General features: G+C 43.1%; 1 protein-coding gene across 2 annotated transcripts; it reads right to left on the bottom strand.

The window, feature by feature from the left end:
• Window positions 1-60,982: 60,982 nt before the first annotated feature.
• FOXO1 (forkhead box O1) lies at window positions 60,983-121,581 on the bottom strand. 2 transcript variants are annotated; one of them, XM_058825337.1, is made up of 3 exons: window positions 120,961-121,581; window positions 65,009-66,359; window positions 60,983-64,618 (listed from the first exon to the last, which is right to left on the bottom strand). In XM_058825337.1, the coding sequence occupies exons 1-2, from the start codon at window positions 121,564-121,566 to the stop codon at window positions 65,022-65,024; spliced, it is 1,944 nt and encodes a 647-aa protein (XP_058681320.1). In that variant the 5' UTR covers window positions 121,567-121,581; the 3' UTR covers window positions 60,983-64,618; window positions 65,009-65,021. The 2 variants fall into 2 exon arrangements, with proteins under 2 accessions (XP_058681320.1, XP_058681319.1); XM_058825336.1 differs by having other exon boundaries at window positions 65,266-66,359; window positions 120,961-121,566.
• Between the last annotated feature and the right edge of the window lie 15,749 nt (window positions 121,582-137,330).

Genomic DNA, 137,330 nt, shown 5'->3' on the forward strand with positions numbered 1-137,330 from the left:
ACCTTGCCAAGGGTTTTTTTCAGGGTGTCCATATACTTGGCGTGGCTACACTCACCAATTTTCAGCAGGCTTCGAGCCTTTCCTCGCATCATCCTCTCAAACCACAGAGCCTGGAATATCTCTACGACTGCTTATATAATACTCCCAAATTGGCTTTCACAGTCTCTGTGAACCACACACAAAACCTTTGCCTTAAAGCAAAACACCCTTCTCAAGCAACAAGGAATCATAACAGGCACTGGGATCACAGGACCAGGTTCCCACTTCTCAGTGAAGGGCAGCCCCATTCCACATCATCCCCCGTGTGCAGGGCTTGGAGAGGTATGTGAGAGGAAGCAGCTTTTCCCCAAGCACCTGCTGCTCCCCCAGACTCCCCCGCCTCAACCTCAGCATGCATATAAATTGCTGCAACTGTGTCAGAAGAGCAGGAATGCATCACGGAAACGCTCCCCCTGTAACCATGGCTGGATGTAACGCTTGCAAGTGTGAAAGGCTCATGTTTGTGCAAGAGCATGTCCGTACACCGTGTTCCACCTGGAGCACGGGAAGAGGAGCGCACTGTGACCCTGTCACAGCATCATATTTAGGCACAATCACACTCTGCTGCCATGAAGGAGGTGAGGGAGGGAGCAGGGAGCTGAAAACTCTCGTTTAGTGCCAGCTGAAGCAGTAAGTGACAAAATTCAGGTTTCCACCCACTTCCTTCTAAATTTGACATTTTGCAGCTATCATTTTCCACAAATCTGAGGAAAACGTACTTTTAGGAATAGCAGCATGATTCTAGTCCATAAAACTCTCAGAATTCACGTCACTTTATTGATAAATGTGCCAAACAGCAATGCAGGCAGCTAAGAGAGAACATCAGTAAGAGTACAGAAAAGGTCAGTGCAACAGGACTGCAGGAGGGACAACACAGTGACTGCCATGTCAACAAAAGTACTCAGATGCACCTCACAGTCTTTGTTAGAGGTTGAATCTGTTATCACTCCAAAAAATATGTGATGAACTCCATTTCAGTAAGGGATAGATGCATCCCTATTTAATCTCCCCTTAAGCAGAGATAAAGAATGCTTTCATTAGCTCAACTGTCTCTTTAGTGTAGCTACTACCTGGCACGTGGCAAAGCAAATGGAGGAGAGACCAGACAGCAAACTAGGCTGGGGATTTACCTGCTGTTTGTCAATTTTGCTATGGATGGTTCTTGAATAGGTAAAATCCAGTGGCAGAAAGGCAGGTAGCTAATGAAACCAATGAAACTAATGAAAATGCTGCTTAGATTGAGTGACCTGCAGTCAGGTGGTGTGTGGGGTTTGAGGCTAAGACATGCTCCACTGCCCAAGGGTCCTTGGAGAGCTATGAGGAGCTGTCCCCCAGTCTTCCACTGAACTGTGGAACAGCTCAGTGCTCCATGGAAGGAAACAGGACCCAGGGACTGACCATACAGCAGATCATTAAAGCTGGGGCAGAGGGATCCAACAACATTTCACTGTTATGGTTAATCACTCTGTGCAAAGTGCAACAGCTAATCGGGAGAAATAGGGAAGAAGCCATCTCAAAATGTTCAACCACCTGGCAACTAAATGACAGGAAGGAGCATTCAGGACCCATAAGAAAGCAGAGAAACACATATCCAAATCTACTAGATGAAGAGTTGCATACTGCTTCCCCATTATTTTGTATATCTTTCTAAGGAAAGTTTTCAATCACATCTGTTCCACTAATTTAAGTTAAATTTAGTTAAATTAAATTGAAGTTAAATTAAATTGAGTCAGCTCAAAACTGCATTTCTCAATTATAAAATTATTTTTCACAAAAAAATAATAAAACAGTAAGGTGATGGGAGAGGAAATGTGTAATCCCAAACTGCAGCTCCTGGAAACAGATGGAGCTGAAGATGACTTCAAGGAGAAGAATCAGACTCTTCTGCACCTGGGGAGCTCAGCAAAGCAGAGGCATTGTAGCAGTGTCCTACCACTGCTGCTTCATGTGGCAGCACGAGTTTGTGGTCCCCCTGCTCTGCTGCAGCTCCAGATGTGAGGGTGAGTGATTCTGTGATGCACATCTGCCAGGGCTCCATCAGTGCTAACACACCTAATGGTTGTATGAAACACTTCCCATCCCTGCCAGAAGCAATTTAACGAAGTGTAGATTGGAGTTTTGTCCTCCACTTGGCATTTATCCTGCCTCAAATGGAGTAAGATGTTTTTTAAAGGAAAATATGTTTCCTCAGTTGAAAAAAACCCACTATAGTCAGAATTTTGTACAAGCTTATAGATGTTGCCAGACAAAGCCTTACCAAGATCACAAGATTTGTGTAGCAGAATTCAGAATTTTCTGTTTGGCTACATACTACTCTTTGTTGCAAGGTCCCAATATATCAGGGACTTCCAAATGCTCTGAAAATAAAATACCATACTTAAAATAGCAATATGCTCCATTAAAGCTACCAGTGTTACTAATTATATTGCTATTCTATCTAACTCTAACTGGGTATTAGTACCATTAATTATGAAAGTAAAGTAATAATAAGCCAAACTGAACTAAAACTGAATTTTTAAAATGGAGATTCCTGAAATCTCTTGCATTTTAAGCAGTTTGCTGAACAAATCAGTGCTAGTCTGTGAAGAAGCAGCTCATTTGCTAACAAGTCATCAGAAAGGCTGACAAAATTCAGTACATGGAGCATTATTGTATTTGTAATAATTCCAAAGGACAGATCTGAATAAACAGGTTTAAGCCTATCCTTATAGTACCCTTTTCTGAAAAATAGATCAAAACTGTCTCCTTTGGCAGCTAAAAGTAGGAGCTTTCTAGGGTTTGAAAAATGTAGTATTGACCTAGACAGTCCAAATGTAAGTTAAAGTCAACACTGAGAGGGGGCCAAGGCAAAACCTCGGACCTAAATAACTCCAGTTTTAAGAAGTTCTAAGTCTGGTTCACATAAGATGCTTCACATAAGAGGGAGGTGCTCTCTGAGCTTCCTTTGTCCTGAGGACTTCCATAGTCCTACCAATGGTGACATGCAGGTTGCACCTTTGTATCAGGCAGCCCTCCCCATCACCTGCACCACCAGGAGGGTTTCTGATCTGCTTTTGGCTCTCAGCCACCTCAGGCTGGCCCAAGAGCTGTCTGTGTTGTGGAGGTCCCTGCAAAGGAGAGTGCTGCTCTCAGGTATGACCTTACATGGCAGGCACCTGTGCGTCCCCTGTGTCCCCCAGCTGCCTGTCTCTGCAGAAATGAGCTCCTTGATGTAGAGACCTGCTCAGAGCTTCCCATCACTTGCAGCCCCAGTGGTCACTTCAGCCTCCATCAGCTTCCTGATTTGTTGTTGTTGCTGCTGCTTCTTTGGAGGAGTGTGGGAGAAGTCAGCACTCATGTATGAAAACAGAACTCACTTTATGTTACATCAGTAGCCTATTGACATGGAACAGCACAGTAAGCTTTCTTGCTGATAAATAAAAATGATTAGTTTAACTGATGGTTGTATATTCATCATTCTTGATACCCAGCAAACATTCTGGTTGTCAAGCAGGTAATATCTGACACATCTGCCCTGTTGTTTATCTCTCAGGCTACACTAACTCAAGCACCTCATCCTTGTCTTCATTCTTTGCCCACCCCCTCAAAAGGTCTGATTGATAGTATGGCTATATTTGCATATTTGTTATGTTTGGGTTTTTTAATTCCAACAGTACTAGTCTAATAGTGGACTTCTGAAAACTCCTAAAACCCGCAGCTTACACTTAGTACCATTGTTAATTCCAACCATTTGCTACCTGCTAATATAATAAACACATGCTTAGGGTTATATTCAGACTACCTAAAATAGCCTTAACACTCCAGCTTTGGAGCCAAAGCTCAGGAAGACAGGAGCAGTTTGGCTTGGCTCCCCGCAGAGCCTTGGGAGACAAATAGTCATAGTGTCCACATTAAGCACTGTGTAAGTACTGGTTAGAGAACACAGCCCCTATATCTCTGTTGGCTGGACAAAAAGCCAGCTCTGTAGCCCTGCAGAACCAGTGGCTTTTTCAGCTCTCTGTTCCCTTGAATTTAGGATTTGTATGTAAGTGCAACTCATGTGAGGCTCTCTAAAAAGCAGACAGGGTACTGCTTGAAGGGTCCCATTAAGAGCGAGTAGAATTTTAGCTAAGTTTGTATCTAGAATCATTAAAGCCTGACAGGCACTTATAAAACCTTTTCAGAGCAATTTAGAGAATTTACTCAAGCTGCTGAGTGCCATCTTGCTACATTATTGGCATAGATTCAGAAGTCAAACAGTTCTTATGTGATCATGACAATTTCTGATTAATTAAACTACGTTCTTTACATCCAAAAGTACATGAAACCTGACTCCAACCTCAGCTTTCAAAATCAACAAGTACAAAACTGTGGTTCTTCCCTCTTCCACCAAGATTTAATGAATTTCCTTTTGGGGCTGTTATATACAAGAACAGCAACTGAAATATGAACCTTATAATAAGATTGGTTTATACACTTATTACTTTAGCAAAAACTGGAAGGAACATAGGCAAAAACAGAGAAGATTTTCAGTGCTGGGTCTCACTTGCAATTGGATTTTAGACTCCCAAAACTGATGCAATGCCACATGCTTTGTCCTGGAATCATTGTTTTTCCCAGCTCTCCCCTCAAAATTGCCACAAGGTATAACATTACCCCAAACTAAACATGGAAAAGAAGAGGCAGAGGAGAACACTGACACTTTTGGGTGATAAGTGGACAACCAGTAGCATCAGTTCAGAAGCAGCAGGGCTGCAGGGCAGAGAGGAATAAAGAAGGATGTAGAGCCAAGAGGAGATAGATGGTCCCCACTTCTCCCTGCAGAGGGGAGGCTTTGGATAGCAGTGCAGGAGGAAGAGGATTGTAATTGGCTGAGCTTTTTCATTTAATCAGTAGCAGCTCTTATGCTATGTGATGCTTCACTGACCACGTGGCCCCTGCCTCTGACATGGGTGATTTCTGCAGGTAGAAAATATACAGGTGTGCACACCTTTGGCTGAGCTCACGTCAGGCAGCTGCTCTGCACAAACCCCACACTAGACCAGGACCCTAGGCTCTTGCTTGCAGCTCACCCAGATGGGTTCAGATCCCAAGGAAATCAGGGAGTCTGAGTAGCGTTGGAACCCACGTGTGGTGGGAAGCTTACCCTCTCAAGCAAAGTGGAGGATGGATTTTTTTTAATTCACCTCTTGTTTTCTCCACTATAAACAGTCCTGCTATTTCTTTTCCAAGGTTCTATCAAAAGTTCCCATGTCTTGATAACTGGACAAGATCAAGAGACAGTAATTGGAAGGGTGTAGCAAAATAGGAAGGACAACTGGGAATGAGAGAATTACAAAAAAGCCTGAGTCTGGAGGAAGAGATGGGGAAAGTTCCTCACATCCCATGACTGACTATGAGAGAGATTGCTGAGGGAAAGGCAATGGACAACCTGACAAAGAGCTGTGTTGTGCGTGAGAACTGGGCAGATTCATACTGTGCAAAACTTTGACATCAGACAAGCTGTCCCAGAAAGAGTTTGGCCCATGGAGCTAATCTGGAGAGATGACCAGGAGCACAACAAAAGATGGGGAATGTTGAAAGGGAAGAAATCCTCAGCAAAGAGAAACAGATGACAAAATAAAAGTGATGCAATGCCAGGTGGGAATCATAAAATCATAGAAAGGTTTGGGTTGGAAGGGACTTCAAAAACAATCTAGTTCCAATCTCTCTGCCATGAACAGGGATACCTTCCACTAGACCAGGTTAGTTCCAGTCAAAACCAACTGGAGAATTTACATTGGGAGGTCATTAGAGCACCTGCTGAATGAGGAAGTGGGAATTTGACACAGGAGAATTTACAATGAGGAAAGAAAGCTGGCTGGTCATGGAGAGAAAGATTGGAACAGGCAGCCAAATTTGGCACAGGATGAGGCAGAAGGATGTGTTGATCCTGTACACTGAAGTAAGCAGTGCTTCTGAGCCCTTCATCAGGAAGTTAAAGGCTGTGCCAGGAAATAGACACGAAAATTATTATTAAATTAAAACCCAGAAGGAGCCTTCACACTTGGCCTAATTTGGAAGAGCTGGATTTTGCAGCCTTGGAGTTCCTGTAACATGCTTGGTCCATGTATATGTTTGTACTTTGGGGCACAGGAGGGGTTCTATTCCATGCCAGAAGCCAAGAGTGCGAAACCAGGGCTTTCCTTCTTGGTGATTTACAGCTCCTGAGTCTTCCACTGAAAAGTTCATTGGCCTGTCTTGCTTGTGCTCTACATTACAGTACCTAATCTCACATCTGATCAGTTGTCAGACAAGGTTCATCAGAGCTGTCTCATCTCCATTACCTGCCCCCATCCCAGTTTTTCAAGCTTACTAATCCACCAGTTTCTCATTTCTGTGGGAGGAGACCTTGCATCACCTCTACAGGATTGGCTTATTTTTACCTACATTGAATTTCATTGTGCTGTGTTTTCCACATATTTTGAACACTGATATATCTCTTACTTACTGTTTGTCTTTACTCAGTGAGACTCAGATAATCACTTTAACTTCCTGGGGACATGTCACCATCATTCATGAGTCACCATTCAGCAGAGTCCTTAGCAGGCCACTCCTTGGGGGTGCAGCTCTGGGAGGCCACCAGACAGCCAGGTGCTGCTGAAGTGGCAGGAGAACAGACCTGAGAGCAGTATTGAGAGGAGGGCAACAGCACATACAGCCCCAGCTTTCAGTCCTGCTTCACAAGCAGGACCAAGCTTCTTGTACAGCACCTAGTGGTGTGCAGACACATCCCAGCCTGAGCAGAGCACTTTCCCTAGGGCTCCAAGAAATTCCACACAGATTAGGAGTAGCCAAGAAGACTCAATGTTAACACCAAAAAGCGCATGGTATAACAGCCCTTTCCTCTCTCGTGCCTGTTCTGGTGGAAGCCCTCTTCTTGCCCTTCATCAAAAGGGCAGGAAGCTCCAGCCAGCTTGGCTTGGGCCAGCTCCCCAAGCCAAGACCCACAGCCCATACAGGTAACAGGATTTCTGATTCTCATATTTCCCAAACCCCATACAGCTTCACACACAGCCTCAGTGCCTAAATGTCTGCTTTCCAGCTCTTCCTACAATTACTTCAGAGATGAAGCACTCAGTGCTGACCTCTTTCACACCCCCTTTCCCTTACTTTCTGAGCCCATCCCTCTCCACATCTTCATCTGAAAACATAGACTCCAACATTCTCTAAATTCCTCACTGAAGTGCTCCAGGGATGGCCGCAGAACAGATATCACAGCCAAACTCGCCATGTTACACAAGACCAAGTTAGCATCTCTGAGCTGATCCTTGCTCAGCCATAACAGCTCCTTTGCTCACTCACATCATTGCTGCACAGGAATTTCTTCTCTATCACTACCTAAGTGTTCCTTAAGTCCATGCAGTCCTAAGAGACTAGGCAGGAGCAGCTGATATCTTCCAGCCACCTCAGAACTAAGACATATGGAGAGAATTGCTGATGAATTTTGAGACGTACTATGTGACAGGTGCTTTTGGCTCTGGTTATCTCAAATGAGGGGGAAGAGGTGGAAAGGGTCTCAGATGGAGAGTTTTCTAGTGGAGGTTTAAATATGCCTAGCCATGAATCATTCTTGTCTATGCTGACCACAGAGCATCACATCTGTTGTTTTTATGGTCAAGAAAAATAAAAAAGGAAAATGACTAATACATCCTTATATAGACAAGCCACTTGAGTCAAAAGACTCTAAAGCAGAGTCTGCTAATTGGACAAAACCATGGCTCATAATAGCATTTTAACATTTCTCCTACTTACTGTTTGTCTTTCGGTTAGTTACTGAAGGGTGTTAACCTAGAAGTGGTCACCTTGAGGGTTTGAAGTTACAGTAACACCCCATTAAGCAGTACATGGCAAATTTACTTCACACCTGGCTTGTCAGTGGTAGCATTTCACACTCTGAAGGCTGCCAGCCAAGCCAAACAGCAGCGCAGGCATCCACGCAGTGACTGGCAGGTTTTCAGCCAGGAAAGCAGGAAACATTGTTCCACCCCTAGAAAAAAGCATGGGGGTTTCAGGCACAGACTGTGAATTGATCACATTTATATCTGAAACTCAGATTTGTCTCCTCTGTCAGCGCTTATTGTACAGAAATATGTACACATGTGCTCCACGGTGGGCAAAACCACCCAGCGCATGTGACAGGAACAACATCCGCACTGTCGGGAGCTCAGCACATGGAATCATACCCCAGCAGGGATAAAAGCACATGATAACAACACACACAACACTGAGCCCTGGAAATAGATTAAGTATTGGCTTGTAGGAGTGAACCTCACCTTCCTTTGCTGTCACTAAGCTGGAGCCTATGAGGTTTCAGCTGTGCTCTGGGTAATACTTCTGTGCACTCCAGAGCAATCTTCATGGCTGGGTCCGTAGCTTTCAGTCCTCTTTGCCCTTATTCCCTACTGAGACACTTAACAGATTACACCACTGTGGCCTCAAATCTCCTCCACTACCATTAGACCAGTAAAATTACAGCAAGGCAAGAAAAATATTTCTGTATTCCTGTAGTTCCCCAGTCTCAGTTCTCAAACATCTTCTGAATTTATGCCAGCTGCTTTACATAGGTGCTATTCATGTTTTTATTTATGTATGAAAATGTATTTAACCTGCAGGGTGGGGTTTGCTTCTTGTCCACCAAACAGTGCTGTCTTCAAACATGCAAATTTGATCTGTTTGCAGCATCCAAAATAGAAACATTGCACTAACAGTAATTAGATCAGAGTTTAAAAGGATCAGATCCTCATTAAGGCTTTTCCTCAAAGACTTTACAAGCTTAGAGCTTGAATCTAATCTTCAGTGTCAGCTGAAAGGGAAGCCGGGGGGTTGATAGAGGGGAACAACCATATCTGGCATTGGTTGCTGTTGGTGAAAAGAAACAAGGAGTGAGTGCTGCAAATAGTTAAATCCATAACATCTTTGAGGGACAACCACATTCTGGAGGCTCTCCTAAGAATCCCTGCTTTCAACAAGACTTTGGTGTATTGTAAAGAAAAAAGCTGAAGTGTTGAGTGCCCTGACTTCCTCACCCTTCCTCTCCCTCCAAAGCAGATGTCACTGCAGGCAGCCACATTGAGTATGTGGAACATCTTGGGGGAAAATTTTCAAAATTAAGATGTCAAACCAGCCAGATTTACTCTGGTCTGTCTTAGTTCAGTCTCCCAGAGCTTCATTGTCTCTTGTTTTTTCCTCTCTGTTTCATCTTGGTTGTTTCTTCCCTTCTTCCTTCTTCCACATCCTATTTCTAAATAGCCCAAATGAGTCCCAAAAAACCCTGGTGAATTTGCAATGGTTTTATCATCCATGTTTTACAGATAGAAAAGTGAGGGGCAGAAATATTAGGTGCCTGACCAAATCCATTCTAAGTGTGTGTGTGTCAGGGCTACAAACCACCTTTCCTGCCTCTATCCGTTCATTCACACACAAGGCGTTTCTTGTTGCAACCAGCTTTCTTTTCTTGCCTCCTGTTGAAATCTTCAGTTCAATTACCCCTCTGCTCCTTAATATTCCTATTCACTTCTTGATCTTTTGTTACTGTCCTCTCTTCCATAGGTCTTTATTGGTACCCCAAAACATCCCCTTATTAGGGTTCAGTAGATTGTGTCAGAGCTCTGCACAAAGGAAAGCTTTGCATTTATTTATAAAGTATGAAAGGCAGCAAGAACTTAATAGACAATGGCAGATTTATTTAAAACTATAGGGATGGGTTTAAGGTACAACTGATTCTTAGAGCCTGGGATTTAATATGGAAGATGAGATGGAAGATGTAATCCAATTGATCTAAGTCTTAAATATGGCCCAGATCTGCTTGTAAATTAAAAGTAATAATTATGCATTACCTGTAAAAGCATTTGTTTTCATTTTAATGGCCTTTGCAAATTGCACTACTAGATCATTTGTTTACAACAGTAACACACACATTGAATACAACAAGTTGTACAGGACATAAAACTGAGTAGAAATACATCCACATGTTTGACAATGATGAACTTCAAATTTCCGTCACATAAGAAGAATAATTTCCTATTTTAAAACCCAAGATCTTTCTGGTCTAAATCTAACATTTTTAAAAATTGTATTCGTACCAGATGAATGATGTAAAAATGCTGGTACACGAATGGATTATAAAGATTCATGAGGCTAACTGCAGTCTCTAGCCAGAGGAAGCTATTCTACTATGAAGCCAGGATCACAACACCATGCTCATGAGCCACTGAGTACATGTGACATTGTCTTACCTCTTAAAACTCCTCAAATAAGAAGGAAGAATCTAAAATATTTTTTCAGCATTGCAACAATGCTTCTTCTGCATTACATTTCACTTCCATTTATTAAGATGGATTATCCACTTCATGCTAAACCCTGACATCCTTTTAGTCACTAATTAGCTAAATTCCCATCAGGCCTGCTGCTACACAGTTCTGAGATTTGTGTAATCAGTTAGACCTGGCCTAATCAGAGTGGTTTCATTGTACAATCAACCTCAGAGGTATAAAAGTACATGAATGGATAAGAGAGAAAAACCCAGTGTTACCTCATATTGATTTCAGTGACTCAATGGGAGGTCTGAATAAAGACTGAGAAAGAGAGAAGGAAATAACCTGATAAAATATTTCTCTTAAGTGTTGGTGGCCCTCTTTTTATTTACTGGAACAGCATTTCTATAAGTTGACAATGTCATCTGTATTGTGCTAATTTCAGTGCCTCCAACTTGAAGAGAAGCAACAAAGAAAAAAATTAAGTATTCTGTACAGAAGGCCAAGGATCTTAGATGTCAAAGCAAAAAACCACAGTGAAGAATTCTCTTGTTCACAGGTCTTCATAATGGAAAAGGAGGGAAAAAAGAGCAGACTATCAAGACTTCACCCCTGACCCTTTTTTCTCCTCTTTCTAACAGACCCCTGAGGATCATTCATAGAATCACAGAATGAGCTGGAAGGGGACCCACAAGGATCATTGAAGTCCATCTCTTGGCTCTGCACAGGACCAACCCCAAGAGTCACACTGTGTGCCTGAGCATTGTCCAAATGCTTCTTGAACCCTGTTAGGGCTGGTGCTAACAGGGACCACTTCTATGTGGAGCCTGTTCCAGTCCCTGACAACTCTCTGGGTGAAAAACCTTTTCCTGATTCCAAACTTGAGCATCCCCTGACACAGCTTCAGACCAATGCTGAAGGTCCTGTCACTGGTCACCCCAGAGAAGAGATCAGTGCCTGCCCCTCCTCTTCCCCTGACAAGGAAGCTGCAGCCTGGGATGAGCTCTCCCCTCAGTCTCTTCATCTCCAGGCTGAACACACCAAGTGAGCTCAACTGCTCCTCATACAGCTGCCTCACCATCCTTATTGCACTTATTTGGACACTCTCAAATAGCTTAATGTCTTTTTTACATTGTGGTGCATAAATCAGCACTAAAGGTGAGGTAGCCCCAGCTCAGAGCAGAGCAGGGCAATCCCCTCCCTTTCCTGGCTGGCCGTGCTGTGCCTGATGCACCCCAGGACAGGGCTGGCCCTCCTGGCTGCCAGGGCACTGATAGCTCTGTTCAGCTTGTCACCAAGCAGCACCCCCAGGTCCCTTTCCTCAGTGCTTCTCTCCAGGCTCTCAATCCCCAGTCTGTCCATACATCCAGGTGTGCCCGTTCAGCTGCTGAATCCAGCACTTTTCCTGTTAAAATTTATATGGTTGGTGATTGCTCAGCCCTCTAAATGGTCAGCGTCTCTCTGCAGGGCCTTTCTTTGAGGGATTCAACAGCTCCTCCCAGTTCACTGCCCTTAGGATTAGCTGAGCCTCGGGGAACCAGAGTCAAGCACAGTGTGAATGCTACATCCAGACCATGTACAAGTCCAGTGTCCCACCCTTCTGTGGGATCTGGAGCAAGACCCACACAGGAATTTGCCAGGATCACTGCAGCAGAAGGCAGTGTGTACAGACACTGCTGACTGCTGTACTCACAGAAAGGTAGAAAGTTTGGAGGAGGGGTTAGTGAGGCAGAGTAGAGGTCAGGTTTCTGAGAAGATGAGGTCTGGAGGCAGGTAAGAGAAAGAAAGACAAATTATTGAAATGGAAATAATCCAATTAAACTATTAGTGAATTTAAATAAACTTGTGGTTGTTTCATTTTTACAATTGAAAGCTATGGAGAGGAAAAAAGAAAACCTGACTGAGAATTGCTGTCCTGCTTTATAGATGTGCAATTATACCTGCTGAGTGAAACCAAAAGTAATAGGACCACCACCTTATTCAAGACTAAAAATTTACCTGCTAAGTGAAACAGATGTCCTGTTCACACAGGCCAGCCAGGGCTCTGGGCCCAGATCCAACCAATAACAGAAATAATAACTTCATTTTTGCTTCTACTTCTTATTTCACTTTTAAATTATAAACAAAGTTTTATACCTTTAGTTGGGTAATTAATTGGACCCCTTAAAATTAGGCCTTTTAGATTTAAAAAAAATCTGATATTTATACCAAAAAAAGAAAGCAGTGATATGAAAAAGAATAAAGAATCTAGGCAGTGAGACACTATAATCTCAATGATGCTAAAAGAGAGAATTTTGTCCATGGCAATGAGACCATGCTCCTATCAGAACTAGGATCAGGTACTTTGTTCAAATCTTTTCTGCTTGTCAAAAAAAAAAAAAAAAGTCAACAGCAGCAAGGATGAAAGAGGTAGAGAAGTCTCACAGGCCAATATCTGCTGTCTAAAACAAGCAATGGTGCATCTGGACTTCCATCAGATTCCTAAGGGATGCTGTAGCTCAGGCTGTGGCTGCAGGTGAGCAGACATTGTGCCCAACATAAATATATCCTACAGTCAGAACGAGAAAGAAATCTTTCTGCATGCCAAAACATACCTAGTAACTGAACAGAAACATACAGCTATCATGGACTACCTTGCATTAACCATGCAGATCCCCTCAGTGAACATGTGAAGATACTTGAAAGAAGTCAGACTTTGCCTTTCTCTCCTCATGGAGTTTTGCCATCTTAGTTTTCCAGCCGCAGACATTGAATTTCATCCCTATTCTGGTTTGCTTGGCTGCAGCCACCCTGTCACCCATACATCTGTTCAGCATTCTACTGTTGTGTCCTTCACACAAAACAAGCAACAGCAGCAGCTACCAAAAATTAAAAACCAAACAAAATTTCCTCCTGAACTGTGAAGACACATGTAATACACACACAACACAAACTGTGGTATTTACTAAATAAATTCACTTTGTCTTGTCTTTACATTTTTTACCCATATGTCCCAACCCTGACCTGCCACATAAACAGTCTCTGCTCTATTATTCAAGATCACACTTTTGTGCCTTTAAGTTGTCAGAGCTTGCAATAAAATGTTTTCTTTCTTTCACATATTTTGAATAAGGGGCTCCTATATAGGAAGATGTGAGATAAATCTCTGTCTCCATCAAGCTCTGCCTTAAATTATGGGTCTAAAGCTGTGGAACACAAAGCCCTCTATATCTGCAAGGTCTGGGTAAGAGGTGAAGGAAAGTGGTAACTTAAATATACTTCAACAGACTATCTTAAAACACATTCTCCAATTATACATCTCTCCCTTAAGCCCTATAAATGATATCTCTTGACAGTAACTGGGCTTTCTCTAGTTGGTTTTTTTGATTGCTTTTTCTGGAATTCCACATTCACACCTAAATTCCTAGGTCTGTATCTTTGCAGATGTCTCTCTAATGATTCAGATTTTTTTTTTTTTAATGGAGCATCATATACAAAGTGTGCTTCTTTATTCTATTTGTTCTTTTAATCCTTACACAAGCAAAATATTGGTTCCAATTCCCTGGTTGTAATTTCTTGTTGATTGATTCATTGTTCAGCTATAAGATCAGTGATCAAAATATTTAGAAGGCTTTCAGGAGGTCATCTAGTAGTGCCCAAAGGCAGAATTGACTATACATCAACAGTTCTTGGCAGCTGCTCGTCTAACCGGTTTTTAAAAACCTCCAGTGATGGAGATTTCATCATTTCCCTAGGCAACCTGTGCCAGAGCATAACTACCCTTATCATTAGAAAGTTTTTCTTCCCAGAAAGTAGGATCATCTACTGGAAGACATATCAGTCACTGAGAAATGCTTTGAGATAACGCTGTGCTGTCATCCAAATCCACCAGGTGCTTACTCAGGCTTAACATTTGGTAAGGAATATGCCATCCTTGAAAGATACAGAAATGTTTTTGAGCCACTCCCAAGACAATAACTGATAGCAACCGATTCAGATTCAATTAGCCATTGGCTCCTTAGTGGCAATAAATATCTCAGTGGCTGCTCCTGGATATCTTCCACACAATGAATAAGAATGAACTGGGAACTACACTTCTCCAAAATATTTAATTCTTAAAGAATAGACATTAAGGGGGGAAAAAATTGCTTGGATCAAATACTGAAAACATCCAGCCTGTGATGAGATCCAGATGGCATTGTGAAAGATCAGATTAGGCTGGATTAGGCCAAATATATATTCCAAGTAGTTTTGCCAATGAGCAAAAAGAAGAAGCTTCCAAGAAGGCCCACTGAGTTTGCAATTTAAACTGGCACTCCCTGCAACATAATCAAACCTCTTTAGTTACAGATAGCCTCATGAATGCGTGCTTACTTCATACATGCCTGTTTTAAAGAAAAAAAAAAAAAAAAAAAAGAGAAAGAGCAGTTGTTTAATGACACAAGAGAAAGGGCATTTTTAATGGTGTTATGGCTAGCAGCTCTTATTTACTCTCCACATTTCAAGAAGGAAAATGGAGGCCAGGAGAAACCAATCCATTTTGGCTAGTTCAATTTTCTGTGCCTGAGATTCTTGACTTTAAAAAGAAAGAAACAGAGATGAATCTTATTTCTTCATTAAATTTTTTAAGAAAAATATTGAAGCTGTTCTCCTGCTCTATTGAAAAAGCTTTCCATGGTAACCAGATAATGAGAGTTAAAAAAGAAAAAGAAATACAAAAAAAAAGCCAAGCAGAAACTCCAAGTCGCAATCACAAACCCTCCATTAAAATTTTATTCTATTCAGTTCCTATCATTCACTTGGTCCCCATCCAAATGATGGCTGAGCCACCTCCTTTTTTTACTTCCATTATCTGGCAAGAATATCTGCAGGCTCTGTGCTTGTGTGGAGGCTCAAACACGTGCAGAGGCTATGATGTAAAAGAAAATCCGAGAACCCTTAGAATGAAACAGATGGCACATGAAACACTACAGATGTGAGAACAGATGAACACTGGAGTGGTTTTCAGTGGTCCCATTCTGGACTTCCAGGGGATTTGTGCATGAATTCACCCCTCTGACTCAGGCATGTGATTGAAGAGGCTCTTCACCCTTGGTCACCTCATTAGTCAGTGGAAGGAGATAAATATTTCCAGTCCACTCAGGCCCTATGTTGCTCTCAGAGAGCTCATTCTTCCACCATTGCAGAAATTTGGAGCATCCAGATTCCTACATTAGATATTTCCTTTGGTGGAATGCCAACGGGGCAACTTCACGTCTTGTGCAATGTGGGTATCTCGGGGGCTTGTGAACCTATGAAAGAGCAGAGAGGCCTGTATGTTTTTCTAAGAAATAACCTCTGAGAAAGTTCAGCGCTTGACCCCAGAGCACAGAAAGGGGTTTTCATCCCTTTTAGATTCTCTGTGACAGGGACCACACAGGAATTCTGTCTCCTCTAGGCTCAGTTGAAAAAAGGCAGTGCAAGAAACCAGAGTATTCCCTGCGGTCACCAGAACCCCATGCCAAGCCCTCCTCCAGTCTGAGGGCATCTCAGACCACTTCCCCTACAGGACAGCTGTAACCACAAAGGCATGGAGCATCCAGAGGAACCCTGTCTGATTCTGGTCATAGAGTTCCCATCTTGGCAGGCCAAGTGATCAGTTCATTTCTGTAGCTGGGATTAGAATATGTCAGCAAGGTAGGTCCTAGAGCAAAACTGAATATACCAAGCTGAATGTCTGCTGTCTGGCTCTCTTTGTGTTTGTGCACACAGGCATGTCTGCATGTGTCTCTCCCTGTGGATTCCTCACCGAGAACCAAGGGCCTAAAAAGCCGAAATCAAGACTGTCCCAAAATAATGCATCCCAGATTTTAAATCAAACCTCTCATTTTCTGGCAGTAGGAACTTAGTCAGTATATTGTTAGTGTTCACACATTGCAGACATGATCATTTCAAAAGGCTTAGGGTTGTCTGCACCCCAGATTCCCTGTCATTTTGCAGCACTGAGGCTTGTGTGCTGGAAAGGCTGTGGCAGCACCCCCTAATCCTTTAAACTCAGCCCTCCCAGCCTACCAACAGCAAGCAGGGTCGATTATGGCTCAGCCTGTGGCTTTTCAGTCGCATGTCAGGCTACCTCTCTTTCACTGTCCCCAACCTGAGGCTGATATTTTCGGCTGCAGAGTCTCTGGTGTTTACCTCAGGGAGGGGCTGCCAGAAGGACACTGCCCTCCTGCCCTGGGGCAGCGTGGACTGGGAGGAAGCAGGAGACCCACTCCATCCTGCAGCCCTGGAGGAGCTGCCCCTGCCTGGCTGGGGAGCAAGCACCTGACTGAGCCAGAGGGCTTTCCCTGCTCAGGCTCCGAGGTCTGGGAGCGCCTCACCTGTCATCTCCAGCCATTATCCCACAACAGCCACCTCTCCAAAGCAGTAAAAGGAGTAGAAACAAGATGTGAATGTAGGGAAAGCAGAGGGTCCTCTCCTCTCCATGATATATTTGCCCAAACAATTAAGTCTATAAGAAAAAAAAAATTATAAGAATTCTTTAATCTTAGTTTGGGCATGACTAGTAATTAAGCTAAGTGTTGTATTACCAATATGTACACTGTAATGAGATTCAGTTTCTCGGTGATGAGCAGAACTAGAAATTATGTTTTGACAGACATACTTAATTTTATTGATTGAAAAATCCAGCTAAATATAATATTATTAATATATAGCTATCAATTGGTCTGTTTTCCATGTAACAGCAAAAATTGCCCTTGTACTGCCTGGCAAAAGAAGAAAAAGAAATTACACAAGTTGTCTGTCTCTCTTTTCCCACCATGAGGTCATGCAGAGACATGCATTTTCCTAATATGCGTTAGTTAATAACTCAGTTTAGAAAGAATAAGTATGCACACTTTCATGTCGTGCCATGATTACTTGCTAATGATAAAAATAAATCTGATCAGGCAGGAATTTTGGAGGGTTCAAAGTAGCCAAAAAAAGTCATAATTTCCCAAAAGGGTATGTTGAACAATTAACATTATTTTCCCAAATTCTTAGTGAAAACCATCCCATCTGCAGGTCTGACACTTTGAGGTAGGTCAGGGCTCTATGATCTCTTATGGGTTAAAATATATCCAAATTATAAAAAGTACATCCAAAGGGAAGCCAGACAAGTGGGAACTCAAAGATTAATTCATGGGTCTGGTAACTCTCAGCCTCCAGATTCCTCTCCTGCAGATACCAAATCTGTACAATGCAAAAATCCACTTCATTATTCCATTCTCCCTTTGCTTCTCAATGAAGGCAGGTCAGATAAACTTGTTCCATGTGAGACTGCTTTGCTGTTTGATGTAAGGGGCTTGTTCTGGTACCCTTGAAGCAGGGATTCATATTAAACATTCATTGCCATCGTAATCTTGGCTCAACCAAAACTGCAGGGGTAGTTTATCTTTACCATTGCAATCACAAATAGAGGTGGCTTTATCCTTCTGAAAAGGATCTATCAGCGATGAAATACAAAAAAACCTCCAAACGTTTGATGTGTCAGGATCTTCCACCATTCCCTGCTGAGAAGTTTGAAAGGACAGTAGGTTCCTGGCAAAATGATATTCAAGCTAAGATTGGCTTTTAGGTAATATAAAAATTTTTATTCCTCAGTGATCAAACTGTTGTTGTGATTGGCCAGAATTTGTGTGTTTCCAAAATAAATGACTGACTGCAGGCGATGGTCTAATGGGTGGAGGCTGGTATCCAGTCACAAAGGCGTATGCATTTTTAAATAAAATTATATACTTGTAATTGCACTTTGGCTCTTATTCACAATGAACCAAACCACAATAATTCTCAATAAGACAGTCAACCATCAACTACTGAGCCCCAAACAGCTCAGACTGAGTTTGCCCTGAAGGATTAAGGTCAGGAAATCGCTTCTGCTAAGATGCGATGTTATGAAAATATTTCAAAATACGAGCATTGGGACATAAGGTCAGCTTTGGGGCAATCTGCCAAGCAGGCTTTGCCTTCAAAGCCTTGCTTCCCACTCACCAGGCCAGGGAGGATCTGATTGGGTGTAGATGTCCCAGTTTATGCAATATCACCCAGCAGAAAACCAAAATGCACGTGTCCCACACTGACTCGGCAGAACAGGGCTACAGGGATGTGGTCCGATGAGGAGGGATCACGCAAAAGCTCAGGTCACTGGTTCCCCTTTCATGGCCTCTCTCCTCCTAGGCAAACAAACAGCCCACAAGCAGCCATGGTATCCTGGCAGCTACTCAGGATGTTCTGTAGCCCACAGACAGGGCAGCACAGCAGATTTGGGAGCACTCAGTCACTACTGACCCCAAAGTGCACCTGTGGATATGGGACCAACAGCCCAGACACCAGAGACCTCTGTGAGCTCAGGGATGCAGATGCATGGGAACCATATCATCCTCCTTCCCTCTTTCTGGGTTACTTCTTCCCTCTCCCAAACCCACTGTCCCTCCGCCTTTCCCCTGTACCCTGCTCCCACCAGACCCACATCACGAGAGGCATTTCTTAATCTTTTCTCATAGTCCCACTTCCTGCACCTCCTTGCACCTCCTGCACCATTGCAGATATGAGCTGCAATGTGTGAATGCCAACTTTGACATTTCTGGTTTGTTATGAATTCATGCTCTTCTTTTCTTGAACTTGAGCTCAAACTCAGCTGGTGGGAACAGCTGTCCTCTCTTTCTCCTTTTCAGTTACTTGCCGAGGGACTACCCTTCACATCTCACTCACCACCTCACAGGCAGACCCAGGAGTTGACTTCCTTGTCACCCTGCTTTGAGGTTTCTTGCTTTGATACTGCAAAGAATGAAAAAGAAAAGGCAGAGGGGGAGAAGCATCTCTTATAACACCTGGTCACTATCTGCTTGCATGAATAAAAATTACACTCCTTTTTCTCTTGAGTTGGAGGTGATCAGGATGCTGGATTAGCATCCAGCCAGACTGAGTGGGGAATGAGGAGCTGCAGTTCAGTGTTTGACACACCAGCTGCTATTGGCAGCAGCAGCTCTGCCTGCACACTGCAGGTGTGGGATGTGCTGACCAGCCCACACTCACAGTGCTGTGGGGTTATCCCTGGATGGCAGAGGGGCTCTGTTATACAGCTCATGGCCCCAGATCTCTTCCACTGGGGTCCCCTACAACAGCATCAGACTCATACAATCATGAAGTATTTCAGCTTGGAAAGGACCCCTAAGGATTGAATTCCTTGATCATACCAGGACTACCTAAAGCTAAACCATATGACTAAAAGCATTTTCTGGATGGTCCATGAACTCTTCACAGGCTTGGTGCCATGATGACTTCTCTGGGGAGCCTGCTCCAGTGATTATTATTAATTTTCATACATTTCTTAAATGAAAATTCCTTAAGTAGTGAGGATTTGGCTCTAGCCCAGGTATAGTGCTGTGGCACTATGAGAGGGCCCCTGCTGCATACTCCTGGTGTGACAAGAGGTGTGTGGGCACGGCTGAGGACACACAGCCCTCTGGGAGCACAGAGTGACTGTGCAGGGCAAGGGCATGCTGCCCTCCTGGGGGACAACAGGAGCTGCTCCCAGGACTCTGCTGGGACTGTGTCTTGGGCTCACTCACAGATTTCAAAAGAGAGCCTGGCAATAAGTCAAGCTGAAGAGTCAATCATGGCCCCAGTGCCCACAATTCTTTCCTGGCCTTTTCTCTTTAACACTATGGACATACCCTGTGGGGCCAAGGCCATGGAGAGCCATGTGAGCACACAGCCTTTCTGGGAATATCCACAGTGGCCTGCCTGCAAGGCTCCTGTCACTGGGAAACAGGAGCCAGCAAGTGTGCAGGACTCATTTAAGCCAAATGAGCTGATGCATGGCAGCTATGTATGGGTTTCTGTCTGCAGCAAATGCAAAGAGGGCCTGCCTAAACCACAGTAATAGGGGGCTAAGCTGTTCAGATTTCCTCCCATGTGCCAAAGGGTTGGAGCATGCACTCAGTCACTGTGCCCCAGCTGATACTCAATATATTTATTGTGCTACAATATGCTGATCATATGTCTGAGCCTGGAGAAATGATTAACATTTCTGGTTTGATTAAGTGAAGGTCCCTTTTGAAGCTGCAAATGATGCTGCTACAATCTATCAAGCAAATATGTATTTATGAATATTTAAAAATGCTAGTTATGCAAATGTGCACTTAGGGAATTTAAAAATACATGTAATTAATCTCTTTGGGGTTGCTGTGATCTGTTGAGTGAATACATATCCAAGGAGAATAATCAAGTCAATAAGCCAACAATGACTACTGCAGAAGGATACTCAGTTGTATCTCTCTTCTCCACAGGTGATGGTAACACACAGTGGTTCTAGAGTAGACTGTCATCTTGTTCTTCAGTCATTTCTCTGTTAGGTTGCAATAACTCAGGCTGGCTGACAAAGCAACCCCTGCCACAGCCACACATAATCAGGGTGTTAAGTCTCATAACAAAATCATTGCTACACAAAAGAAAGAGAGTGTGCAGCATCTTTTCTAGGTTAAATGTTTGGGTTTACATCCTTCATTCCACTATTAACTTGGTGAATGTCCTCAAATACACTCAAAGTCCTCAAAAATACTCAGCTCTTCTTTTTGCAATGTCTGACCCCACAGCACCCCACTCCACAGTGGAATCCTTGTCCCCAAGTGCATGCAATTCCCAGGGAGCATGGATTATCCAAAGAAAGAGATCCTGGAAACCAGCCAGGGTGGGATTCACTAAAGCTATCAAAGACACAAAGGAAAGAGATGGTGCTTAAAACATACAAGGGTTGCTTTCATTACCTAATAGCTCTGCTTCTGTGCTTACTCTGCATCTTGGTCCTCTTGCATCCACATAGCATTTCTATTTCTTCACATCTGGGATCTCTTTTGTGGAATTCCACAAGATAAAACATCAACACAGTAATAACAGGACAGACATAGCCTAAAAGTCTGGATGGATCAGCAGCATGTGTCTCCTGGCCACTTAGCATTCCCACACTCCAGCTGCCCAGTTGCTCTCTCATGACTAGTACTGAGCCTATCAGTCTGTCCTCGTGCAGCAAACAAATGGCTCTAGGAGCCACACATCATCTCCAGACTATACAATGTTAAGGACCATTGGAGGAATATGGCATCTTTGAGATTTCTTTCCATTTTCTTAATTTGATTGAAATTAGATAAAGGATTTAAAATTCATTGGGTGGGGAAAAGACAGCAAAAACATGCATCCAGAATATATTCTCATCAGACTGTTGCATAATTTTCTCAGAAAGCAGTAATTTAGAAACTATATTTGCACATAAATCTCCGTGGTTACTTACCTGGTAACGAAGAAAGAATCTGGAGATTATTCTACCTGATTCATCTCCTCTTAAGCTTTCAGATATTCTGGGGTGTGCTTCTGGCTAGAGCTACTTCACTTCTTCCCTTATCCATGTCAACTGGTAATTGGCTTTATTATCTGCTCAAGAGAGTTTCCATCTGAGGTACAAGAGACTGAGAATCAGATCCTCCTCATAACTCATTTCTGCAGCATTCAAAAACTGAGATTAAGAAAGCCTCACACCATAATTCTCCACAGATTCACCTTGCTAGCAAGGAGAAGAATTTGAACCTGATGGAGGAAGCTTTTGACTGTCAGGGTTCCATTCTTTCTGCAGAGGATTCAGTCTGCAGCAGGCCCCCTGTCTCTGGGGGCCACTGGCACCTACTGCTGGCTTCTCCATGAAGCCATCACCTCTCCTGCCTACGTGCTCCAGCACCTGGGCTCCAACAAAGGCACCCAAGAAACTGTACAACTATTCAATCCTTACACTCAGATGGTAACATTGACCCCCAAGTATTGCACACCAACAGCTCTGTATAAGCAGCATAGCTAATTTTTTATTTATTTCACATCTCAACTAAGACAAGCAGTCAATTTCCATCTCCAGACTGGCCACAGTAAAACAGAAAGCATGAAAAACCTTAAATTTGCAGTGACAAAAGTGAGAATGCAGTACAGGTATTTAGAAATAATTGCTTTAAAATCATGGGAGCTGGGTCCATTTTTTCTGGAAGTGAAAATATATCAGGATCCTCCAGAAGGTACTGAAGAGGCCACAAAGCTGGGACAGAGGGAGAGTAAGGGCAGTGTTGACTCTCTGGAGATGTCAATTTGAGTAAATTTGAGCTGCACTGAAGCTCACAGTCCACACAGACCTGAGTACTCTCCATCACACTCACTGTACCACAAGCACTCTGCACTCAGGGCAGCCACCCCACCCAGGAACAGGGCTGGTCCAGAGCAGGCTCAGGAAATGTAAGGGCAGCTGGGTACCAGTGCAGAGCAGCAGATGAGAGTGGGGAGGGTTACATTCACTTAGAAATTCCTTTCCAAAAGCATTGAAACACAGCACAGACTTCCACAAAACTGATGGTGAAATCTAGACCTGGGCCAGGCTTGTGCAAAGAGGTGAAGCTCATCCTTTAGGGAACAGTGTTAGCTTCACAGACACCTTTATTAGTTACATCTGAATCCATCACTACCACACTTGTGACCACAGGAACAGCACATGTACCTCTAAACCCTGCCTGGGAATCTGATGGTGGGAACAGGACTGATGAACTGCAGCATAGTTCAGCAGAACTGACTAAAGTTTAGGAAATGGCAGCCTGTTTCTCATTTCAGATGTCTGTGAGAAAAGGCAAAATCAGGACTATCACATTCAGCAGTGCACTGACTGATATTTTCATACGCTAAGTTTCAGTAACAAAACCACATCTCTAGTGGAAATATTGACACAAATATGAACAGTGGCACTAAATGCTTTTAGAAAAGCATTTTATTTCTGAGCTTAGGACTTACTGTTTCAAGCAGCCACAACTAGTAGTTCTCATAAGCAAATTAGATCCAATTATCTGATGTCTAAATTAGAATCCTCTCCCTCCTCAGTTCCATTTGCAGCAATTTTTAGCACAAGAGCAATAACAGTTAAACACACTTACCTAATTATAGATAATGATCTTTATAAAGAGCTGCTAGAATATGCTAAGCATCTTAGCATAAACATACTCATTCATTCCTACAGGAAGATTATGGTAAAGCCTAGTGATCGTGGCAAATAGTACCCCTGTGGAAGCAACCTGCTCAGTGCAAGATACCATGTTAGTCAAATGACCTGCCCCCTCCCTTTCCTCCACCCCATCAGCTGCAGGTGTTCATTTCCAGCTCAGAAAGGTCTCTGCCCACCCCTCACAACAGCACTTTTGTGGAAAGCATCCTTTATTGCCTCTGATTTGTGACACTGTCTCTTACTGCTGCCATGAGACAGGCCAGCTTGAAGATTCATTTTGTCCCAGACCTCACAGTGCTCCTCACACTGTTAGATAAAAATAATGACCAAATTCTTCTGCCAGGGCAGAATAAAGTCATCACTTGTCACAAAAGGGCCAGGTTTCCTCAGTATGACTGGGACAGTCAACAAAATAAAACTCAAGTTCTGTCCAGTCCTCCTCCTGCCCTTCCTGACACATTGCATCCTAGGAGCTCAGGAGCAGATGCTGCTGGCTCCCAAAAGGGACTGTGCCACACTCTCCACCCCTCCCTGCTTGACAAGACCAGTTTCATCTCACAGAGGGAAGCTACTGGAAATACAAGCTCTCCTCCTGTGACCATGAACTCCCATTGGCATGTCTCTGACAAATACCAGTGCTGCTGAGAGAGAACTACCAGGAGCTGAAACAGCCCTTGTGCAGCAGAAGCAGCTGCCAAGGCCCTGGGGTGATCCTTCAGCCAGTTTTGGAGGACCCAGATCCTAACATGCTGTCTGAAGCACACATAATTTTTTATGTCTGAGGACCAGGTCTGCAAGCTCTGGGGAAGCAGCAGGCAGAGCAGCAAGAGCATTTCCTCCCTTGCTGCCAGCAAACCTGAAAAACCACAAACTGTGGGGCTGGGAGGGACTGTGGCAGCAACCTCTGCACTGCAGACTGCTCTGGCACCTGCACCTGACACAAGAGCCTCCTGAGAGAGGTTGTACTACCCAAAAAGTTTCCTCCAGAGTGGTCTGGGCGCTTGGAGCTTTGATAGCACTGGGCTCACTCCCCTGAGATTTTATTCCTGCTTTGTATCCCTGTGAAATAACAGGAAAGGAAGCCTAGTGCAGACCCTGGTCTGCAGTTCTGTGTTCCTGCCCATCAAATTGCCAGCAGCCACCTCACCATTTTAGGCAATGGCAGTGGCCTGCTGCAGCAAATTAGGCTATCCTGGTCAGAACAGAAACAGCAATTCCTTCACAGAATATTGTGAGAAGCATCATACGGGAACACGTAAAAGATGTGTTGCCATCACTTGTTGAGGGTCTGATCTCTTGATCTGTCAGGGGAAACACATGAGGGAAGCACCTTTGCTGCTGTCAGGAACAAATGAAGAGGCAGCAATAATAAAAATCAGAAAATGGCCCCATTAAGGCATCAGCCATTTGATGCTGCTAAATTACAAGGTCTAGTCAGAGAACAGCATGGTACTGAAACAAAACTGCTTTGAGAGGCCAAACCCATGCTTGGGAAAAGCAGTAAAGATGAGCTGGTTACAAAAGGAGTACATCTGGTGAAGGACCTGCTTTTACATGTGGTATATTATCTGTGTGAATATCAGCACATCTGATGCCAGCACCTATGACAAGTTACTGTGCAAAACCTTTCGTAACCCAGAGGTGAGGTTGCAAGACTGCTAAGAACACCATCCCAAACCTCAATACTCTGGGCCAACTCATCTCAAGGCTGCTGCTTGCAGCCTACAGCCAGACCCTCCCCATGTCCCTGCACTAAACTGCCATAAAAAAATGGTTTTGGGAAAGTCACATACTAATAGCGTGCAGAGCAGATGAGTATGTGGCTGGTGTGTTGGGTTCTGAAGACTTCCTGCCTCTTACCCAGGAAGGGCAGGGTCTGCAGGTGTCATCTGAGGTGAAAAATAAAGTGTGACTTATTCCTAGTTACTGCTTTGGCTTTCAAGGTCTGTGTTAATGAAAGAAACTGAACTGTATTTATATAGAAATACAAATGTCTAGAGAACACATGTGATAGTGGAAAAAAGAAGGACCATATGATTTTGGGCAGGTAGACTGCAATTCCACCTGCATGCACACAAAACCCCAGTCTTGGCAGTGACAGAAAAATGGACTGGCCTGTTTCCTGCACCTGAAGATGTGTCTGCAGTGCCTTTGCATGACTGGCCAGAAAGCAGAGACCCCAGGGTTGAGAGATTTTGCACCTCAGCCATCTGCGTGCCACAGGAGCTCTGTGAGAATCCCCCAAGAAGGGCCTCAGCTGGGTGGATTTAACTGAGAAGAAAACAGGCATTTCCTGCTGGTATGAGCACAGCACTGATTCTCTCCTGCACAGAATTTGTCCCATTTTACATTTAAGAAACAAAGAAACAGAAAAGGGCTGGTTCCCTTAACCTGGAGTCAGGCCTAGGACCCATCTGAACTGGTGAAGAGCTTGCCACCATCTGTTCCCAGGATTCAAGGCTTTCTCTTCAAAGGAACACACCAGAAGAATCAATATTAATAGCATCAGCCAGGAGCTATTTGCCTTCAGTACCTGAAACTGCAGATTTTCTGCCAAATGAGCTCTGATAAGTGATGTGAAATACTCCATCAAATACAATCTTTAATAAGATGAACTCTTCCACAAAATACTGCTTCTGTATAACTAGGAAATGTAAAGGGCATGTTTTCTTCTGCATACACAGGCCTCTTGCTGCATAGGTCCAATAGGCATTAACAATCCTAGTGTTGATAACTACTTGCCGTAGACCTAATCTGAAACAATAATTCTTGCAACTTCCCTGAACAGTTTAAAATTATTCATTACAAAGCTCATTCATGACTTTCAGTTGATAATCTTTTTTTCCCCCAGCTAATCCTATACTTTTCAGAAAAGATGGTGTGCCTAATTTGTGTTATTACTGCAAGAATTTATTAAAATGAAGGTTTAATGGGATCAAGGCACAGTGGGTCAGGTTCCCACCTCCAAGGCCAGAGGTCTAGACCTCAATAATGCCTGTTTTATTGTGCAAAATCTAAACTAGCAAGATGCTTTGCCAGCATTGGGAATGGGCATGAAGTGCATTCTTTCTCTTATCCTGCCTTTTTCAAAAGAAAAGCAAACACAGCATGTTCTTCTAACTAGCTCAAAGAATAAGGAAGTTGTTCCATAGTGGAACACATCAATGGGCATCATATTTCACCCAGGGACAGATGAGAATTTGGCTTTTTTTACAACACTATCAGTGGAGAGCATTAAATCCTCTTATCTACTTCTAAGCATAGTTTTCCTCTGGTTTAGACAATTAGATTAAATGGACATAAAGGAGCAGAAGCCACAGTGATTTGCAGACTGATGATGATATCACATGCAATAGTTGAAACAAGAAGGTGGCCCTGGCTGTGTTGTACTTGCCTGTTATGATGCCCTCAGCCTCATTCCCTCAGGAATAATTCCCTGGCAATGACCTGCTCACCCAAGCTCTGGAGATTCCTCAGCTAGGGAGTAAGAAGCAAAATGACCATTTCCATTGCTACACCAAGTGGGAAAGATGGCAAGTGAGGAGAGGAGAGGAGAGGAGAGGAGAGGAGAGGAGAGGAGAGGAGAGGACAGGACAGGACAGGACAGGACAGGACAGGACAGGACAGGACAGGAGCTGGGGCAGCCCCTGGGAACACTTTAACTGGGGCAGTTCATGTGTGGGCATTGTTTCTGTGATCATAGCTCAAGCATGTTGAGAGACTACATGTGTTCCTCAAGTTCTCAATTTATTTCCTAATTGTCTTGATGTGTAAACCTTATGTATTACTTACATGTAAGATTTAGTTTTGTGCCTATGTGCAAAGCTTGTTTCCATTAAATGTTGCTACCCTCTGAGGTGCTGAGCTTCAGCCACTTTAATCCACTCAGGAGCTGAGCTGCAATTCACAATGAGCTGGAGGAGATGGTAACTGCATAAACATCAGGAAGAGTGTGTTTTCTTTCCAGCACAAATCACTTCACTCCAAGCTAGGTCTTTGCCAGTCTCATTTACAGACGTGAAAATATTTTGCCTCTTTGGAAATCTACAAACACAAATGCATGAGATAAGTGCTAAGTATTAGCTGAGGGATTGTAACACTTCAAAGAGATATTGCCACCATGATGGAATTTCCTTAGCAATGAGGAAAAGATATTGCTTAGACTAGAGGAAGAAAATATAATTCCCTCTTGTTCACTCACTGAAAGCATAATTGTAAATCAGCCTTGACCAGATGACATGAGAGGAAGAAATGCTGTTTCCAAAGTTGCTTAGAAATCAGTGTCTAGCACTGACTGGCCCAAACAGTTGTTTTCAAACTGAGGACAGTAAAATTACAGTCCCTGTCATGCACACCAGCAGTGACAGATAATGTAACTAAACAGCTTCTATTCTGCAAATTAAATGCAAAATTAAATGCAAGTGCTCTCAAAGGGATGGGTTTATATTCATTCAGTGAACAGCCACAGGCAAGTGATTACTGAGTGTGTACACTAGAAAAATTCCCTTTCTCTGCAAGCAGGTGGTTTCAGCTGTAGATCCTGTACTGCTACTAGGAGGTGCACATCCTGAGACCCGTGGTGTTCAGCACTTTTATGCCAATGGGAAGTCTATTATAATCAATTATAATCAATGTGCTTATCATTGTTTGAGTCTGTAAAACACACACACACACACACACACACACACACACACACACACACACACAAAAACCACGGGCTGGAGGAAATGACCAGCAAGCCATTATAATGATTAAGTAACCAAGCAACCTCTTGATAAGTTCCAAGTAATTTAGTTTCCCCTGGAGCCACACTGTTGAGTCCATAGAGAGAGCAGTGCCAGCAAGACAGTGAGGGTCTGGCAGGGAGGGAAGCCATCAGGCAGCTCTGCTCATGTATGCAGAGTTTCTGGAACATTCACCTCCTTAATCACATATCCACTGAGCTCACTTTTTAAAGCCACAATTATGTTACACACTCCTGCCAAAAAAGCACCTGACACATGATGAAATTTTAAAGAATTCCATTTCCTCTCTGACTGCAGCACTTGTCCTGCCCCACATTATTTTTCTTGATAACTTCATAGAAAGGCATTAATTTCCTCCAAATAAAAATCTGAGGAGCAAGCACCTGGATAGCAGATTCCAAGTCTGCCAACTTTCTTCTTTTAGAACGCTGATTTTCAAGAAACAGGCAACTCTCTTCTGAGACAGAGAGGCTGACAGACTTCTTTATATTAAAACTACTTCTTAGGCCAGTCTGGGTAATTAAGAAACCAAGTCCTAAAGATGAATTGCAATTTAGCTAGGAGCAACCCTGCAGGAGAGGAGCATGGATATGAGCTTCCAGAAAAACCTGGCTTAGCATCTGGAAGTATCTACAGTGCAATGTTCCTCTGACACAAACCCAGACAGGACCAGTGCCCATGTAGCACTACTCCATATGCACAAAAATAACTGCACAGGACCCACATGCAGACCTCTTAGGCAACTTCAAATGCCTCTCACCATGCCAAGAAATACCCAAAAGGCGCAACCAAAAGGTTGGAAGGAAGGAAATGGGTATCAAAGCACTGGAGGGGCTCCCTGCTCAGTGAAATTGGTCCTTGGAAGCATCAGCTCCAGTATTCAAGTGCACCTTCAGGCGCCAGATACTTCTGCAACTCTGACCCTAAACGAATTTCTATTGCTGGGAAACGACATTTTCACAAGTGTTGTCCACATCTTCATCTCTAAAATAATCAGAAGCTAGTCACCCTTTTTTTGAGAGTCAAGTGTTTTACTTATAAATACCTCTTAACTTGCAGGAATATAGCAGCGTCCCTGCAACTTGCTTCACATTATATGGAACCATAGCAATGAGAGAGCAAAACCTTCTGGTTTTAACCACAGCCCATCAGTTAATGTTGCATAGGTAAACAGAGTTCAGAGGCAAATTAAGTTTTAATCAAAGATGATGAGTGTCACTGTGTCATTTTTCTAAATGGGAGAGACGCAAACACCAAAATCCTAACCTAATGCAATTTTCCATGTTTTCCATGAAAGAAAACATATTTGGCTCTAAAAGTAGATCTGCTCTTTCAAAGAAAGATGTGAGTGGCATTTTTTGCAATCTTATGCTAGCCCACCCACCACCATCACCAAAGCCAAAGGCATGGGGAGACAGCAGCTGATTTCAGTAGAGCAAGGTTAAACCTGTGCTGCCTTCCTTTAAAGACCCAGACCCTGCCCTGAGGGTCCTCCATGTGCAAAGGCTAGGAAAAATCAGGGTCCAAATAGCAGAACTTCAAGCAGGAAGGAAGTAGGTGAAAAAGAGACTGCAGTGAGTTTTGATGAAAGGGGAACTATCAATATGAGGAGAAGCTACTAATAGAAATACTCAGGGACCAGCCCTGGGTCTGTCGTCTTTAATGTTTTTGCAAGTGACCTTGATATGCAAAGCAAGTGTGCTGCTGGTATTTGCTCATAGCATAAAGGAGACAGGCCCCATTTTTCTAGGAGAGGCTTGCAAAGCCAAGAACTGGAGGAGAAGGTGACAGGAAACACCAAAATGGGATGAAATTCAAAGCTACTCAACACAAGATCATATATCTGTGGAGTAACAGTGAGAACTGCCACCCTGAGCTGAGAGCTCATTAACTGGAGATGACTGAGGAGAAGCAGAAAGCATTAGTTAATTATAGGATGACTTAAGCTACCAGGTGATGCAACTATGAGAAAAAGCAAATGTGATCCTAGGATATGTCAGCCAAGATATTTCCAGAGAAGGCAGGTAGTGGTTGTCAGGACATAAAGCAGTGGTGCAACAAGGAATGGTAATAACATTAAAATGGCTGTACTAGTTCAGGCCAAAGCTTCTCCTAGCCCATTACCCTTTCTTCCACTGTGGCCAGAGTAAGAACAGGAAGAATAAGAATAGGACAAGCACATCTAAGACTTCCTTCTGATACTCTCACAGCCTTGAAACATTTTCAGCTAAGGGGATTTCCTTCGTTAATTGTCGTTTGACTGTTAAGCAACCCACAATGGATTTTTCTTCTAAATTACTTTCTATCTACTCATGAGCAAGTGTAAATTTCTTGAATCCACTTTGTCCTTCTGCAAGGACTTCCTTACATTTACTTATCATATGAATAATCACTCCCTTTTTTAATGTTTTGAGCCCATTTTCACGTAACTTCATAATGTTTCCCCTAATTCTTCTTCAGGATGTCACACAGAGTAGCCAATCTCCATCAACCTTTTCCCAAATTTTGTAATCTTCTGTCACAAGTTCCCAAGACACCTCTGTTTCAGACCAAACAAGTCCCATATATTCAGTCACTTTGTACTCCTGGTCATTCCTGCTGCCCTGCTTTCATAATAAATAGACCCTTTCTAAGCTAAGGAAAGCAGGACAGCTTTCAAGGTTGGTTAAGTCACACATTATGTCATGAAGATGTGTCCTCCTTCTGCTTCTAATAGTTCCTATATTTGATGTGGATGGGAATTTTTATTTTGCTTTCTGATGGGTAAAAATCTAGTGTTTGTATGTCTAATCCAGTCATCCATGCCCAATAAATATTATCTTCACCTTGAAGAGGAACTGAAGTACAAAATCAAACTAAGACAATGAGTGACATGGAGTCCATTTTTTTAGTTGAATTTAAAGGAAAAGTTATTATTCTTCTCTGTACATAATTACTGGGGCTTTTCAGTAATTTTTAAGTCTATTGGGACTGTGCAGGGACAAAAATGTACATTTAGTTTGTGTGTAAATGAGGCTTAGATATAATCAGACTGTCAATTAGAACAAAGACCAGAGACTCTGAAACAACCTTTCAACAGAAAAGAGGGTAAGAAACTAAATTAGTTTCAGGATGGGCCAGAGTCAGTTTGTGAAATGTTGGTTACCTGAGGTACTGGGAGATTCATAACACAGGAAGGCCCCACCTAGGTATGCATTCAATAACACATGAGGTGCTTCCCACCAGCTCCCTCCCTCTGTGGCTCTATTTAGGCCTTCCCAAGGGCGATGCTGCTTGCTTTCCTTTTAGGACAGAGTACAATTCTTTGCACACAGGCACCCAGAGATCTACCAAAAGCATTCACAGAGAAGTAAAGGCAGAGAAAGCAAGAAAGGCTGTAAAAGGTTGCAAGCCATTACAAGGTGAAGAATTATTGAGCAGATAGATGGGAGTAAGAAACCCACATGAATCCTGCTGCAGAGGAATGTGGTGGGAGGAGGAGCAGGCTACATAATCCCTAACCATTTAAATAATTCTATACTTATTAAATAGTTAAATCATTTAAGCAATTATTTATGGATTGACCAATCCCCTCATTTATTGTTCTTTGTGTAGACAATCTTGGAGTAACCATTACTGCAAATACCGGAACTTATAATAGGTCAGATAACAGAAGCGTGTAACTAGGCACCAGATAGGCAAAAAAAAAGAACTGATTTGGTTTGGAATAAGAGGCTTTTTGGTAGTTTTTTAGGCTTTTTTTTTTTCACCAGTCTCAGCATTTACAAAACGTCAAACTACCACCACACTAAAGAGAAGAGGGGGGAAAATAAAGAAGACAGAGCTGCCAGAAGTCTTCAGGATCACTGTCTCACTTATCACTGGATTTATAACTAAAACACTGGAGGATACATGCTGGAAAGCTAACTAGCCAAAGGTATTATTGTATATGCTGGCATAACACAGACACATTTCAGAGAAGCATAAAGCAACTGTAAGGCATTTCTCTTGGGAAGTCAGAAAACTGGGAGGACCATTTCCATATGCTCAAAGAGGTCCTGTCTCACAGGCAGAGAAAGTAAAAGTCTTCTTTACTAAATTGTCAGTAGAGGTGACAGCCCTAATTCAAAAGACTAAGACTGGTGCAGTGAAACACTCTTTACCACAGCTGCCAGGCTCTTTAATGTTGATTGTAATGCTGTGTGCCAAAGTCACCCAGGCAAAACCTACCATCCAGAAGGACAAAGAAGGTGACTACAGGTAGAGCTTGTTAAATAATCTTACAACATGAAAATACGAAATATGAAAAAAAAATGTCAATTTTCTAATAGGTGCATGGAAAAACGCGTGTTAAGGTTGTTTAAAATTCTTTTTCCTTTGGCGTATGCAGGTAATGCACAAATCATTATTTTCTCAACAAAAATATACTTTTCCCATCACAGAAGCACACAAAGGTGGGTCTGATAATCACTCTGTAATTTTTCTTTCAAGGCTGGATGAGGGGTGTATCACAAAGGCAGCTGCAGAGTTGCAGAGGCAAAGATTCCCACCTATAAACACCTCCCAAATGCACAGGCATGGAGATCAGCAGAGCACAATGCAACCTCTCTAAAACACAGTCCAATAAATTAAAATGCTTGAAATCTTGTTTGGAAAAAAACAAAGAACAACAACAACAAAAAAAACCCCTCACAATTTCTGTTCTATTCCCCCAGGGTTGTGTCATCTCATCATCAAGAATAACAATAAAATCAATTCATTACATTCCATTGAAGGCAGTCTCAGGAGAGAGATCAAAGAATAAGAGGAAATGAAAGCTGACCAACTTTATCACCTTTGGAGTCAGTCCCAAAGATCTCAAATTAATTTAGATTGGTGGGGCAGTGCATAAAAGCTGGCAGGTTCCTCTGCCAGTGCACAGCCTCTATACAAACCACTGAAGTGCTGTTATCTCTGGGGCATTTCAGTAAGCCAAACGTTTTTGTGAGTGCTAAGTACTTTTTCCTTTGGCCATTTCAAGTTTATTATCATACACGGGAGGAATATTTTCATGTTTTCCTCTTGAATCCTGCAGGGAGCCATCTGTCTCTCCTGAAAGACCCAGCTGTGACATTTCTGCATGAAAACTCTTCCCCCAGGGAGGCTGCCGGCCCTCAGCCCTTTCTGCTCCCAGCAGCATCCCTGACATGCCAGCCACCCTGGAGCACCATCCCAAGCAGACAGCAGTGCCCACAGGAGCTGGGAGCTGCCTGCAGCAAACCTGTCTCTCTGCTCAAGAGAGCAATGCAATTCTCCAAAGCTGCAAGTCACAGGGAACTTGCCAAAGTTGCTGCAGCACAGAAACTCTCTGGAAAGGGGCTGTGACCAGAGGGGGCTGCTCACATGGTGAGCGTGGATCCCCCGTCCACTGATTGCAGTGGGCAGCACAAAACCTGGCTCCAGCCTCTGTTCCCTCATCCACAACAGGTCCCGGACATTCCTCACCCTGCCATTTATTTTTGTCTCTTTGCTATGAATTTGATCTCAGATGCTTGAGAGCAGCTTTCTGAGCACTAGTTTTCCCTCTGGAGTTTCCTTGCCATGCCTTATTGTATTTAATTTTCAAACCAGATCACTATTTCCTTTTCAGCCTTTGTTTTAACACCCAGGCCCTAGACAACCAGACATGAGACTGGCTCTGTGCAACTTCTGTCTTATCTCAGGCCAAATTTCACAGCATCTGTGGCACCACATGCCAGAGAGAGAGACATTCTGATAGACACCTTCCCTTCCCTTCCATCACTTCCTTGGCAAATAGCTGTCTCTTGGAAACACCCAGTTAGTCAGTGGATCCCATTAGCCCCAGTGATTCAAAGCTGTGTAATCTGCAGCTGCAGACAGGCACTGCCTTTTTCCTTTCCACTGTGTGCAACTCACAAATGGCATGAAGTTATTTAGCTTCTCTGCCCTGATTTCTTAGCAGCCAGCAATGTGGAGCCTGAGACTACAAGGCTGCAGCATCTCCTTCGAAAAGGGATGTGCTTGATGCCTTAACACCTCCTGTGTGAGCTGTAGAATGCTTTGAACTGTGTGGTTTAAAGAGGCCTCCAGGTACCTAGGCACTCCTCACTGTGTGATCAAGCCCCACCACTGAAACCAGAGCCCTGTGAAAGGACTCTCTTTTCAGCTACTCACCGAAAATAAAAAAAAAGAATTAAAAAAAAAAGAATTCCTTCATTCAGCCTCAGTTCTACATTCAGTAGGAGGGAAAATCTCTCTAAAAAATTGTATTTTATGGAATAGTTCCTAATCTTCCAATTTTACTTCTTAACTTACCACCTCAGGACTCCCACAAGGGAGTCCCACAGTACAAAGTTTACTATATCCTACTATATAGGCCAATTTTGAAAGCTCAGTCATGAAAGAAAGCTGCTCTAAAGAGCTAAGAAAAGATGAATTTACTGCTATCAGAGATCTATACTCTTCATAACTAGTTTGAAAACCAACACTTTCTTTTGCTAGTGCCCCACTGGAGAGCAGCTAATATTTCTGGAGGTTCTCCTTGCCTGTCACTCAGCATGGTGGAAATAGATCATGAATAAGCTTCAGCATGAACTGTGTGCTCCAAAAAGTGAAACTCTGTCTTAAGTCTATCTATTCATCCAATCCACAAGCATTCAAACTTGTATGCAAATTAAAAATAAAATTAAATATGGAATATTTTTTAACTGTCTGATCAGCTGTTCCTGAACTTGAATGCGAGGAGTCATTTGTCCCAGTGTAGCTGCTGATGGATAGATCCACATGATCAAAACCACTTTCAAAACCAAAGTGTAGTCAGGCTGCTGGCAAGCTTAGAGGATAGAAGGAAAGAGAGACAGAAGGACTTTTGAGCTGCTTTTCCTGGTGGTCAGTTCAGCTGAGTGTCAAAGAACAGCAATAGTCTAAAGCAGAGATGCTGTCACAGGCGCATGCCAGCCTTGCCTGTAAATAAATAAAAGGCATCATTTTCCTCTGCTATGAACCTGGCACTTTTCACCAACACTAAATTGATTTAAAACCTTCCAGAGGAAAAGCCTCAATGTTAGTTTCTCTGGCTAGCCTTAGATTCTTGGCCCTACTTTCATTTTCCATAACATCCAGTTTATTTTTTTTTTGACGTTTGTTATCCTTCAAAAATGCTATTGTAATTAGATCATGACACTCTACAACTATCTCCAAACTTAAATATTCCCTTTCATTTAAGAGACTTTATGTGTAAATTTCATGAGGCTTTGAACAATGTTATCTTGAAAGTACACTGTGTTCAGAGCCAAGGTGAAAGGAAAATAAACTCACAGAAAATAAAAACCAATTCAAACTTCTACCCCAAAACTCAAATTAAACTCTTTTGATCCTCCAGAATAACTTACTTGATTTTATTTATTTTCCCATTCTTCTTTGCTTCCTCTGTTCAGACTGGGAGGGAAACACTGAAATACTGCATGCAAAAACCTCCTTTTTACTGTATTTTCAGCTCAGCAAGGACTGGAAAAATAAAGAGAAAGCAGTGTGGCCTGAAAGTAATCTCTGTCCATTCACCTCAGGAAAGTTGTCTGACAAAGGGCTGTTATGTAACAAATTATCTGAAATATGGATCTGTCTGTTTCAAACTGGTGTGATTCCACAGACTCAACCTAAGGTCACTGGTCCTGCCAAACTCATTGCTCCCCAAATTACTTTGAGTTCAGCCTCACATAGCTCACCATCAAGCAGTTCTCTCTTCTCTTTTTTCCAGAGTGGCTGTGGCTTAAACCAGAAGACTGTTTTCTTTACCCAGTGAAACTCATCTGCTGAGGAAACCTCTCCAAAAAGCAAGCAAACTAAATAGCAGTTGGCTTTTAAACATGAAAATTTCATGCTCAGCCCTTGCTTGTCCCCCAGTGCATGTGACTGCTTCAGAGTTTGGCTGGAATCTCCTTCTGACTGCTGGCTACCAACCTTGAGGGCCCCTTTCCTCACAAGCACCCAGGAATTCATCCATACATTCCCCCCCAAGTTTATGTATGGGCCAGAAGCAGGTGCAGGCCTTGACTCGGCAAAACTTCATGACCAATTGCATAAACACACCTTCAAAATGCTGAGTACAAGAGCAAATGAATGCCAGGGGAGGAATCTCTGAGCTGCTCTCAAGCAAGCCCAAGGAAAGAAGAAGTAGGGGGGAAAAAATGCAAGAAAAACTATTAGAACCAGATCCAATAAAGTTCACACTGCCTTCGTATACTAATGGCACAAAATTTCTGCAAACCAGTGATCCCACCAAAGCAGGGAAGTGCTTTACAGAGATCCCAAACAGCAAGAAACTGAGTCCCAGAGGTGGTTCCTTTTACCATAAGTCACATTATGGGGTCCAACCACAACCACCCACAGACTATTTGACCTACCTGATCCTGCTGCTACACAATAGCCCACTGTGCTGGATATCACTCAGATTTTATGTTCATGCTGTGGCAGTATAATCTCCACCGAATCTGCTGAAAGTGGCATCTAAATCATGCTTGCCTTTTTGGCTTGATTTCCTTGGAGTTTCAGACCACACTCAGGCTTCCAACTCTCCCATCCCCATCTCAACCACCCCCATCTAATAACAAAGCATCAAAAGTCAGCATTTCTAGACGCTAAAAGGACACCAGCCATGTTTCTTAACATGCTGAGGAGAGAAGAGACTCTTTTTACCATTGATGCACTCAACATTAAGGAGCCCAATACGAGCTCCTGGGACTTGTAAAGCTACAGAGGGTTTAAGGCACTTGGCTTTGGATCAATTGCTAGACATCTATTAATTTGGTGATATTTTTCATGTTGATTGGTAGATTTCAAAGCAGATGGAAGTAAAGCACCTTTTTGGCACATTTTGTAGGTGAACAGCAGATTTCTTGGTCCTGCCTGTGAATTTGTCCCTCCCATTCCAAAGCCGACTGCCTTTAACATGCAGTCACTGGGGCTCCTTGTCCAAACCATCAGCTCTTCCTCCAAAGCTGCTTCTTCTGCCTGCTTCTGCATTCCCCCAGTCCAACAGGCATGTTCTGGAGAGTAGCCCTGCAATGGGGAGTTAATGAAAGCCCTGGAGGGCTCACAGGATCCACATGAATGCACCGTCTCCCCACAGTGAAACACCTACAGAGTCCCAGTGCTCCATACAGTGATCTCCAGCAGCTCTCACACAACACCCTTGTTTTTAGACACGATACCTAGTGCTTATGCTCATGCTTCTTAAACATGTGGGAAATGTAGATTCAGCCTGTACTTAATGTAAAACTTCTCAGAGTATTTAAAAAAAAAATCCTCAAGAATGTCATCTAATCATTAAGAAAACTACTTGAGGCAATTTTGGGGTTCTTTTCTTTGAGATTTGTGTTGCCCCACAAGGCTTCAGAAATGAAGGATCAATTCAGGATCTTTAGGATAAAGCTGTAACTGAAATCCACAGACATTTTTTTCTGAAGGGCCAAAAGCAGTGACCATCAAAAGGCTCTTCTGAAGGTCTCCCCTTTAAAATCTCCTTTTCTCAATCCAGTCTAGTCTCTAGAAGCAAACACATGGAAATATCATTAATACCCTTTTCTGCCAAACAGGTTTGTTTCCTTCCTCTGCTGATATTCAGTACAACTCACGGCATAAATTCACCACTGGAAGGAAGGCTGTAAATGAGCAGGAGGTTTCAGCTCCTGTCACCATTTAGGGCAATGGAGTAATCCTTAAAACATGGTTCTACATCTCTCAGTTTGAGGGTCCATTAGAGGGAATCTGATCTCCTCTTGTACTTCTCCTCTTCTGAAAAAAGACTGGGAGGAAATTCATCCAGGCTTAATTCCCCAGTATAAACTTGCTGACATTTTGGGTGCTCTAGGAGCAGATCAGAGGGACCAACTGTACACTTTGTACAAGTTAACTGAAGTGCAATTCAGGTTTAAAAAAATGTGTGAAAACAATAGAAGTGCAAAGTTCCTGGGAATGAAACTGACCTCTTTCTTCTGCTGTTGAGGGAATTAAAGGGGATGCTCTTTCCAATTAACGACGGTAGTACAGGCAGCATGTCCCAGGGTCAAAATGCTCCTCCAGTTTCCGCAAGTACAAGATGGAAAGAATTTCATGAGACATTATCAGAAAGAATTCACAGTGAGATAAACACTTCTTCCATTTGTTTTCATTCAGGCTTGACTTGTCACTAGTAATTATGACAGAGGATGTGATAAATGTCCGTCCAACATTTGTAAGAACAATATACTTTACCTAAACATGAGAACACACAGGAAAAAAAAGACTACTCACAAGCGAATTACTTCTTTCACTAATTGTTACTGCTCTGAGTCACTGTTTCTACACATTGCCTCACTTTTTTTTTCCTTCAGGAGTGAAGCAAAGGGACATTTCAATCTTGCAATGTTTCTTACCTTGAATCTTTTTCTTTTAATGTTATTTATTTTATTTCTCCTTGACAAGAGTTTGTTGATGTTCCAAAACCTACACTTGAATTTCCCAGCCTTCATAAATCTATTTAATAGCTAAGAAGGGGTAAAACACCAAAATGGTGTGTTTTCTTTCACCAAAAATGTCCCTCCTGTGGAGATACACATTTTTCATGGAGCTGGAAGGAGCCTGAATGACAATTTAGACCTTTAATTTAGATGCTGTACTCCTCTTTCACCTGCTACTTTTCCAGGGGATGGAAGAGCTCTTTTGACACAGAGATAAGACCTGTTCTGCTTTGCTTTCTTACCTTAGAAATGGGTAAAACACCTCAAGCAGGCCACCTCCCTACCTTTCCTGAAGGAAAAAATAAATATGATCGTTTCAAAGTCTTGACACTTCCTGCTGCCAGGAGAATAAAAATCACACCAACAGCCCTGGAGAGCAGGTGCCATAGGTAGGTGGTGAGGAAAGTGACACAGGCTCTGTTGGAAGACTACAACTGATGAACCAGATACATTTAGAAAAGTTGACATTTCACTGAGTTGAACACTTCCATCATGAACTGTTGTGGTTCTTTCATCAAAATGTCTGTGAAAATAGCAAAACTGAACAAACATTTTGGAGTCTTGTAATTACCAAGGAAGTTTTACAGATGCAGATACTTGTGCTGCTTCTGAGCACATTCTGTAGAGCCACGTGGGCTCTCAAACCCACCATCACACTGTGCAGAAATGGATCCATGTATCATGCTGGCCATCTTTGGGGGTTTGTGCTGCTAAGCATAGCTTCTACTCATCTTATTATTTAATCTTAAATGACTTAAGATTCTGCAAATAACTGTGTAACTCCTATGGTACTGAGTGCTCTTCCATTCTCTTTGGCTTCCTAAAAAGTGCAGGATTCTCAGTGCTTTACAGCAGATTCTCAGCGACCTGCTGGATTTACCCCTTGATAAAAATGTACTATTTCTTAAGTAGGAAACTCAGGTCTGTCATTTACTTAACATTTGAGAATGTGAGAAGTCCAAAAACTCTGGGGAAATGAAGAAAAAACCCCACCAACTACCAACAAAGGAGCAGGGGCAAAATAAACAAATTGCTCTTTAGAAGCTACACAGTCTAACAGTTACACAGCAATTTGGAGTTATTGTCAACAACCCTATCGCCTTGGAGACTGGCTGACGCTGAAGAGAAATATTAGATGGGAAATTAAGGTTAACAAAGGGTTTCCTACTGTTGTTCCTAGTAATATAAGCACTTTACACATCAGTTCTAATTCTGTTGAAATGGGAAAAAGGAAATGGGAGAAGAAAATTTAAACACGGACTACCCATTAAAATTGGAGGTACCCTGTCCTCAATAAACTCACTTTCCCACCAGAACTGCTGCAGCCTTACTTCACCTTGGCTGACTTGTTTGGAGACAGATTTTTATTGAAATTGCTTTAAAGTTCGTGATTTTGCCATTAAGCCAAGTTCAGTAGCTGTTTTTCAGCGAGATCTTGCTTCTGTTCAGGTAGAGACATGACATGGCAATGCCCTCAAAGACAGGACAAATTGTTTATCCAGAAGCTAAATGCTGAGAGGCAATGTGTGAGCCTGACAAGCAGGGCCCTTGATGCAGTGCTGTCTCAGCACTGCTCACCCCCGTGCACACCAAATGTTCCAGCTGAATATGAACTCAAGGCTCTTGATAGCAGCTGTGTTGTGCTTTGCTTTCCAGCAAGACTCTGACGTGAATCAAGTGAAAGACAAAAATTCCCAATTCTCTTACACAGATGCATCAGCAGTAATGAAAATATTTCAAGAGGTCTAGAAATTCATTTCCAGTCAAAAGCTGCCTTTTCTGCTCTTTTCCCCAAGTACTGTAATGCTGCCATCTTGCACTGAGAAACCCTCAGGTGTGCATAGATCATACTGCCAAATCCACATTAATGTTAGTGGTTATGGTTGCCACATGCTTGGGAAAAAGAAGTTGGTCACACTGAAGTAGAAGCAGCACAGTATGGCTGCTTAGGGCATCTTTCATCAGGACCCTGAGAAGGAGCAAACATTTCCCATGTTAGGATCCTGTCCAAAGAGAAAAGCCTCTCACCCTTCTCATTCACAAAGTGAGGAACATACCCAGACTTGGACACTGGAGTCCACTGATTACATTTTTCCCTTTTCACACAGTCCCAGCCTCTCCTTCTCTTGAGCCACAGAGCTGACTCTAGCTGTCTTCCCATGCACCTCCCACTTGGCCAAACTTACACTGAATTTCCTTCATCCACTTACACTGAATTTCTCAGCCTCCATGCCACTGTTTCTCTCTCCTCTTGCCACCATGACCTGCTGAGCTCCATATAAACCTCCCCACATTTGATAAGACAGCTTTCTCCTCCATACTACTGTGGCATCAGGAAAATCTCACGTACTGGAGAGCTGCTGTCCATTCTATTCTCACTTCCAGCAGCTGTCCGGAGCAGTTCAAGACACTGTCACAGGAGATGCTTTCCAGCCCACCACAAATACAGATGCTTTGGAGGGATGGAGTCTGCACATGAGGACATTGCCAGGGCTGGAAGTTGACCAGTGAGGAAGGTGTCTTCAGAAGATTTGAATTTTAAAAAGACCTGCAAGTTTTTTACTGGGCAAATTTGTGCAAAATGCATATTTCTCATTATTTGTAACTTGAATAAGCTTTGAGAGATCTTCAGAGAGATGGAAAAGAGCCATATTTTATTTAAAAAGTAACAATTTCCTACAGTATTTTGAATCTCTCCTACAAAGCAGAGGGAAGAATGCAAATGAGACCATTAAAAAAATCATTAGAGCGATAGTAAATTTTAATTTGTTTTTAATTCTACCTTGAACTCTTCTTTGGGGAAAAAAAAACTTTTCTGGCCTCATTCTCTTGATACACTTGCCTTGTGGCAGCGCACTGCATTGAAAATTTCAGCCTGCCTGGTTGAGCCTTGAGAACGTGAATAATAATTAAAAACATAATATTGAGCTGCCAGATATCACAAGATTTTAATGATAACCAAAGCCACCAGTTCCACCTATAATCACATCTTTAAAAGAACAGCAATGAACCAGCCACTTCCAACCTCTTTATATTCATTATTACTGTGCTTTTCTTTTTTTCCCACCTGCCACTCATGTCCAGCTCCTCCCATCCCAGCCTGAGTATAAAGTGAAAAGAGCAGTCACAGCCTGAGGGCTACGATTGTTTACTAGGACATGTACAGGGAAGATTTCACTACATCTGGCCATTTAATGCTACAGCACATTGTACAGTAACATCATAATATTTTCAAGCAGCTGTGTAATGCTCTGTTCTTTCTGAATCAGTCAAGAGTTTAATTATCTAAATCCATGTGAGAACACAGGAAGCTGTGTTTCCCCAACTCCTGAAATATCTGCCTCAGGAAGGAAGGTATATTGTCTTTTTGATGCCCCTGTTTTGCTTGTGAGGTGGTTCTGTGTGCCTGTTTTGCAACAGCACTATGAAAGCAAACTAATTCAAATCTTCTATGGAAATGCCATGTTTGCTAGACACAGTTTGCATCCTTTTAACTCAAGGGTGACTAGATCTTGAGCATATCTCTAACGTTATCAAAATCTCTATGATCTGAGGAGCTCCAAAGTATGATTGTTGCAGTGTGAGCTGCAGTAGGAAATTAAAAATATGAAAATGATACCACTGCATTTCAATCACCCCATGTTTTTGTTTTAAGAAAGGGAAATATACTTCCTGAAAATCTTTGGCTAAGCCTAGGACAAAAAAAAAAAAAAAAACCAACAAAAACCAAGAAGCAAACAAAAAAAAAAGCAACCCCAGTTTAATCCTTCCTTTTAGTGTGTGAAAAATAGTATCTGTGGCAAGGGATGATTTTTATGACCTCTAAAGGCATGAAAGCAGAGCTGAAATAATAATGATTATTTAGACTTTCATCTTCCTTACTCTTTGGCTACACAAATCCTACTCCAGGCACCAGGATTTTGGTCTAACTAGTAAAAACTAAAGATACAGAGATTCAGCACAATTAGGAAAGCAATACTAAGCAAGTGCAAGTTGCTGACACGATAAATCTCAATTCACAAGCGTAAATCATCATATTTCCGTGAAGTTCAATTTCTTGGACTTAAAAGGAGGCTGGCTTTATAAGGCTTCAAAATAGCTTTTGGAAATTATGCTGTTTTTTCTACTCTCTGCTCTTCCTTCCCTACCAACAAGAGACACAGTTCACAGAAGCACTTACACGTACATGTACAACGAGACACCAAGTGCCACTAGAATCAGCTGGGAACTGCATTTGAATTTACACCACCCTAAGCTACCCCTTTGACTGGGTTCAGACCTGGGAAAAGCATTGACAGCTGGGCAAGGGAGAGGATTGTCCTGCTATGCTCTGCTCTGCACTGCACTGGGGCGGCCTCACCTCAAGTGCTGGGGGCAGTTTTGGGCGCCACAATTTAAGGAAGATATTAAACTGTCAGAGAGAGTCCAAAGGAAGGCTACAAGGATGGTGAAGGTCCTTGAGAGGAAGCCATATGAGGAGCAGCTGAGGTCACTCGGTGTGTTCATTCAGGAGAAAAGGAGACTGAGGGGAGAGCTCATCCCAGTCTGCAGCTTCCTTGTGAGGGGAAGAGGAGGGGCAGGCACCGATCTCCACCCTCACAACCAGTGACAGGGCCCGAGGGAGTGGCCTGAAGCTGTGCCAGGGGAGGTTTAGGTTCAGTATCAGGAAAAGGTTCTTCACCCCCGGGGTACTGGGCACTGGAACAGCTCCCCAGGGAAGTGGTCACAGCACCAGCCCGACAGAGTTCAAGAGTGTTTGGACAATTCTGTCAGGCACATGGGGTGCTTCTTGGGGATGGTGCTGTGTAGGGCCAGGAGTTGGATTTGACGGTCCTTGTGCATCCCTTCCAACCCAGAGTATTCTGTGATACAATTAATTACCATGAGCACAGGCAGAAACAAGTGAACTTTGGGAGAGTTGTCAGCAACTCTCCTTCTGAGCATCTTTTTGTTCACTAGGGAGTAGCAAGGAGGACAGGAAAGTGACCAAGAAGCCATGCAAAGCAGACAACTCAGTCCACCAAGGAGACATCTCCCATGACAAAAGGGATGTGGCCAGAAAAAGTCAATAGGCAGGAGGAATCCTTATAGCAGGAAAAGGAGCCCTGGGGATCCGGAGCCCTGCTGCAGCCTGTGGTGCAGATTGGTACTTGTTCCTGTGGTAAGAACACAAGACAGCTGCAAGCAACAGCTTAGCCGAGTGCTCACCAGTAATTCAGGAAATTTTATACTCGCCACATCTACTGTTCTCATATTTACTGGTGTGGGAGAGCTGGCATGTTCTAGCAAAGCTAGTGGAAAGGGAAAATGCTTGAAAAAGGTGAAAAGTGGAGTTTTCTTCTTGGGCTCATAAATAAATGTTTTTAGAAAGGCAAGATTTTACTTAAGTTTACAGGATAACTTCTCCCCCTACTACTCATTAGACTGGATAAACATTTCACAGCAACAAAATTAAGTCTAGAAACTGCCCCAGTGGTCTCTGGTAGTCCATATCACTTGTTATTATTTCTCTCTCAACTTAAAAAGACAACTTGATTTTTTTTAAAAGTTCACATATCCATCTTTATACACAGTCAGCATTGGTCTACTGGTATGAAATAGGGAACAAAAACCCTGAAATGTTAAATATAGTGCTTTTGACCCATGTATATGATCAACACAGAAATCCCCAGGAACAATCTATGGTAAGAAATGAAGAACAAAAACACACAAAAAGCTCCTGAATAGGACAGAACAGTTGTTCAGGATTTCTTAATGTATTCTCCCATGGATATATTTGTACTTTATAATTCAGTTTCTCCACTGTCTAATTATCTACAGACAATTTAGTCTTGGGTGGATTATAATAGCTTCTGCTTCAGTTCAGCCAAGACAGAATCATAGATGGTTGGTACAAAGCCAGCAGCAAAGGAGTAGAAGATTGCTGAGCTATTTTCAGGGACACTTCTTTTTCTAACCTTCCTACAGTGTGTCCAAACATAAAGTACTCCTACCTTTTTATGTTCAGCACATATCCAGGTCTGAGATAGAAGTTTTTACTTTCCTCCTTAATTCAAACATCATTAAGATGTCAATAATTACCAGCTCACCACTCATGCAGGCTCCACATATAGCTGCCTTCCCACTCTCTGTCCTCCTAATACCACTGGTTCTGTCCAAGATCAGATGCTACAGACAATGCTTTCTACTGACCAAGTTATCTTACGTACAATTAAGCACAAGAGCTTGGCTTTCACTACTTTGCTTCAGCCTCTTTACTTAGGAGGACTGGAACTTGGGGGAAAATTCTCTTTAAGTGCTCTTGAAAATGACCAGTCTACACTCCACAGTTCAACCAGTGTGATACTGCTTGTGCTTGGGAATATACTGAAAGAGGAATAAACTGAATGCTAGGAGATCTCCATTATTACAGTGCATTAATACCACAGACTTTAACTTCTCTGTAATTCTTACATGCAGTTTCCTGTAATGTTATAAAGTCCCTATTGTCTTGAACAGAACAGAGACTGGTACTTTCCTCCTTTTTATACCATACTTGACATTTATAATACCATCAAAAGCTTTGAGGTTTTCTGACAGAAGCTCTCAAAGCCTTGCTTCCTGTTCTGATCTACAGGCACACATAAAATTCACAGCAGAGCAATATGTGCACCAGCAAGCTCTCCATTTCAAAAGTGTTCCTGTGCTTTAGGGTTGTATTTTCTTCACTTTGCCTCTCCCAATACTGCACTGTTGGCTGACACTCTGAAAATCAGCATCAAGGTGGTCTTAAGCTCCTCTTTGGGCAAAGGTAAACTTTCAAAGTATTATCTGCCAGACATCAACTCACACTTCAAAGAAGATTTTTGGAGGCCCTGTATAACCTTTCCATTGCCTGGTTTGCTTTTTCAATCACCTCTTCACCAGAGCTAAAATCTGCTTTAGGATGTTGATGTGGCAATCAACATTTTACATTGTGAGCTGGAAGGGACCCAGGTGGTGCAAGTTCTCACTCTAAACACAAAGGCTCTCCCTGATCCCTCAGTCTTTCTGCCAAACCATGGGAAGAGTCTACCTGATTCACGTACACAGCACAAGTCCAACTTCAGTGGTTCACTCCAGACTTGGAGCCCCTGGCTGGCAAGAACATCCTGCTGCGTAGGTGTTCAGGGTGACATGAGCTGCAGCTCCTGCCAGCAGAGACACGCCTGGATCCTCCCACAGAGAGCACCCAAGCTGTTCACAAACAACTATCCTGGAGAGCAAATGTTTCATTCCCTCTACAGGTTTCTCGACATTTTTGAATTTCCTATTGTTCCCAGAGAAGTAACTCCTGGATTATAGCCCTGCTTGGAGGAGCACCTTTCCCTAGAGCTAGGAATATGTTGATTGTGTGAATAATAGAAGGACCTTGGCAATAGCTTCCACCGGATAATATCCATTTCCTCCCACTAAACAACTCCATTTCCATCAAAAATATCCTTAGAAGAATATTTTTCATTTAGATAGTTGTGCTGTCTCCAAGATCAACCAGTCAGACAGGTCTATAAGTTTATGCCTTTCTCTAAATTTTTTTTTTAGCTGGATACATCCTTATAACCCAAAGGCACAACTAAAAAGCCAATATCCTCGACATCATTAAATCCTTTGCAAAGGATTTAAATTTAAGACAATAAACTAATGTAGTCAGTGGGCTAACATAAGCTAGGTTGGTTTTTGCTATCTAGCTTCTTGCAGAGACTCTGCCAAATTTATTTGGACTGTTTACATTGTAGATGGCCCCTTAATTACCTCTACAAAAATCTAGCAGAACATCTTGGTCCACACCCTTTTTTTGCAGCAAACAGCAATGCCTTTCAATGCCTCTGAGTGCTCTGCAATTAAGCCTGTTTTGCAGGAGTCTCTGGGCTGCAAAGAACTAAGGACACTCAATTCATTCCAGTTCATCCGTAGGTCCTGAGCTGAGGCAACCTCCAAGGAAATCTAGGTGCCTGGATGTCTTTTTTCCATGAAATATTTCAGAGTCATGAGGAGTGTAGCAGCAGACTACATCATATCTGGTGGTCTGAGAAGTATTTCAGAGAAAAGATTAGTCTGCTATGATCCTGTTCCCAAGGGAAGATGGGAGATTGCAGTCAGAGGCTGAAGAAAGCGATCTACTCCCAGTTCACAGAAGGGAAGAGCTCACATTGCAAGTGGCAAACCCGATGTGCCAGTGAAACACCAAAGGTACTTGCCATGGACTCAGAGATCATTAGGATCCACAAACTGCAATTTAAGCATCACCAGCTTAGGCTTTTATAATAAAGACAGTTCATAGACAGCCTAATTTTTTTTGTCTAAACTTTCAAATTTATGTCTCTGCAAACAACAACTTTTCTCACAATCACTGCTCACATCTTAAAGCCAAGTTTCCAAGCTTCCCACCCAGCATTTTCAGATTTCCAAAGGAGGAAAACCTCTAACACTACAAATGTTTTTTGAGTAGGATAATCAAGACAGTCCAAATGTTTATATTCCTGATTCATTTGTAGCATAACTTCTGTGTGACTACATTCAGAACATTAGTGCTGTGCTAGGCAAGGTATGAGGCAAGCTAAAGACAGACATGCATCAGGACTTGAAAACCCTCAGCACTCAAGGGTGAAAGAAAGTTGCAAAAGAGGAAGAGCACAGAGAAATTGTAATGTCAAATTAGCACCCCAGGCTATTGAATAAATAAATAGGTCAACCCCTTTCTGTCAGTCTGACATTGATCCTAGTAAAACATCAACACAATTGACAAAAGGATTGAGAACTATGTAGAACTATATATACATAATGATAATCAACATATTTGTGTCAAATAACTCCGATCAAATAAATCAATGTCTTATAATGTTTTTTATAGCAGTAATAGGAGTGGTAGAACAGCTTAAATACATATCAAGGATTTTGATGAGCACCTGCAGCGACGAGTATCTAGCCTTCTACAGCAGAGAAGGTCAGAGTCCGGCTAGCTGAGGTTAAGGCTGACACCTCGCTGCATAACCTGCCAGCACCCCTTGGCGTTGTAAGGCCTCGGGCTGTGCTGGCTGCGGACTGGATCGCTGCTAAACGACGAGAAGGAAGGAGCTGGACTCTCGCCGGGGGGCTAAACTTGGTTTATTGGAAAGCCCACGATGTCCCAGCGAATGACCAAGAACAAAGGGTGCTTAGGGGTTATAAAGGGAAGGAGTGGACCCGGGAGGGGTTTACAGAAGACCAATAGGGGGAGAAGAGGGGATGAGCTTAACACAAATGACATAGTGGAGAGCCCAATAGGTACCAGGTATGGGAGGGGCCCCGGGACCACAGCCAACCACAACCCCCAAAGAGGAGAAGCTTCTGGAATACTAGGTGGAGTGGGGGGTGATTGACTAGGCCCAGGGAGGAGAAAAAGCATACATATAAGGGAAAAAAGGGAGGAGGAATTATATAACCTAACAGATTGACAATAGAACTGGCAGGGCTGTGGCGGGAAAACTGAGGACGGCAGAACCATTTTACACAAAATAGGGGGGAGCAGATACATAAAATGGGGGAGGAATTAAATGAACTTAATGAACACACTACAACAAGCACCAACATTTGCACTGTAAAGAGAGAAGATGAAGAAATCAGTGAAGTGTGTGATAAGTTTAATCAAAACTGTATTATCAAAATATCAATTTCTATTGGCAATGACCATTAAGCAACAGTCTTAAGGGATGCTCCATAGGCATCCCTCAGGCATCCATGGCTCTGAGCAATCATGGGTCATGATTTGATAGCAAACTTTCAGTGATGCACTTTGGCCAAAACACAAATGCAAACCTTGGATCTTTGAACATATCTGTACTAAATCCAATATGGAAATCATAGGAATAATGCTGCTTCAGTGCATCTACTTCTGCTGTCAAGGGAAACACTGGAAATCAGACAGAACCCCATAACAGAATGGCCGAGGGGTTTTAAAGATGTGCCTTATGAAGATTACAACCCATCGCTCCATTTTTGTCCCCAAAAAGATAAAGAAAGAAAACTTTACCAAGGAGCAGCAATTCATCCCCACCATCAAAAATACAAGGACAAGATTCACAGGTTGAAGGCAGAGGCAACTGATGCAGCACCTTCAGGAGGGTTTGTTACTTTGGATTCCCTTGATAGTCCATACAAAAAAAAAGGGTTCTTGCAGGATGCAGTTTATCTATCTGAGAAACCTGGTCTAGTGAAGTTATCCCTGCCACGTCAGAGGGGTCGGAACCTGACGATCTTTGAGGTCCTTTCCTACCCAAATCGTTCCCTGATTTGGTGATTCTATGACTCACCAAGCAGACCCTTTGGGCACAGCAGCAGTTTACATCTAGACACTTAGAGTGGTGAAGAGTTACCAGTTTGTTGACATAGTGTTAAAAAAATCAGCAGAGCTAGTTGATACTGTTCATTGATCCCCTGTGAAGCAATGACAATCTTCCTCAATCTAGAGGGACAGGGGCAACTGCAGAAATATATCCAAAAGGACCATTTAAACTGTTTTGCTCAGTAACTAGATATAAGGTGTGGCCACCAGTTCTTCTTGGTTTGTCCATGCTCTGAGCAAAAATTGAGATTTTTTAAGAAGATACCTACAAATGCTGGCCTAGCATCTCTAATAAAAACATTCACAACTGCTGATTGTTTTTGTGCTCTTCAGGCGCTGCCTTGGTGAGAAGCAGAGGCCGAAGGAAAGGCAGGAGTTACCTGGGCCAGGTCACATCTTGTGTTGCAACTTTGTGGGAGGGAATGCTTGCTCTTGCTATTGTAAATTAGGGAGAATAATTCCTTCATCTCTGTCTGGGGTGGAGCTGCCCCTGAACTGCACACCTTTGGTTTCTGAAATCCAGCCAAGGGCTATTACAGTCCTATGTGTGGCTAAGAAGCAGACAATCAGCTTAACTTGTCCATGCTAGTTTGGTTCTGGTACTCTCACTGTCCTGGCAGCCCTAGGAACAAAGATAATAGAGCAATGGGTAGAGAAATAGAAAGTGACATGGCTATTTTCAGACTATCAAGTGAAATCTGTTCTCCAGTCCAGCAGAAAACTCAGATTTGTTGGGTCACTGTTAAACCAAATAAGAACAGCTGCCTAGCAAGAACCCAATCCACTGACAAATGATCGAGCTGACACATGGAGGGAGGATAGTGTTACTAAGAAAAGTTGCTTAGAGTAGAGGACGTCTGGTCACTTTTTGTAGTGCCAGGTGACAAAACAAAACCAAAAGAAAAGGATTGCAATAGGAGTTTTTAGGCACTTTTTAAACCATGTGTTTGCTTTGAGTCCAAAACTAGAAATTAGCTTAAGCTCCTGTTGTGTTTGCCAGCCCCGTTCTTCAAAAGTATCAGGGGATGGCCAAAAGGCTTCTCCAGTTTTCCTGTTTGTACATACAGATCTCCATTTTATGGCGTGCACAAAGGTGAGAGGGAAGCTCTAGCCTAAGTAAACAGCCCCTGCAGGAACAACGTTCAGGCATTCCTATGTAATTTCATCTGAAGAACTCAAAATATTTATAAACTGTCATTAACTAACTTCCCAACATTTCCTGTAAAATACATTTAGGGACATGGCATAGAAGCTCTGGAGTAATTGTTTTTTTGGTTTTTTGGGTTTTTTTTTAATTTTACCAGCCCATTTCAGTTAAAAGTGATATGGCTGGAAGCTAAACAAATGCTGAAGCTGGGACCTTAAAACTGGAACACATTTCTGGATTTAGCAGCTTAAATTTTCCAACAAATGCAGTTTTATAGCATGAAGCCTCCAAAGCTGAACATCTCAGACTTAAAGACATCAGGCTTAACTTATGCTTAAAGGTCCCTCAGCACCTGATAGTCCTCGCAGCTGCTGAGTTTTATTGCTAGAACCAGACAGTTCAAACTGGGGACATCAGCCAGTTTAATAAAAGCACAGCAAAACATCTCAACTGTGACCTATTTCAAGTATCATGTGTTATGGGCATGCTCGTGCATTATCACAAAGCCATGAAAGCCAAAGTTTGGACACAATGCTGGGCTGGAAACAGCAGCTTGCTACACCTGGTTGTGGAGCACTTGTCCATTACAATGAGAAGCCCAACTCTCTGATGGTGGAATCCACACTTACACCAAGCACAGGCTCAGAAAATTCTAACAACACTGCTCAGACCAAAACCAAAGGAAAGTAATGGCACAAGAAAAAAGTCTCAACCTTCTCCTCCAAACAGACTTTTTTCTTCAAAATTATTATGAGGCGCTAGGAGTAAATTTGAGCATCAGACTATGGTACAGACAGTCTTACTTTGCACAGATCCATCCATGTCTAAAAGTAAAGGGCCTCCTAGGAATCTTTCTATACTACAAATAAAGCAGATTGTTAGTTTCTGCTAGTTTCTGTAGGGGCCTAAACTGCAGAGCAGAGCTACCAGAGGGTGAGAAAATGGCTAGAGAGGATATGTCAATTGTCATGAACTCTTTCAAATAAATGGGAATGTGGTGGCTAGCATCATAAATGGGGCTAGACCTCTCAGACCAGAATTGAAAAAAGAGAGACTGGGGACTTTCCATGCCAGAAATAAGTTTAGACCCCAAGTCAGACATGCCTTACTGCATTTGTTGGAAAATTTAAGGTGCTACATCCACAGCCATGTTCCAATTTTAAGATTTTGTCTTCAGCATTTGCTTAGTTGCAGCCAGGTCACTCTCAACTGAAATCTCTTGGCAACAGGATAAAAATACAAAATTATTCCAAATTTTCTAGACCAGAAGCACTGTTTGTAGTTCTATAAATTAAATGGACCTGGCTTTGCAGAGAAAAAAAAATTGAACTGACCGGGAAGAAGTAATATTTAAAGCATGATCCTTCAGGGCTTTCACAAAAGTGAAAGCTTTCTTGCTTGGCCAGTGCTCACTGTCACTTAGGTTCGCAGGCACAGTCAGTGGTGTAGGTTTCTACACCTGCCTTTTAGGTGGAGGGTAACGCCTGGGTTTCCCTACACCCTTCTTTGGAAGAGGTGCTGGCCTAGCACAGCTCCATCTCTTAGCCACAGCTGCTAACTGCACAATCTCCACAACCTCTTTTCTGGCCTGTTATATATATCTGGGCTAAATAGCTCCCTGAGCCGGTTCCTGAGCAGCTCCCCTGCATGGTCAGCAGAAGGGGCAGGACAAGTACCCAGAGTCTCTGAGGCTCTGTAGTCACCAGTGTGCGGAGCCACGGATGATGCTGGGTTTGGCTGGAGCTGAAAGGTGTGTCCCAGCTGTTTGTTTGTACAGGTGACTGCTGGTGAGCACACAACTAACAGCCTCATCTCAAAACTCAGCACTTGGCTAGATGAATCCCATTTCCCGTTTCCTAAAGAAAACCAGCCTTGAAAATAGGTCTTTGAGGTGCACGTGCACCCATCATTTTCTTGAGACTGTCTACTTACACATCACAAATTCATCTGCTTCACCTCAGCCCTGGGAGTAAATAGGTGATAGATATAGAGGCTGATATAGTAAGCAAAGATATATTTAGCAAAAACTGAGAACAGATTTGATGTCTTGGAAACTAAACCCAGGGTATGTCCCTGCCTGTAGCCCTAGGGATTGAGGAAACATTTTGTTTTTTGAAGACTGCTTTCAGTTCTGAAAAACTTCCATTTCCATTGCCATCTGCCTCATTTTGATTCCACTGGTTCCAAGTCTGCACTAACATCTCTACCTGACATCAGACTCTCCCAGTGACTGAAAATGTGCTCACATTTATGGTTCACACCTGACCAGCCACACAAATTCCATTAATGGCTTCTCAAGGAGCTGTTTCTCAGCAGCCTGGTGGCCAAATTATCTCCATATGTAGTCCAGACAATTAATTTTATACAAGACTGTAAATACGCTCCATGATATGACATAGTTATTCATTTAGCTATGAATACCTCCTCCAAGTTCATTGCTTTGGCTTACTTTACCAGCCTTGGCAGAAAGACCACACACTGTCACATTGCACAAACAGGCTGAGAAGCTGCTTTGCCTGCATGTGTGACTGAGAAGATGCTCTCCCAGCAATTTTGGCTGGCTCTCTGCACTATAGTGACTCTCAGACCAGGTACATCTTGCCCAGCCACTGGTTCAAAGGACTGGTAACTCTCCCTCTCTGTTCTGCACTGACCAGCAGCTGGGTCTGTCCTTCGCCATTTCTTTCTCCACATGGCCTTAACCTCTTCCAGCCTCCTTCCATTCACCTTCCTTCCTTTCTGCAACTCATGTCCTTTTGGTTTTCCTTCGCCTTAGCTTCTTTCTTCCTAAACTTATGAGACTTGGATCATAACAATGACTGCCAGCATGTTATTTCATCCATTTATTTGTTTCCCCTTTTCCCAGCATGTTTCCTTTTTCACAACAAAGACCAGAGACTGCAAAGCAGAAATTACTTCCTGGAGAAGGTTTCTCCAACACTCAGGCAGGTGGGACCCCATTCTGCCACATACAATGCTGATAAGTAGGAGCATAAAACTCTTCAAAGAGTGGAGAACCATAGGAATGTAATAAAAACAGGTACCCAGAAGCCCATTGCTCCTTGATTTCCATCATCTTTCAAAGAGTATGTTTATATCTATGCTCCACAACATTGAAGTTCTTTAGGACTGTGTCATATTAAAAGCAAGTTGATTATTTCTCCACACAAACCTAGGAACTAAGATGTGCCTTGTTCAAATGTATATATAGATGTGTTTCGGAGTTTTCTATAAGCTAAAAGAGCATGAAGAAATAGATTTTTTTTTTAATTTAAATTCACTGATCAGGGCTGTATTTTTTTCTTGCCTTGGAAAAAATTCAAAATAAGTCATTAAATATCAGAATCCTTTCTCAAGTGAGAAATAAGTAAATAATTTTCAAATGTGGTTAGATATATCTTGACCTTAAAAGAAATCACTTATGAATTTTTTTAATGCTATTGGTGTAAAAAACACAACAGTCTCCTAGAGAACTGGATCATCTTTTCAACAGATAGAGAATACCCCTAGTAAACACAGATGCTGCTTAACTATGGTTATCAGTGCCACTGAAGTTAGAGGCTGCTCTTGCAGCTGCTGAGTACAATTTATTATGTCTGCACCACTAAAGCCTCTAAGAACCTGAACATGCAGAATCAGAGATCATCCTCCCTACACCCTCCCTTTCATTTTTCCAACTGGGTAAACCAAACCCTTAACAAACCCTGTAAAACCAGTGCCACTGTGAGCCCACATGCAGCCACAGCGGGGGGGGCTCAGGGCTCTCCGTGGGCAGCTCACAGGTGCTTGTGAAGCAGCAGTGACATACCTAAAGCACAGCAGCCTTTGGAGCTGGGGACAGCCATGGCTTTGGCAAAGGGATGGGCAAGCCTTGGCTGGCCAGGGCTCATGCTCCCCCCTTGCACCGTGGGTAGGAGGCACATTCCAGCAATTAGCACGGCAGCCCCAGGAACGCAGAGCGTGCAGGGCTGGCTGGCTGAGACCCGGCTCCAGCAGATCTGCCAGCTGGATCTCATCCCCTTGGCTGCCAGAAACAGCTTTGTATCATCAATCAGTTCACTAACACGCAGAAGGCAACTGTGGTGTTGGTATGCAATTGCCTCTTAAATTATGGAATTATGAGGCCTTCCTCAGTCAAATTATGAAGATGCACAGTAAGAGTGAATAAGGGAGCCATCAGGGTCAGCTGTGTTCTGGGTTCCCTTTACCCTGCCAAAGGTAAAAGTCATAACTTCTCCACAAAGCTGCAGTAACTGACTGAGTAAACACCAGCAGGCCATTGCACATGAGAGGAAAAAAGGCAATTAAAAAATAAATTAAAAAAAATAGTTAATACACATCACCTCCGAATTAACTTTATTCAGAGGGATTAGGCTCACATATTTCACTTTGCATCTGCAATAGCCTGAGAGTACCTGCGCAGCTTCTGGAGTGGGTGGTAGAGAACTTCCTGAAGTTCTCATAATGACCTCAACGCATCTTAACATTGCTAATGGCCAATGGAGTCAAAATAGGGTTCAGGACAAACTAGGAAAATTTTAGGAGAGATATAGAAGCTTCAGAACCAGTGATGCAAAACTATTGCTTACTACAAACTGTCAGTTGCATGCTTCTTAAGAAATAGGAATATTTTCATCCTGTTTGGAAAGTGCTCAATACCTTGCGAACACTGCTAATCAAAGCACACAAAAGAAGAGCTGCTAAATGACAGCTGATGCCAATACAAATGGGAAGGAACTCTGGATGCCCAGATGCTGACAGTGCACCCATGATTTGAGTGTCCCTAAAACACTGCCAAACCTCTTACCAAGGAGAAGGTGGGGGAGAAAAGACAGGGAAGAGAGAATAGATCTGCTTGACAATAAAGTCTAACAGTGCTTTATAAAATGCATGGTTCTTTGTTATTTAATTTGATATACATTAAAAAGTCCAGATTTCAGTCAGGTGAGGTACCAAACATTAAGTTAATTTAAACACCTACCAGTTTGCATTAATGGAGGTTTAGGTACCTTCCTTTTCTTTTAAAAGTGTAAATTTAGAGAAAATAACCACTCAGTCTTGAAGAGGAACATACAGAGGTGACAGCTTTCTTAGAAATTCTTTTTGAATGTTTTGAGAACAGTCAGCATTGATCAGACTTCACATTTCAAAGCTTCACAGAGGAAGAAGCTTTGGACCCAGATGTAAGGAAAGAAAGGTACGTTTGCAATGCATGTGGTAGTCCATTAGCATTATATTTTCAACACTTGAGTGAAGTCTGTGATTTCCTGCATGTTGACTGGTGAGCTACAGTATAAACTCACTCTCACACAGTATTTATAGCTGCTGGCATTCAAGACTCAGTTGCAATGTCTACTCAGCGTCTCTTCACATGAAGTCCTATAATGGGCTGCTTTAGCTTCGGGCAGGGTAAGACTTACCTTTCCTTCATCTTTAGGTCAGTGCTTCTTAATCACTTGCTGAGAGTTAACAAGCCTGCTGTCATTTTGTTAACATCCAAAGGAAAGAGCTCTAACTATAGATCTGACAAGAAAATGCTGTTCTATCCTCCACTGGAACTCCATTCTGCATCATTATGACCTTTAAAAAGCAGTAAAACCGCACATTTCACACACATTTCTCTTCTGGCTGACCTTGGCTATCAGCACTGGAGAAGCCCCTGCTGACAGACCACTGCTTCTAGACCAGTACTGCTATGATCACTGTCCAGAAATGCTGCTGAGTATCCCTGAAAGGCTTTCAAATGCCCACACTTGAAAGGACTTTAACTCCTTACTGGTCAAAAAAGTAAAAAAAAAAAAAAAAATAGCACTTTAGTCATGAGTGTGGGAGGGAGGATGGATTTATAACACTGTCTTATCCCTGCCCTTAGCACAGCCTCCATAGACCTGCTAGGGAAGAGCTGCTTGGGATGAAGAGATTTTGTTTCTCTCTGCTCTGTCTTCCTCTTTACAAATATCCGTGCATTTTTTTCTGGTCTAAAAGTTTAAAAATCTAAAGAGGTATTTCGCATCTGTTACATCACAGCGTATTGAGTTGAGAGCATCATCTTAGTTGATGCCTCCCAGCAAGATGTACCAAGCAAGACACTCAACGCAATGTCCATGACCACTGACAGAGAATTGGAAAGGGACTTGTGGAGATTTGAAACCTCCTCACAGAAGGGTGTCCAGCATCTGTTGCTGGCTGAAACAGCATTATTCCCAGCATAATTAAGACTCTGAAGACAACCCTTGGAAGGTCAGATCAAAACGCTTGCTTACAACAGTGTCCAGTCAGTAACACTGGCCAGCAGCAGATGCAGAGGAGAAAACAGCATAAGGACAGGCCACAGACTGAGTAATCCCTTCCCTGGTACACGCTCCAAACTTCCAGGACTGGCCATTTAGAGACTTCCTGAGCTAAAGGCCACATCCGGACCATTGTATTTAGTAGCCACTGATGGATGTATCTTTTATTAATTTGTATAATCTTTTTTTGAATCCATTTATGCTTTTGGCCTCCACCACATCCCATGGCAATGAGTTCCAAATTTTAATAATATAGTGTGTGAAGAAATACTTCCTCTTGTTTTAAACCTGCTGCCTGATCATTTCATTGGGTGCCTCCAGTTGTGACATAAGAAATACTGATTAATCACTTCCTATTTACCTTCTCCACAGCACTCAGTTTTACAAACCCCTATAACCTCACTCAACTATACCCACCCTCACTCATCCTTTCTGCTATTTAATCTCTGCTATGGACTCTGCCAGTTTCATTATTTCTATTATTAGAAATAATTATTTCTATTATTTTATTAATATTATTTTATTTCTATTTCTCTACTATTACTTCTCCTTTGGGGTTTTTTCATCCACAGTTAATTTTAAGCTGAGGCTTGCAAGAAACCCTTTCAATTAGTCTGAGATGCTTCTCATGGTGGTGACACCTCATCCACAGTTGATTATGAGTCCACATGTGCTAGACTTACTTTCCCCTTCTCCCTATGCATTATTCCACATTTATCAATAATTGTATCTGCTGGTTTATCAGCTAGTCACAAAATATGTTGAAAACTCTTGCAGTGACCATCATCATAATTTTTTTAACTTAATATACGTGGACCAATTTAAACAACAGGACCTCGGCAGCTGGAGTCCAGCATATTCAATATAATTAGTCACTACTATCCCTATTGCCTGGCATTCTTCTCAGTTACCAGCAGGCTCTTGCCTTCCTGTACCAACCACATCAGGACCATGGAGATGCAGACAGCAGCTCAAGGAGCCTGTAGGAAAGAGTGCTATGCTGCTTATTTTATGTTGAAAATAAACTTCCAGGCAGATGTGCTTACACCAGAAGGGTTTGCCCATGGCAGAACAAGACGTGGAAACCTGAACTCAGAAAGCCCCCTTGTGAAAGCCTTGCCTTGCAGACCAACAGGGGTCAGTGAGAGGGTTACAGGACGCTGAGGCTGGGTGAGAGAGGGTCAGCAGTGGAGCAGATGCATGACTCCAAGATAAGCCCCCTTCCTAGGGACTCCCTTGTCAGCTCCAGGCTATTTTCAATTTAGAAGCCCCCCCAAGCAGGAGAGCCACAAGCAGACAAAACTTTCCACTTCAAAGGGCTCCTGGAGTCTTCCAAGAATGAATGAAGGCTCCTGGGAATGAACTTTGGCTTCGGGCGTCAGCTGGGCATTGAATAGAGAGATCTGTTTTAGGGGCTGGGAGAGGAAGAGGAAAAGAACTTCCTTAGCAGGGCTCAGCCATCACTGTGGGGAAGGGAAAGAAGGACACAGAGTCTTCCATAGTCCAGTTTCTCTGAGCAGGGTGAATTTTAAAACCCCAACCAAACAGGAACACTTCTGCTAGAAATTGGTGGTGGGGGGTGGGGAAAGGAGGAAGAAAGGGAGGAGCAGGAAGTGGTAACTTATTTGGACTCCTGAAATGAAACTCCAGTACTCACAGGGTTTCACAGCTCACCACTTGTTTTCACCTGGTCAAAAAAACTGAAGCAGCAATTCAGGCCAGGTTTTCGTGCTGTCTGTGGTTGCTCTTGGACACAACTTCAAAATCCAACAAAAAGAAAGCTCTTTTATTTGCAACATTAGCCCTTTCCCTAGAGAAAATCCGGTCTTCTTTGGTCTTTAAAGTAACCACTTAACAAGCTTTCTCATCCCAGAATCTCTCATCTCTCCCCCTTCTTTCCAATGCATATACACTTTTATAATGGGCTTTTCCATTAACTCTGCTGACTTTATTGAAGTTCATTGAGTATTTCAGAAACAATTTAGACATTCCTGCCAAACATAGTTCCCTAGAAACCCAGCAAGGCTCTTATAGAAGGTCTGGGCTGTTGCCTGTTCAGGTGGCGTCACTCTAGGATGCTGAGGAAGAAACATAACCATAGAATCATAGAATCATTTAGGTTGGAAAAGAGCTTTAAGATCATCCAGCCCAACCATTAATTCAGCACTGCCAAGTCCACCACTAAACCATGTCCCTAAGTGACTCATCTACACGGCTTTTTAAATACCTCCAGGGATGGTGACTCAACCACTTCCCTGGACAGCCTGTTCCAATGGTTGACAACCTTATGGTGAAGAAATTTTTCCTAATATCCAAACTAAATCTCCCCTGGGGCAACTTGAGGCCATTTCCTCTTTTTTCTTGTTACTTAGGAGAAGAGACCAACACTCAACTCATCTTTCTTGGAAAAGCCCCTTCTTATAAGGATGGCATGAGCAACCAAAGATGAGCAGAGAGGAAGGATGTAAAATGTTGAGGTTCCAAGTTATGAATGAGCTCTTTGTCTGATTCTTCCCTCCACAGCCCTATTATACCCATCAGAAGCTTCCTGCAATGCTCTTCCAGTTGTACTGCACGAAGCTCTCATCCCTTTTCCCATCAGGTCAATGATAAACATCCCCACAAGAAGTTTACTCGTAAAAAATATATGCAAAATTTCTGCATATGCCCCAGGGTCCAACATCAAGTAGAAGAACATAAAGTAAGATGGGGCACTGTCCCTGCCTCCTCATTTTAGCTATCATTTTGGCACATGCCAGAACATTATCCCAAGCAAAACATAATCAGGTAATGAACAGGGATTTGCATGCAATTCCAGCAGTGGGCATGACCACAGGCACTGATCACTGCAAGTTATTCCTTTCAAGGATCTTCACAAATCCCATCTTTGCACACCAGCTGCACAGTAAATGGCTGCAAGACCTTTTGTCATTTGTAGTTTTAACTGGATTATCAACCGAGGTGACATAGTAGTTGACGTTTCTACTCAAAAACATGTTTATTACAATGATGTAGAACTGACTCAGAGCACAAAGATGCTTTGAGGTTTTCCTGCTTGATCAGCAGATTCAAATCCCTTGTTGCCAGATTGGCATAAATTGCTAGCCAGTCCCTTCCCAAGAGACAAGCTTTGACTATCTCTCCTGACAACAGTAACTAGTCATGTACCAATTAGATGTGCATCTTTTCCAAAAACAGCGTCACAAACACCCAAATAGAGTATCTTTGGATCTTTCAACCCTCTCATTCTAGAAGTCAGGCTTTTGAAAATGTCAGGGAAGATATCCTCAGCTTCCCCTAACATGCAAAAGCCCTTCCAAAATGTACACTGAAGGAAAAAGGTTGAAGTTAAAATAAAGATGGAACTGCAAGGAACAAGCAGAAATTATTCTTTAGCTATCTTTAAATATTTCTATTTTTACATGCAATTAGTTCTTTCATGTTCTTTACGTCTACCTCTGCTCATTTTAAGATCAAACTGCCAGCAATTTTATTTTTGCCAGCGCTTCACTTAGAGTCTGCTCTCTGCCACCCCTTCCCTCCCCACCTGCAGGCAAGCAGGGATATGGGCCTCACAAGACAACTGTGGCGTGGGTGTTATTGGCTGTCTGTTTTGGCAGCCTCTCATCCTTTCTTCCAGCTCTATTTTGAAACACAATCTGAATTAAAAAAAAAAAAAATTGAAAAAAAAATTTAGACATTCCTGTTCTCCCTACTCACTCGCATCAGCAGCGCTCCCATCACCACAGCCTGAAGCATGGCTGCAAAAGGAGCAGCACCAGGAAGGCTGGCAAATGTTCAGCCAGGAAAAAACTTACTCTGAGAAAAGGTACAGACTTCTGGAGGGGCAGAGGCAAAAACCAGGGGGAAGTGGACCAAGAGGATTTGGGCCCACTCTCTTCCACATCTAATAGCATTAGGTTCTAACATGTAATTTGGACTAAAAGACTAATTCTTTCCTGTGGTTTGATGGATGTTAACATCCCCCTTTTTTATTACTCTTTAATAATGTATTACATAACATTCTGATACACTAATTACCATCTCATGTCATAGCAATTTTATTAAGAGCTTATACTTACAAATACCCATTCTGAAACGATTTCAGGACTTTTTGCCATTTTCTCTGAACTATGCTTGTTGAAGCACTGGCACCGCTCCGTGCACCTTCCAGCAACAACACACCTCTACACAAAGCTGTCTCCTGAGCCCTGGGAGTCAGGCATGGATTCTTCTTGCGTTTAGTCTCAAAGACTTGTAAACAAGTTACTTTTAGCACACTAGGTTGTGATTAAACACTGGTAACTCAGCCCTATTAGGTTCCTGTACCTGCTACAGTTCCAAATGCAGAAGCAATGCGAAGAGAGAAAAATTCCTTTATACCAAGTAATGGAAAATTTGTTAACTATTCTGCAGTTAGTGTTTGCTCATTAATATGTTATCATCTCACCAGGCAAGACTTGGTACCATGAGGTATTTTTCTGTATAAAATTGCTAATGCCATCAGGATTGTCCAAATGGGATCATCATCATTAAAAAAATTACACGGTGAGGAAAGTGATTACGACAACATCTCAGTAGAAGGATTACTAATCACAAGTAGAATCCTGGTACAAATCTCATTCTCTGTATACAAGAAAGGACACAAAATCTTTTTAACATAATTTATATACATTTATGGCTTTATACAACAAACTGTCAGGGATTGTTCTCATGTGTCTGTAGAAGTACATCAGGCACTTTTTCTGAAAATATCCACATATGAATTTTAATTTTGCAATGTGACTAAGTCAGAGCAGTGAAGCGTTGAAGAGCTGTCACACCACTCGCAAATAGAACTAGCAGTATGTACATGCCAATCTCTCAGATATTGCTGGTTTGTGGAACACCTTCAAAAAAGAGGCCAGTTTTCATGTTGAATAATTTGCTTTTTGCTTGCATAAACCATGCTGCATCTTATATTATGATTACCAAAATAATAATAATAATGAGAATACCTTATTTAAAATCAGTCATAAATTAAGACTCCTAGCAATTTCATAATGAAAATAGGAATTTCAAATCAGTAAAAAAATAAAAAAGTACTAACATACATCCAGTGGTTTAACAAGTGCAAATTTTATACTGTTTTATAATTGGTCCAATTTTAACTTCTCAGGGATGCTCTGTTGACCTAAGCCAATAATAAGCAATATGATTTTTGCTTATAAGTGTAGGCAAACTGTCAGTTTATCAAAGCAGAGCTTTCCAATTAATGCATCTACTACCTAAACATATATCATATAGCTATATTATGGAAACAATACATCTTTATATTTAAAATATTTCAACAGCTCTATAATACAATAAACTTTTAATAACAGTACAAACCAGAGAAAAGTCAAAAACAAGGCTGCATAGGTAAGATCATCTGCACAATTCACAAACCAATCATTTACAACAATTCTGACAAACTAAGTTACTCCAGAAACTTGGTACTTTTACTGAAAAAGGATTTATAACTAGAGGTCACATAATGTTTGTTTTCAAGGCAGACAACATGCTCCTTCACCAACTTCACAGTATTCCAGAATTACAATTGCAAAACATTAGAATGGCACCACAAAAAAACCACCCAAAAACAGAACCAAAAAACCCCAAACAAATGAACAAAACCCCCCCTCAAAATTAAAATAAAACCCAAACCCCAAAAAAAGCCAAACAGACCATGCAGCCCAAATCTCTGATTACATACAACCGTTTCCTCACAATAATTAAAAGGGCTTTCTATAGACTGTTGTATTTAAGGGAAAGGCTATATTTATGTTATTCATAGGTATAAAAGGAAAGGAATAAAATAGCTGTTTACAGGAAGTTATACAGTAGCAGTAAATAATAAACAGGAGGTATATTGTTAAATGTAGCAAGTTCAGCTGCATCCCCATGGAGCATAGCATTGATTACTGCTTTCTTTACATGCAGAGGTGGATTTTATGACAACTCTGGCCTATGTGTATCAGTGCCTATTTGGGAGCAAATATTTTTGCACATGCATCAGACAGAACGATCTTCAGAAACCCCTGTATGAGCCCTCCACTTGCTCCACTCTCAGGATTTACTACCATGTTTCAGAGACTAGGCATTTGATGGGGAAGATGCTACTGGAGATATCTGCCTGTAAAAGCAGGTGGCTTCATTCAGGCTTTGGCACTAAGAACATTTGATTTTGCTCAAAACAAGTTCAAAGACCAACTTCACACTGGGGAAGATCCTGTATCACATCAGGCTCTGGAACTGCCTGACAACAGTAATAGCGTATCTAAAAAAGTAGGACCGGCTGTAATTAGTAGTGATTTAAGCCCAACAGGGAGCTAAATGCTAGCACATCAATAAATACATTGCAGAGCCTTAGGAAAGTCATAACAGGATCATTAAATATATGGCTTGTTACTAAACTTCATTTACTTGGCACGTCCTGTCTCCTTCTCCACCATACACCATCACTACAGGAAAGATGAGTTTCAATTAGGACATTTTCTGGTTGTGAGCTGTTTACACAAAAGAAAAATCAGTGTAAAAATATTTGTTTCTCCCCTTATTCATAACTGGCAGCCCTAGCAAAAAAAACCCCAAAGTGTTAATTCTGTCAGTGCATTAAAAAAAAGCTCCAAGGATTTCTGTAACACAAATGTTGTGTAGCAACCAGTGAAAAGACAGGGGAGGCCTCTTATTCACACATCCATGAAAACTGCATCATGCAATTACAAAAAATCAGAAATCAATTCTTCTAAGACCTAATCCTGAAAAAGCTCAAATAGCTGTCAGTGTGCTTATTCCAGCAAGACCAGGTTTTTCCACAGAAATAAGATCTCTGTTATTAATGCTCTCCCCTATCCTAAACCTCATGCATTTGTATAACTTTGCCACTTACTTTATCTTTCTTTTTGAAAAAAAGTAATGTTTTGTCCTGCAATAAGGTCAAAGTTTTAGCCTCCCACTCAAAAGTAGCATTTTTGCCTCTTCAAATCTACTGCTTTAAAACAGAAACACTGAGGAACCCTACAATAGTACTAATTAAGAAAAATGACAATTTTGTCCTTAATTTTACTACCATTACACATTTTCCACAAAAGGCCCTGCTCTTGAGTGTACAAACATTATGAGACCTCCATGAAATAAATATAAATGTGAAGCATTGTACAAGCATCTTAACAATGAATAGTTAACACTTCATGGTAGTTAAAATGGTAATAGAAGCAGATGACATTTCTAAAAATGCATATATAAAACTGATTAAATATTTCTAAACATAAAGTTGTCTATATTTATACATCACACAACAAAAAAAGGGACAGAAATGTTTTGTATTCAAGATCCTTAATAAGCTTTTCTGTTATTAGCACTCCCAAGTGCTAGGGAAATTTATAAAAACATGTACTTAATCCAGTTAAAATACTGTACAAAATGAAGATGTTATGAATGCTGCCAGATCTCAGATTTATTTTTTTTAAAGTTGCCTATGTAACAAAAGTAGATTTTAATTATAAGAAAAATAACTTGCAAAGTATTCCAAAAATTATCTTAAGCCCAACAATAAAGTGATTAATCTGACAACGAAATCCAGATATATTCTTGCATAAATTTACACAAATACAGGTAAATTATCAAATGGCATTTAACCTACTGGTTGCTTTGAATAGTCAGTGAGTTTAGTAGGATCATATTCAACAGGCTATTCTATTCCCATATGAAATGTGTGGCAATTTTGAGTAAAATAAAGCAGTTCGTACTGCTGCAAGGCAAGTCCACAGTTATCTCAATTCATCAAAACACAGGTAACATCAACGAAGGTTAAACTTACTTAGGGCATGAGATCATCACAGTATTCTTACAAAAGTTTATAAACTTTTCTTAGACCGAAACAGATAGTCTTAAAAAACAATTCTTCTTCTACAGATCATACTGTACAAAACCGAAAGCACAACATGATGCAAGTAAGAGTCTTTGCTGTGATTATATGGTGTAGTGAATTTGGCACTTCAGAGTAACGAAATTTCCAATGGCACAGTTCTTATCTACAGCAGCACATAACCTGCAAACCTTGGGCAAACATCCTGTACAGGAAAATACTCTCTCTGCTGCCAACTCTGACGAAAGGAAGGCAAAAGGAAAAAAAGACCAAAAAAGCAAAAAAAGTTAGTGCATGTGCACAGCTTTGTCAAGAAAATTAAAAAGAAAGGTGAAGGACATCTTTGTACTGCTTTTCTCAGTTCCTGCTGTCAGACAAGTCTGGAGAATTTAACCATAGCCTAGGAAGAAAGAAAAAAAAACAAAAAAGAACAAATTAACATTCACAACAGATGAATAAATCTATTAAAATATGCTCAAGCTAGCTTTAAGATATTTAAATGGGGGGAAAAAAATATTCATTACTGGCTAGTAACCAGCAAGTTTTTTGTTTAGAACATCGATGACAAAACATTAGTGCTCCACATGAAGTAAGAGAAGTTGGTACTTGACAGTCCTAATGCACCAGTGCAAACCTGACTCTCAAACTAACAAAGGACTGGAAAGCGACTGACTGTTACCGAGGGAGTTCACAGGCCAACACAGAAGAACTCCCAGATTTTAAGCATCTTGACATTTCTTTCTTTTCCCTTTAGCTGTTTTGCAGACTTATTATGAAAAGCACAGCTTACCTCCTACTACATCCTAGCCTGACACCCAACTGTGTGTGGTTGTCTTTACGCTGTGCTGAAAACTTTGGTTAGGCAATACACTGTCAAAGTTAAAATCTAACGTTTCTCCATCCATAAGGTCATTACGGATAATCGACTCCATGTCACAGTCCAACCGTTCAATTAACATGTCATCTAAGTCACTGGGAAGCTTCTCCTGGTGGAGGGAAACAATTCCCACCCTCCCGTAGCCATTACAACTGTTAACAGGGGCATACGGATTCATGGCATTCATCTGCATCGGGTGACTCATAGGCACTTGTAGCGAAGTCTTCACTGTCGACAGGCGGTTTAGCCCCGACGTGTGCGACATGGTGTTCACTGTGTGTGACAAGGCACGGCCATTGACTGCTGGCTGGTTATGTCCCTGGTGAGGGCGGGCGTTGGGGTTCATCATCTTGTTGTGGGGCGGCTGGCTGCCATAGTTGGGCACCACCGAGTTGGTGACCATCAGCACGCTCTGGCCCAGCGCCCTGCCGCCAGCCTGGGAAACACCAGTGTCCACCGATGCCAGGATATCATTGTGCGGCGGAGAGTCGGAGGTCAGCAACTCCTTCAGAAGTCCCGCAGGACAGTTGTATTGGCTCATCGATCCGTAGCTTGGCTTACTGTCTTGGAGAGTCTGCATAGGAATCTGGGACAAGGAGCTCATGCTAGCTTGAGCGTAAGTGAATTTCCTGTAGTCAGGATTTGGTGAACCTATACTTGTGGTCGAGGATGCGAATGAGTAACCTGGTGTTTGCTGCATCAGGGTGGCAGATGAAGACTGGGTTGACACAGTCATTGATGTATTAGGTGATAAGAGATTGAGATTATCCAAAAGATTTTCCATGTTCTCAGAATTACTCATTTCTGAAAGGCTTGGTAGAGTAGAAGTCATTTTGGTGGTTGATGATGGGTATACCATGGAGTGCACATCCCCATCTCCAAGGTCATCTTGCTCTGGCAAAATAGGAGAAAGTCTTCCACTAATTGTGCTAGCATTAGAGCTCGTTCTAGGTCGAAATGTACTCCAGTTATCAAAGTCGTCGTTACTGTGAGAGCTGGGACTTGCAGGCCACTTTGAGAACTGTGACCCGGGGCTGTCACCATTTCCCTCTTGACCAGACTGAAGGGATGCTTTTTTCTTGGCAGCTCTGCCTCTGCTTTTGGCAAACTTGCTGTTGTTATCCATGGATGCTGCTCGCCTCCTAGGAGATTTGCCACTCTTCCCTCCTTCAGGATTGAGCATCCACCAGGAACTCTTCCCTGTTCCTTCATTCTGCACTCTGATGAACTTGCTGTGCAGAGACAGGTTGTGACGGATTGAATTCTGAAAAACAGAATAGCATGTAAGAAATGGAGAAGACATGCATCTTTTATGGCATACTAACACCTGCTTTTGTAAGCATACTCTCATTTTGTTAGAAAACACAGGGGTAATCATTAAATAAGAAAACATGCCAGCCTGGAAACCTCTTTTATCTCCTCATCGCTCTGAACTGGCTGAAACAAGCTTGCAAAGAGTCACCATGTCAATTTGTCTGTCATCTTCCTCCATCACATCTGACATTATAAAAAGTTCAATAAAACTGCAGGAACCATTCTGAAATAAAAATTCCACATAAAGGAGAAAAATAAGCCAGAAGATCAAGAAGATGACTGAAGTGAGTCATCTAATGAGTGAACTTTACTGTATTTATGGATTTTTTTTATTATTATTTTATGCAAAGTTCAGAAATGTTAGATCCTGTTCTATGGTCCTTGTAATGGATTTTCATCCTGCACATCCCAAAACCCTACAGACATGCAACACACAAACTGTCACTATTGCCACTGAGCATTAGTGAGGTTTATATTGTTTGTGTTATATGAGAAAATACATATAGAAAACTAGTGGAGGATTAAGTTATAATTTTTATAAGTAAACATCATAAATTGCCTAAGAAATCATAGAAGATAAAGGCATGTAAGAACATAGACAAGCTTGTAATGAAACCCTTAGTCTTAAAATCATCGTCCTCTTTCAAAATCAACATTTTAATATGGAAAATTGACTCTTCAAATACCTGAGGGCACCAGATATCTTGCACCAAGAATGGCTGGAAGTACTGGATCTTTTTTTGACCTCCTCAGCCATGAGTAATGTTTCATGTTTTGTTCTTAAATACAGACAAATAAAATTTTAAAAAATCCAAAATGGAAGGCCACAGGCTGACCTGTTAATAAGAGACTAATCTTTGCACTTCCAAGCTGTAAAAAACCCTATTTTGCTCCTATAATTTTCTGCTGAGCACATGTAAAAAACATTGTATCAACAGAAAAGTTTTCCTGCATCTTGACACAATTGCTAACAAAAGGCCACAAGTTCAAAGAGTGCTGAAACAGGCAGCCATAGATGTTAATAGAAGGGTAAAACAGTACCATGGTCTATGCTAGGACTCCAATTCATGTAGAACAAGGAGAAGGGAACCACAAAACAACACATTAAATAAATGTTTAAAACCAGAATAGTCCTCAATGGCAGAGAAATCAGTAATTCACTATCTGCCTTCCATTCAGAGTAATTTTCAGTAACTTGTCTAAAGATCTTAAGTAGGCATTCCAGGCATGAACAGTCATCTCATGGCTTAAACCAGAGACAACAGGCTCAAATTCCCTGCAAAAGCCATGATATGCTTTGGACCACAGAAAGCAGAACAGACAAAGCAGGACTGGCCCTCTGCTGAGCTCAACAGAGGTGGTTACTCTGGGATCACAGAGGAGACTTTCAGTAGATGAGGGCAGCAAGGAGGTGTTACAGTCCTGCAACACCTTACAGGTGCTACTGACTTGAGACTATGCCCCCAGAAGCACAGCTGCACCCCAAAGAGGGGCACAAGACACTCCTTAACATCAGAAGATGGCAGAGCATGGCCTCAAGGCACTGACTGTTCAACCAGCACAGCACTGAGTCAAACCATGCACCTGAACTGAGAAGCCTTTCCAACCTCTCCTCTGAAGAACCATCTTTACAAGTTATCCCAGTTAAAAAGACGCCATCAAACATTCCCCATCCCTGGCAGTGTTCAAGGCCAGGCTGGATGGAGCTTGGAGCCACCTGGTCTAGTGGAAGGCAACCCTGCCCATGGCAGGAGGGTTGGAATTAGATGGTCTTTAAGGTCTCCTTCAACCCAAAGCATTCTATGACAACTCTGATTTGAGTGTTTCCTTACTCAATTTCAAAAGGAAGCCATTCTAGAAACTAAAAGTAAGACCATATTTCTTCGCTTCAAGTAATCTTACAACCAAAATACTATCTCTGATCTAGCAACAGGGTGCTAGGGAAGGCCTTGGAGTTTTATTTGCACCAGGTGCAGCAAACCCATAGGGAGGGAAAGCCTGGAAGTCCATCTTTGGACTTGCCGCACCCCAGGGGCTGCCCGGGAAGCCTTGTGAGGCCGGCCTGGCGCAGCCCCTTGTTTTCACTCAAGGGCCACAGACGAATCTGTGCCTGACACAGGTCCAGCTCTACAAATGTCGCAAGAAAGTTGCTCTGTTGATTAAAAAACCTCCTGCGCCAGTTCATTTTTTTACTGTATTTTGTAAACATACCCGGTTGGCTCAGGATCACTGTTTACTATCAAAATAGTCATACCAAACACACAAAACATCGGGCAGGGAAAACACCGTGATGAGGCTCAGCTCCCTCCTCTCTGCTACACAAGTGTTAAATATTTAAAAAATCGCTGCTATTCCTTAGTCATCAAAAACGTTATAATCTGATATTATTGTACCGAGGACATTTGAGGTCGCTCTTTGAGTAACAGAGCTGTCTCCTAACTCTGCCAGCAATGAAAAAAAAATTTTCCTAACAGGAAAAGGTTTGCGGCCCAGAGCTTGTTACATAAATTCCTGTTTTTCACGCAGCCAGCAGGACATTAAAGAAGCTATGATTTACTAACTTGGAAAAAGTGTTGAAGAGGTAAATCTTGTGAAAATATGCACTGCTGTTAATGATGTTGTGTCTACAAACCCTTGCCAGATGCAAACATGACCTGATAAAAAAGTATAGTTTCAGCAGTGGATCTTGGCAGCTGGAGGAATAGCGCAGCTGTTAGTGGCTGGGGTGTGTGGCGGCACCACCAGCGCCAGCATGCTGGGGAAATGCCTTCAGCCATGGGCTTCACCTGGACTTTGAAGCAAAGCCTCCCAAAACCTGGCCTGAATGACTCCAAAAGCAAGAGTCTGCATTTTGAAGCGGGTCTTTGCACAGCAGCAGTTCACGCCAGATCGCACTGGGTGTAACTGCTCTGGAATTTTATCAAAATCTGGGTCAGGATGGCAGCAGGGCTGCTGCCACCTGTGGAGAGCTTCCTGGGATTGAGCTTTTGCCTCTAAGATAAACTTACTTCAGCATTCAGACCAGGAACTGTGGACATGCTTACTGCTACTTGCTGATTTAAGACTCAAAATACACAAAACCAGTATCAGCTAAATGCCATGTGAAGAGCACATCCCAGCTAATAAAACTCATGAAGCCAAGATAATTATTCCCTTGAATTTACATATTTATATAATTCAGCTGTACTTCTGACATTTCCAACAGCACTACCGATATCCAATACTGCATTTAAACCCAAGATATAAATAGCAAAACACGCAACTCAAGCTAAACTTGACTAATTGCTGAGAAAAATTATATCCCTATCCCAACTGAAGTTCAGGTATTTAATTAATTTTTTTAGTAAATTTTGTTGGTGTTTCACTAAATACCTGAAAACTCAGTTGCTCAGTTAAACTTGTCAACATTGTGCTTACTGAAGTGAGACCATACAGTGACACTTGACCATCTTTCTTCCACCCCAGACACTGGAACACCAAAGGCAGAGGGAAGCAGAGCTCCTCTTTAACCCAACTGCAAACCTCTCCAAGCAGGACCTAGCTGTGAATTTGTGATTATCTGGGGTGATGCAAGACCCCAAATTTGTAAAAGCACCTACAAGTGCTCATGGTCTCTCCCGCCCTCATACTTTCATCCATGGGTACAGGCAGCTCTCATCCCACCAGAGTGCCAGAAGAGCGACAAAAGGGAGAGTGGGGAATGGATGTGAGAGTCAATACACTTTACATAAACAAGTGCATTTGCTATCAAGGTGCATATGCTGACAGCATTGCTGTAAGACCTACCATGGCATCTCAGGGAGATCAAACAACAAGTAACAAAAGAAGGAATTGGCCTCTGGAAGAAGATGCAGTCATAACAAACTGGGAGGCCACAGGAGCAGCACTGCTTCTATCACACATAGATCTAGGATTTCCATTAAAATTAACAGTCTAATGACTACCCACTAAGTTTTCATTCAGACAACATCCCAGGAGTCCACTGCTTTCTACACCTCTTCCAAGGGGATGGCCTGCACCAGTTGCCAGCTTGTTCTACCATCACCTGTGGTAGCACATCATATTAATGACAGCTTACAGCAGCTTTCTAAGCCAGCACCATCTCCTTGTGGTGACAACATCAAAGCAAAAGTTTTGCAGCAGAGAAGTGGAGATTCCATCCCCCAGGATTTCCATATGCTTTTACAGAAGACTTTCAACCTGTCTCTCTAGGTCTTTGTATAGGAGCTCTACAGCAGTTCCAGATGTTCACATCACCCTCCTCCTGGAGCCTCAGTGGCAAGCACCACTCTAAGAAGAAGTCATTAACACTCCTAGGAAAGTGTGCAGAGGCCAGGAAGTTCTCCAGCACACTTGCTCACAGCTCCTCCAGCACAGACAGCCGGACAGCAGCAGCAGGGGCTGACCACGGCAAGTGGCACCATGTGGCACCTCTCCAAGGCTAAGTTAGATCATGCCTGGCAAAACAGGCAGGTCTGCCTGCAATAGCTGCACTGCCTGTGCCCATTTTGCTGTGGTTTCCAATCACGCTGCCAGGTTTATGGCACTTGGATGAAGAGCCCAAGGAGGAAAGAAAACATTGGTAACTCCAGACCTACCAGAATTTCCTTTGGTGTCTTACACAGTCTGGTGTAAGGCAATCCTGTTTGTCTTACCTAGTAACTATGAGATACAAAAAGGTCAGATGCTGATGCTGCACATGGAGCTTGGATTTGCCTCAGAGCTAGTGCTGGATAGACATAAGCACTTGGTCTACAGACAGCACACATTTTCTGACACAACAATGTTCACCAACACAGCCACACTGCAGTGCCAGAGGCCTCAAACGCTAATGAAACAGCTAATTTTGCCACCCAGTTGTAGTATTTTTTTATTACAGCTCAGAAACCTTCTCTGTTGTCCAATAAGAGTATGGACAGAAAGCATGCCACTCAGCCTCAGGTCAAAGAGTCATATTTAGAAGATGCTGGAAACTTGCCACCTGCAGCTGCATGAAGGTGGAAAGGCAGGATTTCCTCCCAAACAGGTCATGCTTTTTTGGGTCCTTTGTTCTTGGGGAGGTGCTTTTGTTTGACTTCATTTTTCCTCCTGCACTGTTAAACAGTTAAGAAGTATCAGCTGGAAAAAGTGAGGAAATACTTCTCTCTTCCTAGGGGGACCTTGCACTGTTTCTCTGTGCTTTCCATTACATGTGGTTGCATAGTGAGAGTCCTTCCCAGACCACTACCTATGAAACACCACCTCCAAACATGGAGACACTTCCATAAACTGTTCCATGTGGTAAGATTTCAGCAATGCATCCCTTTTTCCATGTGTGAATGTACAAGAACAGGAGGGAGTGTGTGTTACTGCTATATGGTTGTTATCCATGTGTCCTGAACACAAAGGGGCTTCCTGTGGCCACATGTGAGTGGCATTAATTTAAGTCCTGTACTTTCTGCATTCAAGTTCACAGATTTATACTATCCTGTGATTCCTTAGCTGTCAAAGACTAAAAAGCTTTGAACACTGAATGTGGTTGCATCCTGCGGCCACCGGGGACTGGAGGGGATTTCTCAACCACTGGAGTGGATCTCTGGATCATGGTAACATGTAGGAACAGAAAATGCATACCCAGCTTCAGACATTGATGTTTAAGACTTGGCTGTCCATGCCTACATGTCAGAGCAGGCAACTCTGTTGACAAGTATTTGAGTATTTCCCAATACACCCTATATGCTCTTCCTCATCCTAGGTAGACTCCTTGAAAGCACTTTACCATAATGGCAGCTTGGACATTTTTAATGAGATGATAACACTGCCTACTCTCCCTACACAGGCATTTAGGAAGAATGAAAGTAAAAACCACAAGCAAGGTTCACAGTATGCCAAGTGTGCACGCAGGGCAAGCACATACTTGGATACTGTTCCACACATGATGACCCCAACCAAAACTTTTAATCACTCCTATGTTTTCTGTACGTCCAAGAGAGAGAAATATACAGAAAATGAGATTTTTAAATGAATTCTGTTGAATACACCTTCATCCCTCTGGTAAAATCATCTGGGGAACCAAGACAGCCAACAGGTTTGTCTAAAATCTATCCACTTTCAAAGATGAAAGAAAGGCAACAATAAGAAAGCACCACAGTGTCATTACAAAAAAAGAAAAGCAAACAGCCATCAGGATAAATGATGGCTTCATTTATCGATTTCATTTATCATAGCATTAAAAGTTGTGAAGTGTAGAAAAATAAATATCAGATTAAATAATTCAAAGATTGCAGGGATAACTATTTTTGGTGATCCAGACAAATTCTAATACCGCCTTTACAAAACTGATGCTGCAAGCTTTCTATTCCAACAGATGGAAAACAAGTGTTTGACAAATATAAGGGTTCCATATTTATAAATAAGCATTTCTCTTTCCCACAAATATGAAACATATATATGGATATATACAGCTCGTGATGAAGCGAGTTCACCAATGAGAGAGGAGGCCAACAAGGAGACCTCACTGAAGAGGAATATTTCAAAGTCAGAATGCCCTTCAAACTAGGGCTTCTCTGCTCTCCTTAAGCACTCTCAGACCTCTGGCCTTCACAAGCAGCCTGTGCAATTACGTCAGTAACACAAAACCAGCAAAGCAGGAGGACTTGTGAATAACCTGAGAGACCAGGCGCTATCACACAAAAGCTGGTAAAGGACTCAATTAATAAAACATCAGAGGTCAGGGAAATAATCAGTCTTTCAAATCAGTCCCACAAAATACTGCCATTGCACGTACAACAGCCTGCATCTTTTGTTCAGGAAAGGTGAGGGAACACCTGCATTATGCCAACACCAGATGGAATGAACAACAGCGCAGTCTAGGTGAGCACCGTGCACCACTGCTAAGGTGTGCCCTGCCCTTCAAAGGAGTTCAAAGCACTGGAATCACCTGTAGTCCATCAAGCCCTGAGGAAGGCTGCTGTGACCCGTGGTGGGCAGATAGCCCTTTCACAAATATTCACTGTGGGCTCTAATGCAGTGACCAGGAATGCAGGGACACGGGCAGCACACAGCCATAGCGGTCTGAGGAAAAGCTGTCCTCAAATGCAGAGCAAAAGCAGGTTATTGAAAGGAAAACAGGAATCAAAGTTATAGGCAAAGTTCACTGAACTGAAAAAAAAAATTTAAGTAATAAAGTAGCAGTTCATGCATACAATGTCAGAATGACTAATAGCTCAAAATTTTAATCTGCAGCTATAGTAAAGAGAGACTAAGCAGTGTTTATTTTTTTTTCAGCCAGTGGGAATAATTATGATCAGTAGGACAAAAAATGTTAATCACTCATTTCCTGTTTAACAGACAGCCTGTTTCACCTCTGCCACTCTCCACTGTTACACCCAATTCATCACAAAGACTACAGCACTCTTTATAGAAATCTTTCCCCCCAGCTCTTTTCCTTTCTCAAACTAAACTGCCTCTTATTGACATTTGTTAGCTCTAATGAAGAGGTACAAAAGTCTATACATGCTAAATATATCAATGCTAATTAGACTAGCAGATCATCTTAAAAGCAACACTGGAAATATGCTCTTACCAATTAGAAGCAATAAGGTCAGAAGTAGGCCAAGGTCTTAAATGCAAACTACAGAGGTGAAAACACGTTGTAGTAGAAAATAGGGTTGATTTTTTGCATTGGCCTTTGAGAGCACACAGAGAACTTCCAAGAAAAAAAGCACAGTCGAAAACCCCAGAGAGGATTACTCAAAAAGCTTTAACTGGTTAAGTGAAACAACTGTAAAGATCCCTGCTTGAGAAGCCACGTAAGTTTTACAGACTGAAATACCTGCATTATTAAAGCAGATCTCTGTCACTTGTCTAGGTAAAGGCACAAGCAAACCTAGACCTGTATGTTTGGTTTCAGCTGGATACTTTGCTAGGGAGCCACAGATCTCCATTTTCATGAATTAAGGCTATTTGCTCCCAAAAAACCACTGACAGTCTAAAAGGCTGGAATGATTGTGAAGACGTGATGGATTTACAAGCAAACATTTGAAAATGAGTTAAAACTGAGGCGAGTAAAGCAAAGCAGGATGTACTGGAGACACAGGCTAAGTTCAGGACGCTTGCCCCATCCACTGTGCTGCCCATGGGCTGGCCATGCCTGGAGAAGCTCGAGGGCTGTCTGTATTTCATACCTTGAGAAGCAACATATCAAAGGAGATGTACAGATCCAACATTATTAAAAGTTCTGTTGACCAAGCCTTTGTGTAGAATACAAAAAATTAAATATCTCCTTATTACACTTGCATTAGAATAGCAGAGGCAGTCTTTTCATTTAGCAAGCAAAGGAGTACAGGACTCACATTTTGTCGTCATGGATGTCACTGAGTATCAGTTTTTCAGAAACAAAGAGTCAATGAAAGCAGCAAGCTTCCTCTGCAGCAGGGTTAGCTGTGCCCCACAGGAAATCCCTGGCTTGAGGAAGCTGCAAGGCTTGTGAAAAGAAGGGCAAAACCTTTTATTTACAGGCTGAATGGTATCTTAGGCTACATCTCACCATGTATTTGATCTTTTTTTTGACTATAACAAGTGCAAGGATATACTAGCAAAATTTTATACAGCCCCCCAAACTACTAAAAGAAAACTAAAACAAAGTTAAGTGGATTTTTTTGTTTGGCTTAGGTCATCTTTAGAAACTATTTCTTGCGTCTAATGGGTAATTAGAATTTGTAAGGGGACAGTGTCAGCTTAAAAACAGCAACCACAGCATGAATTTCACCTAGTGCTGTAAATATCTGATGTTGATGTAGTAAACAGGAGAAACTGAGGAAAGAAGAAACTGACATTTATCTTTCCCTTAGTTTCTTTTGCATCTGAATGCAGTCCAGTACATAGTCACTGTTTTACTATTTATGTTTCCTCTAGCCAATTTACCCTTTATCTGTCTTATATATGAAAAGGAAATATAATACAATTTTCCTGATAACAAAGCAGTAGCAGAAAAGAATTGATTTCTTACATTTTTGTTAAAATAGCTAAATAGGATCATATTTAAGTTCTCATTAAGCTCCAGCATATCTGCAAATATGTAAAGGATATTGCTTTATACAGTCAATATTTGTTAATTTCTCTTTGTGTTTTTATACTCCAAGTTCACAAGAAGCAATTATATATATTTAACTACTCCTCTTTGTACATCCCAAAGAGGCACCACATAAACTAGGTATTATGTTTCTCCCCAGCTTCTTAGAACACAGTTTGCCTTGGTACTTATTTTCCCCCACCACAGAAGCAGGTCAGACCACCAGCACACTCTCTACAGGAGAGCTCTTTCCAACTGAAGTTTGCTCCCACAGCCTAGCAGATTTTATATAACACAATTTACTACTCCAAAGCCAGCAAAACACCCTCATCCAAATTTCAGGACAGCCTCTGGCCATAGTCCAGCGTGCACTGCCCCTCTCCACTGTCTGGCCACTTGAAGCCACCCTATTGCAAAAGGTGAGGTTAATACTTCAAAGGGATTTTAGCTGATTTCCTTGGGACACAGAGGACTCCTGTTGTGTGGCTGCACTGCTCATGCCAGTGTCCTCCCCTCAGATGCTGCTCTCTGTGATGTTCTTCGGGCCGCAGTTCAAGAATCACTGGCATTCCTCACTGGGTTTTATGACATCTGCTCAGTATTATAAAGCCAGTCATCCAATCTTGCAAAACACGTACCCCCAACTCTGAACAGTTACCCCCAGACAGGCTCAAAATTTTCACTGGGCTATGGGAGGCAGAGCAGTATTTCTCAGAACAAGATGGGTACTCAGAGGAGGGAAATCTAAAGGCCAATTTCTTCCCTCACACCCATTTTGGAAGCATTCCTAGTCCCTCACTACTGTAGGCTGTGCTCTGTACTTAAGAGACCCTTATTAAATCAAAGAACTATTTACAATCTACATACTGGCAAGTCCACATTCCCATAGAATGTCATCTGGCAACAGTGACTTAAGTCATCAGCTCTGTATTTATTTGCCTTCCTCCTTCACAAACAAGAAAAGTAAAAAGGATAAGAAAAAGCCATGTTTTTAATGACAAGAATGGAATTAACAGAGTAAAGCCCAAGAGCTCTGAAGCACCAGCATTCATCACTACACCCAAACGTCCTTTTTTTTTTTTTAAGCAGTAAAATATTACAGTGAGGACAATGGAAAGGAAGATTAGCAGCACCATTGTGGCTTGAGATCTTCTACGTACACACCTGCTGCTAGAGGTGCAGAACCCCAAATAAGAGGTGGACACAAAATAAGACAGCTTCCAGAGTGGGACACTTGTGCAAAAATGAGCTTTGTTAGACATTTTGGGTGCTAGATTTCTCCTACCAACTAGGTCTAATAAATTACCCCTCATTACTCTATCTTTCCATTTGAAATACACAAGGAAACTGGCCTTACCATGGCTGCTCAGAGATCAGACCTCATTCAGTCTCCATTCCCCTGGGCAGAGCCTGACACAGGGAAGCTCTGGGCACAAGGTGCCTTTTACCAGGTGGAACAGGAGATGTCCCAGGGAGGACACTGTGTCACTCTTATCAGTTCAGAAAAGAAAACATTAGGCCTCCTCTGCTCTGTGGTAATCCCTCAAACCCAAAAAGCTCTAATCAACTTCCAGATTAGGCTTCCTCCTCCTAGAGGTCACAGTCTTCACATGGTGCAAGTTCCACCATCATCACCACAATCCCCCTCAAAGAGAAGCCCACGTGTAACTGGGCAGCCTGAGCCTGCCAGCCTCGATATTCAGATTTAAGGACTGCAACAGTCACATTCCCAATCACAAAGCCTGCCAGGGGCCTCCCATCCTTTTGCCCAAAGATGAAGAAAGGAGTGGAGCTTCCCTCCACCTTTCCCCACACATGCATTAAAGCATATTAAGGCAAAAGCACAGCTGACCCTGGGAGCTAAAACGCCGTGAATCAATTCAAAGGGGTGCAAGAAAGAAGTTTTAAGTTACTCTAGAGGAACTTGCTCAGTATTTGTCTCCTGACAGCTTTTGCTTCTTTCAAGTACTTCTGCCTCTTGCAGACAGCCAGAGAAGCAACGCAGCCCCTGCGCAGCTCCAAAGATGTGCAAACTCTTTAACTGAGCTGGCCAGAATGAGGGACTTGTTTCAAATAAATAAATAAATAAAATTTACAGGACATTAACTTACATCTGATTAAAAATAGCAGGAATGTCAGCAGTAGGAGCTGTCATTTGTAATAGCTATCAAGACACAGGAAGTTATTTATTCTGCGGGTCACAAAAAGCCCTCCTTAAAAACAAGGATGAAACAAGAAAAAAAGAAAGCATGTTTACTGAAGCCTGTTTTCAAATATTAGCCAGCCAACTTTGTTTATGAAATTTTATAATGATTTGTCATTGATATATATTTGGGTTTATGTCCACAGATCTGTTAAACTGCTGGCCCCTGCAGGAAACACTGAAGCCCTTGCTGCTCGTGCTTAATTTTTTGATTTTCTTCAGTTTTGAAGATATTGCAGGGAATTTTTGCACATTTTCATTTGGTTTTAAAAAAAAATTAAGGTCTTCCCCCAGAAAGTCAGGTGTTATCATGTATTCTGTTTGTTGATTATTCATGCAATCATAAATTACGCAGAGTATTTGGCAGGCCGTGCCTTTCTCTGTTAAAACATTTGTTTTTACTTTTTCAGTTATTGTTTAGATCCCGGTCATAACATGCTCCAGGTTGTTTTGAACAGCAAAGAGGAAATAAGCAATATTTTAACTTATATCACACTGTAACAACATTAAATGCCTACGCAGCAATATGCTGCCTATTCAGTATTTTCCACTTTCTTCCTGTCCACTGCTGGCCTTACAACAGCAAGATAATTCACAATTTTACAGTTTTGCAACCCATAAAACACATACTCACAAGCATGCTCAGAACAAAACACAAAAAGGAGCAAGAAATAGGACGTAAAGAAAAAAAAAGAAAAAGAAACAAAGAGGGACAGAATATAAAGTAAACATATTTGCTGAAGGCTGGTTTTGAAATCACAGGAAAGCCAACAAAGCTCTTCTGAAGTCAGCTCACATGCACCCAGGTGACACAGTTGGACAAGGCAGAGCCCCAGCAAGGCACTGTTTGCCTACATTCACCCTGACACCACGGCAGAGAGTTGGGAAAGAGACTTTGAACTACGTGCCATCCCTGCTGCTCAGCAGGATCACGGCCTGCAGTGGATGTGATTACTAAACCCATCGTGACCCCTAGAAAATGCCCTATGGATTAGAAAAAAGAGAGGCAACGTTCCAAACACCACGCAGTTCACACAAAACAGTCTATGTCACAAAGTAGAAATAACAGAGCTACATATCAAAAGTTTCTCAAGGATTTTTTTCTATGGGTTTAAGTTGAACATTGCATTTTAAGTAGTAAGTTATCACGGAGAAGATTTCTATCTCTCCTCTGTCAGCTAAGTCTTAAGAATTTGTCGTTTACCTAAGAAGGAGAGGGAGATGAAGAAAAGAACATTTCTTCCAAGACTGGCTTTGTAAAAAATACTTTGAAACTCAGTTTTGGAGCAATGAGTGAAGGATCTGGATGTAGTACCTTGAAGTATCTACATACCAACTGCAATTTTAAGAACGTTTATCAGCTCTTGGACACTCTTTTTAATAAAATTCTCAAGGCATCTGAGAAGTTTAGGACCTACCACTTCAAAACACATTCCTCAAATAATGGAAACCGGCAAAGCAGCCATGGGCTTAATCCTCCTTTTTCCTCCTCTGTCAATTATTCAAGGACCCCACATTCACTCATCCACTGCTGTCTACTTCCTTCAATGCCAAGCATTTCTGGGGCATCTGATAAGAAAGTGCAGCATTATCTTGCTCAAAGTTTTCGTAACAACAGCAGCTATCCCACACACGCACATGCATATATTCAACATATTTGACTCATTTTCCAAGGAGAGTAGTAGTTAATTTTGACAAGAAAAAATAAAAATATCTGTGTTCCACAGCTCTTAAAAAAAAAGTAGTATTTTAAACTTGAAGGATTGGGGCTTTTCCTAATTCTTACCTATTTCTATTTTTGTGTTAAGTTTTTAAGCATGAAAACGTTCAAGAAAAAACATTATCAAGCAAAATATTAAGATACATATTCACCTCTAAGGAGAACTGAAAAGAAGCCTGTGATTTGTACAAATCCCCTGGCTGCAGTGATTTCTGTGCAGTACAGCTGGATAACAAACACCAGAGAAACCTGTTAAAAGCAGATTTAAATGCCTTTTTACCTTAAGAAAGAACTTGCCAGAGAGCAGCAGTGAGTGACAAGGCACTTGCTTCCTGGCACAGCTAAAGGCACACCACAACTTTTGCATCAGCTTGCTTGATTCCTCTACACTGCCACAGAGGTTGCCCACAACTCAAGCCCTAACCATGCGGATTTCTAATTTTTTTAATCAAAGTCTATTGATAAACTCACACCCTTTCTATTGCAGCTGTTCTCAGCTTGTAGCCCGCATACTCTTAGGGGCTCCAAAATACTTCTAAAATCCCTCAGAAGGCAGCCAGGGGATGTAGTGGCAGTCAAATGTCCTCTGTCTGTTTGCACTGGGCTTTCCTGTAATCCTGGCTTAAACACACGTGCACCACAGGAAGAAAACAGACAATTTTAAGTTGCTGACTCTAGAAAAAAGAGCAAGAACCATCTAAGATTAAACCTGGCCCCCAGACTTTGTCAAAAGGCTGACTTAAAGGATAAGGCTAAAGAAGATTAACTCAAGTACGATGTCAAAGTACACTCAAACAGCAACAACTTCTTGACAAACACTGAGGGGTTGTAAAAACCAGAACGTTTAAGAGGAGGATTCATAACCGTGCAGTCTGTGCCTGAAGGAAAGCTCTCCCAGTCCAAGTTCTGGCTCCTGGTAAACTCCAGCAAATGGTTCTGGCTGTAGTGATGCAGCACAACTCACTGAGTCCATAACCAGAAATACAGACAACCCAGATGACTTCAGAGTACAAAAATCCTCTGAGAGACACACTGTCCAAGGGAGAAGGTGGCACTGCCATTTTTCCCTGCCCTATGGGACCAGCCAGTTTTCCTTTCATCTGACAGCAGTCAGTGAGAGATGCAGAAGCAAAGAAGCGCACAGTTCTTCCAGTAGCAATGTTAGCAAGGTACAGGGAAAAAGAGACAGATGCTTTGGCTGCCTCCTCTCACTCCTGCTATGAGGGGCAAAAGGCTTTTGGAATTACTTCTATAAAAAACCTATCAGCTCCTCACACTGAGGGACAAAACAAGAACAGCTCACAGGTCAAGAAGCTCTACCAGTTTGTGGCTGTCTTGCCAAAAGACTGAAAAGACATGATGAAAATAGTCCCCACTAACACTGTCAACAGAGAAGACCAGGGCTTTAAAGACCATGGCTTGTCTTGTGCAGCAGTTCCACCACAGCTGCTTGAGAAGCCACAGCAAATACCAGTCCCTCTTGGTGGGAAGGAGTATTGGCTGCCAGACCTGGAAATGCTTCCCTGACCCCTCTGGGCCATCCAGCTCCTCTGAGGCAGTCAGAGGCTTACAGGGTGATAGGAGCACCTGTCCCTGGTAGGGGTCTGATGCTCAAGTCAAGCTGTTTCTGCTCCAGATGCAATAAGGAACTTGTAACCTCAGGAGTCGCTTGAAAACAGGAAAGCTGCAGCTTCCAACAGATGACCAGAGAGTAGCCCATGAGTACTTCAGCCCAACACAACCCCAATTCCCAAGCACCACCCACTAAGGAACTCAGCCAATGCAAGGACAGCTTCCCCATGCAGAAGATACTGCCTCACACCTCAGAGGCCATTCCCTGAATCTGCACACTGCTGGACTCAAACTCATCACTGGCAAAAATTTTCCTCCTCTTTCTCCTCCTGCCAAATTTACTCCTCTTTCTCCTCCTGCTTTTTCCTCCTCTTTTTCCTCCTGACCAAATTTACCTTATTTCTACTAGAATGATGTCAGCCCCAACATGAAGAGTGAAAACTGGCACTTTCCTCAGTGAAAGAACAAATTTCCCCACACCAAAAAGCTAGCAGTAAACAGGTTTCAATGACCCAAAAAACAGACAAAACTTACCCGACTCAAGTCAAAAGAAACTTAACACTTCTCTATGTTTGACACACATTTTTCTATTGATGGCATTAAAATACTAAAATTACACTGCTAGTTAGAAAAGGCTCTAGGGAGGCCTCACTGAAGCCTTTCAGTACTTAAAGGGAGCTTTTAAAAAAAGGTGGAGAGTGACATTCTATGCAAGCAGATAATGGTAAAACAAGGGGGAACAGTTTTAAACTAAGAGGAGAGATTCAGACTAGATGTTAGGAAGAAATTCTTTACCCAGAGGGTGGTAAGGCTCTAGAACAGGTAGCTCGGGAAAATTGTGGATGCCCACCCCTGAAGTGTTCAAGGCAAGACTGAAAGGTGTCCTGGGCAACCTGATCCAGTGAGAAGCACTGCTGCTGATGGCAGGGGTGGCTGGAACTATAGGATCATTAAGGTCCCTGCCAACCATTCTATGTAGCTCTTCCATATGAAGATCTTCTCTGCTTTGGTGCAATTTTTCCTTTGTCTACATTATGTTTGAATCTTCTTGTTTCCTTTTTTTTTGCCTCCTGAAAATTAGTTTATTATCCATTCTACAAACCCCAAGGTAAGAGAAAAGGCAGTAAAAGCAATATAAAGAGTACCTGTGAAGATTAAAGACCATAATGACAATGGGAAGTCACACACACAGAGGAGGCTGACACCCTCACTGGTGTTTTGGTTTCCCTCCCAGCTGCAGCTCACCACGACGAGTCGAAACACAAAAACCTGTGAGACAAAGTAAGCTGCCCTCCCTTATCTACAGCACCACTAGAAACAGGCAGTCCCAGCAGCCTGGTGCCTGCTGGAGGCTGGAAAGCTTGTAGGAGAAGAGGAGGGAGACAAAGGTGCATGGCACCTTTGTTTGAGGTTGGGAAAGCCCCGTTTTCTCTGGGGCAGAGAAGGAAGCTAACAGCAAGCGCCATCCCTCAGCCATGGCAGCATGCACGCACATGCACACGCATTTCCTGCGGCTTGGCGAAAACAATGAAGTGTGGGGAGCCTGGCTCTCATATGAAGCACACACTGGCTATATATAAAGTAAGGAAAGCAGCTGCTTCAAAAGCTCAGTCACGCTTTTATCAACAGGGCTTTAATTAGTACCCATCTGCTTCCTGTTTTATACTACAGAACTGACTTTCACCTGTTTCAGCAAAACACCCCTTCCCCCAAATGGAAGTGTGCACACAGACACACACATGGACACACACAAAAAGTTCACAAACACCTTATGCTTAAGTAGTTAACATCTGAAATCCTTGTTCTGAGTGTGTGGGCTACGTAATTGCTTTTTAAAAAAAATTAGGCTTTGTCAGAGCTATCAGATTTCACAGTCAACACCTTTAAATCACACACCTTACCAATGTTTCGCCATTGATTTTAACTCACGGGCACTTGGGGAACCATAGAACTCTGGAGCCCGGTTGCACTGGCACTGCACTACAGAGAGGCTGCCCAGAGGGCTCGCAGTGGAAGTGCGGGCTTTTCCTGAGGTCCGTCACACACATGAAAGGCTTTAAATAAACAATGGCAAGGCTGATAGTTTGAATCCATTCTTAACTCACCCCATTGTTTGAAGAGAAGAAACAACACGTAGAAGAAAAATATTACTGAGGGAGGAAATAGCTTCACCTTTGAATTTCCTGACATTTTTCCTCCCACGCTTTTCCCGTTCACTCGTCAATTATTTATTTCTTTTGCAAGGAGAAGACAAGTGAAAGTTAAGCACACCAGCAGAGCTACGTGCGGCCAGACCTGCCCACCTCTCCTGCACAAAGGAGCTACGAGCACTTGAAAGCTCGCCAGGAGCAAGGTATCCAGAGAGCAAAACAAGAGGAAGCAAAGCACTAGGAGAATTAATTCCTTGCCAGTGACTGAGAAAGGAGCACCACTTGCCTGCTCCTAGGCAGAGTTAGAGGAATGGGAAGAGGGGCAAGTGCCAAAAGGACAAGTGTTTATAAGGTCTCTATGTGAATTTTTTTGGTTATGTAAAGCCTTCTCAAGCTCAAAGTTGCTCATCACAGAAAAGTGCTTTTCTTAACACACCTTTAGCATCAGCCACCACCTACAATGCTTATTTTGCCAAAATAAACCTGGCAACCACACGACTCATGCTCCAGTTTTGGAGTGGGAGGAGATTATTCTCTCTTTACAGTTAGAAGCCTCATCTGCAACAGCTTTCCTAGGTGCACCAAACTGAACCTAACTCAATTAAAGTTTTCTCCCATAGCGTCTTGGAGCTGCTTCCAGTTTTTGGATCTGTCTGTAAGCAGGGTCATGAGATTCACCAAAGACTGAAAAGCAAGAAAAAAAGTAATTCCAGTAAACGGAATTACAGCAGTTACCCCCTTGATGTAGTTATTTATGGTGGTAGCAAGAGCAACCAGTCTACAGCATCCTCCTGTGCCTCCTATATCATCACCCACAGAGATATCACAGTGCTGGCAACACAAGAAGGGGCAAATACCAACACAACATTAAACACTTGACTGTAAGACTCAGTATTCATGGGAGCCTACAATAAAGATGGGGAAAGATGATTTACAAGGCTATGTAGTGACAAGACAAAGGGGAACAGCTTCAAATTGACTAAAAGTAGGTTTAGATCAGTCATTAGGAAGAAATTCCTTACTGTGATGGTGGTGTGGCACTGGAACACGTTGCTCAGAGAAGCTGTAGAAGCCTCATCCCCGGCAGTGCTCAAGGCCAGGTTGGATGGGGCTCTCGGCAACTTGGTCTTGTGGAAAGTGTCCCTGACCATGGCAAGTGCTTTGGAACTGGATGATCTTTATGGTCCTTCCAACCCAAACCATTCTATATTTCTGAATGGGTAACCTAGGAAACATATGTGTAGCATACTGCCATTTCTTACTGACACAGCACACCAAAGTACTATCTATCTCAGTATACATTAAGAGATTTGTGCGGCATCACACAAATCTGATAAAGAATAAGAACTGCCATTAAAAAGTAAAGATCAAACTTTGTTTTCAAATCTCCAACTTCTAGAAGTTCCAGCAACTCTTCTGCTACCTCACTGTCTAACAAAAAGCAGGATTTTGTACACACACTAAAGGAGGTATTAGTGAAGGGAAGGAGTTCTGCTGCTAGAGGAAAAAAATCAAATGAAAACACACAGGCATCCAAGCACAATGAATGCTCTGAGTATGCGAAATAGGTGAGAAAGGATGGAGCCAAATGAGCATCAAATGTGAGAACTCCAAATATTTCTCAGAAAACTAAAGATGGCTCACTTCTAACTCAATCACTTCATAGACAGAAAAAATAGATTCATTAATCTCTTGGGTTGTGTTTTATTTTGTTGCTTCATTTATAGACTTTATGAATTGATAAACCTGAATAATCAATTTTTTTCCTTAAAAAAAGGAAAAAGCTCTTAACCTTGTGTTTTCACCTAGAAGATTACACCACCACTTAGATATTTTTCCATGGTATCTCGAGCAACATATTACAAAACTTTATCCAGGACTGAAACAACAGATTGTCTCAAGAGCAAATGACAAAATATTTGTACCAGAAATCCTGGCAACGTTGCATGCAGATGGGTTTCTGAAAAATGGGGTTCCAAGAATAAGTCACCCATGGTTCCAAAAATAAGAGTTAAATTCAAACAAAAACTGGATGTTCACTTTGCAGGGTACTGCAGGCCCTCTCCAGGGTCCCACCCTTGCCACACACACAAGACACTTGTTAACCAAAAGCCTCTGAAGTCTGAACTTCAGCTAAACACACGAGGCTGGGGAAACGCAACCGAGGCCAACGTCCTGGATGCACAACCCAGAAATTACACGGTCAGCCAGCCCACTGCCAATGGACTCTGACCAAAGTATTGGGGCAGCCCTGAAATCCACGGCCACCATCCGTGGGTGTCCGAGCTGCAGCAGAAGAGGGATCATCCGATCATGCAGGGCCAGGACCATCTCTGCCTGCAGCTGGAATGTGGGCACGCTGGTTAGGCCTCTCGGGTGCCAAGGCACAGCTCAGACGTGACCCTCCCGGGGGGAGCCCATGTGTGCCGAGGCACAGAGACGCGTCAAGCTCCAGCGGGGGGCACCGGAGCATGACCACGCCGCAGCAGAAACAGATGTCTGACACTGCTCCCATAAACAGCCACGGGGAAACTTGAGACCTGCACGCTATTGCTCCACCTCGCCTTTCGTAAGGGGAATCAAAAGCAAAGTTCATTGGACGGTAGTGACCTTTTTTGAAGTGATTCCTGGGCTTTGGGACACACTGCTTCCACACTGCTTTTTTTTTTATTTTGATAATCTTACTCAGCTAGACATCCATGTTTACTGTATTTTTTTGTTGTTTTTATGGTCAATACATACTGACCGGACAGGGAATCCTAGGATATTCTGCACTGATAGAAAGAAAACAGGTCCTTGATTTAAAAGACATATTTAGTCAATATATTTCCAACCCCTGCAATCTAGAGCCTTCAACAAACTTTTCACCATAACTCATCTTCCCTAGCAATGGCCAACTTCATACTGATTAACTGCTGTTCACAAAGGCTATGCAAAACTAGTGGTGTTTGGCAGGAGACAGGCACACATTAACAGTTCTAGCCTGAGAAGAAAAAGCTAATACAATTTTTTTGAAATTCAGCACCCATCTGAGACCAAACTTTTCCGTTAAGATGACTAAATAACTGGTTTGAAGTGATTTGCATAAAAGGCTTAAAAAAATGTAATATGGATATGGGGGAAGGAGAAGTGAAACAAGAATGGGATAATGACATTTCATGATAACAGAGAGCATTACAGTCCAGTGCATGTAAGAAAACAGTGTCCTTCCTTTCCTTTCTTCCCTTCCACATTTCTCTCTATGTATGAAATTAACAAAACTTTCTTTAAGCATAAAAATCAGAGCTTAAACTTAAAGCTGAGTCAATCACAATAGTCCAAAGGAATATGATAAGGGGAATAGAAAACAAACTCAGAACTTCATAACGTCAGAAGATACAGTACACATATATATTTTTGGTTATAATAATTACAAAGCCACACAGTGAAGTTTGTTCATTCTTTGACATAGCATAAACTTCTGACATACAATCTTGAGTTTTCCAGAAAAATCAAAGCCGCTGATGTTACCAGAGCAGCTATGTAGAGTATACACAGTTCTCAACACATAATTAATTGAAATGGCAATTACACCAAAACGTGTTTGCTTTCTGGGGCTCAGAAAGTAAGCCATCAAGCTGATGACTTTCGAAATTCAATCACTTTCCCGCATTTTACTTGCTCTCCATCACATTCGTGTTACTTCAACCAAATACGTTTACATGCGTTGGACAGTCATGCGCCATTTTTGTTGCTTCAACACATTTAAGACTTTTCTAAGCCATGGTGAAAATGTATCTTAAAAAAGACACACACAAGAAGGCTTGAATTAATGCTCATCCAATATAGATTTGTTTTGAGTAGGCCAAATCATGGGGCACCTAGGCATTGTAACAAGAATAAAAAAGAATAAGAACAAACCCAGTTCTCAGAAATTCCAGCTTTTTAAAAATACTAAATATATTAAAACTGGAATTTCAGAGTCATCAGTGTAACGGTAATCTCAATGATGAAACACTACTAATTTTCAGTTCAGTTTTTCCATTTCGGAGAACACCCCTTAAAAAAGGGCTCAGATATTCAAAGCCAGCATTTAACTGTCGCTGTGTCCCTATGACTGCTAATGTATCCCTAAGTTTGATTTACTGCTTGTAAAAAATCAAGCACAGCTGTGATGAGACAACTTTCTGCATCCAATTATAAAGATAATCTTGTTTTTAAATGGATTCATTTAACTTTGGTGTCATTTACTTCCGTACTATCTCAATCGTGGCAAAAACATGCTTCTGCTTTAGGCCACAGACAGATGTCACATTATAAGAATGAAAAGTAATTTTCTGTATTAATGCATCAAAAGGTCTCACTTTTTTCTATGTAGTGATGCTACCTATATAACATCTCAAAAGGGGAAAAAAGCATGTTCTAGAAACTTTATAACAGCAGTCACTGGACTTACCACCAAATCTTGCCCACTGGTGGCTTCTTTGTATTACAACCACAACCACAAACAGGACAGGGTAACACCAGTGGTGCCCAGATTAGGCTGGTCATGTCACCAAAGCCAACAGGACCCAACAGCAACTACATCACTTTTCCCTGCCTCAAACCCACCCAGCAGCAGCTTCTTGCCACCACAAGCACAAGGATGATTTGGGCAGTGTATTGCCCAAAAGCCAGGGATGGAGTACACTGGGGTACAGACACGGGGAGTTACGCCAAAATTCTCAGGAACCAAACTTGTTCCAGTTTATTTTCTTTGTGCTTCATCTGGCTGATCTTTCTCAATAACCCTGCCTAAACTGATGCACAGCAGCTTTGCAAAAAAGAAACTGCCACACAGCCATTACCCCCACACACAAACCAAGCCCAGGCTATTTAAGAGTTCAGACCTCTTCATCTAACAAAGCTCATCTTACAAGACTAATTAAGATTTTTCTGTTATCTCCTTTTAAATGTTTTCATTTTAGTACTTAAACCTGACTGCACCCTTTGGACCACAGGGTTCCCTGTACAAGGGAGCTGCTCATCCAAGTTCACCTACACAACAAATCAGATCTCAGTCTCATAGATCCACCATCATTTTCTTGTGTGTGGATTATCCTGTCAACCCAGGGACTGCATCCCATTCTAGCAGGCCTTCTGCAGAGGGGGAAAACCAGCAGCCTCTCAGTCATGATGCTACAATCTAACAAAGCAGAATAAAGGAACAGACAAGCAGTGATATGGGAGAAGTATAACACTGAACCAATAAGGGAACATTCATCTGCAATGGAATAGCTTGAGCACATAAGCAGCACTGCCCATCACCAGGGTCTTTAAAACCCTACAAAGAGCTGAAATAAGCTTTTGAATGAGGATAATGAAGCACTGTTGTAGAAGGTTTCTCTCCAACAGGAGACCACTGAAATAGGTTTTGCACAGGTGCATCAAGTAGGCAATGGAAACAGATACTGCAGGCACACTAGAGGTTGGTGTGAACATCACAGGATCGGGAGTAAAAGTGGAGAGGAAAACAACAGTAGGTTTAATGAGGCCCTGAAAGTGAATGTGAGCCACTGAGATCAGATGTGGCAAGGGAGGGTGAAGGAGGTGGTTACGAAGGATGCGGCATGGCCCAGTTAAGGATATGGGGTGTTAACTCTGCAACCACACTGCGAATGGACACAAGCATGGTGCTTTTCTCATGGTCACAGGCAGAGTTCATACAAAAACCAGCTTCTTATCTCTCAACAGTGATCTCCAATTTGACTGAAATATGCTTCATATCGCTTAGCAAAATAGGAAGCAGTCATCTGCTTTCAGATGACAGCACCTCACCAGGTCTCCAGCAGTATCTCCAATTTTCCCTAGGGGATCATAATTTCTATGTCATAAGAAATATCTTTACTGTGATGGTAGTCAAGCAGTGGCAAAAGTTGCTCAGACAGGCTGGGGAGCCTACACCCTTGGAGACATTCAGAACCCAGCTGGATCTGGTCCTGAGCACAGCCTTGGCAGATCCAGCGGTGGACAAGGGCCTGAACTAGACAATCTTCCAGAGGTACCTTCCTGCCTCCACTACCCTTTAATTCTGTGCTCTCTCTCTTAGCCTGTTTCCACTGCTAGTCATCTTATACAGCCTGGAGACCCTACACTGCCACAGGAGGGAGGGCCATTTCCCCTGTCTTAAGCATCACTATGATCCACACTGCCTTTCTGCTCTTTTGACAACTTGGTACACAGCAATTTCAAAGGAATTGCACTCTGTATTTTACAAAAAGCATAAAATATTTTCAGATATTAAATGAAGATTACAAGCACCCTCATGTTCCCAAACCACCTTGGACATTGACTCATCACTGCTGGAGGTTTCCAAAACCCTGTCACTGCTGCTCCAATGTACCCTATCCACCTCTTGAAACAGAGCTGGCACAGCAAAACTTTGGTTTACACTGCTCTGGAGCAGTGGAGATTTTGGTGAGACAGTGGAATTTCCCTGTAGAATATAGTATAGAAATAATGATTTCGCTTCATTATAGAAATAAAGAAATAGAAATAATGAATGTCTCTCTAGAGAACAGGATGGATGGAAGAACAGATGGGTTAAGGAGATGTTAGTGCTTCTCTGCTTTGGAAAACAAAGTTCAGACACAGTCACTGCAAGCTGTATTTCAGCTGCTGTATGTTTAAATCACCCTTAGCATGCCCAGAGCACGCATCTGAGGAGCTCTGCTCCAACCAGCAGCAAGCCTCTCCTGGCTCCCTTGGTGGCCCAGGGACAACCATCAGCTGTAAGGCAGCTCTGAATGGATCTGTGGCGTCCAACTCTTCCAGCTTCAGCCTGCAAGGATGGTGTTGGGAGGTGTCTGGAGGCTGGGTGACAATGCTGATGGTACTCTGGAGCTGCAGGGCAGCTTTATAGTCAGCGGCTCTCATTCTGGCAAAAAAAGGGCTGCAGAGAAAGGAATACACAGGTCAAAGAGATTTTTAAGTCATTGGCAAAGCAACTAGTGCTTTGAGTAAGAGAAGGTGACCTTAAACTGTATCGAAGATTGCAAGTATTAATTTTCTTGATATTTATACTTTTAAACTTCTATTGGCCTGTGAAATTCTCTCTCCTGAAGAAATTACACAGGCAGAACAAACACAATTATTACAAAGTAATATCCATCAATAAAGACAGCTAAGCAGTTTCCTTGAAATTAATTTGCATTAAGCATTCCAAAAGCATTTCTTTTACTGAAGAAAATGTTCAGTATAAATTCTAATTCATTTTCAGCTCATTACCTCCTGATGCATCCAAATGCCATCGACAAATAAAGACATAAGAGAAGAAATATCATCTCTCTCTTCTCTCATTTATCATTATGGAAGTTTGGTACAAAGTCTGTCCTTACAGAAATAAAAAAATTTTAAAAGGAGGGGGGAAGAAAAAAGGGGAATCAAACTCCACAAGCTGTAGCAGTCCCCCAGAACATAATACAATTCTTAATGAAAAGAATACAAATAGCTGTGCTAGTGGACAGCTTTCACAAGGGACTAATTTATTAATTTATTCTTAAAACAAGAGCATAGGAGAGGAAAAAAATTCAGCCGTGAAATGAATCTATATATCATTTTGATGAACCACAGCTAAGACTGTGCAGTATTGCTGCAGATATTCTGAAATAAAATTCCAAGCATGTACACAAAAATCAGACTATTTTGATTTTTTGCCAAACAGGCTACCTTCCAAGAATAAAAGTCTGGGAAAAAATGCTAGTGCAGTGACAGAACAACATCCTTACTTCTCACTCCCAAAAAAGAGACAATCTGAAGACAAAATGAAAAGATTGACAACTACTTGGTGGATCTTAAAGCTCAAGTATTCCAGGAACCAAGGTGTGATAGTAAGTGATGTCATCCAGAGAAAGGGGATGAAAAGATGAAAAAAAATGCCTAAAAATGCACCAGGATTTTCCTGAGTGTCTATCAGTGGCAAATACTAGAAGTAGTCAAATTTACTGTAAAGGCATTTTTCTGTTAATTACTGAGAGAAAAAAGTACTGATAAACTTTAAACCATTGTTTTGTTGCCAAGCATTTTTTTTCTTGTGGGGAGGCTCTGATAAGTTTACTTGTCCCATATTGCTTTTTCCCCATAGTCAATGCAGCAACATCTTTAATATGCAAACTATGCAGGTTCCACCGACCTACACTAGACGTTTTTAAGTGTAATCAAATTAACATGGTCTCAAGCCTATCAAGTCCATAAATTTTGATTCTGCTATAAAGCAAGAGGCACTTAATGCACGTTTCTGTTTGTAAGGAACCGGGCAGTACTCGGTGCAAACACGGCCACCTGTCTCTCCCCGGAGCCTTCACGCACCGCGCGAGAGCCAGCGCGAACATTTGTTCGCCTAAAACGCTCGGCATATGGTTGAGCTGACAATTTAATAATATCTTGATAAGGACGCTGCCAGATTTTTGGCGGGAGATAAGCATGTTTTATCATTAAATATTTGTACTGCAGTAGCACCCGGAGACCTTGAGCAGAAAGGGCCTCACTGTGCCAGGAGCAGAGGGTAACCGAGTCAGTGACCCACAGAGCTGACAAGCCAGCACAACCAGGCTGCAAAAAGGGACTGAGCAGAGCATGTGCCACATGCACTACGCTGGAAACAAGTCTTCTCCCAAATTCACCAACACCTACCTGCTAAGGCTTCTCCCACAAGTCACAGTTGATCCTCCTCAAATTGGGAAGACCTACTCTGCAGCAACTTCCCACGATGCTGGGAAACCACAGCGACATTCATGGGGGAGAGGACTTGTTTATTTGTGAAAACCATGATTTTGAGGCAAAATCCAAGTGTGCATTAGTTTTCTGGACATAACAGCTAAAGGCGTGATTAACAGCACTGCACACTGAAGTTTTGCTCCTGAAATAGTTTCCTTCAAAGAGCTGCATGTAAACATTGCTCTCCCATTGCAGATGTATCCATCTGCAAAATTTATAGCTTACTCTTACCCATCATCCAGCTAAAATCCTCTTCCTACCTGCAATTCCATGTACGCTTTTTTTGTTGTTTTCAGAATATCTTCTATCCTTAACAACCAAGTGAATAGAGGAAATGGATTATGCACAAAATCAGGTCTTGGGGTACCTTCACTCCACTCACTGCTAAAGTTGAGATAGTTATGTAGACATTACCCAAAGAAGTTTCCCCAGGGTGCACATTAAACCTAGTGGCAAAAACAGAGAGAAATCCCCTGCATGCCACAGCTGTCTAAATCTTATCCTTCAACCAATAATTCCTACGCAGTTACTTCCTATACTAAATGGGCTGTATGTGCTGGGAGAATCAAAATAACTATGACCCGTGGTACAGAGAAAATGAGAGAAACAGAAGTTTCTTTTAAAAAATAAACTGTATATATAGAAACCAAGCAGTAAGACTACAACAATGGGAGACCTCATTACAAGGAGAAATGTCTCATGTCTGAGTCACCTTAATCTTTGGACAATGGCACAACACATTTGTTACAGCTTCCAAACCACCTCAAGAAAACAACTGCTGCAGAAATAGGATTTGAGCACATAGGTGCATCTCCCTCTGCAGCAGCACCATTATTTGTGTTTTGGCCATTTTACATAGTTCTGGTTTTTAAAATATAGACACATCAGACATAAATCAGCAACAGAAACACTACTTTTTAAATAGTTAATTTTACAGGTAGGTATAATATATATATTCGTATATTTATAATCCTTACATGTTAAGATGAGGCAACCCTCATGTAAATGTAATGTAAGATGAGGCAGTCTTACGTTGCACAACAGCTGGTAACACCTCCTTTTCCACAGCTCCACTCCCAAAGGAATAAGCGAGGCAGGCTCACATAACTTTCATTCAAGGCTCATACCAACACACAAATTCTTGAATATTTTTGCCGGGCATGTGTTTTCAATTGCTTTTTGTGTATCACATTTGCCCTGACTTCAGATTTAACCAGAGGTTTAACTTAAATAACCCCTAGTATTTTAATGTGTCTTTACAAGCCCCATGCACAGCTGACAGCGAACTCTGTCCTTATTGCTATTTTCAGACATGTCTGTACATGCCAGGCAGCCTCACTCTGCCTTCTTACTTCTAGGACTTGAGGTAGTATGCAAAAGACATTTCCAAGAAGGCTCACAATGATTTTAATGAAAGTTGTTCAAAAAGACCAGAGAGCCTCACTACGTTTTTCTAGGGCAGTCAATAGGATTCACATTTTCATTTAATAACTTTTTTGTTTCTGTCTCCTAGCACAAAATATGACCAAAGACTTCAACAGTAAGTACCTTCTTGATGACAATTCTGAGCTTGCAAAATTTAACAAGTATTTTACGCACACAATTAACAGTAATACTACATCATATTTTAGGAGCTGATGTGACAACAACAGCATTCTTTCTTTATAATTTAACATGACAAATTAAAAAATAAAAATGCAGTATTTATGAAGACATATGTACAACTTGAAAATTCAGTGTTCCAGTTATCAATCTACTTTAAGTCACAGCTACATGCTTTCAACAAAATAAATTCAAAACCCTTGCTTGAGCTGGATGGGTACATGCCTTCCTGCACTTCAGTTAGAATAGATCCCAGGCAGAAAAAAGACTGGAGCAGGAGGATCTTGGGCCTTACTCCCCAAAGGCCACTTTTATATTCTGAAATTCACTTTTAAAACATCATTTGACTGCAGCCAGGTAATGAAAAGAGCCTGCAGGCAGTGCTAAGCACATTCATATTTATTTGTTTTAATCCTGACATTAGGCCTGATAAGTCAAATGTCCCCTGTTCTTGCCAGCTACATCTCATGGATCCCCTGCCATTGGGTACTGCCTGCTTCCTCCCAGTCCATCCTCCTTCCCCAGAGGGTAAGAACGCACAGATTTCCCTGGACAGATAGCAACACTAAGGGGGGGAGAGATCCTTTTACAACTGGAGCCCCTCCCCACTCCTTCCTCCCTGCCTTCACTATCATTGTGCTGTAAAACAAACTGGAAGGGAGATGTCGGGATAACAATCACAGGAAGAGGGTTTGTGACAGCCGGGCCGCAGAGTTATGGTGCCGCGAGACGGGAGGGCAAAGGTTCACGCAGGAAACGATGCCGAGAGCAGGACCCTGCCCCGGCTGCCAACAGGCCTCCCAGGGCCAGCTCTGGGAGAAGGAAATGTATTTTGCTCTTTACCATTTTAAAGTGCCACTGTACAGTACAGGCTGCAGGATGTTTGCATTTACAGAAGATCCCAAGGATCTGCACTCAGGGAAGCCCGCTCTGCACTGCAGCACACGCTGCAGCATTTGAGCGCCATGCAAGGGATTCAAGCATCTCTCTCACTGAGTTGGGAAAAATTTCACCATCTCCTCCCAGAGAAGAAGGACTTCTCTGGATCCCAGGATGCCTTCCAACAGCAGCAACAAGTTAGTCTGTTAAAGAAAAGCATCTGCCAAACCAAAGCACAGACTTGAGGCTTCCAAGGGACTCGGGCACATTTGAGAGCTACTGCAGCTTCCATTAAACACTGACTACAACAGAAATCATGTATTAAGGAGCTGTAACATCTTTTAAAAATAAATACGTTTATTTTAGATGATTCAGAGTACTGCGTGCTCTAAGTTAAAAACCTCCCCGTGAAAGGACTTCAGATTACACTAAACCAAGTTATACTGCCTTCTTTCTAGTGGCTCCCCCCTCACCTTCTGCTGGAGTGGAAACAACATCACATGCAGGACTGCAGGTCTGGGACAGGATAGATGTTCATAAACACTCGGTCATGTGTCTATCCTGTTTTCCATGTTTGTAACTTCATGCCATTTATTTATGTTTTGAAATTCCAATATAAACACAAGTTTAAGATCCCCTTAAAGCTGCCTGTTCTGGCAATAGCTGGTTTTCTAATTTGTTTACCTAGATATATATACTGAATAAAAATAAAACTTCCACTTGTGTTTCTCTACCCCATTTCAGTCAAAATTCCCATTTGGCCATTCAAAGCAGAAACACTGGGCTTTGGCAGTGCATATTCTCATACAGCTTCCCTTATATTTCACAGGCCCACTAGTGTGTTACTGCAGCCAGTGACTCCAGAGCTGTTTTTTGAACTCAGCCTCCCCACATAAATGCCTCTTTTAGAAGCTCTAGCCTGGCACCAGCTTCATGCTGATGCATGTGATAGAGGCCAAAGTCTCGGAGCTATAAAACCCAGCAAGTTCAATCACCCACGGGAGCATGAGGCACAGCATTCTGCCCACACACTGCTGGAGAAAAAAGCATACCCAGACATCCTGATCCGATTAGCAATTCTGGCACCAAATCCTCACCCAGACAAAATACGTGTGACTGATACTTGCCTAGGACCAGCTCAAGGTTTCTCAACAGCGTAGGCAAAACTGAATCTGGTGGCATTACCAGGTTTGTAAGTGGGAAGCTGAGAACAGCCCCAAAAAGTTGTTTCCCACTCCCTGCAGCGTGACCTCCTCCATCCATCTACCTCATACACACTCCCACTGCAGCACACCCATCCTCTATCTTCTCAAACTCAGACTCAACTAACCAGATCCATCCGAACCTCATTCCTTCTACAAAAGCTATTAATCCTCCACCTTTGTTGTGCTGCAATCCTTAATCATGGTCAGGCAAATTCCAGGCTGCTGCAAAAGGGAAGAAACCAGGTAGGGGGTTTCTTTGCACTGGGGAGAGGCTGTGGAATGGGGCAAAAGTACACAGACTGAGAGTTGGGCTTTCTTCTTTCACCACAGTCCTACAAAGCTAGAGTGATGACTGATGCTGCTGAAGGGGCTTCCCTCCCACAAAAATGTGGACTGCTCCTCCCAGTGCAGCAGAGAGCTGTGTGAAGGGGAAGCCATGTGGGTACCACATCAGTCCTCGCAGTCTCTGGTCCAAGCAGCACTGGCAGCCATTCACCCTGACAGCTTCACACACGCCATAAAATTCCTCAACACCTTCACATGATGTGCACAAAGGCTGGAGCTCAAGGATGCAGGGAGGTGTGCTCACCCCAGCTCTGCAGAAACCATCCTCAGAAGGTCTGTTCCCCATAGGTGTAAAGAAAAAGCCACTAGACGCCACGCAGAACACCTTTCTGGGAGCAGCTATTTTGCAATACAGGGAACTGTAAAAAGGAAGAATAAACCATTTTAAAATGTAAAAACCAAAAGGGATGGGACGCAGTTGCACAAACCAATAGACACCAAGAAAAACTGTGTGCGCAGGTAATGCACTTTAAAAAAAAGCATTGTTTCCATCTCTCAGAAACGAAAAAGACTCAAAACCACACCTAAATACTTCGGACAATGCAACAGCTTAAAACTTCTTTGTTGCCTTCTCTGATTTTCCATGGTTATTACCTTGGGACACAGGGGTTTCTTGGCCAGATACTTAGTGGTAAGTTCACAAAGGCAGCAATGGCTCAAAGAAATAAGATGAGCAGAGACCCAAAGGCACTAAGGATCACACCATGGTTTCTGACATGCTATGGAATGGGTTTCCTCTGCACTGTGAGCTTACTATCCTCTTTTAAATGAAATAACATGCTTCCTAGAAAGACCCCTGCTATTAAATATTTGGGGTAACTACCACAAATAGGCTGTAGCAGAATACTTCTCACAAAAGTTTTTTAGTGTCTATGTAGAGCAAATTTAGAAGTTGTCTAATTATAAGTACTTGCTCTTCAAGGAAAAACTCAAATTTTTACTAGTGCAAGTTCTTAATTTTTTCTCAGAAATTTAGAATAAAATATACGCATATATCTAGCTGCAGTTTTTCAACAAAAATTCTCATTGTAGAGCAAATGATGAGGGAGGCACACATACTTGAGCTTAATACAAATCCAGCTTGATAAATTGATGGAAATAGGGGGTTAGCAGGATTTAATTCATTCTTAGCCTTAAACCATTCTTTGATAATAAGTGTGAAGCTAATAATACTAAATAACTGTAGTAGAAAGATGCTTGGCATGTGTAGAGTCAATCACCTGTACACTCCTGGTTTATGATTACAAAGATGCTCATTATTCAGCATTGTGCATCTAAAGGGACATGCAACCACTCTATGTCTCTTTACTAACTTGGATGTAAGTACCTAGAATTTAGTCCTGCAACTCTCACTTTTATTTCATCACTTTTTCTCCCATGTGCAGTTACATCTTTGCTATTCCATAAATAATTATTTGCCTGAGTCTTTTTAAGTTTAAAGGAAAGGATGAAGCAGAAAACTCTCTCAGCTGGAGACCTGGCTTGCCTAGGAAAAGGCTTGTGTTAACTCAACCTAATGCAGTGCTACCACCAGACCAAGTAACAACAGCAGAGAAAATACATAGTACTTCGACAACACAAAAATTTCACTTTAAAAAGCCACCTTCTAACTCCCAAGGAATAGCTACTTACACCTTCTCTGTCCATAGACATAAAAAGGCAATTTTTACTTTAAATTACCAGGCAGCTTTTCCTACTTACACAGTCACATGGCCCCGGTGAAAGCAGCGATCGACTAAGATCCTATCTCCAAACCTGCTACCCATCTCTCCCCAGGAGCTCCAGGGCCATTCACACGTTAAGCCTGCTCTGGGAGAAGCTCTCTGGTTCTGCAAACAGCATAGTCAAAGTCTGTTCAAACCTGTGCCTTCCAGTTTTCCTTTGAACACAAGTTCAGGCCAGATTGAAAACAAAAACAAAACAAAAACCAGTCATTAAAGGAACATGGTCTATATGATAAATAAGGGGTTCGTAATACAAATTTACCCTTGGACTTACATTGTCTTCTAATTTCTATATTTTGCACAACTTTTTTACCTACTATTACTTTTCAGATTAGATATGTCTGTATTTTAGCCCAAAATATCTTATTTCCTCTGCATCTTGGAAGAGCTGTGCAGACCTATGAGAGCTGACAAGCCTACAGAAAACCAGGTACAATTTTGAATCCTTGAATGATTTAAGGAGAACTACACTGGTTGAATACTTTAGTTTTTTCTAAATGCAAATATGCAAAGATTTATGAAAATGCAGCTTAACACATAGACAGCAAGTTACGAAGTCTGGCATTAACATTTAGTTACTAACAAAACTGCATGTTCACCATCAGGTTTTCCCAGAAGGTCTATGCCTTCAGCCATCATACATTCTTTGCACACCCCGGAGCTTCAGCACAGCTGGTGAAGTTCCTGGGCTCCTACAATGAGCTGCTTGTAAGCCAAATTTTGCCATTTCTAAGGAGCCTGAAACCATGAGACTCTCTCTACTAAGTGTTAAACCATGTGCTTTCTTACATCCTGACTATGACAACACATTAAGCAACACACACTCCCTAAAGGTGATCTAGAAAAAAAAAACCACCAAGCAAAATTTGCTATGCAAACAGTTTTTAGAAACAGTTTTTGTGATCCCTTGCTCAAATGACTCTGCACAGCTAAGTCAGCAACCTGCACTGGGGTAAAGAAACCGATTATTCCAACTCTTATCAAGTATCAGATTTTGAAAAGATGCAATATTGCAGGACAGAAATGACACAACACTGGTGTACTTTCTGAGCTACCAGGGAGAAATGAAAACAATGAAATGTATGTTGAATAGAGGAGCAGGCTTCAAGAAGACAATGATGAGTAGTCCCCTTAGCAAGAAGAGGTGGACATATGAATCTGAAGGGCAGTTTAAGAGTGGATCACGCTAACTTCTTTGGGAGTATAAATGGCAAAAAGCTAGCTCTTATATGAATAGGAAGAGTAATGGAATCTTGACTTAGTATTTTTACTTAAATATGTACTCAGTATCTGGTAACAAAAAGATTATATATATTATACAAAATATTAACTCAACAGCAAACCTCAGCATAAGCTTAACTGTGAGGTTAACTTCTCCATCTTCCTCACAAAAAAGCAATTCAACTCTTTTGCACCCCACAGAAAATCAAGAGGCCAAGATCTTCAGCCATTCTGCCTTTGATTCTTGCAAGTAACTTTTGCAAGTGTGAAATGTGAAAGGGCACATCTGAATCACACTCCATTTGTCACCCTCTGATAAAAATCAAGTCAACACAAGGGTCTATCAGCTATGCAGCTGACAGATAAGAGCTGTGCAGCTCTATTTAGCCAGATTTCAGATTAAACCAAATCACCAGCACAAACCAACCTACAGAAGCACCAGTGACCTCAACTCGCAGGAGCACAAGACCTCTGCTGTTGGAGGAAAGAGAAATGAAATACTGTCGGAGCTCCTGCGTGTGGAAGGAGCTGCAGTCCTCACCTGCAAGCAGGACTGGCCCCTCTCACTGAGTAAGCCAGCCTTTCTCCCAGCATGAGGAGATAAGGCCATCTGAACACCCATGCCCAGAGAGCAGGGCACTGCCTACGCTCCTGTTTTTGAAGGCTGTCAAAGCAGACACGATTTTCTGACCTAGCTTCCTGCTTCTCTGATTTACTCTGTACATTTGTGGGTTGGAGCAGACTAGAGACATCCAGCCATGGGTTGCCTCCTGTGTTGCTTATCAAAGAGCAAGAGACCATTGTGCTTAAACAGCTACATTGGAGGAGTCTCAGCTCATCCACTACAGAGGATCTCAATATTTCCTTCCCAGTCATCTTTCAACACCCAGCTACCTTACATGGCTCTGAATTTCACAGATGCCCTCATTTATCAGTAAATGCAATAAATAGGCTCTGACTGAAAAAGTAGAGTACAAGATGAAGTCAGACATCATAGTAAAAGGAGCATTGTAGGAGTTGGCTTGACCAATCAAACACCCAAATTCTGGTTGTTTTTATTCCCAGGCCATACACAAGCATCAAAGACAATGGGTAGATGCTTTTACAAATGCAAAGAATGAAAGCCAGGACTTACCACCCAAAAATGAACCCAATCATTTCTCAGGCTATGCACCAGTGCAAAGTTAAAGCCACTCACCCCATGGCAAAACAGAGTTACCTCTAAGGTGCGATGAAGCAGTGACTTCGCTCCAACACCCCAAGATTGTTTACAAGAAGGGAAATGAACCTCAGCTTCTCCAGGTGAAGCTGCAAAGGAATTCAAGGCAGCCAGAAAGTAATTATTCAGCTGGAGTTTGGCCAGGACAGTGGAGTTAGCATTGCTGCTCTCAAAGACTGTATCAGGGGACTGTGCAGTGACCACCAGCACTGTCTATTGTCATCAATGCTGCTTCCCACAGAACCCAGGTTCTCCTTGGAAAGCTCCCATTTCTGGATTGAACAAGCCCAGCCCTAGTCAGTTTGGGAACAACGTAGGACAAGGAGGAAGGGTGAGAAGTATAACTATTAGTGTCACTTTCAAGAGCAGTAAATTTTACATGGATTAAAGGGATGAAATCTTTATATATAGCAAAAAGGATAATTATAATGAAGGCATCTGTCTAGCTGGCACCACCCACAGCAAGACCTGCAAGCAGTAATTGTACAATAACAACATGATGTTTAGTGTGAGGTTTAGGACATTCTGCCAGAAAACTTAAAGTATCCAGGTTGTAAAACAGTGTAATAAGTAGGTAATCCTAAGCCTGGCGTCCAAGTTACTGCCCTAACCTGTTCCTTATGATTATAAAACGTCTCGGTGTCAGCAGGTTCACTGTGAGTCAGAGCTGAAATAATAAATGGCTTATTCTCCATCCTGATGGAGGAAATACATCATGGCTCATTGTGGCTCACTAACTGAGGCATTTTTTTTCAAACAGGAAAATGTAAAAATAACCAACTCATTCTGCCTTATTGCACTTATTTTTGATTAACAAGGCCCTTATTACAATCAAATTAGAAAAGAAAAAACAGCATGTTTTCAATATGGCCTGCAAAAACAATACCTTAGGGAAAAATACCGATGAAAAACACTGCACCAACAGCTAAGAACACAAAATTTGTGACAAATAGTCTCTTTGCCAAAGTGATTCCAGCACTTGGCTCCTGTAAACAACAGGTTGCCTGAGCTGAGGTGGAGGTCTAGGCTGTAACCCTGAGGCACTTCTGCTCCCAAAAAGCTGTCTTTAGTCAGGTCCCTGTGTTCACAACACGATGACAACTCAAGTGGTGTGTCTGCACACTCAGGACCTCTAGCTGTGAGCTCCAGAAGAAAGGTGCCATCTCTTGCTTCGCACATTGCTGGCAAGCAAATAGTGCCCTACTTCTGTCACGTCTGCCCCAACACTACACATAAACCACACAAAATGCCCCCCTTGAAAGCTCTTAAGAGACCCATAAAACTCCAGCAACTCAAAAAAACTCATCCTTTACTTAGCACAGATATATACAACAGAAGGATCATTGTAAGCAAGGTGCAGTGAATCCACACTGTTTGCAAACTGAAAGAACAGTAACAAGTGGAAGAAAATAAGCATCATTATTTTATGGACTTAGACAAAAAGTACAGATATATTAAGATGATTATTTCAAGCTCAAATTTGGAGGACATGTATTTTTATACACACACAGAGTGGCCTAAATTTGTAGAATACTTAAAACAATAGAATAATATATAAAATCCAGAACAATACAGAAAAATGTATAAGCAAATTTTTAAATTTTTAATAACATCCATTCTCAAAAAAAGAAATGAAAGTACCTAAAACAGTAGAAAATACAAATAGAGAGCATTTTCAGAAATAATTAAGGAAAAAAAAAAGTGAGTAAATATCACAAAGACAGCCCCAGTTGTTTTCAGAGAAATATCTGTCCAAAAGGATTGCAAGTTCTATGACCGTGCATATTTGAAAGACATAATAATTTATATTAGACTTACAAAGAATACAAAATTCTTTGAATTAAAATAACATGCACTAAGAAAATAAAATTTCTCCAATATTTTATTGTAGTAAAAAAAGTATCCTCACATTTTTCTGCATTATATGTTGAATAAAAAATTATAAATTAATAATTTGGACTGGAGTATGAAGAAAAAATGTTAATTCCCAAAGTAGTACTGCTAATAAGCTGGTAATTGATAACTAAGTTATTTATGACCAACAAATAAGTACGTTATTTATTGATATGTTTTATGATATCCATTTATTTATATGGTTTATGACATCCATAATATACCAAAAATGCAAATTAAAGTACAAAATTAATGTTAGAGTGGTGTCCCTTTACTGAAAGTTTTTTGAATTTACAGTTTAAATGTACAGATGAACTATTTCCATTTCTTGCATATCCTTTCTGCAGCTTCTTGTGGACACTTTGGCAACTCAGTTTTATGATGACCCTTAAAACATCAGCATCCTATGGGCAGTAGCAGTGGCCAGGGCTCAGAGCTATGACTGCAGCAGGGCAGGCACTTTCACCCTGTGCATGTTTTGCCACGCCAGAGCTCGCCTGTGAGCCACTGCCATGCTGGGCTCCACCCCACGCTGTTTTCTAGCTGAAAACCCCAAATAATTTGAGTTCTGTTCTGGAGCTATCCATCAGCCCTAATTCTTGGCAGCTACTTAAAAGGGCTAATGATCTTGCAGCGGAGTCATGGGACTTTGAGTCATGGTCCCAGCCCCAGGTTCCACCACCAGCCCCCACAGGGCTCCAGGCCCGTGCTCCTCCTCAGCTGCCCCACCATGGCCGGCGAGCATGCCAGAACCCCTCTTTCTCTTCCTGGGCCTGTCTCTAGGCTCCACAGGATTTTGTGACAGCTTCTGATACGTTCAAGGTTGTGCCCCTTGCACCCTCTCCTCTCCACTGCCCTCAACAGAAATGCATTCCAAAGTGAGTGAAATACTGGCATGTGAAAGGTGGATACATTGAAGCTAGGCAAGCCCAACAAACCATGTCACACTCTCCTGCACATTAACCCACACCATCACCTCCCCTACCACATATCCCACAGCTTCCCATGGGCATAACCTTAATCCCACAATCTGCACCCCCTCTCCAACTTCACTACTTTCACTCCTTTATCTTCAGCAGCCCCCAAATACCACAAGCCCCAGTGAAAGGCCTTCAAACTCCACAGCATCCTTCAGCTCCTCCTAAACAACCCTCCTTGGAGTATCCACCACGTCCATAAAAAAGCTTGGACTGGCCAGAAAGCTGCTACTCACCAGGAAGAAAATGGCAGTCCCAAGCATGATTACTTAACTCTTGAACTGAACCTTTTTTTTAAATAATGTTTTATGATATCCATAATAATGAATATCCCAGTGATGAGCTGGACTCATTATTGCCTTGTGACTCATTAAGCGTTTTTTTCTAAACTGAGCAAAGTTTCCATAGTTTTTGGGCCACATCTCACATCAGAGCTACACTACAAGGAAGTGTTACAAATCAAAACAACTTCGATGACAACACTACAAAGAAGAACAAAACACTCAGGATTTGGAATGGCAAGAAATTGGGATTTTTATATTTCCCCAGATACATTTAGAATTTTTACTCTCTTTCACCCTTTAGAATTCAAGCCTTTAAAATGCAGGAAGAATGGTTCATTTTAAGCTTCTGGACTTTTTTCCTTTAATTTAATTTCCGTTTTGGCTTCTGATGTGAACAGATCTGTTCAGTGACATTATACAGCACTGCTTCAGAAAGCAAAAGTCTGCTCTTTTCTATCCTACATCAGTAAGAGAAAAAAAAATTCCCTCCTTCTGACCCAAAGATCACAGAAAAGAATATATTTGCCTAAAGAAAGATTTGTAGACAGTTGCCATACCTTGTACTGAACAGCAAAGTTGGACAAAGCACACAAGGTTTGTATTGTTAAAGCTCTTCCTTTAACTCTTTTTATTAATTTTTTGAATGGTTATATTTATTTCCTAACATACAACTCATAGCACGTTATCTTCCTCATTAATTGCAGCTTCTTTTTGACACTCATTTAATTCTGTATCTTTTTCTTTTATTCTCATCTGTATATCAATGTTAATGAAGAGCTCATGCTTCCAGGTAAAGACTGTTTTTTTTAACTGATAGGAAACCCTGTAAGGTCTTACGGTTGCAGTTTTTCTCCATAACAAACCCTTCCATTACGTTGGAGATTTCATACCTTAAAGATATTCCTTTTCTTTGTGACACATATTGTCTTCTCTTTAGAAAGTAAAACTTTCCTAACTAAGCCTCAATGACAAAAAGCGGGATTTTACAGAGAAAAAAACCATAAAAACACAACAACTCATTGTACTCGCAATTTAACTCACATTTCAAAGACTTTCTCATTTCCTCTCTTGCCTTTTCTTACAAATACCACAACCAAAACAATTTGTTTGCTTTGATTTTCAAAACTCTACTGTTTCCAAAGACAAGAAAATTTCTCTGCAACCCGCTGAGCGGGTTACAGCTTTTGCTCCTATATGAAGACCATGCAGCCTTTGCAGACTTTCTAGAAAGCACAGAACAACTCGCAGTTCAGACATGCCCTACATCTTTCCTAGGAGGGGGCAAGCCCAAGACTGATAGATGTCGTGGCCATCTCTGGCTCAAAGAACGTATCTCAACATATGCAACCCAGACACATCACACTGCTGAGTAGCCCTGGTCTTTTTCAAAAGGGAAAAGGGTGACAATCCTCTTGGACTGCATATGCATGGAAGTCATGCTGTTTATCTGAAAAGAGAAACCTCTTCTGTGTGTAAATTGTGTGGTTGTGCTCAGTATTTAGGAGACCAGAGTTAAGACTTCCCCGCGCTGGAGGGCAGGGAGTTAGGTGTGGGTTAAACCCATGTATGGCTGTCACCTTTCTACCTCCTTGGAGGAGCAGGTAGTTACTACCACAAGTGAAATCTGTGATTTCTCTACAGACTTGAAAATACTTGCTTGTTTTACTCCTTCTTATAGAACCTTTTTTCCAGTCCTTTAGTGGCCACTGTGGTATGGGCAAGAAGATACTTAGATCTTGGTTTCCAAATCAGTTGGCCAAACTATAGCCTGTACAGAAAAAACCTCAGAGGTTCCTGAACTCTCAATGTCTGGAAAACATGGCAAATTGGGCCAGTCCCCTGTGGAGTCAAAATGCAGTCTTCACATGAGGTAGAAACAACATGGTCCAAGATTATCATCTTAGTTCCATGCACTTGGAACTACAGGCCTGAATTTGATGAGGTTATTTTGTCAACACTTGAAGCTGTCCCTTGGCCTCTCCCCTAAACTAATAATTTGAGTCTAAAAAGACCTCTATGGAAGGTCACAAGGGCTGCCTCCTTTCTCAGGAATTACTGTGCAGATGAAGTTCTTTCTTCTGAACTGATGAAGTTCTTCCTTGTGAACATTTAGAACAGGAACCTATTCCCCTCCACCAACTACCAATCTCATACAGATCAGCCTTCTAAGCTAAAAGCACACTATGTAACCCTCTTCACATCTATCTTCTTTCCCTTCAACAGCTACCCAAGGGCTTTCCCTGGAACACCAACAGGCTCTTTGAATCACAAAAGTCAACAAACAGATAGAAGCCACCAGGCTTGAATAAAGGTTCCTCTGAGGTAGGAAGGAACCTGTAGGAAACCTCACACAATTTCAGAAGAGGACTGTGCTTCCCACACCAGCTAATCAGCCAGGGAAGCTTTGCTGCTGCAGGGGAACTTCAGAACCTGACTGGACTCTCTCACAACTGGTTTGCACCAGCAGTTACACACCTGACCTTTAGGTTACCAGTATGAGATTAAGTAAAACCTTAAACAGTAAGCAAGATCTATTTTTCTTATTGATGTTGCCTATGTGAACATTAACACATGATTTACATGGCAGAGGAAAACAGGTGTTAATGAGGAGAGGGAATATTAAGTAGAGATATTCTTTGCTACTCTATTTCTATTCCTCATGTAATAAAATTTGGCGTAAGTGGTACTCAAGCAAATCATCAGCATTAGCAATAAACCTGGTCAGAACTTCCTGACTATAAAAGCATTCCAGCCTTTAGGTTTTTTCCTTAAATTTGGAAGGTTCAATATTTCAGTATAATTCAGTCCATGTTCAAGACATTTCTAGGAAAAGGCACATATCCTACAGCAAAGCTCATTTAACAATGACTTACCAGCAACAAACTTAAAGCCTTTATTGGCAATTTCAGCTTCTGCTCTGCATGATTCATTTATCCCTGGGATAAGCCTGAGCAAGGGATTCCCCCAGCAAAAGACAGACTAATCAAATTATTTCAAGTCAGTCAGGTATTCACTTTATGCCATCCGGCCCCGATGGCAAAATTACTTGCAATAGCAGATCTCCCAACCTTAGAGGAAAAAATACTTTCACAGGCTAAACACTGGCCTAATCAGAGCCAAAAGACAAAGCTCCTACAGTCAGAAATGCATAAATGTTACCACTGTCTCCTTCTCACTCGCAACCTTTCACGCTGTGCTGGGAAGTGGCTTCTACACAGATACATAAAGGTCTTTTCCAGCCGAACAATTCTGTGTTTCTACGGCACGCACCCTCATTTCAGACATGCACTAGACAGAGCACAGAATTACCCTCACGCACAAGGCAGCACTGCTACATTGCATCCCAGCGGCTGGCATAGAGAGGACGGATCTTTCCAAGACGCTGAAAGATCCCAGTACTGAGCAACAAACTTGAAAAGGCTTGAGGCTTTCCATCCCTCTTTCTGGGGGAGTTGTATGCCATGCATCCATCAGGTGCTGGTACTTTCACACATCATGCCTAGCTAAAGATGCCTAACCTGGTAAGATTTTTGGTGTCAGTTATTTCTTACCTCTGTCTCACCCTGGATGATAACTTGATAATTAAGAGGTGTGGTGCACCATTCCATTCCAGCCTGGTTACTGAAGGACAGGCTGCAGCACCTACACAGCACAGCATGGCAGCTAGCTGGCAATGGAAAGTACAGGAAATACCAGCTCTTGTCCCAGGATTAGACAGGAAACACGGGTAAAAGATAAGCAATTATACCAGTAACTATGCAGGTTTTTCTTTTCCTCTGCTTCTACCAACCTCTCTAAACTCCAACAGCTTTCATCCTTCTCACTTAGGAGAGCCATTCAGGCTCCTACCCCCCTGGTGCCCCGGCTCTACACCTGCCAATGATGTTCCTGCTCTCATCATCTTTGAAAATGGAACTATTTCTTCTCAACCATACAGTTTTTGATGTTGACAGCTTTTATTTCACACAGGAAGAACTTCCTGCACACCTGAAAGTTTGCCAGCCTTTTTCCCATGGCTCTAAGAAAAGGCACTGCCTCCTTTAAGAGCATCATCAGGCCACCAGCACCACGCCTATTCCCTATGTTCTCAAATCCAACGCAGAGGGCAGTCACATGCTCCTGTTTATACATCCCATAATACAAGGCTGCTATTTATCAATAAATGCCTTGAGGTGCAGAGCAAAGCCCAAGCTAATAAAAATCTGCTGGGATTATCTGCTGGTGTTTCACATCAGCAACACAGGGGCCAGGGAAAACTGAAGGGGAATTAAGGATGTGGCAGAGAGCATACAAAGAGCAAAAGAAAGGGGATGCTGCAGGTATTTGAAGAGTTGGAGATTAAAGATGGAAGAAAGGCAACAGAAGTAGAGGCCTAACTTTTTTTCTTTTTCCTTTTTTATTTTAAACTTGAATCCAAGGCATTCAAGAATTACTTAAGTATACAGGCAAACACATATTCACTGTGTTTTGCTCAATAAATAACTAACCATTGGAACCCATGCCTGCAGGATAACTGCTGGAAAAATGACTAGCAGTGATTAAAAAAGGATTAAATGGGTTTTATAAGCAACAGTATCTGTTGTTAAACATGCTAAAATAAAATTACAAGAGTTAATAATCTGTTTGCTTCAGGGCACAAACTAATCCTCATCTAAGGGCAGCAGAGATCTGCTTGCATGCCAGCTCGATATCTGGTGCAACAACTCCTCTCCACTGGCAAGCAGTCCTTGCTTTTGATTCCTGGCATTTTAAAATTGTCTTTCTTGCCTGAAAAAGATAGCATGCTATTGCTCAAGCCTTCAACTGACCTCACATAATTAAGTGGAGTTTACCAGACGTATCATTCCCTTGAGGAGCGGGGGTGAAATGTTTGAAAAGGGAAGAAAACAGTTTAATTGCTCCACATTTCAATATTCTGCTCTCAGTTTCTTTAAATACAGTTGTCAGGGCACTAATACCAAGCACATGAGTTGAAACTGTTGGAAAAAGCTTAAAGACATGAACAAAGCACGCAATCTATTAGTCCTTTGCAAATGGTTCATCAGCCAAATCATTTTATGAGAAAACAAGATCTTTGGGACTGCCAGCAAGGGAAGATTTTTAACATATTAGAACAGAAGAATTTACTCTGCCTGGTAATAGTTAAGGCATTATCTAATATCACAGCCTGGTTCTCAAAGATGGAATAGAGTTGACATACAAACTCCTCAAGATTATGATCCCAGCCATCTCCAAACCCAAACCCATGAACCTTACTAACAGATTGGCTAGTCTCCCAAATAATTGCTTCTGGACAAAACACAACACAGAACACAGTGACACATCCAATGTGGTTATGAACTTTTAGTTTCAAGCACCAGTTTGCACATTCTCACAGGTAGGACAGCTGCATGCTGCGGACAATGCTCCCCTGGCTCAGGACAGCTCCTACAGAAGAAATCTTGAACACAAGCCATACAGAACTCATTCCACAAGCAACCTTTCCTTCCAAACTCTCAGGCTAAACCCCCCCAGTTCTACCACTCTACAAATTTTATATTATTATCTTTTATTTTTAGAGGGGTGCAAATTCCAGCTGGTCCAGTTTGGCAACCCAAATGCTCAACATTTGAGCCATGTTTTCAGAGAAGGACTTTGCAATAGTCCACATCAACTCACTAGCAATTCAGATCATGTCCAGAGTGCTTCTGCAAAGTTTAGCAGAGACCACCCAACAGATGAGTATCAGTGCTAGAGCCCAATGTTAAACTCATAGCCAAAGCAAGAAATATAGAATGCCTGGTGGGGCGGGGGGGGGGAGGGGAATAAAAAACCACAACCAAAAAAATCTCTGAAACTTAAATGAGTTTTACAGAGAATACAAACATACTGTTTCAAACCACTGTATGTTGTATTCCCTCTCCTCCCCTACTGCTGAAACAGCAAAGTATGCATGGCAGATGGCATGATTCATCTGAAAATTACTCTAGCAGCACTCTATTAGCCTCTAAGGAGTAAACTAGGATAAAAATATTCTGAATGTTAACTAAAAGTAAGCAGTTGTCATGAGGAGTCATCAGGTCAGTCTACTTGCTTAGTTTGCAGAATTTTCCTTTCAATCAGCAAGAAGCACTACACATGAAGATAACATCACTTACTTGTTCTACCTACAAGGAATTATTGCAGAAGAGAAGCAACTGGGACACAAAAAGGTTTATTTTCCCACACCTAAGTAAAAATGTACCAGCCAGTCAGGCCAAGAGCGACAGGACTTCACATTAACCATGGCCTCAGCCATTTCGGGTGAGATGGGAGAGATTCAGCTTCTCAGAGACTGCACATCTTAGCTGGGAGAACAACCTTCCACATGCCCAGTAGCTGAATGCAAATCTGCTCAGTGGAAAACACGGAAGAAGGGACCTCAGGAAGTCTGTCCTTGCCCCAAGGTATCAGTAATTACACCCATCAGCCCACATGGCACACAGAGTAACTTTGCCAGGGAAGTGACAAAACAAATGCCTGCATCACATTCAATGTTAGGGCAGTCTTACCAAGCAGCCTGACTCCAAAATGCAGTAAAAGGATCATGCCATGAGTCCCCCTGCTTCACGCAAAAGACAGGAGTCAGCAGTGCTGCATGTCTTCTTCCAGAGAAATTAAAAACTATAGGAAGCAAGGAATTGGTTTGCCAGATGTAAGCAATGCTGAGCACTCACTGAGTGACCTCTTGGATGGCACAAGATGCCTCCAAGCGAAACACCATCACTCATCTGAAAATAAGAAACAAAACACACTCTTAGGTGGCTCAGATTATGCTGACAGTAAAAAACTCACTACAGTGCAGCCCACTGCCCCAGGCCCAAGTAGTCTAATTGTCTGGGTTCTGGGCCCCAAGCTAAAAAACTCCTTCCCAAATAAACAGCCCACAAGAACTGATTTATTTTTCTGCTCCATCAACAATAATAGTCAGTCAACAGAAGCTGAGTATTTGGTGTGTGTTATATATGCAGGCTAACCAGGTGAAGGCAGTAATGCAGTTGCCCTCATCTTTGGGGAGAAGGTGGTGAAACTGTGCTCAATGGAGTATCTTCAAAAAGGCATTTTCTACATATGTATACGCTACCACGTCAGCCTCATTGCAAAACAAGGTTGTGCAATCATTGTAAATTCATTTACATCTTCTGTTCCAGCGCTCCAGAAGTGGGAAGGAGGGATTGCTGTCAAGGGAAAATGTTGATTTTGCAGGAGTGGACTCCTTGGCCCCAGGAGGATGGTCTGAAGAGAGGTCAGAGGCAGTAGGGAGGGCAGCAGGACTCCATCCCTAATGCCTCTACTGCTCACCCAGAGCAGATATTTGGAACAGACTTTTAGTTAGAAACCTCAAAGCAAAGAATGACTTCATAGCATCAGGAGATGACTAGTGTTGGCTTGGGCTGCAAGCAGAGAAGATTATGGTTTCTCCTTTAAATGCTTGTGACTATGTCATTGCCACAGAACTGTAAAGAAGAAATCGGCAAGAGTGCAGTATCAGGTTTTCATAGACTGTACAAACTGGATTATTCAAGAGTGACTCAAGTTCCTAACAAGCAGGGAGAAGTCTGCATTAAGATAGCATCTCTTGATTTCTCCCAAAATCAATTGCAACATGCTACACTTTAAAATACGGCTTTAAACTCCCATCCTCGTTTGTATTTCAAGGCAGCGTTTAGTGGATTTACTACATTTCTGCATAAGGAGGGCACAAAACACAAACAGTACTGGGGACCGGACATTAGACCAGCACTGAAACCCCACCAGCCAGAATATACACTCACACAGTGTCAGGAGTGATGCTTAGCTCTTGCCACAAAGGTAAACCCTCAGCCATTAAAACCTACACCATAGTTCTACTCAGAGGCTGCACATATTGATCAAGGAAAAAGAAGAAAAAGGCAATAAAATTAATCTCCCAGTTTAAGCCAAAAGAGAAAGCTCCTGGTTCAGCCCTCTTCATCCATCCCTGAGATTTACAAGCATTTAAAACATGGAACTGTCTTCCAGGTCTGCCTTAATACCATCCCAATGACAGCAGGACCAAGATAACATAAAAACTATGAAAAAATAAAGCCGCTCTAAGTTAAACATGCAGCCACACTCTAGGTTTTCACATCTAAAAAGAAAAAAAAAAAAAAGTTGTGGGGTTTTTTTGTTCTTTTTCTCCACTATAGATTTATATATATTAATAAAAATCTAAATATATCTAGCTAGATAGAAGTGTGTAGAGCATTTTTATTTATGCTTAATTTATGTACTGTAATTTGATCAGATCACACATGAGGCTGTATCCTCATCCTGAATTTCAAATAGCTTCTGGTTTGAGCTGTAGATCCATCAGCTCATCTCAAAGAAGCAGGGGTGAAGCAGGACAAGAGTAGCAGCAACTGCAAATATCTGAGCCTGACCTGATTCTGGTATCTTAACCTTCCTTAACACCACACCATTTAAAAATATCAGTAGTAGTAATAATCAATCGAAAAAAAAAATTGGCAGTAATAATAAGGAATCTTATCAACAAACATTATTTACCTTGAAACAACATCTCATAGATTCATAAAATGGTTTGGGTTGGAAGAGACCTTAAAAATAATCAGGTTCCAACCCCACCACCACAAGCAGGGACATTTTCCACTAGACCAGGCTGCTCAAAGTCCCTGAACACTTCCAGGGATGGGGCACCCACAACTTCTCTTGACAAACTGTGCCAGGTGCCTCACCATCCTCACAGTAAAAAATTTCTTCCCAGTTATCTGATCTAAATGTACTCTCTTTCAGTTAAAATCTTCCAAGTTAGCACAGGCATGGCTTCCCTCACCTGAACCTCCAGAGACTCTGAAAGATCTTACTGAGGAGCACAGGCAGCAGCATGGTATCCTCTGGAGAGGGCAAGGGATGTACCTTAACTGATCTAAGTAGTGAGAAATCTACTCAGTGAATCACTGCAGACTTCTCTGGGAACTGCAAAGAGGAGAGAGGGTTACTTTCCCTGACCTCTCTGCACACCTGAGCAGCAGGCAGCAGCGTACCCACCCAGGGGCAGATGAATTATTTTGGCAGGACTGTGCCAGGGGGCTCTGCTCCTGCGCCAGGCAGCTGCCAGGTCACGGCTGGAACACTCCCTAAATGTGCACAGCAGCACCCTGCCAGCACCGGGGCAAAGCCAGGCTCCAGGCTGTCCCACGCAGCCCTGTGCTCACACCTCCCCACAGCCAGGGGCACTGGGAGCAGCCCTCAGCCCCGCAGAGCTGGGATGCTGGAGCCTGGCAGGGCAGTCCTGCAGGGGAACGGTGCCAAGGGGCGAGGAAACAGAGGGTCCAACCAAACAGGTATGAATTACACCTGCTTACTGCACTTTCCCACGTGTAGACAACAACAGCACACATAATCTGTCTTGCCCCAGAGCACCACCACCATGCCTTCAGAGAGCCAGGTTTTCTGGGAGAAGGGGTTGGGGGCTGGCAAATAATTACATTTAATCTGAAGGTTGAGATTTGAGGAGCATATTTTTGGAAAGAGAAATCAACACATTTAACAGTGAGCAGGAGCACAGAGCACATAATCCCTTCACATCCTGACAGGGTAGAACTGCGGAGGCCTGCTATGAAACATGTCTGAATAACAGCATCTTCATTTTTTGAATATCTAATTAGGAGTTTCTATATATTGCAAAGCATTGCTATAAGATATAATTTAGTTGGCAAACACTAAAGATCTCAGTCTGTAAGTATGCTTTTGGCAATCAAAATTCAAATCTGGATATATATCCAAGATATGTATGGCACCGGTACCTTTTTTCTTAATTCTAACAATTACAATCAAATTAGCAGATTAACTCATATCAGTTTTAACCAAATGCAAGCTGCAAGCAAATGAGCCTACACCACCACCACCACAACAGTGTATTTTTGGATTGCTAGTATCCTCACTGCCATTAGGGACTTCACATATATTTAACACATATTAAAGGGCAGTAAAAAAACTAAGAAGGCTACGGATGCCAGAACTTAGCACCGACTTAGAACTCACATATGCCAAAAAAACATTTGCAACTCTGCTAATTCCCACTGTGGGAACTGAAAGGCAGATTAATATAACACAATGGGCAACAAATCCATTCCTTTAATTTCAGTCGCCAAATTTTAATTAATTTCCATCCAGGCAAACACCAAGCATTTCTGCTGATCTTGCAGGATGTAAGCTCATTTGCACAATAAATGCGGTTTAACAAGTCACCACATTTATAGCAAGTTGCTTCAGTCTTATCTAACTGCACAGTTTGAAAAGTCAGTGATGGTAAGTGAAACCCCACCCACGTCACAGTTTCTGGAGTTAAGCACAAGAAAACTGAAGAAGTTGCCACCTTGCCATTGCAAGTGAGACTGCCAACAGTAAATTGACAGTTAGAGTCCACATTCTGAATTATGTGTATACCCCTTATTCAGGAAGGGAAAAATTAATAGCCATACTGCAGTGCTCCAGAGTTCCCCTTCCAAAAAAGTGCAAAGACCTTCTCTGCTGTGTAAATTTGAACAGGACACATAAACAAATCCTGGGAGGTACAAAGCACTGCAGCACCAAAGCAGCTTTATGCACTTTTAGCTTTCTCCAGAACCGCAGTTCCCATGGACAGCACAAAGGCTGCTCACACGCATCACTCCTGCATGTATACACACTGCTCATTTCATTAAAAAAAGGTTTTAATTTCCTGATTTCTGCATGTGATGAAAATTTCATTCTGGTAGCAACTAAATTAAAGGAGGGGCATTTCTAACATTTTCTAAGAGAGACACCAACATGCAAGAAGCAGAGGCCAGCCCAATTCATCATTTTACGTCATGGTGCAGAAGCACCGTGGAGGCCTGGCACTAAGTGGCCTCTGAGAAAGAGACACCAAAAAATTAAGATGCTAATAAAATAAGAATTCTCACATACTACAGAGCACAGCCAGAAGATATAATTTAGTCAGCAAATATTATGGTTAAGGGCACCCCTCCTTGCAAGCACTTTTCTGGTAATCAGTCCAAATTTAAATCTGAAGCTATACTATTTCAGAGACCAAGTTCCCAGCACATTCTCTCAACTACACATGTGCCAGGCCCCAGAAGCTACACCCCATGGACCTACACAGCAATGACAAAACTAAAAAGGAGTCCCACATGCTCACACCAACGTGAGCCTACATTGTACACACCAGTGAAGCACTTAGAGAAACACAGGCTGCTTAGAAATGCAATCACAGCAATCCCTGGCACGCTCTCTTGAAGCGGCAACAGAACTGAACACACTTCCAACTGCATGGATTCTCAGAATTCCCAAAAACTAGGTTTCTAAGACTAGAACAAGAGAAGATGTGTAACTTTAAGTTTAATTAACTCTAGAATAAGACGTATGTTCAAACAGAACTAGAATATCATTGATACTGTGCAGCGATGCAAGGTGCCTTTAACAGCTCAGTAAGTCCTCTGAGCAAACTGAGTGCTGCCCTCTACTCCTCCAGCAACTCCTAATCTCTGTCTGATGCAGAAGCTGTCAGAGTCCCAGGAGGTTTTGAGTGACTACATTTATAAAGATAGAGCCACTTCTGGTCCCATCTACCACAAACCAAACCATTGCTAAGCCTTCACAGTTCATTACAGAAGTGCTTCAAAACTTAACACGTGCCTCTTCAGGCATCATTTTAAGCAATCTACTAAAGACCAGTGTCCACTATCGAAATCTGGAACAAGCATGAGGCTTAATGAAGAAGGTAATAACCAATCCTGTAAAAGCACCTTAATTCTTTTTATTCCTCCTCCATTAGGAATGGAGATCTACCAGGAAACCTTATGATGCTGCACTGCTCAATTAAGACATCTGTATATCACAAATGACGGGGCAGGAATGATGCACCTTTGTTTGATAAACACACATGATTAATGTTTACTAAGTATATTTAGAAATAATACTTAAATGTGAATAGCATTTATCTTCACAGATCAATTCAACTCGTGCTGAAGCTCACTATGGAGGAGCAGAGATGCTGTTCTTCAAAATGTGACTCTTTGCAATGTACTTAATTTCTGAAGCACAACCTATCACCACCAAGAGCAGTGTTTCACCAATATTTAAAACCCCTTTCAGCAACCAGACTGACAAACAAAATGCTACAAAATTAATTAAAATATTAGTATGCACTACCATATGCTTAACTATAACTGTCTGCAGCCAGCATCAACGAATTTGAAGTTCCTTTCTCACAAGAGTTGACAATGAAGTAAATATAGCAATCTTTTGCATACTTCTGAAAGAGGAAAACAATAAACTATATTTCAGGTTATTTTCACTATGTCTTAGTTTATTATTCATTACTCAAGGTTTTAAAGTCATTTCCATCAGAAATCCTTGTTTCACATATGAACTTCTTCCCAAAACCGAAGGGGCTGAGAGTTGAATTTCTGTAGCCACAGCCCTACATATTTCACAAAACTGCGGCTGCAAAATATATCTGCATTTTTATTCCAGAAGCCAAGCACTTATTTTACAGAATGATTCACCAGTTGAGTAAACAGAGACGTGCGTATTTAGGCAGCATCATGCTTTGGAAACCAAAAAGATATGAGCAGACATCTCAGGACTACACAATTCCTGGTGCCTTACTGAAAAACCCAACCACCAAAAGTATTGCCTATTTGATTAAAAAGAAATAAGAAAAAAGAAAAAGAAAACAACCTCACATACCTCACCTAAAAATCTTTATCTCCTTGCACCACGCTGCTTCCCCTTTCCATCACAAGCAGCAAAGGCTCCAGTTCCCCAAACAAACAACTTCACCAACTACTTGTAAAACCATGTGATACAAAAATAATGATAATAAGGAAGCAGCTGAGCATGTCATAAAAAATACAGTGGCAGAGAGCTGTTACTTTGTCTTTGTATTGAAGTTCTTTAAAGGCATTTAGGGAAAATCTAGTTCATTATGTCACTACACAAAGCCACTCACACATTTCATTTTGGTGTTTAGTCTTACCTATAATCATACAAGCAACTGAACAGATACCACAGCAAACAGAAAACGGGCAAAGAAAATTAAGAGAAAATTAAAGCATTATTCAAGGCCCTGATGTGAAGCTCAAAAGCACTGACACAGCTCACCTATGAATTATCCAGACACGGGTGAGGAGAGCACCTTGCACCTGCAAAAATGAAGCTGAACTTTCACACCTGGAACTAAGCAAAATGCAAGCTGGTGACTGACAGACAACATAGGCTGCTACAAGAGGCATTTTGGTGGCAGTGAGCAGGGATGCAAGACACCAAAGAGTTTTCTCACAACAGGGTGGGCTGAGGCCAGGTGTCATGGCAGAGCAGACCCAACTGCAGCTGCCAGCTCTTGAGGCTATCTGCCACATGTATAGTAAAAGGTGTGACTGTATAGCACTGACCTCGACAGAATCCACAAACAGCAAGCCAAACATACACACCTCTACCTGCATATACCTGTGTGTGCTGTATGAATGTATAATACATCATGCTGGGGGGGCCACAGATCACCATCTTAAGGGACAGAGGTAAATGCCCACAGTACTGAGGGAATACACAGCCTGAGTTAAAGGCAATCTTCAATTATGATTTTTCCACCACAAAAAAAAAAAAAAAAATCATAAGAAAAACCACACAAAAATGATCTTTAAGCTGCCTTCCAATCCAAACTATTCTGTGACACTCTGATTCTATGTACTCAATTTAAATAAATCATCTAAATGTCCACAATTTAAGCTGTCTCTTGATCTAGGTTCAAAAGCTTTGAAAAAATCAGTGAAAATTATTCTTGATTTTTCAGTCTTTCTAATATTTTTTTACTCCCTGTGATTTTCAAACCAAATACAACAGAACCAGAGCAACCCAAATCACTACAGAATAGTGCTGACCATAGAGAGCTCCTATGATAAGGCCACCCAAAGCACCTGTCCCAAAAGCCTGTTTTGTCCTCAGGCTTTCAGGCTTACAACCATTCATCCCTCTGCAGCTAGACATTCCATCCTCATTCCTTCAACAACGGCAGCAAATGAATTTAGGTGAATAAGCTCCCTTGGGACTAAAAGTCAAGGAGGTGTATATGCCCATGGGACCTTAAAACTTGCCACCAAGAAAAATCAACAACACACCTGCCTCCAGATGAGTGACACCAAAATTCCATGTCTCCTGTTCAAAAACATTACAGGGTTTTATTTGAACCCATTTTCAAAAGCAGACTGAAGGGATGAGACCATTCAAGGAAGCTTAACTGCGACAGCTCCTTTACAATAAATCTCAACACTTGCCATAAAGCAAAGACATGAAATATGCACATCACGGAGATTTTTTATATTTTATGTATGACGATTAGCCAAAAAGCTATCACATTTATGTCAAAAAATAATTATCTACAGCTGCAGTAGAATTCTTGTCTCTTCTGTTTTAAGCCTTGTGTCTCCCACTATCACAGGCAAGGCAAAATGTTGCTTTTACTTAAGCACTACACTAGGAGAAAAGTCTCCTTCTTCCATGTAACTTTCACAACAATTTCTTTGTTATCTCTGCAGCAGATCTTGTTCTTGCTTCGCTTTCCCTGAGCAACACAGGTCACTATCAGCACTCATTCACAACCAACAATGCAGCAGGTCTGGCAGAGCACATCCCAAGGGCTTCATTCAAGGCAGCCACGCCATGGAGGTCATGGAGACTTTGCTCCCTTAGAGCTCAAGAGGGGATTTGTTTATAAAGCAGAGTTTATGACAAGAAAATCGGGAATAAACTACTGTGTATGTATAACGGAGAACAATTTACTTACTTAAATAATTTTATATTACTGATAATTTTATATTAATATAACACACTTTGGCATATACCCCCTTATTTAAGAAGGCATTTTTTATTTTAATGTTTTTATTCAGAAAAGCCTGGATGCTGTTTTGAGCTGCTACCAGATAATGGTGACACCTCTGAACTTTCTTCAGTGAAAAATGAAAAAGAAGCTTGATATCATGTATTAAATCAGGGCAGTACATATTCACAAGCACTAGAGCAGTCAGCGCTCAACTTCTGCCTGAGAAACACTGCCTTGCCACTATGCAGAAAGTGCACATTCTTTTCCCGTTCTTGAGTGTTCGTACATTTTGTGAAGAATTTGAAAGGTACCTTAGTGCACTCACAAACATGCAGACCCCAACAAGACAAAGCATCTCGAAGTTTTATTTAAGGGGGAAAAAGAAATACTCCCCGTTTCCCAGCCTGCGTCAGCAGTGCACAATGCACTCCCAGCCCTCAGTCAGTGCCAGGCTCTGAGGGAACCCGCGCTCCCTCTGTCAGCAGAAAAGTCAGCGGCTAATCTGCGCTCATCTCTGGCGCGATGCTCCTCCTCTGCAGGGCCCTCGGCTGAGTCAGGCTCCGCTCCCAGCCCCACGCCTACCGCAGCTCCCCAGACCACGGGCAAACCGACGGCTCCCAAAGTGGGAAAAAATAAAAGTAATCCTCGGTCACGCTGAGCCGTGGAGAATTGGTGATAAACAAGGCAAACGAGCTGCACGCCTCAGCCAGGCCAGTCACAGAGTTGACACCCAGTGGCTGCTGGTAACTCAACTTGAAAGTGTGTTTGAGAAACTCTGCACTTCCTCAGCTGAAGTGGTAAAACCTGCAAGCATGCAGTTTCCCGAGCAGCCGGGCAGTTATGCAGCCAAAGGGATGGGGGCAACACGTGTCCCAAGCATAACAAGGTGATTATTTAATTATGGAAGGAGAGCCCATGTGTATTTACCCACCAGCAGTGGCAGGCTATGCATTGCCCTCTACCAGAGGGTATTGCAGCCAAAAATCCTACCAGGAGCAGCTTTCCCTGCCACAGCGGAGGTCTGTGGGCATAGGATGTGCTCAGTCTGTTAGAGGGAGGTGTGCGATACTTCGTCCCTGCTGGAGCACCACGGGACGAGCAGCAATAAAATAGGAAGCGCCGAGTAAGTTACACAGCTATCAGTGTTTCTTACTTGCTCGCCTGAACTTGGGAGCTATTTGGTTTTATTTTGGTTTGTTTGGCTTTTAGTTCTCTTCTACTCAATTCTGAAAAGGCACTTAAGGAGACTATACCACTGGAAAAAAAAAGCAGCACTTTCAAGTGACAAGTTACCTTATTTAAAAGCTGTCAACTATCAATCACTTCACTCCTATTAAAGTTTTTTATGACAGATGTCTTCAGACAATTATCCTTTAAACTTCTTAGTCAAACACATCAATAGAAACTAACAAACTACTTTCAAAAGCCCTAAAAACTTTCAGCTAAAACTGAGTTACAGATTAATCTGCATTTCCTTAGCAGGAAACTTACTTCTAAAAACTAGAAATTTACGAAAAGCTTACTTCTAAAAAAATAGAAATTTACGAAAAGCCGACGTAACAAACATTCCTAGCATCGCAATTAAAAATACATAAATGCAGGATTTAAGTTGACACTTTTTTTTAAAATAAGAGATAGATAATACAAATACTAGAAAGTGAAGCAGAGAGCTTGATTGGCACTAAGTGGAACTAAGTCCCGAGCACACGAGAGTGCGCTGATGCCGTGCTGGGTGCTCGCACCTCACACATACATTTTCTGCCATCATTTAACCCCTCCAGGGCGGAGGAGGCTCTGCCCGCACGCAGACGGCACAAACTCGTCCTGACAACGCTCCCACCTCAACAGTGTCACAAAACTCGGCGCTGCCTCCGCCGCGCACGGGGACACACGGGTGGGTGACACTTTCTCCACGGAGGCCCCGGAGAAGGAGGACTCACTGGCAGCAGCGCTAAGCCTCTCTCACCCACGGGGATGCACAGCTGGAGGGTACCATGCGCCCGGCGCTGCCACCGGGGCCCCGCAGCCCCAAGCGCAGCTTCGCCCGCCTCGCCCCGCAGCTGTCGGGGGGCAGCCCGTGCCCGAGGGTCCCCGGGACCTGGCGAGCGGGTCCCTCGGAGATGCCACCCCGGGATCCGGGCAGCACCGGCTGCGGCTCCGGCCGGCGCGGGGCTGAGCACAAATCCCAACAGGTTGCTCCCAGCGCTCCGCTCAGACGGCAGGGACTGCGCTGCGGGAGAGAGGGAAGGAGGGAGCTCCGTGCCACCACGTAACACAAGAAAGGCGCTCCCGCAACTCAAGTTTAACAAAGCCATCAGGTCAAATACTGCGGCTTACTCATTAAACTCACGGTATTTCTGCAACCCTTGTTCTGCCTCCGCTCTTTCCCCATCCCTGTTTGACTCTGTCCCTGCTCCACCGCCCGACGGCAAAGCCCTGCAGCGCCAGGCTGCAGGACCGGCCGCGTCCCGGGGCCGGGCAGCGCCGGAGCTCCCGCGGCACCCCCGGCACACGGGGGCTCACCCCGGGCAGCAGGAGGCGGCGCCGCTCCTGCCGGCTGTGCCCGGGGACGGCGCCGTGACACCGCGTGAACTTTTGCTTTCGGCGGGGCAGGGCTGGGGGAGGCGGAGAGCGGGGGGGCGGCCCCGGTCCCTCCAGCGCCCGCGTTCTAGCGGCAGGGCTGGAACGCTTTTCTCCCGTAGGAGTTCTGCCTTAGGAAAGGTGAATAAAAGTAGGAATGAGAGGTCAAACTGAAAGCGCGGAGCCGGAGCACTGCAGGCTGCGCAGCGGGCACCGTGCAGCCGGGGAGGGCGGCGTGCCCGGCCGCCTGCAGCGCCCCGGCTGTGCCCGACGGCGGCGGAGCCTCCCGGGATCCCCCTCCGACGGGGCGTCCCCCACCACCCGCCGCTTACCTTCCAGCCGGCCGAGCTGTTGCTGTCGCCCTTATCCTTGAAGTAGGGGACGCTCTTGACCATCCACTCGTAGATCTGGGAGAGGGTGAGCCGCTTCTCGGGGGAGCTCTCGATGGCCTTGGTGATGAGGTCTGCGTAGGACAGGTTGCCCCACGCGTTGCGCCGCGACGAGCTGCTCTTGCGGGGCTGCCCGGGCACGGGGCCCGGTGACAGACCGGCCACGGGCGGGGGCACCGGCGGCACCGGCGGCGGTCCCGGCGGGTGAAGGCGGCAGCCGGCCTCGGGCGCCGGGAAGTCCCCGCAGCGGCAGGCGGCAGCCTCCGGGGGGGCGGCGGCGGGGGGCAGCGGCGCGAAGTCCTCGCTCTCCTCTAGCAGGCTGAGGTTGCTGATGAAGTCGGCGCTCAGCGCTCCCGAGGCGGTGGCCCCGGCCCCGGCCGCGGCTCCGGCCGCCCCATCGGGCTGCCCGCCGCACGACGGCGCCGGGCTGGAAGTGGCCGAGCTGGGGGGGTTGAACTCCGGCCGCGGCAGAGGCCAGGTGCAGGAGCGGGGCCGCGGCAGCGGCTCGAAGTCGGGGTCGATGTCCACCAGCTGCGGTGCTTCGGCCATGGCGGGAGCGCGGCGGGAGCGGGGCGGCTTGGGCTCAGCGCCGCCGCCCCATGCAGGCTCCGGGCGCGGATCGGCGCGGCACCGACGGCGCGACCGCCAACTCTCCTGGCCCCGCCGCCCTAGACCTCCGGCCTGACCTCCCGGCCCCGCCGCCCTAAACCCTGCCCCTGCCCGGCTCCGGATCCCTGCCCTGCGCCGCAACTGCAACAGCAGCGACCCGGCCGCCCGGCGCGCACCGACTGGAGCGACCGCCCCGCGCGGGCCCGCCTCCAGCCTCCCTCCTCCTCCTCCTCCTCCCGGCGGGGAGGGACGGCCCCGCCGCGCCAATGGCAGCGCCGCGCCGCCGCCCGCCTCCCGCCGCGGGGCTGCTCCGCCTGGAGGGTGCCGGTGCCCCCCGTGCTGCTTCTGGGTGGTTTTTGTTTCCCGGCGGCGCAGCGGGGAGAGAAGCGGCGAGCGGGCAGGCGGCGGTGCCCCCGCGGCCGGGGCTGCCCGAAGGCAGTGAGTGCTCGCACGGCGAGCCGCGTCGGGGTGGCCACGCAAAATTCCCCCGCGAGTGTCTCTGCCCCAGCCGCTGCCGGCGGGGTCCTGCCTCCCGCATCGACGGGCCCGGTGCGTGTCGCCGCCGGGGATGAGCGGGGAGCTGGGAGCATCCCTCGGGGGGCGTCTCCCCGCTCCCACCGGCGCCCCGGCAGCGCTGGCTCCGTGCGGGGCCCTGGCAGCCCCGCAAGCCGGACCGAGAGTGCGACAGCTGCCCTGCCCCGCTCCACCCGCCCTCCTCCTTCCCTGGCCGGCTCCTCGCCAAAGAGTGTCTGCACCTCCCGAAGTGATGAATCTCCCCTTCGGCTGAGCATGTTTTCATACCGTGAGCGTGTGTTTTATTCCGTGAGCAGGCACGGAGCACGGGATAATTTCATCCTAAGTCAACTATTGAACATACTTTATATTTTTCCCGGCAAACCCCAGGGCTACTCAATTCATTAAGGTTTGTATTCTCCCCTTTCGATGAGGCAACAGTCACAGGACGCATCGCCTCTGCCTCCCCTGCCCATCAACATACAAAAATACATACATATATATACACACACAGGCGCACACACACAGACATACATATATATATATGTTTGATTTAACATAGAAGTGTTATTCTGTTTAAATTTAAAAGGAGGACATTTGCCTAAACTAGGGAAATAATCCCAAGAATGAGACACGACTCAACACTCAATTGCTCAAACTGGCAAACTCTACATTTTAGAAAATCTGTTTTGTTTTCGGTAGGAGGAGTGCTTTTAAAAAACATACTTCAGACATGGCTTCGTAAGTCACAAAATTCACAACCAGCCACGGCATTTGACGTTGCATGTCAATGAACCAGCAGAGCTGGGTGATTGTCAAAGCTGAGCCAGAAAACCTGTTACCCTTTCCTCCTCTCTGCATCAAGGCAGAAAGTGTTAATGTTATTTAAATGCAGTTCATTGTTCCTATAAAAATATTTTCTGAAAATGTGTAACAATAATGAAGGGGAGAGAATACAAGGTTGGATTTAGGCCATGGTAATTTATTGTCAGCTCATACATCTAGATATGCTGTCTATTATCAAAACGCTTTTTAAAATACCTAACTATAGAGTTTGTGCAAAATGTGCATAAGTGCATAGTAACTGATCACATTTTAAAGCACTGCTTTTGTCATGTTTATTTCATCAAATGCCAAAGGTGATTTTACCTTATTATAGGTTGGCTGCTCATCAGATTTCAGAGTTGCTTTGCCTTTAAGTCATCTCTATGTTTTGTCAATCCTTTAAAGGATTCAACCCACAAATTTTTATTGTTTAGCCCACGAATTTTAGAAAACACCTTTTTTTTCAGGCCTTTTTTTTTCAGTTTAAGAAAAAAAAAAAAAAAAGAAAATAAAAGAAAGCAAAGTAGTCCCAGTTCAACCTAATAACTTGCACGCCACGTTTCAGCTTGGAACAGCTTTCTGTGGCAGTGTTACACAACTCGGCTGCAGTAGTTGCCCTGCAATAAGGGAGAGCACCCTGCCTTGGAGAAGCAGAGGTTATATAATGGTGAGAAGCAGCCAGGGACGCGCAGCAAATGGATGTGTTTAAATGGGAGCCAAAACAAAAGAAGTGCTTGAGAACACAGAAACATTTTCTTTTTCTTTCCTTGGTGTCTGAAAAAAAAATAAAAGGGGGATCTAAGAGCCAGATTGGCACCCATCCTGCTAAAGGAAGTGGATTTATTACCCAGGCTTTCTTCTAAGGAGTTTTTTAAAATCTTGCAGTCCTTGCTCTTCTATTTTATCCAAAGTAGGGATGCTATTCCCTGAACTCTAGTGGTATATGCAGATGTTGAAAAAAATAAAGCTTCCCTTTGTCAGATGCCAACTGTGAAAACTGGGAAGAAAGCTACTGTTGGGGGATTTTAGGAAGCCCTGGTGCATTTGTAGTTCAGCCCAGGTCACTCTGCAGGATAGAGGCGGCATTCCCCTTTCTTGGCCCTACATGACATTTCTGTCGCTCCCCTCACCTTCTCGGCAGGGCTCTGCCACCTTTGTGCCCCATGTCACGGTGTTCTTGCTGCTCAAAAGTTAGCAGTGCGTACAGAGAGTGCAGACAGCAGTTTGCAGTGAGATGTGAGGGACATGCAGGTGGAGAAGATGATACCAGAACCTTCCAAATGCTGCATTTGCTCAGCAAGCGGGGCCCTGTGACTCACAACGCAACAGGCAGAGCTGAGCTGCAGAGATTTTGGCTATTGCATGCCAACAGCTGAGACCAGGTCTGCTGAGGGTTGGAGGAGGGATGAAGGCCAATGAGACAATGCTGTGCACTTTCCTGGGATGAGTAATCCTGGTAGTCTACTCTGACTTTGGCAGAGCCACCCAGGTGAATGAGTTCTTCTGTAGGGCCCCAGTCCACACACATGTGATCTGCCACTTTTCTTTTTAGAATTTATTCTCTCTGTCAAGAACTTGGGGATTGAATCCACAGATTTTAGAGTCAAAGCAACACATGCCATGCACAATGAAAGTGTCTAACCTTGCCTGCACTGCTCTCCTAGTGCACCCCAACGCTGCTGACCACCCTTAGGCAATGTCATGTGGACAAACCCACCCATTCAGCTGCTGCGGGGAGCTTCCTGCTCCTCAAACAGCTCAGCACAGTGATGGCTCAGTACAAGAAATTTTACTGCATCTACAAATGACAGCATTAGGTTTATCTCATCTCCCACAATGCTGAAATGCTGATGGATGCACCACAATTCATTTTCTACTCCCACCCTCCTCCTCCTACACTCCACCTTTTCATTTCTGTACTCCTACTCCTGCTCCCATTTTCTACTCCTCTACAATACAATATCTCCTATCAACCTTAACATCAGCTTGTATTTTTTTTTCCAATTTAAGACCTGAAGATTGCCTTTTATCATCAGTGAAATAAAGCAGAGCCTTCTATTCATATTCTGGGTTTGAAGCAGCCAAAATAAAGGTTCTGTGCTGTCTTTTTACTACTGTCTGTATAATTCACGTTCTGAGGTTTTGATCAAATTCAGCAGGAGATTACATGAAGTTGAAAGCACTCGTACTCTATGTACAGCTCTTTTTTTTCTACACGTATGTGCATAGTGAGAGAGTACAAATGTTTCTACAGCATAAAAAGCAACAATGAGATACCCAGTGTGTGTCTGGTATCATCAGAGCTGGGAGAAATCCTATTTTCTGAGGAAGAATGAGGAAGTTCAGCACCCTCACTTTCCTCCCCTGAGCCTGAGAGGGGACATGATTTGCAGTGCATGTTTCTGAGCAGCCCCTCCCCTCCCAGCCCCACACAGAAGGGTTTGGACACAGCCTGGCTGAGCAAGGCATTTACACTGCCCTGCCAAGGGAGTTCAAAGGGTCTGAGACTTCTTCCAGAGCCTCTGGAGAAAGGCAGTCCCTCTTGCAAGGCATTTCATGGCAGGAGCTCTGCTGCTGTGAGTTACTTCCTGGGGCTGCGCATCTTTCCCCACCGACCGCACAAACCACAGATGGAATTTAAAGATCTGCTGATCCCTCACCGCAGCTTGGTGAGCCCACTCCCTTTCCACCTGCCTTTTGCCTCCCGCCTCAGACACAGCACCCACAGGCAGGCCGGGGTCTGTCTGGCCCAGGGAGAGGTGGGTGTCACATTTAGGGTCACTCCATGGTCAGTGTCACGTTTAGGGTCGCTCCATGTTCAGTGTCACATTTAGGGTCGCTCCATGGTCCCTGGAGAGAAATACATTCTTCCCATGGGTGATTCACCACCCCAGATGGTGGAGCTGATCGGACATTGAGGCTCTTACTCCAGGGGGTTCACACTTTCAGACAGCTGACTTTAGGCCAGCAAATCCCACTCATCCCACTTTATAGTGCATGGAAATACACAATCTTTGACCCCTCTGCCATTGCATCAACAGTGAGAAAAAGGCTGTGCACACAATGGCTCACAGGCTAACTAGGTGCTGCAGAGAGATGGCAAAACAAAGGCAAAATGGCTTGTCCTGCTTTGCAGGGGGGAAAGCTGCCCACTGTGAATTCACATGATGTGCAGAGGACCTCATGGGTGATGCATAGGCAGGGACCAACTGTGGTCCAGGTCGTTAAAATAAAAAAATTCACATCACCACAGAGGTGTCAGGGTTCTTGCTGGTGAGGGGTTTGAAGTTATCTTGGTTTAGGTCCATCTCCTTCTGCACATGCAGAAAAATCCTGAATGCTCCCATAGAGGCAGCAAGGCCCTTCTGGATTTACATCCACATGGCTGGAACTGGGGCCACATGCTGACTGCACTGCTTGCCCACCCCTCTGAACATACTTCAGAGTTGAGAGCTGACAGATCTTTGCACAATGTGGTGCAACTCCAGCCCCCAGAAAGCCTTCAGGCAGCCCACCCCCTCTTTTCAGAGGAGATGGGGAGCTGTGGTTGGTGATGGCAGAGCTGCCCAAACAGCCAATGCCTCGCCCTTCATCTCCCCACAGACTGCTGCAGGGAGCTGGGCTGGTTCACACAGCCATGGCCGCATCCTCCTGCTCCTTCTTCTCCTCACCCTCCTTCTTCTCCTCCTCCTCTTCCTCTTCTTCTCCAACAGCAGCTGACAGTGGGTCTTCAAACCAGACAGCCACAAGACACAGACAATTCCTTCCTCCTCCCCCAATTTCTCTGTAGCAGCTTTGGTGGCAGAGAGTGGCCAGAGGGCTTGCCAGGCACTGCTGCCAGGAGGAAGGGTAAAAAGGACTTGTCAAGTGGTACAAGGATGGGGTTATGCTTCCCAGGCTCGGAGATGGAGCTGCTGGGTGTTGGGCTACCAAAATCTAAAGGCTGCTGACGTTGGACCACCCTGGCTTAAAAAAGGTGCCGCAATAAATATTTACTGTGTGTTTTTGAACAGTTTCCTTTGTTGTTGTTCATACCTCATTTGTTCTCAATATCTGCAAAAATGTAAACAATAAAGATTTGAGGGCAAGGTTTCATGGAACCATTTCTAAGTGGCAGTTTTATATGGAATCATAATTTAATTTTACATTCTCTCATGCCAGCACTTATGCCAGAAGTACTTGCATGTTTTTCCAATCAAAGAAAAGAAATAATAAGACAACTTCACTGGTTGGTGCAATTAATGCAGCTCAAATTCCTTCTAGGCGTGATTCTTAATATTTGGACAAAAGCATATTCACTGAATGAGCTCAAATGAGGCATAAGTTACTGGGAACCAGAGTCTGCTGTCACAGTTTGTAAACAGAAGCTAAACACAAGAAAATATTTCCCACAAGCTCTTCTCTCCCAGTCCAGGCACAAGACCTCCCATTTAAACATATGTCCTCTGGCACCCACACATGCACACCCATAAGTGAAAGACTGAAGTGAGGCATGGCCAAGGAGTGATCCTTGATCGATACAAAAAATACCAAAGGTAGTGCCTGCATAGCGGTATCTGCTCCCAATGTGTCATGTGCAATCACTGGCTGTGATGTAAAAACAGAAGGCAGGAGTTTATCAGGTTTCAGATTCAGCTGAATCACCCGGCCCACCCCTATGCAAAGGCCAATGTGCCTGGAAGTAAACACAGTTCAAGTACTCTGTGTGTTTTCCAGGGTGTTGAGTTTCTGTTTTGTCGTAAATATGATCTATTACAATATTCTCCAATGTTCTACTGTCAATGTTTCACCATTTTCAGGTGTGTTTCTCACTCCTTGTTTTCCTCCATATATTGCTGAAGGAAAGACCGACTGGCTCCGCATGATAGCTTTTGTATATTAAATAATTTTATTGTGTTTGAGCAACAAACTAAAAACAGGACGCTTGACAGTTACGATATAATTCACTGGTTTCTTTTTAGCCTGTAGGAAGGAAAATTTATGGCATGGTACAATGCAAAGCTTGACAACTATTTCATCTTCTTTTCTTTTGTTTCCCTGGAAAACTGATAGCTACCTGTTATCAACAAGAAAAATAATTCACAGGCAGAATCAGCATGAAGGCATAATAAAGGCTTACTTTTAAAAGCAAATATTTTTTCCATTGTTGAATTCAGGCTTGAAAAGTGTATTTACTTATGGATAAAACTATATTTGCATACAAAGAAGTGATTATGTATATGCAACAAAAATACATATGCATGATAACATTATATGCATTTTATGCTAGATTTATATAGATGCAAACTTGCCTAGACAATGATAGGAAGACAGTATTTTGGCAACACATATGCATATATTCTTACACTGCTGGTGATTAGCACACCACAGAAGGCAAATCTTGGGCAGGACACTCAGGGGATAAGGTCTGTAGTGACAAAATCAGGTCCATAGGGTAAATACCCACAGCCCATGGATGGCAACCCAGGCAGCTTCACTCTTCCACCTCTCCATAAAACAGGTGTAAAAAATACCTTCCCATTGCAGCTCTGTTAACTGAGTTAATTGAGATGGTTAAGTGAGTGCTCTGAGATCTGCTGCTGCAAGCACAACCCTTGCTTGTGCCGGGCCTGTGAGGGAGGAGAGCGCACTGATGAAACCGAAACCAGCATGGTCCCAGCAGCAGCAGGTTCTGCCTGGAGGCAGAGGCACACCACGCCGGCCTGCACACCGATAACAGCAGCCAGCAGCAGTTTCAATTTTACAGGTACATCTGCCAGGCCCCAAAGAGTGAGCCTCAGCCACGACCAGAGAAGTTCCTGCCACAAGACCAATAATGGGAAGGCACATGCTGGGCAGCAGTTTGGTGGCTTCTCTTTTTATCCCTAGAGCAGACGGGGATCTCCAGTGAGATGTAGGAGGGGGATTGAGGCAGAGAAAGGCATGGGGTGCAGAGGAGAAAATGGTGGGGCTAGGCCTATCCATCCACCCGCACATTACAGAAATGCTGCTCCAGCTGCACAGAACTCTGCAGTGGCTCCCTGACAGCCACCCACTTTCACTCTTCACTCCCATTGTGGCTATGAATCTTGCTGGCTGATGAAGCATCTTGCAACAAAAAATCCATCCAAAGCCTCAAAAAAAAAAAAAAAAAAAAGGCATAAGCAAACAAAAAATGGGTCTAAGACAGAAACTGGACTCTCTAGCATGATTTTGCTGGGGTGAGGATCTCTTAATTGAGGCATTCACAGGGAATACACTTTCCAATGGGTACCAGAGTTTACCAGAGCTACTGGAGAACAGGAAATATAATGAAGGGAAAGAATGAGAACAGAGGGAAAAGGGAAGAAGGAAAGGGTGGAGGAAGATAAGAAAATCACAAAAATAAGTCACAATGAAGGGAAAAACTATCAAAAAAGAAAAGGGAAAAAATAGGATGAAAATGAGCATGGAACAAGGAGAGAAATGTCCATTGTATGAAGAAAGAGGGTGTGTATCAGAGCACCACAAATTGAAACTTTTGCAAAACAAAAAACCCACTTAAAAGACACAGAAGTGCTGTCATTCCAGAACTCCAAGGGACAATAGACAGCCTCCCCAGGTGTCCAGGGCAGGTTTGCATGGGTGTCCCACAGAAGGCTCTCCCAAACCACCTTCATGTCCCCACCATGATGTGCATTGTGATTTAGTGGGCAAGTGGAGCCAGAGCTTCTGCCCTTGGTGCAGGTAGAGGAAATTTTTCTTTTCTAAAGTCTACACTGCAGTGAAGTTCACATGGTCGAGTGTGTGCTGGGAAGCTGGTCCTGCCTCTCTTTCTGCCATGCAAGAGCCAGCCAGCATTTCCTGTCCTTTTAATCCTGAGGCATGGCTGCCATCGCCCTGCAGCACTCACAAGTCTGGAGTAAGCACCCCCAGGCTACAATTCCCTGTGGTGTTCCAGCAAAGTCAGACAGTGCTGCAAGAAGAGGCAAGATCTGGAGTTGACAAAGGAGTCCTTGCCCAGAGAGGCTCCATCCTGGGCACAACTCATCAACCAGGGGTCTCAGGGACTGACAGCTCTTGATGAAGTGTTGTGTCACGCAGTTGTACCGGGCAGCCAGCTGCTCCCTCCTTGACCCACCTGAATAAATGCCAAGGCACCCTCAACAATTCTTCCAATCCATCCACCCAGGACCCAGCAGAGATGGTCACTGAATGTGGATACACACTTGAAAAAGAACTCAAGAGTCAAAATAAAAACAGACAAGGGATGAAACTGAATTTTTAAGAATTCCTTAACATATGTGTGTTTGTTAAAAAGTTGAGCCTTTCATAGTTCTGTTGTACAATGAATTTTTGCATTACAGGAAATTGAGTGCAGAAAAGCAGGACTCCTTTTTTACTTTCCAGACCTGTGAGATGTGTTTTCCTTTCAGATAATAAATTCCTACAATTTTTTTTAAGTGAAACCTTTTCCATTTTTCCTACTTGCACTCCTCATCTTACTCTCTGTAAAATGTCTGTGACGCAGTCACTTCGCAAAACAAGCGAGAAGGACACTTTTCTCACAAGCCTCAAAAAGCATTGTCCTCTCTACACATCACATTTCCTGCAAAATCAGACTTCTGTAATGAAAAACAAGAAATGCAATTCTAGATGCTGAAGGTGTTTAGGCTTTAACAGAGCCAGGCAGAGCTGCCTTCTCCGCTGTTCCTGAGCAAGCCTTTCCAGCCACTCGTGATGTCAGAGGCGCCATTCAGACAAATAACTGCAACCCACATCTCTGTGGATTTTCCTCTGCCTCCATAAATAGACACTTTCTTTGCTGCTCCATCATGTGAATCTAATGAGTGGGGTTTTTTGACATTGGAACTAAATCAGGAGAGCAAACACAGGCACCAGTCTGACTGTGTTTAGACCCTTCTTCCCCAGTCCCCAGTTACCAGAGGGGCACCCAGAGTGAGAAGCAGATGTCCAGCCTCCTCCAGAGAAACACCCAAAATCCCACCCAGCAGTGTGTAACCCACGCAAAGTCAGTTCCCCAAACCAGCAGGACTCCAAGCCTCAGCCTGCTGGAAAGCACGGAGGAAAGGAAAGGACTTACCCTCTCCAGAGCCCCAAAGCTGTGGAGAAGGAAGCTGCAGAGGCAGAAGCCCAAGGCTGGGAGATGACTTGGATTGTCACCAACAGTCTCCAGGTTTTTCATCCTGGAGACTGACCTATGGACCATAACTGTGTCTTACACCTCTTCTGTTATGGTACATCATCCAGATCCCTCCAGGGCATCAACTTCAACAAGTGAGCTGGCAGCTTGCAGAGCTGGAGAAAGAGTGAAGAAGGTGGTTTCTGTCATCTTGTAGAAGTCTCTATGAAGGGTGGCAAGGACAAAAATAGGAGAAGACCAGAAAGAGAGAGGACAATGTCAAAGAAGCCCAAAACAATGTCATCATGTACCAAAATATGGTAGCTGAGTGGGGAGATTGTAAAACTCACAAATGAGTACACTGAATTTCTCTGCAGCTGACTGGTTATCAAGGGTCATAATTTGGAGACAGTGATGACCAAATATTTCTGACTCACCAGAACAGCTCTTACTTTTATTTGCTTTTCTGACAAATCTTCAGGAATGTGTCTTTGTCCTCCTGCAGTTTTGCAGCATTACAGATTTACATTATAACCTTTCATTTCAACAATTCTTGTTTCTCCCGGGACAAGACAGTATTCTGTGGCCCAACATGGCTCAGAAGAAAGCCTCTGCAGAAAGAATCACCCAGATAATTTTCATCCCCTCTTTGTCCTCAGCTTGCTTCAGCTGCAGGTGAGAAAGGAGGCTCAGTGGTTGCTGGGGGTGTGAAGTCAGCAGCCAGAGTAGCTCAGTGGCCAGATGGGTGGTTTGCAAAACAGGAGCTGGGGATCACTGGCACATTGGTTACCCAACTCCTCATCCCACACACCACTGTTACACCATGCGTTGTGCTCCTCCTCCTCCAGCAAGGTTTTCTTACAGTGGTCAGAAAAAAGCATCTATTTGAGCAACATCTGTGAAGTCATGCAAACGGGTCTACAAAAACACCTACACCACTAGATCCTTCCTTTGATATTTTAATCCAACTCGTGTGCCAGTGTCAGATGAAATCAGCGCATCTCTTCCTCAGCAGGGTTACGGCCTAGCTGACAGATTGCTGCGTGTGCAGCGGCGTCTGAGCCAGCCAAGGAGATCTGCAGCCGAGCGAGGACGTGGATAAGTGCCATGGAGGTAAACACAAGGTCAAGAAAATGGCTAGAGACAGAGTGCAAAGTGCTAAGCAGAGCAGTGACAGGCATCCAGAAGGGATTTTTCACAGGCAAGCTGGCACGCTGTGCCGCACAGCTTGCTCTGCTCCGTAGGTTTCAAGCAAAAGCAGACTGTGACAAATATTTTGAGAGTGCTTCGCGGGAATGGAAGCTGCGAGATGTTGAATCTGCACTGGCAGAGCCAAGCAAAAAGTGGCGAGTGAACTTTTTCCTACACAGATTGCACCACGGAATAAGCTCCCTGATTTGCAGAGCCTTTTTAAACTTCTTGTCACAGGCAGCCCTGCTGCGAGAAAGTTTCTGAAACCTCTTCTGCAACCACCGTGGTGGCATGTCTTGTTTGAATCAGCTGGGGTGAAAAACAGGTCAAAAAATTTTGAATATGGTTTCGTATTATGGACCCACATTAGCGAGCTGCTGGATGCTCACGTTGGGCATCGCCTCGCAGCAGACGAGGGCAGCAGCCTGGCAGCTGCCACGCTCAGCACGGCAGCGGAGCCACGCTGTTCCCTTGTGCATGATTCACAAGGGCCTGCTGGGGGGAGCAGGCAATTCGTGACAGGAATTCCTTCTAATGCAGTGTGTTTAGCTAGAAACCAAAAGAGCAACCCGGGCCATTGGAAACAATTCAGATGTGAGATTTTCCTTTTGAGAAGACAGCAGCTTTTGCTGGCCGTATCACTGCGGCACAGCAAGAACGTGGGAGAAAAGCCCTGTTTCTCAGTGTAGTGCATGTGGCTTACACAAAACCTGTGCTCAGCTAAGTTGGGGGGAAAATGGAGTTAATTAACTTTTTATGGCATTAAAATGGGCCTCTGCTGCCTTCTAACAATATCTCCAGGCAAAGGGGAAAGCACCTGCAATCTTCCCAGTCATAACGTGGAAGAGCAGCTTTCAAGTTCTTTTTCTGCTGTCCAAGGCTTCTGGGGAGATGGGCATTTAAGAAGCTGTGTGTGGCTTTATTTAGCAGTGGGTAAGGCTCACCTGCCATGACTCAAGCATTGAAAACTTACAGTTTTAGTCCTTGCCACTCAACTTTAACTCCATTTGTAGTTGAGGAAGGAAAACAGGCAGAGAAAATTCACTTATCCAAAGCCTGGCCTGGGAGACATGAGAGCTGAGTAGTCCTCTGTTTTGTTTTCACAGAATCATGGAATGGCATGGATAGGTCAGGACATTAGATGTCATCTAGTTCCAACCCCCCTGCTGTGGGCAAGGACACCTTCCACCAGACCAGGTTGCTCTAAACCCCATCCAAGCTGGTCTTGAACACTTCCAGGGACAAGGCATTCACAGCTTCTCTGGACAGCCTGTTTCAGTGCCTCACCACCTTCACAGTAAAAATTTCTTCCTAATACCCAATCAAATCTACCCCCTTTCATTTTAAAGGCATTACCTCTTCTCCTACCACTTCATGCCCCTGTTCAGTGTTCCCTTTCCAGGTCCCCTGTAGCCCCCTTCAGGTACTGGAAGGTGTTCTAGAGTCTCTCTGAAGCCTTCTCTTGTCCAGGCTAAGCAGCCCCCACTCTCAGCCTGTCTGCTTAGCAGAGGTGCTCCTGCTCTGATCACCTTCATGCCCTCCTCTGGACTCACTCCAGCAGATCCACATCCTACTTTGCTGAGGACCCCAGAGCTGGATGCAGCACTCCCGGTAGGGTCTCCTGAGAGTGAGGTAGAGGGGCAGAATCACCTCCCCGACTTACAATAAAAGACTAAAAATAGTATTTTATTAATACCATCATTACTATTATTACACAGTACTATCAAACACACAAATTTACATTTAGTGTGAGTTTACAGGATCTTTAAGGTCCCTTTCAATGCAAACCAATCAATGATTCTATATTTTAAAGCCGTCTTTGTGCTTCACTTTGATAAAAGCTACATAAATTAGCAATCTGTTAGTGTTGTTAAACCTCTGCTACTGAATTTGCTTTAAAATGTGATGCGAGTGTTGAAGTCCTAATAGCAACTTAAAAATGAGTATGTTGACCTGAAAATGGGCTGGGAAAGGGAGAGAAGACTGACAAGGACTTTAAAGTCTGCTTGGATTATAGTCAGAATTACCAATGGCCTTTAGAACACCAGAATATTCTTATTCGGAAGAGCTGCAGATGGATTCTGCTGGTACTGGCCCTACAAGGGGAAGGTTTCCCTCCCTCTGAGATTGCTCCCTTTGCCTGCTAACCTGTTATTTTAACAAAGAATTGTTTTCATCAGCCATTCTGCAGGGCTCACCTTACCTAGCAGCAGGGAATGCTGATTTTACATTGGAAGTGGAGGCAGGGCAAAGAGGAATGGTGAGGCAGGGCAAGGGATAGGGAGGAAACCCTGTGGCAGGAACCAGGGATTCCAGGGTGTTGAAGCACCTTGGGAATGTGAGAGAATTTTTGTCTTTTCTTGAAGGTAGGAAGAACTAATTTAAGGCAATGTGTGCAGAAATGGGATATTGAGAGTCCAGGGAGACACCAGCAAGAGGCACCAAGGATGACCTTACAGAAAACAGCATGGAAGTCTGTCAAAGGCATGGAAAGACATACACACTATCAGTGTCTGGCTCTCCAAAGATCTGTTCCACTTAAAAGAGAGAAAACCTTTTCACAAGAGTCTTCAGACCAGGGCTTCTAGTACTTACTGAAAAGCAGAGCATGTACAACCTGCACAGCAAGAAAGAGAAATATTACAGAGCAGCAGGAGAGACTTTTCAGGAGGCAGCTATGTCCAGTGCCACAAACATCACCTTGACTAGGAATGGGACTCTTCACCATTAGAAGTGAGACACTTACTTGGAAAGCAATGCTTGACTGAGGGGCAGCATGAAAGGACTTGAAGAACAAACCTGAGTTTGCTGAACGCAGCATCTCGTGCTCAGCTGAGAGTTACAGGATGATTCCAGCAGAATGGTAGAAAAGCAGAACACAGCCTTGAACATGCAAACTGTGGAGATGGTGACAGAAGCAGAGGAGCAGTGCTAGGGTCACATGCCAGGTTTCTCCCAGGGAAGGGATATGCTGGGACAAAGCTTGTGAAGGTAATAACAAACCTGAAGGCTCTCAGGCATCCATCCAGGTAACCTGGGATGAAAGCCAGGGATGTGTCCTCTGCAACCTAATAAGTGCCAGCTGAGGGTAAAAATGGGGGAATACTTACAAACACTATGAAATGAAACAGAGGAGGCTCTGTGATACCCCATGAGCTGTAACTCTGGCACATGCAGAACCTTGTACACATTTGTAGGGATGGACTGTAGACTCCAGAAACACTAAGCACGTTAAGTGCTTGTGGAGGCAGTCCTGAGTGCTTTCAGGGAGTATTAAATCCAAGCAGACCTACTAGGGAGACATCCTAAGGACTTAAATGGGAGGAAGATGAACAGCCTCCATGGCCAGCTGACCCTGTTGCCTTGTTAAAATCTTCTGGCTTGAATCAGCTGCAGCCCATGTTGGCCTGTCAGCCCAAGTATCCTGATGCCATGAGAAATCACCACAAAAAATAGGACAGAATTACAGGGGTTCTTTTCTCCTTTCACTACTTCCTTCCTTCTTAAATGCTTGCTTAGCCATTGTTCTGCAGAAGGCACAATGATCAGTCCAGGTCACCATTGCCTCCTTCACCAGCACCACCAGCCAGGAGTGGTTTCAGGTGACTTTTGGCCAGAGCCAGAGGGCTGGCCTGTAATGCCAGGAGCAGGGTGAACCCACCCAGAGCGCTGGCCCACAGCAGAGCAATCCTCCCACACAGGGACTCAGGATGAAGCCAAAGCCACTCTTCATTAAAGCACACCTCCCTAATTCCTGTCACGAAGCAGCAATTGCATCAAGAAGTGCTGCTTTGCTTTGCAGCAACACCCTTTGGGGAGATAGGGTGCCCTGGATCTGAGTCACCTCCCCTAGCCTGTGCTGGGATACAGGAATGTCCTAAGCAGCTGTTGGCACCTCTTCAGGGTCGCTTTCAGTGGCTGCAAACCCCCCCGAGCTGGTGGTGCTCTTGGTGCTGCACACACAGCGTGGGCGCTGTTTATTGCAGCATCGGAGAAGACGGTGACTCCAACAGGGCATTTGGGGGGCAGCCCCTGGGGTGCACAGCTTTCCTTACAATGGGCACCATCCTCACCATCAGCTCTGCCACAAGGGGAGAGCTGCACAAAGCTGTCGTGCTGCCAGGGTGTTCATGGGCTGGGATAATCTCCCCTCCAAACAGGAAAGAGGCACAAAGTGGGTGTAGGTGGGGAGGATTCCAGAACATGACAAACAGGTATTCACCACTCAGCAATTACAGCACTGCTCTCCCAGGTGCCGCTGTCTGTGGGCACATCTCCTGCCTCCCACCCAGAGCAGGTGGGAGACATTCCCATCTGCCTCCCAATGGGGGATGGGTCATCTGGGGCTTCATTTTCTCTCTTTTGGTGGGTCCTGATGAGGGTGAAACACAGGGACATTATAAAAGTCTTCTATTGTGCAGGCCAAGGTCACACCAGTGCAGTGGGCATGGAAGATGTCCTGTTCTGGCTTTGAAGTGCTAAATTTCTCTTATATCCCACCAGCTACACCAGCCTTTCTGGGCTACTGAGGAGACAGATTAGGGATTACATTTTAGGGGCCTTCCTCAGATGCTGTCAGCATAATTTGTCAGCAACACGCTTGGGGACATGCATCCACAATGATGGTGACAGTGGGCTTCTGGCACAGCACATCTTGTCACCCCCCTCTGCAGTCCCAGGAGAGCCATCACCACCCTGCAACCAGGACACATCCTCTGGGGTGTAAGTCCTTCTTTTCTCCCAAAAAAGAGAGGAAATGACCTCTGGAAATTATGCATTTGAATGCCATGGAGTTATGGCCCTTATAATCAGCATGAAGCAAACATTGAGTTGAGGGATAAGTAAGATATTGTGGACTAGAAAAAAGAATTATCCTTTGTATTTTCAGAGGAGGTTATTGAAACACTGAACAAACACAGTCCAAGAGACTTCTTAAACTTCAAAATATTTCTGCAATGTATGTAAAAAAGCATTAAGCTGGAGCTCCCTGTTCATTTGGGGTGGGAAAGTATAGCTTCTTGATGTGTCGAGCAACCATAGCCCCAGCAGTTAAGCACAGGAAGTAAAGAAGAAT

The sequence above is a fragment of the Ammospiza caudacuta genome, chromosome 2, assembly GCF_027887145.1.
Source record: "Ammospiza caudacuta isolate bAmmCau1 chromosome 2, bAmmCau1.pri, whole genome shotgun sequence".
Lineage (NCBI taxonomy): Eukaryota > Metazoa > Chordata > Aves > Passeriformes > Passerellidae > Ammospiza > Ammospiza caudacuta.

Coding starts and splice junctions, on each gene's coding strand:
- FOXO1 (XM_058825337.1), bottom strand. CDS start 121,566: ATGGCCGAAGCACCGCAGCTGGTGGACATCGACCCCGACTTCGAGCCG. Junction 66,360..120,960: donor ACAGCTCGGCCGGCTGGAAG/GTAAGCGGCGGG, acceptor TCTGTTTTTCAG/AATTCAATCCGTCACAACCT.